At 43.6% G+C, this 138,807-nt stretch overlaps 10 protein-coding genes and 3 long non-coding RNA genes across 42 annotated transcripts in view; 4 read left to right on the top strand and 9 right to left on the bottom strand.

The window, feature by feature from the left end:
* LOC122634984 (glutamate receptor 1) overlaps positions 1 to 26,036 on the bottom strand; it is a 132,596-nt gene extending 106,560 nt beyond the window's left edge. The window contains exon 1 of one of the 3 annotated variants that reach the window (XM_043824605.1): positions 25,891 to 26,036. Coding sequence is in view for 2 of the 3 variants with exons in the window: in XM_043824602.1 (XP_043680537.1) it covers positions 23,880 to 24,243 (364 nt within the window). In the remaining variant the exon portion in view is untranslated. Of the gene's footprint in view, positions 1 to 23,879; positions 24,345 to 25,890 lie in introns of those variants that run through there. The other 2 variants (XM_043824602.1, XM_043824603.1) reach the window with 2 other exon arrangements.
* LOC122634987 (ras-related and estrogen-regulated growth inhibitor) lies at positions 12,674 to 34,874 on the bottom strand. Of its 10 annotated transcripts, XM_043824615.1 has the most exons (9): positions 34,675 to 34,874; positions 32,580 to 32,693; positions 31,982 to 32,459; positions 30,215 to 30,309; positions 30,072 to 30,128; positions 29,490 to 29,563; positions 29,041 to 29,307; positions 28,851 to 28,974; positions 27,343 to 28,772 (listed from the first exon to the last, which is right to left on the bottom strand). In XM_043824615.1, the coding sequence occupies exons 4-9, from the start codon at positions 30,252 to 30,254 to the stop codon at positions 28,555 to 28,557; spliced, it is 780 nt and encodes a 259-aa protein (XP_043680550.1). In that variant the 5' UTR covers positions 30,255 to 30,309; positions 31,982 to 32,459; positions 32,580 to 32,693; positions 34,675 to 34,874; the 3' UTR covers positions 27,343 to 28,554. The 10 variants fall into 10 exon arrangements, 9 of the variants coding, with proteins under 9 accessions (XP_043680550.1, XP_043680546.1, XP_043680545.1 ...); XR_006328528.1 differs by lacking the exons at positions 30,215 to 30,309; positions 31,982 to 32,459 and adding an exon at positions 12,674 to 12,705 and having other exon boundaries at positions 28,713 to 28,974; XM_043824611.1 differs by lacking the exons at positions 30,215 to 30,309; positions 31,982 to 32,459 and having other exon boundaries at positions 34,670 to 34,874.
* Positions 26,578 to 28,026, top strand: LOC122634986 (transcription initiation factor IIE subunit beta). Its single transcript, XM_043824608.1, has 4 exons — positions 26,578 to 26,755; positions 26,858 to 27,122; positions 27,204 to 27,413; positions 27,488 to 28,026. Exons 1-4 carry the CDS (start codon positions 26,694 to 26,696, stop codon positions 27,806 to 27,808), a joined length of 858 nt encoding a protein of 285 aa, XP_043680543.1. The 5' UTR covers positions 26,578 to 26,693; the 3' UTR covers positions 27,809 to 28,026.
* On the top strand, positions 30,878 to 34,117 carry LOC122634988. The gene is made up of 2 exons (XR_006328529.1): positions 30,878 to 31,122; positions 33,460 to 34,117. It is a non-coding gene; the product is annotated as an uncharacterized LOC122634988 (long non-coding RNA).
* A 522-nt stretch (positions 34,875 to 35,396) lies between the features above and the next one.
* Positions 35,397 to 36,843, bottom strand: LOC122634875. The gene is made up of 4 exons (XM_043824280.1): positions 36,635 to 36,843; positions 36,518 to 36,555; positions 36,151 to 36,452; positions 35,397 to 35,812 (listed from the first exon to the last, which is right to left on the bottom strand). The coding sequence occupies exons 1-4, from the start codon at positions 36,779 to 36,781 to the stop codon at positions 35,709 to 35,711; spliced, it is 591 nt and encodes a 196-aa protein (XP_043680215.1). The 5' UTR covers positions 36,782 to 36,843; the 3' UTR covers positions 35,397 to 35,708.
* LOC122634989 lies at positions 36,781 to 37,908 on the bottom strand. Its single transcript, XM_043824620.1, has 5 exons — positions 37,561 to 37,908; positions 37,391 to 37,507; positions 37,056 to 37,248; positions 36,852 to 36,962; positions 36,781 to 36,793 (listed from the first exon to the last, which is right to left on the bottom strand). The coding sequence occupies exons 1-5, from the start codon at positions 37,634 to 37,636 to the stop codon at positions 36,781 to 36,783; spliced, it is 510 nt and encodes a 169-aa protein (XP_043680555.1). The 5' UTR covers positions 37,637 to 37,908.
* A 1,408-nt stretch (positions 37,909 to 39,316) lies between these two features.
* Positions 39,317 to 47,649, bottom strand: LOC122634890 (tyrosine 3-monooxygenase). Of its 3 annotated transcripts, XM_043824346.1 has the most exons (8): positions 47,524 to 47,645; positions 47,070 to 47,268; positions 42,953 to 43,064; positions 42,687 to 42,806; positions 42,545 to 42,604; positions 40,874 to 41,693; positions 40,047 to 40,410; positions 39,317 to 39,885 (listed from the first exon to the last, which is right to left on the bottom strand). In XM_043824346.1, exons 2-8 carry the CDS (start codon positions 47,133 to 47,135, stop codon positions 39,718 to 39,720), a joined length of 1,710 nt encoding a protein of 569 aa, XP_043680281.1. In that variant the 5' UTR covers positions 47,136 to 47,268; positions 47,524 to 47,645; the 3' UTR covers positions 39,317 to 39,717. The 3 variants fall into 3 exon arrangements, with proteins under 3 accessions (XP_043680281.1, XP_043680280.1, XP_043680282.1); XM_043824345.1 differs by having other exon boundaries at positions 47,070 to 47,649; XM_043824347.1 differs by lacking the exons at positions 42,545 to 42,604; positions 42,687 to 42,806 and having other exon boundaries at positions 47,070 to 47,649.
* Positions 47,650 to 57,780: 10,131 nt separating this feature from the next.
* On the bottom strand, positions 57,781 to 59,365 carry LOC122634853. The gene is made up of 5 exons (XM_043824208.1): positions 59,117 to 59,365; positions 58,686 to 58,803; positions 58,389 to 58,598; positions 57,999 to 58,186; positions 57,781 to 57,911 (listed from the first exon to the last, which is right to left on the bottom strand). The coding sequence occupies exons 1-5, from the start codon at positions 59,208 to 59,210 to the stop codon at positions 57,781 to 57,783; spliced, it is 741 nt and encodes a 246-aa protein (XP_043680143.1). The 5' UTR covers positions 59,211 to 59,365.
* A 9,227-nt stretch (positions 59,366 to 68,592) lies between these two features.
* On the bottom strand, positions 68,593 to 84,826 carry LOC122634889 (probable G-protein coupled receptor CG31760). 6 transcript variants are annotated; one of them, XM_043824340.1, is made up of 18 exons: positions 84,343 to 84,824; positions 77,738 to 77,954; positions 77,144 to 77,380; positions 76,699 to 76,903; positions 75,260 to 75,494; positions 73,757 to 73,891; positions 72,853 to 73,000; positions 72,213 to 72,357; positions 71,970 to 72,102; positions 71,737 to 71,890; positions 71,546 to 71,655; positions 71,245 to 71,459; positions 71,020 to 71,185; positions 70,746 to 70,851; positions 70,520 to 70,663; positions 70,234 to 70,416; positions 69,761 to 70,033; positions 68,593 to 69,656 (listed from the first exon to the last, which is right to left on the bottom strand). In XM_043824340.1, exons 3-17 carry the CDS (start codon positions 77,357 to 77,359, stop codon positions 69,782 to 69,784), a joined length of 2,547 nt encoding a protein of 848 aa, XP_043680275.1. In that variant the 5' UTR covers positions 77,360 to 77,380; positions 77,738 to 77,954; positions 84,343 to 84,824; the 3' UTR covers positions 68,593 to 69,656; positions 69,761 to 69,781. The 6 variants fall into 6 exon arrangements, with proteins under 6 accessions (XP_043680275.1, XP_043680274.1, XP_043680276.1 ...); XM_043824339.1 differs by having other exon boundaries at positions 84,347 to 84,824; XM_043824341.1 differs by having other exon boundaries at positions 69,761 to 70,030; positions 84,347 to 84,822.
* Positions 84,827 to 85,785: 959 nt separating this feature from the next.
* On the top strand, positions 85,786 to 86,997 carry LOC122634891 (PDZ and LIM domain protein 7-like). The gene is made up of 3 exons (XM_043824348.1): positions 85,786 to 86,062; positions 86,200 to 86,335; positions 86,707 to 86,997. The coding sequence occupies exons 2-3, from the start codon at positions 86,237 to 86,239 to the stop codon at positions 86,890 to 86,892; spliced, it is 285 nt and encodes a 94-aa protein (XP_043680283.1). The 5' UTR covers positions 85,786 to 86,062; positions 86,200 to 86,236; the 3' UTR covers positions 86,893 to 86,997.
* A 1,826-nt stretch (positions 86,998 to 88,823) lies between these two features.
* Positions 88,824 to 132,438, bottom strand: LOC122634887 (dual 3',5'-cyclic-AMP and -GMP phosphodiesterase 11-like). Of its 11 annotated transcripts, none has more exons than XM_043824337.1 (17): positions 132,262 to 132,396; positions 131,326 to 131,670; positions 123,265 to 123,369; positions 96,206 to 96,446; positions 94,703 to 95,081; positions 94,217 to 94,606; positions 93,848 to 94,096; positions 93,585 to 93,695; positions 93,392 to 93,489; positions 93,119 to 93,182; positions 92,522 to 92,757; positions 92,307 to 92,406; positions 91,754 to 92,008; positions 91,539 to 91,648; positions 91,007 to 91,412; positions 90,818 to 90,901; positions 88,824 to 90,706 (listed from the first exon to the last, which is right to left on the bottom strand). In XM_043824337.1, exons 4-17 carry the CDS (start codon positions 96,412 to 96,414, stop codon positions 90,527 to 90,529), a joined length of 2,871 nt encoding a protein of 956 aa, XP_043680272.1. In that variant the 5' UTR covers positions 96,415 to 96,446; positions 123,265 to 123,369; positions 131,326 to 131,670; positions 132,262 to 132,396; the 3' UTR covers positions 88,824 to 90,526. The 11 variants fall into 11 exon arrangements, with proteins under 11 accessions (XP_043680272.1, XP_043680269.1, XP_043680271.1 ...); XM_043824334.1 differs by having other exon boundaries at positions 132,176 to 132,389; XM_043824336.1 differs by lacking the exon at positions 132,262 to 132,396 and adding an exon at positions 132,176 to 132,193 and having other exon boundaries at positions 131,326 to 131,689.
* On the top strand, positions 119,686 to 127,099 carry LOC122634892. The gene is made up of 3 exons (XR_006328502.1): positions 119,686 to 119,924; positions 120,046 to 120,242; positions 126,599 to 127,099. It is a non-coding gene; the product is annotated as an uncharacterized LOC122634892 (long non-coding RNA).
* Positions 132,439 to 133,476: 1,038 nt separating the features above from the next.
* LOC122634851 lies at positions 133,477 to 136,554 on the bottom strand. 2 transcript variants are annotated; one of them, XR_006328489.1, is made up of 4 exons: positions 135,764 to 136,554; positions 135,066 to 135,550; positions 134,854 to 134,971; positions 133,477 to 134,778 (listed from the first exon to the last, which is right to left on the bottom strand). It is a non-coding gene; the product is annotated as an uncharacterized LOC122634851 (long non-coding RNA). The 2 variants fall into 2 exon arrangements; XR_006328490.1 differs by having other exon boundaries at positions 135,822 to 136,554.
* Between the last annotated feature and the right edge of the window lie 2,253 nt (positions 136,555 to 138,807).

Raw genomic sequence — 138,807 nt, 5'->3', positions numbered from 1 at the left:
AGAGAGAATATTACTGGAAGTTGGTGGTTCGCAAAGCGCGATATGCCTTCGAGATACATGCATTTATTCAACGCCGTGCCGGCAATCCCGGAGTTGGCAGGAAAAGTGCTACGAGAAATGGATGGGCCAATTTTCTATTTCGCGGCGCCTCGAGCCACGCACAAAGTCAAGATACTTCTATCTTTAACGTATATACCTACATAGACGGGAGCAAAGCTACCCGCGCGGACTTGCTTTCGCGAACGTCCTACTGATTTTAAAACCATCCCGTTCTGCCGGCACTGTAAACGTTAAAGAGTGGTAACATTAAAATGGTATCGATCGAAAATGAATTTACTACGAGGGCCCGAACAGTGAGAATCGCCGACGTTCCCGGTATGTGCGCGCGCGTGGTGTGCAAACACGGATGGAAATATCGCGGAAATACCGAGGAAGCGAAAGAGGAGCTGCCGGCTACGAAGAGCGACTACCAACGAGATGGAGGAGGACTCTGGGGGGATGGTAAGCCGAAGAGGGAGTATACGTAAAACGAACGGTACGTCGATCGATACCAAGCGAGTTCCGAAGCCTTTTTCCCGTTGGTATAATTTACGCTTTTCCAACGTTTCGACGAGACGTTGTAAAAATAATCCAACCTTTCTCATTTTCTCTATTGGATCAAACAACGATCGAGGAACTCGCTTGACCGCATTACCATCTACTGCTTTCCGCCGGTTAGAATAATGAAAACGTTCGGTGAAATCGCACGAATATGCCCATAAACGTTCGATCGGCATTTCCCATCGCTACTCTTCGCAGACGACTGTTATTCGTTCTACGGAAAAACACCGGCTCCGATATCGCTTTTCCATAGCTTTATCGAACGACGACTCTTCGTACGTTTCGTTTCCAAGCCATACAATTAGCGACGTTTCCTCTTTCCTTTACCTTTCCGCGGCCCTTTTTCCCTCCCTTTCTCTCCTCTTTAACCGTTTCTACGGCGTATCATTACGAAAACTCGCGCACGTCGTCGTACGCTGAACGCGTATCGCGATTTCGATATCTGGTTAGTTTCTTTTCCATGTGAATTCTTGCAATTGGTTGGCTATAATTTCTTTCCCCCCTTTCCCCTCCGTCGAATATAACGTTCCGCAGAAAAGATCGTAATGTTTCGTTTTATATGTATATCGATTTGTCCGTTATCGTTAGTTCGTAATCTAGTAGCGGTGCAAATTGGTTAAGTTACTCCCTATACGTTCGAACGTGTTCGGAACGACACGCGTAAATGAGAAGTTACTCGACGATGATGGAGTCGGTATATCTTTTCGATTTCTCGTTCGACGACGACTCTCTCGTTTCTTTCGTTAAAAAGTAACGTCTCTGTGATCGTTACGCGTTAAGAAGGGACAGAGAAAGAGAGCGAAAGGAGAAAGCAGAACGTCGCGGATAGCGCTAAAGGGGAATAATTATAAGACAAGTACTTTAACTATCCCACTGGTGGACAACGCGTTATCCTTTATCGTCCCTCCCCTATCTTTCTCTTTTAAATAAGCCCCTACGGAAAGTTGGCTTTCCCATTCTGCTAAGAGCGCAGAGCGCAAGGAGGGACGCGCGAATAGACAAAGAGTATGCATTATTTTCCTTCTCCGCCTTCTTTTCTTCTTTCCTTTTCATTCTCTATTCCTGCGAGGGAAACCCTATCGAACCTTACTTTATAAACGCTCGGAGCTGAATAAAAAAGAAGAAAAAAAAAAACGAAATCCGCACAAGATTTAATTAGACGCTAATTAAGTTTTCACGAGATACACCGTGTCTTTCTGAGAAAGTTCCTCCTTCTGAGAATTTCGAGGAACAATCGATTTTTTGCGAACGTCTTTCGGTCGGAAGAAAGAGCGACGCCGAAAGACCGAGTAAGAAAAATACGTGGATAAAGGAAGAACGCAGTAGGGAGACGTCATTTCGTCCTGCTTTTGTTTACGAGCAAAGTCCTAAGCACGAGGAAGTTCAAGGAAAGAAGTTTACGGATGAAACGGTCAAGAAACGAGGGATAGGGCAATACCGGACCCAGTTAATCTCGATCGCTCAACTTCCTACGGACTTTTTACCTTTGTGACTCTTGACTCTTGTCCTTTCTAAGTACTCGCTCGAAAACGCGGAATCATTAGAGTGGAATAAAACCGAATTAATAACATTTTCTTGCGAGATTTTTTACGACGATCGAATTTAGAGTATGGCTAATTTGGCGAAAGGAAAGAATCGTCGTTGTATTTTGTCAGCAATGAAAAATTCGTTTGAAAAAATATGTAACGAATCGTTATCGTGCTAATGTCCGGCGAAATGCATTAACGCAAATACCACACAGTAATTATAGAAACAAATCGGATGTTTTTAAGCTATTTGAATAATTAATGTCGGAAACACGTTGAGATATCGAATTCAGTTTCTCTCTCTCTCGGTCCGTTCACTCAGTGTTGATATTGCCTACTCTTACGGTGCTTTTTAAATAATCCACTTCTGGAATATGATGGTCTATTCTAATTAAACGCGTACGTTCAAGCGTCTACTAGAAATTATTATTTATTTTTTCATATCGCGACAATGTTTGTCTCTTCGTTCGACTCTAGTATCCTATCGAGAAATTTGATTAAAAATGAATTCTCTCACTTAAAGCAATCCTATTAGACTTTTTAGTCTTTAAGCCTCTTTACATTGGATTATCACACATAATTACTTTGGAAATATGAAATTTTGTACGTGGATAACAAAAAAAAAAAAAAAATCAAATCGTAGTTGTATTTACGAGATATGTATTTACTAAATATCGACTAAATCGATCCCATCACGGCGATGATATTGGAAGGGATAGATAAAAAGAGGACATTTTATTCTTTAAAACGGTATTTATTTCAAGTCTCTACGATTTTTCGTTCCAAAGATATCGCCTTCGAAAGATTGCCATTCATAATTCCAGTACGCGTGGCAAAAGGAGTAACGAGCGTACTATCGTAGTAAGTAGAAAAAACTGGTCACGTGGTCCGTGCGTAAGTCGCGTAAATTCCAGGAATTTATGTATACCAATGGGGCAATGACCTCTTTCAAGAAATAATGAATGTAGGTTAATGAAAATATCTTTTATATTTACATGGGAATATCTCCGGAACTAATGGTCATAGAGACTTCAAAGAAGGATCGTTTCAAAGGGTATATTTTTTACTATCTTCTCAGCGTAACGTTATTAATAATTTGTTATAAACATTTTTTTATAAATAAACAATTTTTGTAACAAATTTTTTAACAGGAAAACCTACCTAATCCGCGCGTTTACATATGTAAATTTACTCTTACTTAGCAGTATATTATAAACAATTTGTTATATATATGTATATACACATATATACATTGAGGAATCGTAAATGTCTTATAAACTTACGGTAAAGAACCTATGTATATATAAACCTACATTGATGACGATTAAGATAGTAAAAAAAAAAAGATATAACTACTTTTATTTTTCCTTTTCATTCGTAGAAGTGAACGTTTGACAGATCAATACGGCAAACAAATAAAAATGTAATTCGTCGATACGACTTTCTAACGATCGAACTAGTGTCTCTCGATAATTTTGCGAGTATTCCTCTCTCTCTCTCTCTCTCGATCTCGCGTACTTGTCAAACTATTACATCGTCTATACTTGATCAAGAAGATAATTGGTTTTACGTAAGACGTAAAGTATCGATGGCCCGAGACTACGAGCAAAGGATTAATCCGTAATTTGGTTCGACGTTCTCACTCGAGATGGAAGCGGTAATACACACATCGAGTATTGTCTCGCGCGAACGTTTCTAATCCGACGCGACGCAAAGTATGGAGATCTACGAAACGCGACAACGGACATCGACGATCGTCGCGAATCGATTTTCCGCAGCATCCACGGTACAACTGGTAAACAATGGAATACGAAATCTCACTCCAATCGTCTCTCGTTCCTTCCACGTCTTTCGTTTTCCATCTCAAACGAAATATTCCAGTATTTTCTCTGTCTATTCTCTTCCTTTCTTTTCTTCACGTTGGAAAAGATGTATTACAATTGAATAAATATAATCACCTCTTCCATCTATTCGTATCTTTTCCTTTTTCAATTAAAGCTAAGAATACATATAAGAGTAACTTTCACTATTACGGCTGTCTTCGTAACCGTGCTAAGTTTTTCTCAAAGTTATTACGAAGTATAACTCGTATTATATTGAACGTAATTCTCATCAAGAAAAAAGGGATTGAAGCGAGGTAAGACGCGAAACTCGCGGTAAGGAGGATTAAACTGAAAGCATCGAGAGAAAGATTAGCTACAGCCAAGAATTTACTAAAGTTTCTTCTTCTTATTCTTCTTTTCCTCGATCCGCATTAGGTCGACAACAAGTTGCGATAAAAACGTAGGAGCGCAAACGGTTGCGAAAAATCGCTTTCGCGCCTTTCTCTCCGGGCTAGAGAGACGAGACCGAACGTGTCGCGTGACGTTAGAAATCTTTTCGTAGCCTATTGTCGTCTTCGTGGTTAGAAAAAAAGAAGGAAAGAAAGAGACGAAAGAATAATTCGTTCAACCATCGGGGAAAGATCACTTTTATTTTCGAAGCGCGCGAAGAACGGAGGACGAAAGGCGAAAATTCTCTCTCTCTTTCTCTCTCTCGCTTTTAGCCGAGCTTTTCCCACGATAATTCGATTTCTCTTAGATTCCTATGGAGTCGCGAGGAATCCTCGTAACCCACGAAACCGATGTAATTTATTTGTTTGGAAGAGATTTCGAGAAACTACTAACGAAATTCTCCTTCGCTTGCCCGATGCGAACAACGTTAATCGTTTTACGACGATAACGGCCATCGACTCGATTTATTTTTCTCTCTATTGGAGTAATGTTTTAAAGGAGATAAAACCATTTCCGCGTTGCTTTTTTTTACATCTTGTTCCTTTACCTCCTTCCTCTTTCCTTTCTTCTCTTTCCATTCAATCGGACAGTTCGTCCAGATGAATTCTCGTCCGAGGGATATCTTCAAAAAACGCGAAAGCTTTAAGTCTCGAATTCATATTGCGTTCGCGAATAAAGCGAATAAGAGAAAGTCAGGTAGATGGAGCGGGACTCTTCTCGAGCATCGAGCTCTCTTCTCAGGACCTTTATTTCTTGAATAAGTCAAATACTCATGAATAAATGGACAATGCGAGAGAGGTTGAGCGAATCCTTCGAAGCGCGAGACACCTAAAAACGTTTATCGGTCGCGGCGGTTCCTCGAAATCACATTTTCTGTCGAAAAGATGCGAAAATATGTGAAAACGGCATACGCTAAAGGCGAAAACACCGAAAGAGAATACTTTCCTCGTCCGAGCGCCCTTCTCTCTCTCTCTCTCTCTCTCTCTCTCTAGTACTAAAGATTCTTTCCTAAATCTCTTCTATTTGAATTTGAATCGGGAGGAAACGAGGAGTCGTTTGATTCATGCGTAGGTGTACGTATACTATACATATATATATATAATAAAATATGTATACTTGCTTTACAAAGTAAGGATTCAAAAATCGTGGAAAGTAAAGGGCAAGAAAAAGAGAAAAAAAAGAGAGATAGCGTAGGATGAAAGAAGGGGGTAGTAGAGAAGGAGGATGAGTTGACGCCGTGTTAATTAAGGTTGTATTTACTCGAGCGGAAGTAGGCTGATGCAGCGTAGCTCGCGCGAGCTTCGAGCGAACGGGATGGAAGGTATATCTCCGACTGCTGTCGTTGCCACTGCTTTCTGTTTCCGAAATTATATATGACGAAACGAGTCGCGAAATTCAACGAGCAAACGCATAAATATCTACGAGATCCTTTATTACTCTACCTCCTTTTTTTCATTTTATTTTACGTTCTCTTAGATCTCGCCTTTTTCTTTACGAGATAAATGTTCTTCTTCGAATGGATCGTAAATGAAGGGAAATCTGTGAAACGCAATCTTACACGATCGAAAAGCGGCCGAATATCTACTGTCGACCACGAGGACGATAACGGCGACGACAATGACCAAGGACCTCGTTTTAATTAAATCGAGCTCGAGAAACGAATTTTTTTCTTATATATATACACACACACATATGGATGTAAAAATCTGCATACGATAAAACGTATAATATTTTGACTCGTTACGTAGGTACGATTATCGCGCTGCGCGCTTACGAACAAGCGTCAAGTCTCTCTGGATTTTGTTCTCGCTCGGTAAGAAAGGCAAAAGTTCCAAAGTAAGTGGTAAATCCTCTGCGAAAAAAGATCACGAGAGTTTCTCACTCCCACTCTCTCTTTCTCTGCTTCCCTCCCTCCCTCCCCTCTCCCTCTATCTGCACCCTCTTTCTCTCTCGACTTTGAATTTCTTTGCCGTGATTCTACCACGGATTTAGCATGGAATATTCATCTTGCTCCGTTCTCACCCTCGAACGCGGCGTCTCGGTCTCACAAACGACTTAACCATTCCACCACCGCCGTCGCCGTCGTCGTCAGCACTACCACCTGAAAGATTGCAGTCAGCCCTTACCTTGCTACGAAAAGTCGACCCTAAATTCAATACAGATCTACTTTTCTGGGAAAAATATTTCCGAATCCTATTATCGAGTCGAACATTACGAATATATTCGATCGACGTTATCTTTCCATCGGTCATAGAACCGTTCGTCGCGTTTCCTTTTCTCGCGAATGTCTGATATATAAAAAAAAAAAAAGTAAAATCTATTAAAACAAGAAAATGAACAACAGAACTGAAAAAGAATTCATCAATGGAATTCCATTGGACGGATATCGTTTCGCTATCGGCATTGATTCAATCCAAAGAGATTATCCGCATAAAGAAAAATTCATATTTCGCTCGTTCGCTCGTTGTTCGTTTTTCAATTACTATTGTACTTCTCCCACGCCAATATTTTATTCGTAATTACCGAACTTGTGCATATGCGAGATTTTTAATGAAATTCTTTCCCTAATTCCAACGAAATAATTAATATAATTAAAGAGAAAAAAATATAATTAGAGAGAGAGAGAGAGAGAGAGTAACGAAGAGTCATAGCAGTTATTACGTCCAATCCGAACGAAAAATAATATCGGGGAACCGTCCAAAAACTATTTGAAAATCTCATTCGTTTGTGCAAGAAAGCTGAGAAAAGCGTACGAAGAATGAACTGCATATATGAAAACACGTATAACAAAGTAGAAACGTATCTAAGATGGCACGTGTGTGTTCATAGATGTAAAAATCGATGCGGTGGACTTGTAATCGCCTCATTTGCGGCTGAAAAATAGCACCGTCTAAACGGATTCCGCTGATGCGATTCGTTCGATCGATGAGCACCGAGGAGAGATAAGGAGAGTCATTTAAGTCCGCACCGATTAGCGGGATATCGGCTCTGCCTTAGCCGAAGTTCGATCGCCCGTACTAAATCCGCGAGCTCGAGACCGAGAAAGCGTTGCACGGCGAGAAAGAACACTTTCTTTCTTTCTTTCTTTCTTTCTTTCTTTCTTCGGGCGTTTTCCTCTTTAAACGAGAGACGCTTTATGACGAGAACGTTCGTGCGACTTGTAGACGCACGCACGAGTAACTCGGAACCCTGTCTACCCCCGCGATCTACGATACGAAGGAGCTGGAAAGCTAGAAACTCGTTAGCGTACAGGTAGATCGTTTCACCGAGTCGCAGGGCGTTACCATTTCGTAGCCGACTTCCTAGCGAATGGCACGAGTGGGAGGATGTTGAACGCTGCCTGAATGAACGAGTAAGAGGGAGAGAAACGGAGAGATGGAGCCGAGGTGGAAGGAGATAGCATAAGATAGGGTAATTGATTGCTGCACGGTCCTACGTAGATTAATAATAGTCACCGTTATCATCCTGCATATAGGGGTTTCGCCCCTGTGTCTCCTGTCGTGATACACGATACTTGGCTGCCACTGACTCCAGACACGTTTTAACCGTGACACGGCCATTTCTCCTTCTGTCCTGCTTTCGAAATCGCACTCACTCGCGCGCGCACGCACCTTTCCCGACGTAGATTTCGATTAGTTTTCGTCGAAAATCGAGCCGACCGACGATCGGTCTACATTCGCGAGGAGCAATTTTCTTATTTCTTCAAGCGATGTGGGTACGCGCGATATAGGTACTTAGATGTATGCGAATACGCACGTTACACGAGAATTGAGTGCATCGCTGATTTCTCGATTTCTTGATAATATTGCAAATGGAATCGGTAAAACCGTACAGAGCGTCGCTCGAAAGAAGCCCGGTATAGACAATGCGATAGCGAACGAAAGTTTCTATGCAAAAGGGAAAAGGGGCAATGGCGGTATAGAACGTTCTATCTTTTCGAAATAAAATGGCGATATTTGAAAGATCGACAAAGACGGAAGAAGAGATACTTTTTCAACGCTACAATAATTAGTTCGTGGACTACGTCGGATTAAGGGAAATACGTGCTCGTCAAATACTCTCCCCGTACCACAAATTTTCATCCTCGCGAAAACGTTTATCGTGTACGGACGGCGTAGCTGGAAACGCGCGTCTGGGTTGCGCGTCCCTTGGTCACCGGGTCAAAATTAGAAATTGCAGTTGCACCGGCTCGCAGCTGCTACCGCTGCTGCTGCCACATTAATAATAATTTGCCGGGCACCTGGAGACCAAACGCTAATCCGTGATCGTTAACCATTATTAAGGTCGACCTAGCGGTAACCCCTACGAAACGCCGACAAGGACGAACGAATACTCCTCTCTATATATGTATCTAATCTAGAGCTCGTTAAACGCGCGGCTAATGCCGTCGTGCGCGCGTCTCTTCGCGTCCAAGCTGCCAAACTTTTTCCAAACGTTCGACTTCATCCTTCCGTCGTGTCGTCGCGCTAAAAACTTTCTTGACCGGAACAAAGAAGTAACGAAAACAGATCGAATTTGAATGTTTACTCGAATCGTGATTACGAAAAAGAAAATAAAAAAGACGAACATCCTAACGCAGTATCTTCTATCTTCCAGCCGAACTTTGCATTAGCCAACGAATGTAGGTAAAGTTATACGCCAAAGAGAGAACAAATATGATCGTAGAGAAATAGAGGAATATGACAGAAAGAAACGCACGAGAGGATAAGAGCAACGACACGGGAAAACGAAACGTACATCGGCCGTGTACGCTCGAGAACGATTATATTAGTCTATCCTCGCGTTAGGTACCTTCGACGTTGACCAACGAGTGGCCTTTGGGCGAAGCACGAACGTTCCTCGGTCACTGTGCACAAATATGCCTTTTAACGTGTAACGAATGTTTACTTAGTACCCGTAGTATATTCGAAACGCACTCGATTGATACTACTGCGTATTGTTTAAATATAATTCAAACGAACGCACGTTTCGAAATGGATTCCGACGTTTACAATCTCTTCTAAACGTCCGAACGAAAGTTCGAAGCAGCTTTAAGCGACCGTAGGTTCCTTTCGATAACACAACACGACGAGGCATTTTACGAACTTGTACCACGAATACTCGGAGACATCAGGAAACGAGCTACGCGTTTCGAAGCGTATAATTGACTAGGTAACGCCTATGAACGCGAACGCGAGACGTACTTCCTCGTGATAGATAACGTCGACGGTCCTCCAATTTACCGCGCGCGCTTCTACAATTCGCACATGGACCCGCTCGACTACTTAATTAATCGTTTGCACGGCTCGTAATTACTTTCATCCTCTCGTTCGGTCTCTCTCGTCGGATGAAACGACCTGGGATTCGAATGACCGACGAGCGCGTAATTAGCGCCGTCGTGCGTTCTAGCGAGCGCGCGTGCCTTCGCGACTTCCTCTCTGAGAGCCTGACGTGGAATGAGAACGTTCGTTTACATTTACGATATCCTATTGTCCTTTTACACGTACGAATACAAACAAATGTCCCATTCACGGGGATATAGCGTCAGTTCCACGAATTTGTCTACCTTTCGATCTTTTTTCCGTCATAAATACTTTCTTCTATCGAAGGCAACTCTCGTTTCGCGGCTTTGCGTCGACAAACAACGAAAAAGAAAACACGTCGGACTATCTCGAAACGGTTTCGTCCGTTACGACAATTCCGATAGACGTGAAAAATCTACGGTAACGATAATTAAAGTAGATACGATAAAGCACGGCTAATTCCGGAAGATAATTTATCGTAACAAGCTGAAATTGAAATTATAATTCCGCAACGTTACGAACGTTGGGAGAGACTAGCTACTGGACGCTGGACCGATCGTACAAACTTTCGTGTTTGTCTTTTTCGAATTTTCCTTCGTCGCTGGAAACAACGATAAACGCGTTGGTCGTTGTCAGCTTGTTTTCCCGTTTGTATTACTCGGTGAGGGCTTAAGGGATTATTAATAGGAAAGTCGATGCCAAGCGACAGAGAGAGAGAGAGAGAGAGAGAGAGAGAGAGAGAGAGAGAGAGAGAGAGAGCGGGGGATAGGGGAAGAGACAGGGTAAGAAGCGGCAACGAAGATAGCAACGAGCCAGTATGGCTCGGCTTTATTAATGATCGGCATTGCCGAGTTTGCCATGGGCCATGGGACAAGCTCGCACACGCAACGCTCTGATATTACCACACCCTCGAAACTTCGCCTCTCTCCCACATTCCACGCTACATTAATTTCGTATGGCTGCTAATTATTACACCGGATCCCTCGCTGCTTTTGTATCTCGTCGCAACATTGCTCCGGAACAAGCGCTCATCCGAACAAAACTCGAGCCATGCTAATAAAACCAATCTAATTGTAAAATGTCACTTCAAAGAGGAATACGTCGACGAGGTCGACTGCTCCAAAGAAAAAAAAATTCTCTGCGGTCTCGGTTGGCAGATTAGAAGTAAATTCGCGCGTTGTAGAAATCGTGTTCTAGGTCGTACCGTGCGCATGCTCGCGCTCGTGCTCGCACGAGTTATAGCGTTCTAGTGTCTAGCTGCCATCGAGAGAAACACCGACGACGAGTCGAGCCTCGCATGGAGCACCAAATAATTTCTCTCCTGAAATCTCACGTGCATTTCTCCCTAATTATTGCAGAGTTGTGTAATTAAATTTAATTATAATTGGCCGGGTTGCGTCATCTGCTTCCTTTGGCAAAAATCTCTTCGTTTCATCGTCAATTTTAACTTATTCCTTCTCTCTCTCGCTCTCTCTCCCTCCGTTTTCGAAACAACTTTTCTAAAATTTCTCTGCTATCGCGCTCGACGAAAAAGCAAATTTCCTTTCGACTTGTAAAACTTGTATACGCTGCAAAAATAATAGTATCAACGTTGAAACGTTTAAGAGACATTTGGGACATTAAAGAAAAGACATTAGCACCGATTGTCGTATTAAAATTTTTTAACCAAAAGGATTTCTTATCTTAAGCTTTTCCCAAAAGAAAAAAATATCTACGGCTCAAGTACTTACAATTAGAGTCTTTCTCTTTTCTCTGAGAAGCACGAAATCCTTTTACCGCGTATCCTTTTTCTTCCCGAGTTACTTCTGAACGTTTTAAAAGAATTGCACGCGGCTCGAAGGTGAACACGAGGTATAGACACACAAACATATACAACACACACACACACACACTTTTTCTTAAGTTCTTTTCCTTGCCATACCTAAGATCTTCGCTATGGTCTTCGATAATTGAATTACATTTTCCTCGGTTAGCTTTAGTGGACTCGCGATAATGTCCACCGCTCTTCCATGTATTTAAATGTTGATGTAAGAAATAGAGAAACGTAAATGATTAAATAAAAGGAAGCTCCTACCAATTCGAGATGAATTTCAAAGGCGCACTTTTATCTTTTCTTCCAAAATACTTGATCAAGAAATGAAAACTCCAAAGTTGTAAAAGGAATCATAATTTCGGCTAGGTCGAGACCAGATACGATAACGTAACAAGTTTCTCCGGCTAAGAAGTCTCGTACGAAAGGGTCCAAGTTATTTTTCCTTCTCATAAATAACGGAACCCACTCAGGATGCTTCGATATCAATTTTCAATTTACATTCGGTAACACGTCACGTACGTATCGTTCTTTATTATTGATAGCAACGGACTTTGTGAATTCTCGTTACTGAATTTTGTATCTCTCGTGCTACTTTGCTCGTACGGCACTCGGCCGAAGAGAGCGAGTTTCTACTTGCTTTCACTTCTTCTCTTTCTCTTTCTTTCTCCTCCCACGAGCAAACGGAGTTTTAGAAAGATTGCTTAGCCGGACGACGAAGGCGAACCAGTCGCAAAAGTTCGAACTAGATTTCGCACTTTGATACCGATTCGTCCGTACGTATTTACTCGAGAAACTTTCTAGGAGACCTCGACTAAAATTCATAATCTCAAGTAGAAATAGAACCGTTCAAACGAAAGGCTAGTTTGTAATAAATATTTACTCGAACAAAGTAAGAAGGGAGAACGATCGTTCGATTTAAGAGAACGTGACTTGGCGTAGTAAGATCGCCAATTAAAGCTACACGAACGATTTCAATATTGCAAACAGATACATACAAGTTGCTTTCGTAGATCCTGCAAATCATATAATTTATCGATCGGTGCCAAACACTTTTGTCTTTCGTCTCTTGGACTTGTCTCGATAAATAGTCGAGTCCGGTTAAAAAGCAAGCCGAGGGAGTCGCATTTGTCACTGACTTTTTTCTTCTCATCTTTTTAGAACGCCCAAAATCTCTCTCTCTCTCTCTCTCTCTCTCTCTCTCTCTCTCTCTCAACCGTTTTATCTGGCCATGAATACAAATTATGCACCACCGACGTAGCTAGTTTTAATTAGACGATAAAGAGGCGCAACGATAACAGTGTTGTATCGACCACTTGATTAGATTCACTTTCCAGAGCGGGGAGAAAGAGAAAAAGAAAGAGAGAGAGAGAGAGAGAAAGGAGTAGTCCAACTTTCCGTGGATATTAATTTTTGAGCGCGCCGCACGAGATATTATCGAGCGATATTACCATACACAAATTATTTCTACCGCCATCGACGTCATTCCGGATAGATTTTCAAAGAACTATGCATCGTTCGAAGGTAATCCTTTCGGACGTAGATGCGCACATAGGTTTCTTAACATATTAAAATCGACATCGATTTCGATGATTCTAACGAAGCTCGGACAAAGAGCAAAGGCGATCGTCGAGCTCGCACCGATCCGAAGGTGCACCTCGTGTAATGCATGCTGACGCTATTTCGGTCTCGGCTTATGCGTTTACAGAGTAGCGCCAAGGGGCACCGAAGCGAGGCACGAGGGTCTCTCCCAAGGGTGTGATCGGGAATTATCATTCAATAATGGCGTCGGCTAGCCAACCTCTTGCATCTTGATGGAGCTACGAGAGAGCCGTGCCTAGAGATACCTATGTACTATGTGGCTATGCATAGGTAGTAGCATGCATGCATACATACATCCAGATTTATATGTATCTATAGATAGTATATTTACGTAAGAATATAATTATAGAAAAATCGTACCTTTTACTTGAAATGATCCAACTTAAAGATCTTCGTTGTCACGATCGGAAATGTGACAAATAAAAACGATATTCTTCGGTAGAGTAATTAATATTATTTCCATTGGAAAGTAATAGTCGTTAGCATCGAAAGTCGGCAGATTACGTCGAAGGTAGAATTAATACTTCCTTCGCATCACCGAGACGCGCCGAAGTAAAAAGAGAAAGAAAAGAAGAAATAAGAGTAGAAATCGTCGACGGTATCATCAACATGGCCATCCTCCGTCGCGCCTCTCTCGAATGGATTCTCGATGGAAGTACGTGGGAATACGAGGGTGTAAAGTAAATCTGATCTTAATTCAGCCGCTATAAAAGCCGCAGCGACATCTCATTTTACGATACGCCGAGTACATACGGCTACGTATATATGTACCTATATTCTCTCTCTACGTGCGGGTGGTTGCAACGAGCAACGTCGACGTTGAGCATCGGGAAAGACGCATATATATATATATATATATATATATATATATATATATAGAGAGAGAGAGAGAGAGAGAGAGAGAGAGAGGAAGATGTATTAAGCAGGAGAGCTTATACCTCGTGGTAATATCTCTTGGCGTTCGAAAGCGAGCAAGCGAGCACAGGCAAATCCTTAATCGGTTACCACCGCGCGATCCCTCCGGCAGCGACCTCTACTTCTGCTAAAAGCCCTTGCACGTTCGAGATTTCGATCCGCTTCGATCCGTGAGACTGTCATTCGCAAAAGGAGGCACGAAACGTACCACACTGCTACGCACGACGAGAACTCCCTACACTTCTCTCTCTCGCGCTATCTATCTATCTCTATTACTCTAGAAAGAAAAAGAACGGCCACGATCTGGCTAATCGATAGATTAGACTTTTAGAAAATAGCCTTTTCGGAAATATGGAAAAAACGAGAAGATCGATGGCTTGGTATTATATTTTAGGATCCTGCGGTAACGTCTAGCGAGGCATCGACGGAAATTTTCTATTTACGCGAGAAACATTTTCCTGATGACTTTTTTTTTGAAGCCAAGCTTTTCTTCCACGTGATATTTTGTTCGAGATAAACAAGGCGAAAAATGAAGAACTTTGCTCTTTGACAAAGATCGTTGGCTCGAAACGACGTGTCTTTTTCTTCGCGATTATAGGGGAGAGATATAAAGCAAGAGACAGATGGTGGGAAGGACATTGGGGGGAGGGATGAAAAGTGGGAGGGAGAAGAAGGAAGAGACACGATAAAGTACTTGCCTCTCCCCACCCCCTGTGTATGAAAAAAGCAAGTGGCGTGCTTTCATCTTGGAATTCGTTAAAAAATTCTTCGTCGAGATCGCGTATTAAGCGTCGCTTTAACGAGTACTCCAAACGATATTCTTTCGGTCCAGCTGTTAAAAAGCACGGTTACAAAAACTCCGCTTTCGTTCTTTCCCGCTAGACTTATCTCGAATATAAAGAAAAGAAGAGAAAAAAAAAACTAGTAAAAATAAAGCGAAAGAAAGAGCAAATATAATTTCGAAGAATAAATGAGAAATGAACGTTGACGAATGCATCGACTGGGATTAATATCTGTCATTATTTTAAAAAGTTCAGAGAGAAGTCCGGAGGATCGAAGGATGGAAGGACGAAAACTTGGGTACGATACGGAGCAGACAGAGCGACTCGAAAGGACGAACGATGGTAGCGCGAGTTTGAGAGAAGGAAAGAAGAAAAAAAAGAAGCGAAATACCATTCGCAAAGTTTCTCTTCGTGCCTCGACGAAGGCTCGACAATCCGTGGAATTACAAAACCTTGCGACTCGCGTGTCGTTCTGTAAACACAATTACCATGGAATGCTTCACGATCCGGAAACTGCACGAAAGGTGAGAAACGAGAAATATGAAGGGGGAAGGGAGAAAGGTGGGTAGGCAGTGAGTTAGGAGAGGAAGAGGGAGAAACGAGCGAGTCGCGCCAAAGTAAGTGGCACGATTATAATTTTCAAGAAAGAAAGGAAGGACGAAGGCTTCCTTTCGAGAGCATTCTGCTTTTCTACCCTTTTCCTCTATCACTCAACTGTTTCTCGCGAACTTTCCGAGGCGCAAATATTCACGGGAAGTCATTAAAATTTTCGTCGCGTAGTTTTCACCTTTACAAAATTCGATGCCTAACAAAACGCGAATTAACAGAGGATTCGTGGGTCAAGGTGACCTGGCCTCTTGCGTATTCTCCGCAGCCCTTCGTCATCGGTATCCAGCAGCTCGTTTCCTTCCTTCCTTCCTTCCTTCCTTCCTTCCTTCCTGTCTTCCTTGCCACAGGTAATCAGCGCCGAAGCTTATCCAGCCGCCTTACTTATTCGAGCAAGGAAATACGATCGAAAGCACTTTGAGCGATGCTTTATTTTTACCAACATTAGTATCTCTGATACGCCGTTAAAATTTACGCACGACACATCGTCACCCTTTTACTCGGAGTGGATAGCGATTTCGTATCGTACGTACCAATCGGTAGACGAGCCAAAATAGTTTGTGTCTCTTCGTAAACCGAGTTCCTCCTTGGCTTCTCTCAAAGATGTACCATGGCCTACTTAGAAATTCACGAGGGCAAACTGCGCGTATGAATTTGCATCGAGCGAACTGCTTCGCGAGTTATCGTCCGCCCCGTGTGAAATTCGTTAATCGAAATAAATACCAAATACGCGTTCGTTATCCGATAAAGAAGACGAACAATGGCTTTGCGTTGAACGTAGCTCGAAACCATCGCGAAGGAACTCTTCTGGAAAGTATTCGATGTGGACGTAGAACGAGTAAGAAATAAGCTGACCCAAATTCGGTAGCTGGTTTACAAAAACAGTGCTTTTTGCTTCCTTCCACGCACTTAGCTAACTAAGTAGATATCTAGATAAATACCGATTTTTCGTCGCATTGAAAATCAAGGAATATATATTATTAATCATCGCTGTACGAATTTATACCGAGCGACTACCTTGATAATGGTCGCTACTGGCTAGGAAAAAGTATGCGACCATCCTCGCTTTCCGTTTTCAAACTTGTCTCCTTCTACCGGATACAATACGTGTGCCTTCTAAGTACACGTAGATATGTACATATAATATATACATACGAGTATACATACCCGTTATATATTGTACGTATCTACGTCACCGTAGAGCGCACACGCGAAGGGCGTGCTTTCGTCTTAAAACAAACACACGCTTTTCCTGCGATTACCATGTACCGTTGAGAGTTTTCTCTCGGAACAGTTAGACCTATATTTTTCTATGAAAATATGCGAAAAATGAGAGAAGAAAGACGAGACCTCTCCGTTGCTCGTTAGAATTTTTGTGTGAAATTTGAAATATGTCGACTAGAACTCGCTAACCTCTCTTTCGTATCGTCCGCTTTTCCTTCCATACGTATTGTTTACGTATCCGACAGGAACGCAAAGGACACGATCGAGTCCGTTCTCGGTCGTAATTCCTGAGAAATTCTACGTAATCCGACGACCAGGACAAAAACACGTACCCCTTTCCCGTTGTTATTCTCATTAAGAAGCGAGTGAAACGTTTAACCAGACGAGTAACGTAGAGACTTTTTGGCACCACTACTTTTCGCATATCGACGTATACGAGAGAGAGAGAGAGAGAGAGAGAGAGACGAGCGTATTTCGTTTCGCCGGCACTTACCCTCAGCGTTTTGTCAAGAGCGAAAGACGATTAGAATCGGTTCTTCTCTCTACCGACGATTCGCAAGTACACCGTGCTCGCCTCGCAACCGCGTCGTTGCTCCGCTCGTACGTTTCTAATCGGAAGAAGGTCGTTCGATCCAAAGGGACGAGACTGCGAGCGACGCAGTAATAAGCAACAACTACAATAATAATAACAATAATAATATCGTCGATGACGTAAAGTTCGTCCCCTTTTTTGTTTTCCTTTTTCATTCGCTTAAGAATTTCATTCCGTATTAATTAAGGTCGTACTTTTCTTTTTATGATAAATACAAGTTCCTGTAAAAAATGTTCCAAATACGGTGTTACTCGCAAATAAATCGACGAGTATCGGTAAGGATATAAAAATATCGCGATAAAAAATATCGTAGAAAATATCGTAAAACTCGCAATCGCTGAACATTCCCCGCGATGTCGGCTATCGTGAATAATCGAAGCGCATTAAAGACCAGCGAGCAATCGCCAGTCACGGGCTTGCTTCTCCTGACAGAGATTTATGCGACTTGAACGGACCTTGACGATCCGATCGGAAGGCCGACGGAACCTTTGGTTTCGACGATGAATCTTTCGTGTCGTACGAATCGTTCTAGGGCGCGAGTACGGAAACCATACGCGTCTCGCAAGCGCTACGTATCCTCAGATATCCGAGAAAAGAGCAAATAGCAAGACGATGCTTTCGACGTACCGCTAGGATGCAACGGCACTCTCTCGTCGAGTTCCTAAACCGCAGAGCGGTCTGCCAAGTGGGGATTTTGCTCGTTCTTGCGACCGACGTTGTAACTCGTAACGGAGTCACCAAAGCGGGGAATTACTGCTGGGAACTACTTCTGGGACTCTGCTAGGAGCATCCTTCTCGCGGACTTTACGGAATATACGCTACGTCTCTTCTTTTACCACGATCGCTCTATATTTCATCCTGCCATCGGACCGAGTCTCGCTAATATATGGCCTATCACGCATTTCGATTATTACGTTGTCGTGTATGCGCCAGCGAACGGGAGAAAGATGAGAAAGAGAGAACTCGGCAACGAGTTCAAAAGGACATCGCGTGGAGAATGGAAAAGACTCGCCATTCCCGCTCGCGTCTCGAAACTTTCAGACTATACCTAACAGACAGACGACTTCTCTCGAACTGCGAGTGGTTGTTTCTATACACTTAACAAACTACTTCGAATCGCGAGTACCTCTTAAGAATGTAAGAACCTTGGTGTAATATCGACGATCGCGCTTGGTTAGTAAGATCGGTAAAAGCCATAGAAAGGAAGAGAAGGCTTCCCAGACTACGTCGCGCTCTGTCGCTGCCTTAATTAAATTCGGCTAAAGAATCGAAAGTAAGAAGTTCAGCGTCCATGACGATGGAGCCACGCGGCCTTTTAATAACCACCTTCGACTAAGAAGAAACTGGCAAATGGCTGTGTGCCCTCGGTGACGGTCGTGGAAGTCGAACAGAAGAGAAGGGTGTACCGACTCGACGCAGTCAAGGATCGATCCCTTTATTCCCATCCCACTTCCACTTCCACTCCCAGTCTCTCTCTCTCTCTCTCTCTTCCTCGTTCTCTTGCTCCTTCACTTTCGATTCCACCCATTGCCGACATCTTGCCTCCTCCCTTTCACCCTCCTTCGATCCCTCACCCTCTCTCTCTCTCTCTCTCTCTCTTCCCCATCGTATCCCTATCCTCCAAGATTCGCTGCCATCGTCCTAGCTGGAAAGCGCCTTAGGTCCCTTTTTCTTCTTCTCTCTATACGTCTATTCGTTCGGCTCCTTTTCTTTCGTTTACATTCTTATACGTTTCTCTCTGTCTCTCTCTCTCAATTTCTTTCTTTCTTCCTCCTTTCGAAACCGTTCGCAGCAAGTCGGTCTATGACATTATTGCTTGCTTTTGCATCGCCTCTACTCTTTAGTCAACCCCGATGAATCCTAGACAAACAGAGACGCGCGCTCGCGCAAGCTCGCGCGCCCCAACCTGTCGTCATTTCTCTTTCGGCTTTCCCCACCGTTCTCCTTCGGAACCCAACTTCCAGGCACGCGCGCGGCTGAGAACAGACTCTGGTACAACGACATCTTTCGTATCCGCGACCAACTATTGACTGGATATTCGTTCTACGTCAACCACGTAGAGACACAGCTATGCGTTGACGCAAAAGGTTGCTACTGCTGCTGGATAATCTCTCTCATCTGCTACCAAGTGCTACCGCTATCGTTACGAACAGTCAGCTTTCGACGTAATGCGCGTGCTATTTTCGTAAGGAACTCGGGGAACTTGCGAGCTCTATGCATTGCGAACTTTGGCCCTGGGCTAGCTCCAGGTGGTGTGTAATTTCACGAATTCAGCGTCACTCTCGATTCGAAGAGTATAAAGTTATTTTCTTATTAATTATTCTAATGTACCGGCGTCTAAGTGAGCTAAAACGAGCAACAACCGTATCTATTTGTTTCCGAGCAGAGTAACCTTGTTTTCTTCAGAAAGGGAGCTACTTCGTTTATCGAGCACGTATAGACTAACAAAGTTTGACTGGCTCGTCGGCACGAGGAATACTACCTATGCTTTTATACGCGTAATGTATATATATATATATATATATATATATATATGTGTGTGTCTGTATATATATACACTTACATAGAGAGAGAGAGAGAGAGAGAGAGAGAGAGAGAGAGAGAGAGAGAGAGAGAGAGAGAAAGCAAGAGGAAGGATATCTATTTTAAAAGCTCTCCGAACGATCGGCAAAAAATTCATTACTTACGTTACTTCGAGCCTACGTTCGTGCGGCGAATGCTTATCCTCTTCTGTAAGTTTTACGATCGTCGACCGATGAAAGAGAAATTAAAACTTAAAAGGTTTTCGAAAAGATCTCGTTGGGTTGGGATGATCTTGCGTAATGGATGCGTAAGTACACGTCTCGCGTTTATTCGTAAACTACAGAATCGACGATCTCTCTCTCTCTCTCTCTCTCGCTCTCATCGTTATTCCTGCGAATATCTAGTATGGCCAGATCGATCACAGTACCAAATGGGTTGCAATGAAACGTGTCGCAGGACCACATATACGCATAGGTAAAGCTACGAACACGACGGCGAAACGATACTGTTCCATAATGCGCGATCGGATATTCCCTTCTCCATCGACATCGACGTTCAATGTCTAGAGATATTCGAAACTATATACGTAGGTACAGATGCGGGCTTTTGCCATCTTTCTCCTCCTCTCGTACGAAGTAACAGCCAGAATCTCCAAGTGCTGGGAACATCGCGGTACCCAGCCTTTAAATATTCCTCGGGTTTATATGGAAATTGATGTACGAATAAACCGGATCCGTTTTCATTTGCCTCGTCGGAAAATGCGAGAAGTAAAGAAGAGAGAGGAGACAGTGAGAGAGAGAGAGAGAGAGAGAGAGAGAGAGAGAGAGAGAGAGAGAGAGAGAGAGAGAGAGAGAGAGAGTCTCGTTGGATTCGTTCGTCGTGGAAAACTACAGGTAGGCGTACTTAATGGACGGAAAAAGACAATAAAAGTACGATTTCCGTTTGGCCGAGCGAAAACGATTATGACGAGGATATCGAATTGTGTCGGCATCGACTTTCCATTTAGCAAAGTTTAAGCTACCGAAATTACAAGCGGAAGAGGATTTGCTCGTAACGGGAAGACGTGTAGACTTTCATACGCTTCGTCGCAAAAGTCCACTTACATTCGTAAGGTCCCGAAGATACGAGCAGGTAAAAAGAAAAATCGTCGTCGAATCGTCGAAGAAACGATAGCGTAGCTACGTACTATCGTTCTTCGATCTCGTTGAATTTCCTGTTCCAAGAGGAGAACGATCCTCAGGCTCTCGCAGCTCTCGGTCATAATGGCGCGCCGGTAGAATACGCGTCGATGACCGTATACCGAGCCAGCGGTTTTGTCATTCTAATAGGGAGGGCGATGCATCAATTATAGAAACATAGGCGGTTCGCTCTCGCATTACACGAACGCCGAATAACGCGGTCCCGATTGCGCGCGATTATGCGAACAATAAATTGGCGGTCGGATGCACAGCGCTCGAGAGAACCGACATTCCGACGTGTCCCGATATATAGTGGATATGCGAACGATTCTCCTATCCTCTTCCTACCGATCCAACCGATCCCGAATAAACCTTTGGAGACATCGGGAAGCAAGAAAGAAAGCGACGCGAATCGAATTATTCGAAAAAGAGACGATGTCGTTATCGGCCTTTGTCTCAAATACGAATCGAAATAGTCAAGCTCTGCGTTTACTCTCGCGATATCTCGTCCGCGGAGAATGCATATTTGCGTAGGTAGTTACACGCACACTCGGAAAATGTCGGTCTTTTGCTACAGGGGGGTAAATCGTATCTACGACAACGTTGCTCGGCGCGTAAACCTTTTCTGTCCAGAAAATATCAATTTCATTCGAAAGGTCTCCCAGATACGATTATTTTCGACGATGGAGCCAAGCGAAACGTTTAGCGAGATCCGATAGATGGATTAACGGGAATACGAAACTCGTACACTTCGAAGGTCGACGAGGATAACGCGTTTTCGCGTGAAAATACGTATACTCTTTTTGCCCGTTGCGTCAGGGCGAACGAGAACGGCGGGAGATTCGAAATCGACCGAGGGGTAGCGACATTCGCGATCCGACGAGACGAGGGGACCGATCCCGACGTTCGGACGAGGCTATCGATCCTCGAGCGAGAGAATTTAACGAGACCCTCCCTCTTCGTCCTTCTTCCTTCTCCTCTTCTGCCTACGCGTCTCTCGCGTTTTCCTCTGGCCCGTTCCAGTCTCTACGAAAATTCGATTTCGTCCGCCGGTCTCCGGTAGCGAAAGGCAAATTCTTCGGTGGCGTTCGCAGCAAATGAGCGAGCGAGGGAGGGAAGAGCCGTCTCCCTTGTCTGTTAGCACCGTGCTATTAATCGCATTAGGCGAACGGCAGGTCGGCTTGAGTGGTAGATGCCCTTCCTTCCGTTACAAAGGCGGCGTCACTCTCTACGTGTTCGCGAGTCAACGAGCACCGAGGAGACGCGACGCGACGAGAGCCTCCTCGTTCTCGCGCGCACGGGATATGGATACGGCCGCATACGCTATTTACGCGTCTCGGTCGAATTTCCACGAGGATCTTCGAGGTACGTCTCGTACGCCACGAGGAATCCGGAGGCTCCCTCGCGGTTTCGTCGTTAATCGTTCCCGATCCCGACGCTCGAGAGCGAATGAAAGATGCATCGCGTCGGGCTCCTACGATTCTCCTCCCCATTGCCAATCCGACGCAATAACGGGCCGATCGAATAACGCTTTGCCGATCGGTCGACCGTTCTCGTTATTTCCCTCTCACGGGTACGCGCGCGCCTTTTTTGCGAATCGGAGAAGCTTTCGAGTAGCTTTACGACGAGCGCCCCCGAAGAAAAGGGTCGAAAAAGAAGAGCAGAGAGAAGCGAGCAAAGAAAGTCGGGGGGAAAGGATGCGAGGGGTGCGAGTTGGCGAGGCAACGAACCTTCTCATCCCTCACCTCGGTCTTTCTCTCTTCCTCCTCCTCCTCGTCTACGGCACGACCTCGGTCGCCTCCTCGTCTTTTCCTCGACTTTACCGGTCGAGGTTCTTCATCTGCATATCTAGAGGCACACGGGTGCGAGGGAGACGTCGTCATTTCTATGGGCATTCATCATTCGCTCGTCGCTCGACGCGCGCTCACCACCTACACCTTCTGCTCCTCTCTTTCTCCCTTTCTTTCATTTCCCGCAAGTTCTGGCGCTACGACTCTGAAACCCGCATTGATGGTAATCCAAGAGGCTTTTAACCGAATATCACATTCTCCTTTTTCCTGGATGCACGATGCCGTGTATTTCGGTCAGCGATTCTTAACTTTCCACTTTCGAAACGAAGCACGCGAACGAGGACGATCCTCGTAAGCGCGATCGTATGAAAGGATAAGCGAAGCGCGAAAAATTCGTTTTGTTACATCGTTAGGTCATGCCGGTTATCGGCGAGGCGAAGCGTCGTTACCTTTTTCGTTTCGAAATCGAGATCGGATCCTACGGCTCTCGACCTAATTCGCGTCAACGAGCCTGCGTGCGCACGCGACGCGCACACACACGCAGAGAGAAACGACGGAACAACTACACTCGCCATTTCGAAACTATTGGATTATTTTGATAGTTCGCCGGCCGATAGCGCGGCGTGATTTAACTTTCAATTTGTATTCATTGCTGGGGAATAAAAAAGAGAACAAAAGGAAGAAGAAAAACGAGAACTCTATTTACCCGCGTCCGAGATACGAGCCGCGAAAAATAAAAGATTTCGTAGAAAGCTCGTTTCGTCGTTCGTAATCCGCGGCACGCTGCGACGTACGAAACGTTTCTTTGAGCGCACCGCTCCGACAACGAAGCGGTACGTATCCTTTGTCGTTGCTCGGTCAACACTGCCACCCGCTGTTATCCGATCTTTACGAGAAAAAGTGCGTTCGTCGGCTCTTGTTCGATTATTCGAAACGTTTCCGTAGAGGAGACCAAGCGCGACGAGTTGGCTAACGGTAACGCGGAGCGACGGCACCCTCGAAACGAAACTGGACGGCGAAAGCAAAAGAACGCTCGTTACATCTCCGACACGAATTTTCTTCCTTGTCGCCGTCGCCGAACCCGAGTACGCTCGCTCGCTCGAACGAACGAACGAACGAGGAAGAAACGCCAACACCTTCCTACCTCTGTCCGACGCGAATCGTTCGCACACTCACCTATGTTGATCTTATCCGGGAAGGCAGCCGGTAGTAGAATCAAGAGAAGAGTCAACGCCGTGGTCATGAGGGTGCTGGTACTGACCGGTCTAACGATACCGCTCGCTCTTCTTCCGCTCCAGCCTCGAACGATCTCTTCGTCCTCGACTTGATTCTCGGCATCTTTCCTCTCGAGAAGCTCGCGAAAATCGAAGGAGGACGAAGAGGAGGAAGCGGAGGAGGAGGAGGCGTAGGAGGAGGAGAAGGAAAAAGAGGCGGTACCTCGACGACGCGGATTCGACCTCGCCGTCGCGCGAACACGGCGACGACGTCGAGACCTCGGTGCCGAGGACGGTCCATCCGTTTCGCGAAGAACCGGGAGCATCTTCCGTGCTCCGTTGTCTGACACAAACTGACGTACGCTACTTTGCGTCAACTCGCTCTCGCTCGAACCGCCCCAGCATCCCTACTCTCCCCGTCCTCCCACTTCTCTCGCTCCTTCTCTCCTCGTCTCTTTCTCTCTTAAACGAGCACCACCGCGACCCACCCCATCTACCCATCGGCCCATCGCGTATCCAGCAGCCGACCCCACCGTCGCTCGCTCTCGCTCTCCTCTCGCTCCTCCTCCTCCGTATACTCCGTTCCCCTCTTTTCCACCCCGTACCCCGCTTCGTCGGCAGCGTCATTGGCACGGTGCTACCTAGCGACGGCTTCGACGTCCTCCTCCGCTTCGATCAAAAATATTCGATCGAAAACGTTCCCTCGACTTTTGCTCGCTCTCGTTCCTACAATCCCGCGAACGTTATTCTCCTCGACTCTCCCGGACGACTAATTCGTTATGTAACTCGATCGGTCGCGATCGAGCAGCGAAGTAACCAAAAGTACCAAACGCGTGCTCGACGTAACCCTGAGCTATCGGATGCGTATATAGATTAGGTGCTGTAAAGACGCCGAGGAAATCGATCGTTTGCGAAGAATATGAGAAAAAAAAAAGAAAAAAGAAAAAAAGATAGTACGAGGAACAAGAGAGATGAAAACGCGACTCGCGTCCGACGCTAGAAACTACCCCTCTTTTCCGAAGCCTCCGATGCGCGCCGCCGCCGCCGCTACCGCCGCTGCTACCACCACCGCCACCGTCGCCGCCGCCACCGCCGCTACCACCTACCACCATCGCCAGCATCGCCATCACACTGCCACGTAGGTTCGCGATAGAAGCGTATGCTTAACGCGCATGTTACGAGAGGCACACCGCGATCTTTTCCTTGATACTTCGCCTTCGGAGGATACGTCGGATCGTCTCGATCTAAGCCGGCATCGAATCCTTCCGACGGTCCTATCGACGATAAATCGCGATCGATTCCTAGTCCTATTTAATAAAAGAACAATTTGATCTTAAGAGGTAACGATCTACGTTCTTCGATCTATATTCGATTTACCATCGCTGATAGTTTATATTATTGATCCGAATTATTCCTCTCCAACTTTCAAAGAAAGCCGTTATGGAAGGTTTAAGCCTCGTAAAAACCAACTACCACCGGTTAAATCCACCGAGTTCCTTCCTCTCCTTCCCTTCCCCGGACTATCGACGAGCGACGAAACGCGTGAACTTTTATTATCCTCCGCGATGAGCAAAGAAGCGGAAATCGCGGGGAGAGAGCTAGCCAAAGAGCTAGCAAAGAAGAAACTTTGGATCAGGCCAAACCCCTTTATAATGCGGTTACCGACGACAGTTTACGTCGGAAAGTTTGGAATTTTCCAAAAATACGAACACGGAGAGAAACGTCCTCGAGGATATCCCACGGTCCCTTTCGATGATTCGCTTGCGAAACGAGGAACCGAAGGAGTCGCGTCTTTCGACTTTTCGAGTTCGATCGATTGACTTGCCCTTTGCCGATTTGGAAGTTTCGCTCGATTCGATCGTCTCGTTTATGCCGTTAACGCGTTAAGGCCATTTTTATGCGTTGGACATGAAAACGATTTGAAAATAGAGTAAGGCGGAAGAGAAAGTAACGCCTAATCGTTTCTCACTTACCACGAGGATGCGTTGGGTTGCGTCTAGGTTATGTCCGGGCTCGTATCCGATAATCCTTGCTTCCTAAGCATTCTTCGCGATGGTTCAGACATCTAAACCAGCTTGAACCGTTTCGCTCGGTCAAAATAATTGTCCTTATCGTTCGAGATTACGGTCTTCTCGACTTCCCCCCACGAGTTCTTCAAAAATATAGTCTTGAATTACCGCGTTCTTAAAATTCCGTTAGCCGTGTCGGGACTGTGAGACGTCGTAAAACGGCAAATTTCGAGAATATTATACACGATTAAGCTCGTGCTTCGAAACTATTCGAGTTCCGTTGACTCTTTACGAATAATAATACGATTCGTTAAAACGATACGATTCGTGGTCGTTTCGAAACAAAGAATGCAATATTTCTTCAAAGTCCGATGAATCGAAGGGCGATCGATTCGTGTTATTTTACGTTATTGCGAACGATCGATCGAACGATCACGAAAATCGTTCTTCTCGTTACAGAAGAATAACGTCACGCGAAATATGCACGAACGAAGGACGATCACCGAGGCACTCGAATTTCCACGTTCAAGTATTTCGATCGTCCCTAGGAATCGCGCGGCCGCCTTTCGAACGCAACTATCGAACAAAGTCGACGACATGGCGTCGCAGAGTTTAAGCTATACCAGCGCACTCTTCCCGCCGACGGACGAACCGAGCTGCACGATACGTTTCGTGTCTCCGGCGAGCTATGCCGTCGACTTTGTAGTCCGAAATAAAGGAATCGTTTCAAGCATCGAATATTCTTCTCGACGATAATTCGCGATAAAATGGATCCAGCGTTGTTGAGGGAGCGAGAGCTCTTTAAGAAAAGGGCCCTTACTACGCCAACGTGAGTACCCAGATCGATCTTATAGGTCTAACCTATGTTGTGTCTCTTTTCTGAAAGCTCTAGCGTATTAGAAAGTTACTAATGAGTATATAATGTACACAGCGTCGAGAAGAAAAAGAAGGAACAAGAGAAAGATACCAGTCGGGATGATCAGTACAAAAAGAAAACAAAATCTTCCATCGTTTCCACCGGACCAAAGTTGGATATGGTCAACTACAAAACTATGATCGGCAGTACCCAATACAAATTTGGTGTTTTGGCAAAAATAGTAAAACATATGAGAGCTAGGCATCAAGACGGGGACGATCATCCGTTAACTTTGGAAGAAATCTTGGACGAAACTAATCAACTGGACATAGGATCTAAAGTAAGAACGTGAGATTACGCCGTTACATTCGACGTCAAACTGTACGGTCTTGCCGAACAATTATTTATTACGTCGCCGCAGGTAAAAACGTGGCTTCAGACGGAGGCGTTGCTAAAGAATCCTAAAATAGATGTTACGCCGGATGGTAGGTTTGCGTTTAAAGCTATGTATAAAATCAAGGACAAGAAATCGCTATTGAGACTTTTAAAGCAACAAGATCTAAAGGGACTAGGAGGGATTTTATTAGAAGATATACAAGAAAGTTTACCCCATTGCGACAAGCATTTAAAGGTACAATCGTTGTTAAATGTTTTATGCTTTGATGTTTTAAATCATTAATTTAAGTAATAAATTTGTCTTTGCAGAGCTTACAAAACGAAATATTACTTATAACGCGGCCTCTTGACAAAAAAAAAATTGTCTTTTACAACGATAAAACGGCTCATTTCCCTATCGACGAGGAATTTCAAAAATTATGGAGAGCCGTGGCGGTAGATGCAATGGACGACCAGAAAATAGACGAGTATCTGGAAAAACAAGGAATCAGATCGATGCAAGATCATGGCCCGAAGAAGTTGGCACCCGTTAAAAGAAAGAAGCCCAATACTAAGAGGAAACAATTTAAAAAGCCAAGAGACAACGAACATTTAGCGGACGTTTTAGAGACTTACGACGACGCTAAATAAATAATTCGTATTATCTGTAAATATTATATATACGATTTTGAGCGATGGGTGTGCGCGCGCGCGTGCGTGTGCGTGTGCGTGAGCGTGTGCGTGTATGTTTGTGCGTTGAGTGTTTACGCGCGCAAGTGACGTATGAAAAGTATGATTGGAGTCTTAAATCTAACTGGATACAGAGTTACATATCGCTTCGATACTATAATAAATAAGTAAAATATTTATTTCACATTTTCTTATTGTAAGTACAAAATAAATACCTATAAATCGATCGTTATAGCTTTGACTCTTGCCAAAATTTATTGTATACGTCCGTGCTTAATATCAGCCTTGCATCGAATCGTAATTATGAACGAGTAATTCGATCGATGATTTCTAAAGTCGTGAATTTATTAACACTTCGATAGGCATTGTTTCTCGATAGCGCTTACAGACTGGCAGCCTGTTTTCATCGATTTTATCCCTATTTCTGCTTTAATCGTGTACCAATAATTCGTTGACAACGCACTTTAGGAAAGCGATGTTTTCCACGGAGGCTACTGCTCAACGTTCGGTAAAATAATGAGCCATGGAGAAGTATGCAACTTTTTGTCTTAAGAAAGAAAACGAAGAAAAAACGCATTGCAGAACGAAGAACTCGGCGAGAACTGCGATTTCGACTACTGCTACTAAATTTTTAGTGAAATGTTTGGCCCTCAAAGCGTTCAAACGAATCACAAAGTTTTTCATCCATTGGAAAAAGATAACTCTCTTTATAAGCGTATGTTATTAAAACTTGTGCACGATGGAGTTCTACGTAGTACATGGTATTGGATAAAAAATATTAACAGTATGATACAATCTTTGGCGCCTGATTTCTTATCGACTCGTACGCAACGAGTCTTCTTTCGTTTCTGGGAATCTCTCTCTGTCTCTCTCTCTCTCTCTCTCTCTCTCTCTCTCTCTCTCTCTCTCTCTCGGTCGCTCGATTCTGCGCAATCAACAGAAAATCCTACCCTATTAAGATAAAGTATTTGTTAATCCTTGGGTAATGCGGAATCGCTTTTACCCCTGGAATATGTCCTTGTTGCCTTGCTACCGAGCATTCTGTCGAGCAAGGATTGCTTGTTTCTTCGTCTGGCAGCGAGAACCTCGCGACACAATTCGTGAAACGATTCGGCTACTTGGACGACCTGCGTAAGTTAGATTTTTCGTTGATTTTCAAAGACGACAAGTTCGATCGATCGAAAGAAATATACCTGTTCTGCCGCGCTAATTTCGCTGAACCAACATTCAAAGTCTTTAGCCAAGATCTCCCCTTCTTCCGCGCTGACCTGTCTTAGATGAACCATGTCGGCTTTGTTTCCAACCATGGCAAGAGGCATCGCAGCCTCCGGATCAGCTACCGCCAAAGCTTCTTTCGCTTTTCTCACGAAATTGAAAGAAGTTCGATCTGTTATCGAATAAACGAGGAGGAGGCCGTCCGCCCACTGCAATGTTTCCATCGACGGCATTTCGTCGTCGCTCTGAAAGATCGTAACGTAATAAGAAAAAAATAAAAATTTTAAATACCTACACGTATATTTTAGACGCGTGTATTTCTACGTTTCTACGAGTATAAACTTTCTATAAAGTTTCTGGAAGCTGAACGTATATTTATTTAAGATGAAAAATACGCGGTATAATATCGCATTAAAAAAGATATTACCTTCGGACAAGAGTCCAAGATCTCAAAAAGAATTGGTTCTCCATCCACCAGCACTTCGTGCTTGTATCTATTTTCTGTAACAAAGACGATATTCCTCGTTGAAAATTGATGTACATGCATGTATGTAGCTCTCGCTGTATCAAAAAAAGATTAGAAACGTAGGACGGTCCGTATTACAGAATAGATGACTTATTTTCCAATTCACCGCGTGATCACGCGTGATCCTCTTTCGAAATCGTTTCTACGTACGTAAGTAGTACTTTGTCCCGTGTCTACGTATTTCTACAAAAAGAAAAATTTTCTTCTTTCGAGTATCAACCTCGCATTAGTACCCGTCCTGTCTAGTGTCAAATTCGTCTTTGATAAATTTAGACCAGACGCGGTCGGAGGAATGCAAAGAGGGATAGAAAGAGAGAGAGAGAGAGAGAGAGAGAGATAGAGTCGGGGTCTTAGAAACGGTTACAGCCGTTGGCAATACTTCAGAAAATGGTTCATTCTATTGTCACTTACTTTTAAAGGATCGATGCCTGTAATAATCGCTTAAAGAAACGATAGAAAATAGTAAATTGAAAAGAGCTTTACCAGATTGGTGATCGTATTCTCCGATATACCGCCTCGTTAGGAACCTCACCGTCAGCGCTGCAAAATAATGAAAACGCATGGTCAGATCGATATTTACGTCGCATCGGTATTTACGACAAAGGGAATCGAAAACGAATTTATACGCGATCTGGTCATTTCCGTCTTAACATTTGTGTTTCTCATTTGGCACCCAGCTTTCTTTTCGGTAACAGCGATATTGGACGGTCGTCAAATCCTGCTATTGAGTAAATTCGTATTTTTCTTTTTAGACACGATATAAAGATTTATCTTGCTGGTACTCTCGTTGGGAAATAGTACAAAAATATTTTCTACGCGTATCGAGTTTTAACAAGTATATCCACTGAAACATTTTATAAAATTCCGACAAAGCGATGCTCGTTGAAAAAATAAATAACAAAAGAGAAGGAAAGAGTGGTTCGAATCGATTTTTTACGATCGAATTGCATCGTCGAGCGTGTATGTAATCGACGCAACGTCGATACGCGCGTAACACAATGCTTCTTTTTTATATCGCTTCTCCGCTTTTGCGTTTCACCAATGATACGTACGTGTAAGCGACGGCTGCTATAACGTAACTTTTTCCGTGGCAAACGAGTTCGTTACGCGTGTCAGCCTAGACGTTTTTCCTCGAGGATAAGAACGAACGACGAGTTCCACCTGACGTCTTTCGAGTTGGAGCTTTTAAAAGCATCGACGCGCGCGTATCTTCTTCGTTGCTTCATTTTTATTGCACGACGATCTTTCGACATCTCCAAGATCGATCTTCGTTTCGAATAGTAATTAGTTTAGTATTTTAGTCGAATAGTAATTTTACAAAACAAAGTCGAGCAATTCGCCTCGCGGATTTTTATCTTTTTCTTTTTTTTTCCTTTCGTTGAAAGATCGACGGACGCTTGTACACGATTTTTCTCTGAAGATCGTCGATCGATTCGCTCCAATTTCAACGAACGCGTTCGCGCCCTCTTCGTTTATCTCGATATCTCGAGCTCGAGGAGAAAGAAGAAGCAGAGACCTAGTGACCCGCTTCGAGGTATACCACACTATTTTTACCTCGAACTCGAACCTGCCGCGGCGCCACAAAACCTTGCACGAGCGCTGCGTTAACGCCGAAGCGACAAGGCGCGGCGCCTTTTCATCTCCAGATCGGGTGACAGCCTCGCGATTCGGCTCTATCGACGATTCGTTCCTTGTTTCCTTGCCTCGTATTACTCTCGCGACATTTATCCCCTATCTCTCGAGCTTCGAAGAAAAATATTTCAAAAAATATTTTGTTTTTCCGACACGGTCGATCACAGGCTCCCTTTGCAGACCGCTGTTAAAATAGGAGAGTTTATCGGACTTTTGTTACAAGAGGTATCGGCGATAAAGAGTGAACTTGAATCTCCCCCCCCCCTTTCTCTCTTTTGTTATCATCTAAACGTAATAATTCTAAAAGGAGAAAAAAGAATCTTTGCGGCATATTAACAAAAAATGAAATGATGTCTCGAGCGGTCTATACTCGGGAGAAGAAGAGCGACCTTTATTACTTAATCTTTTATCGCTTCTCGTTAAAATACGATCTCGTTGAATTCATTGTTGGGAAGGAATATTTCTCAAATTTCGTGCTCGCCAAAAGTACCTGCATACGAGCTTGTCAAGACCTATTCACTTTGGACATAGAAATACGTAACGGTCGAAATATCGTAAGATCTTCGTTAGAAAAACACGAAATAGCGACGGACAAGAATTCTCCGATGCGTGTTAATTATTCAAATACATTTTCCGTGCACCTGTATAGTCGGCTATCTTACATTCTTACGATTCGTTGGAATTCGAAATAAAACATTATAAATAGAAGAAACGCGGCAGCGAGAGTAACCGTTGAGCCGAGCGATTATTTACTCGCCTACCTGTCTTTAGCACGTGCCATTACCAAAAATACACCCGGGTTGGCTGCTCTCAGGGTCCTCCGAGCTATCACGGCTTGTTTCTCGCTCTAGCTAACGTCGCAAGGGTTTCCATCGCACTTGCACTTGAATCTGCCCATCCTCGTTTCGATCTCTCTTCGAGAAAACTGCGATCGAGTTTCGAGTTCGAACCAAGGATATATCTCGTATCTTTACGATCAATGCTCGAAGAATATTTTTAGGGTTTTCTTCGTCTTTGCGTTACTCGTCCATTAGACAAACTGTTAATTAATTTCGTCAAACGCGAAAACTCGTAGGTCCCGCCTGCTCTTTTCCGCTATTAGTCCAAGGTCTTTCGCGGCGCGCCAAATTCGCAAACGAGCGTCGTAAACGATCGTCTTTGCGGAAAAAAGAGTTTACCGATAAAGTCCGAACGAACGAACGAACGATGTTCGAGGAGTCGTTTAAAAACGCGTTCGACCTATCGAAAAGTTAAAAGTTAAAGTACCCCACATTTTCGGTATTACGAAAGGGTACGTACGTTCGTGTACATTATCGTCGTTTACTTAATTATTGCAAACAAAGTTAATTTCGTACTCACCACTTTTTCCAACTCCGGGCGCTCCGATAACGGCCACCTTTACTTCGCACAGCGAACTCTTTTTCCTTCGGATACCCCTAATTGCATTTGACGTCATACTCCGTGCACTCGTCACTGCAAAGGAAAAAAGAAACGCGTCAAAGCGCGCGGAATCCTTTCGTTATCGTCGTTAGAAAGCGTCTCTCTAAAATGGATCGGATCGGCTATCGATTGCCCATGCACGTTCGAACGACATTATTTTGTCTTTCGTAGAGAAGAAGAAAGAAGCACTTACATATGTCGGGTCTTTAACGTCACGCTCTCCTTTCTCTCTTTCTCTCTACCCTTACAATTTCACCCCAACAATTTTTACCTGTTAAATTGAACTTTTGGAAGAATTTGTTGGACGATTCTCACGATTTATATCGTTATTTTTACTATCGCGTACGATACCTTCCGATCGAAAAGAATCGAGTGAAGCTCAAACGCAAAGTTTCACGACAATCGTACCGTTAGCAAAGTAAATTTGTATCGATTTTATCGTCACGTACGTATACAGGAATCGATTTCGTTTTATCGACTTTATCTCTGAACTAGAATGAGGAGAGAGAGGAGACGGAATGACTGAAGAGCAAGAGGAGGAACGATCGTATCGATGACATTTCATACGATGTACTAGATCCCATCTAAGAGACTAGCTTCTAGTCCTTCTCTCGGCATTCCGTATTACGACCCATTTACAAGATGTTTCGTGTCTCTCCCATTCGAAATCGAAACGGAAGCAAGCTCGAGAGGAGTATCTCGCGAAGGCGTTTGCTTCCTTTCTCTCTCTCTCTCTCTCTCTCTCTCACGTCTCTCTTATACACGATTCACGGTTTAAACACGGCGGCTCTTTTCCCAGGGCGACGCTCTGCCGGCCATCTTAACGACGCAGGGTGAAACGAAGGAGAACGGGAGGAAGGAAAAGAGGAGGAAAAGTAACGGAAGAAGGCAGGAGAAGAGCGGAACGGGAGAAGCAATTGGAAAAAGAGAGAGAGAGAGAGAGAGAGAAACAGAGAGCATGGGAGATCCGATGCGTTACATTAATAGAACGCTTCGCACATGTCTCGAGGAATCTTGAGAATTCGTTTCGTCGTCCAACAATGCGATGTCTCGCGAGAATATCATTCCCCGGAAATTTATGCGGGCCTCTTCCATCTCTCGCAGAATTCAAAAGGAGAAAAACAAAGAGAGAGAAAGAGAGAGAGAGAGAGAGAGAGAGAGAGAGACAACAATTTTACGAACACAAATTTACGAAACGTACATATACAAGAAACGTATAGCGAAGGAAAGTCCAATATCGAAATACAAATAAATCGAAAAGATCAAAAGTAAGCCTACGATAAACATAGTCCAGACGAATGAAGTAAGAAAAATGTAATTAACGCGTAGACATTCGTACTGTAAGTATTTAAATAGAAGAAGCTGCAATGTACCGAAAGAAATCGATTAGATACAACGCACGATAATACGGATTTGTAATTATATAAATGAGAATATAAATAAAAAAGAGATAAAAAGAGAAAAATATATCTAGAAAACGATCCATTTTCCTCAATCCTCGTATTTCCATGGCGATATTATCTTTACGGTGTACATAAGTAGGTACATACGTATCTCTTCCTACGATCTTCCTTCGTTTTATGTTCTCGAAAGAGCAGAGCGGATTTTCCTTGTTCGCGCGAAAAGTAAAGTTCACGCGAGTAGTCGCGCGTTTTCTCTTTCGCAAAGATGGTATCGCACGCTCCCATTCTTCGGGGACCCAAGAGTTCGCGATCTTGGCGGCGCGCCAACGGATCTAAGGAAATTTAGTATCGCTCGGCAGTCGATCGTGATTCACGCACCGAAAATCTTAATATTTGGAACAACGACTTTTGACTCGATATCGTCCGAGATATCGTTTCTGATTCACGCCGAGAAACTCGGCCGATCTCGGCGAAGATCTCGATCTCATCGGTAATTTTAGAATTCGATCGAAGCGGTACTTAGGCACGTTTACGCCACGTTATACTCGCAAAAGATCGAAACCGATCGTCGAACGGTTTCGTAGCTGCGTCGTTTCTGCGACTTACCGTACTTTGTATCGTCGTCCTTTGTTGGATCGCAGGAAGCTCGTAGGAAATTCTCAGCTGAGATTATCGACGATTTCACAGAAAACGTTGACGTTGGAACGCGATCGGGGAAAGAGGAAGAAAAAGTACATCTTTCGGTGGAAGATGGTGCAAGAACGCGCGAGCAATGTTTCGACGAGCGAAAGTGGATCTCGGTCCCTCTCTCTCTCTCTCTCTCTCTCTCCCCCTCTCCCTCTCGCTGTCTCCCGATCTCTTTCACGAGTCGTTTGCGTCTCGTCGCGAGGTCCAGTAGCGTGTCACGTGTTTCCTGACAATTCCACGGGGACGGCGTTCGCGATCCGACGCGGTTCTTGGCCTCCGCTCGACTGTCTCGGCCCGTTTTCTCTCTTCGTTCGCTCGTCGCCGGAGACCGACGTCCTTTATTGCTCTTAAGCCACGAATACTAGGCGCGCGATAGCTCACTTCCGGTAACTCGAGAGGGAGAGAGAGAGCACGCGAGTGGACGCGCGAACCAACCCTCTCGCCGATTCACGGAGTCGACTTTTCTTCGTTCGAGCACGAGTTTAACGCTCGCGCCAAAACTTTACGAGCGTGACGCATCCTCTCGCATCGATAATTCTCACGAGAAATAACGTTTGCTCTCGATCGAGCGAACAAATTTGACCAAACGAAGCAACGCGCCTTAGTCGTTTGCTACGTTCTCCTTTTTCGCAACGTCGACCGACGAGTCTCGGCATCGACTATTTCTAACGTCGTGAAAACGATAGAAAATTACAAATTTTAAAAGAGTCCGTAAAAATATCTATTGTAACAGCGCGTGACATAAAATTTGACAAGCATCGGAGAAATGAAAGCAAAGCGCGACTTTCGTCTGGTCCTATTTTTAATTTCTCGCGCGTGAGCGTATAACCTATGGCGATTGGTAAGGCAGGAGGTCGCGTTTATCGGCCGTAACCCGTTCTGCTTCGCGTTTCTTGCTAGAAGCAGAGCCACTCGTCCATGACGCCGCTGACTTTTTCGCGAGTCTCTTCCTTTCCGACTATTTTTCTTCCTTCCCCGACTTCGGCGAGAGACGTCGACAAGTTCCCGAACATCCTCCGAAGGTCCACTTTACGGCACGCGAGAGGAAGTTTCCCGCGGGATCTGAATAACCGACAATCCGATTCGTTAATCTTTCTCCTTTCTCGGGAAATTCGTTTGCCTCGTCTTACTTCTTTTATAGGAACGCGTCAACGTGAGAATATTTTGTTCGTTTGTACGCCCTCTCTCCCTCCCTCCCTCTCCCTCCCTCCAACCCCGAACTCGCTTTACTACGATTTATTAAAAGATGACGATACCCCGTTGCACATCCGTCGTAATGAAAAAAGGAAAAAAAGAAAAAAGAAACTATTCTCGTGCGACGCATCGTCTCGACGAGAATAAAGTTTCGCTGGAAGACGAGCTATGATATCCTCCGATCGTTCGCCGTGCCATCGACGTACTCGTCGTTGCTTCCTCGACGTTTCTTTCCTTCGAAAAGTTCGTCCCCGTCGCAATTTCATTTCCGCATTGAGAATTCTCGTCGTCCGCTTCCGCTTCTAAACTGGTGTACGAGCTTTCGTTGTACGACCTCTCCGGTATCGTATCACCGTGCATTTGTCGTAGCCCCGATATTTGTCTCTTACGGACCGTCTCTCCTTTAAGATCGACGATCGATCTCTCCTCCCTCTTGGCGAAGAATTTGTTGTCGCCTATAATCTCTCGCAACCGATAGGTCGCGATGTCGGCGACGTTTTGGTCGAACCTAAACGAAAATATTGCGCGATCATTGTCCGTGACTCGGTGGAATAATCTTTTTCCTTCGCTCACCTGCCGCACGGCGAATCGTAATAATTCGTGGGTACATCCTGTAACAGAAAGGAGAATATCTGGTTCGGCGAAACTGTGCGTGCGAACGAAAGAAGGGAGAAAAGCGAATGTATTAACCGTATCGACCGGCGCGTAATCTTCCTCGTACTCGAAGGGGAATTGCCGAGTCGGGTAGGAAAGATCCTCCCGATATTTAAGCGGATTGTCAACCGTGCGATCGTATTCCTTCTTCAGACGAACGGAACACACGTCGTTCCGCGTCATCACGGCACGCCTCTGTTGGTATTGATTTTGTAGGAAAGGCGACAACAACTCGAGGCAGCTCTCCGGTGACCCTCCGTCGTTCCCCATGAACTCGCGATAACGTCGTTGATCCCGGCGACGACTTTGATACTTCTCATCTTGACCGAAACGCCTCGAACGCGGTTTCGCGATCTCTCGATACCTGGAAAGTGATACCATTCGTCGTTTGAATAATCGTTCGAACGAGCTCGCTCGAGAACGGTCCAACGGCGGTCGAGCCGCGTCAAAGACCGACCAAGATGGCCCTTCGTTCGTCGGAATTTTGTTTTTCTCGCATGTACGCCTTCTCCGTTGATTCTCTTGCTCGTTTTGTAATCTTCGTCTCTTAACTCTCATCTTCTTTCGGTAATCACTGTCGGTGGCGCGAAGCGCGAATTTCAATCCATCCGCCACGAAATCGATCAAGAAGCAACAAGCCTTTCGTACGTCTATGAACATATACGGAGATATATGTTTTTTAAACTCTCCTAAGTTTGTCGCCCCTTTGTCGTTTAAATCGTCTATCTCTTTTACTCATCGCGATTAATTTTTTTTTATAAAAACCAGTCGTCCTTTTTTTTCGCTACTCACGAGAACGAGACTCGGGCACGTAATAAAGCAGCACGCTGAGCAGCATGAAGGCGATCAGGGAAAAACGCTTGAGACGAGCTATCCAAACGAAGATGCGGAAGGTCTCGTCCGAATGATCTGGAAGCGAGAAACGAGGAAGTCGAGATCGATTATCCGTCGCTTTCACTTACTGTCACCGTCATTCCACATCTTCGCGTCGACGCATTCCAGCCCGACCGCGCCGAAAACGAAAGGCAGAAATTTCATAATCGCCTCGATGCTGTCGCGCCGCTGTTTTCTTATTTCTCTTTTCTTTTTCTTTTTCTCTTTTTTCTTCTTCCCCGATTAACGTGGCACCATGCGCCTCCTTCCGAACCTCATCGTGTTTGCTGAAGGACAAGCGTTTACGAGAATACTCACCGAACGAATCGAGCTGACGTTTCTCTCCTTCCTTTCCTCGGTCATTCGACCGATCAGATTCGATAGTTTCCGATCGATCCATCGATCGCTACTCGTCATAACCTTCTTACTCGCGCGTGTTCCAATCAAGGCCAAAAGCATTTATTATTTACATCGTCGTCATTATACATTCGTCGTTAGGAGAAAGCTCGAAACGAAATCTCTCTTTATTCAAGATTTAAACCTTTAGCTGAGGTTTTTCAACGGAATACATGTGAGGGTACGCTTTGATTTAACGGACGACGAGTAAGATACACATCTTATATCTTTATTATGCTTCGAGTACTTTACAGTATAATACAAAGAAAATGCTTTATATAGCTCGACCATTTTGCTACGGCTTGAAAAGTACGCAATACGCGTACTGCGTACACGTACACACCTACGAGGGGATATTTGGTACGAGTTAGCAAGAACGCAAGATAGCGGTCGGTCGATGCGCAGGGTACACCAACGATAAGCGAAGATACACTAACTACGCGCAAGGGTTATGCTATATTTTTCTATTATGTAACGTCGATTCTTCAACGTCGGTGGATCGAAAGCTCATCTTTCTTCCTTTGCTTCCTTTTCCTTTGGTCTTGCCCGAAGCACCATAAACAATATGCCTCGGCGTTAAAGACCGTCGACGCTTTGGAAAGCTCTTCCGAAAGATCGCTCCTGTTTCGTACGCAAAAACAAAAAAAAAAAAAAAGAGATTTCGAGCGCGTTTAGTCTTAACTCTGCGACGCTTTTATGCAAGGAACGACGGTGTTTCATCGAGACGCAAACATTGCGAAGTCGATAAAGATCTTATCGGCAAAGAAAACAAAGAAAGAAATACGTAATACAACGCATATGGTATTGTACGGTAGAGTAGAAATACGAGTATACGATAGAATGTAACAACGAAAAGTATAGCCGGGTACGCGCGAAAAGAAACCTCAGGTAGAATCGTCGAAGCTCGACGCTACGAGCTACGCAATTAAAACGATTTTTCGCTCGATAAGTCGGACAAAAACGTAACGCGTGATTCCTAACGATCAACGGTGGTCTCGCCAATGAAATGGGGGTCTCGCTCGATCGAGACTTTTACCAATGACGTGGAAAATTAGATTGGCGTAGTCGACCTTCGTAGCGAACGTATCCTTCCTATTCGCACTCACTTTCGTTCGAGTATCCGTATTATAAGGACGTTAGTGTCCCAATTCAGTTCCTTTTCTTTCGCTTTAATGAATTTCCGTCGCGTACCCGGCTACGACTCCGCGATGAATTACGATTGCATTACTTTATACAAGAACGAGAACAAGCTCGACGCGTGGGACGGGCGAGAATGATAGGAAAACAAAAAAAGATTCTTCGCCGTACCCGGAAGCTCTCTGAAGTAAAGGAAGAATCTTACGAAGCGCGGCGGGATAAACTTAAGGAACTCGAGAAAGTCCTAATTTCGATAACGATTTCTGTCTCTCTCTCTCTCTCTCTCTCTCCCTCTCTCCCCCTTCGTCTCCCTCTCTCTCCCCCGCCCCCTTTCTCTCCCATTTCCACTAACACATTATGATCTCTTTCGCGAAACTTGACAGCTTCGATCCTTTCGAACGTTACTTTTATCTACCCTATCTGAAACAATGGGTAGGCAGATCGGTAGGTAATCAGCAAGAAAAACGGAGCAACGAGAATGCTACGGGAATGCTACGAGAGTGCAACGAGAGCGCAACGAGAGTGCAAGGAGGTTCCCTCTCGATAAAGCGTTCGTCGGACAACGTCTACGTGAAGCGCTATTTTCTGTATACGATAGGTTAAGGATTAAAGAAAGGAAAAAGAAAAGAGAGAAAAAGGAAAGAAAAGAAGGAGGATAAACGTTTATCTCGATAATCGTGCGAAGTGAGAGTCGGTTCCTGAGCCGGTTTCTCTTACGCGGCAAAGTTACGTTTGATTTTGTCGATCGCGTTGGTAAGATGGGTCATGTCGGTATTCAGCTGCGAAAGTACTCCCTCCAACCTGTCGACCGTATCGAGAACCTCGACGCGCTGCGTGTGTGGATTAAACCTGACCTCGAACGGCCGGCTCATGGCTGATACCTGAAACATTCGAGCGGAATGCTGTTTTGGTTCCGGCTCTTGCGAAAACGGGACTGTTAAGAGTAGGTAAACGAAACGTGTCAACGTATGAACGTGGTCGATCTTACGAACGCGTTTCGTGTACGGCATTATATTTAATTTTTCGATCGACGACGACTCACCCAACGACGGAACTTTTCCTTGGCATCTTCGAAACTCTCGGCGACGAAGTATATGGGCTGGTATTCCTGATCTTGATACTTTTGAACGGCTGTGGTCGATGGCTCGAAAGGTCGGTGCTCGCACTTGTCGCTCAGCGCATGGAGCAATTCGCCGTAGGCGGACAGGAGACCTGCTCCGTAAGCCTTCACCTCTCCACTCTCCATGCAAAGTCCAAATTCGACGGTGAACCAATAGATGGTCGAAAGTTTTTCGATTTCCTCATCGGAGGCACCGAGCGAGGCCAAACCGATCTCTTGCGAGAATTGAGCGAAGCTTGGATCGGCCAGCAGAGGCATGTGTCCTAGGAGCTCGTGAATGCAGTCTCTGTTGATGGGAAAAGGATAATGTTATTCGAAGACGACCCTCGGCCTCTCTCTCTCTCTCTCTCTCTCTCTCTCTCTCTCTGCTTTCCGACAGGGAGCTCGAACGATAGAAGCTACAAGTCGGTCGTTTCTCAAAATCAAGGGACGAACGAGAAAGGATAGTTCGCAACTGGGCGCAAGTGAGTTATCAACGACATCGTGTCGTTAAAAGCCAATTAGAGTTCCATTACCAGCTTACAGAAGCGTGGTAATTGCGTTACAGGACCTCCCTCCCACTCTCCGTTCGTCTCCCTCTCTTTTTGTACATGTACACTCGCTGTACACGTACACCCACCCACACACACACACACACACATATCGATCGAAGCTATCGCTGTCTCGTTGAAATAATAGCGATTTTATTCAGAAACATCGTACGACGTTCCCACCTCGTATCGTATCGTACGTAGGAAAAGGGTACTCACGGTTCAGGCGTGTGGTACGGACTGTTGATATGGCGAACGTATTGCGTGCTTTGGAAGACTCTAAAAGCGAGACTGGAAAGGAAATCCCTGGCGGTGAGCAGTCCAGCGGCTGGTCTTAGGGTGAATCCGGTATTCTTTTGCAGGAAATTGCTGACTTCCTGTAATTGCGGTATACGATGGCTCTCAAAAATCTTTTCCTCTTGGAGCTTCTTGAAGACTCTTTGATACTCGACGCAAGCGTGTTTGGGTACCAAATCGATGACGGTATTGAAGACGCGGGACCAAGTCTCGTTCTCAACCTCGGTATACGGGATGCAGGGAATAGGATCGCCGTACTTGTAGGCGAAGGCAATCTCGGCGATGACCTTCCTACGAGCGCGATATTCTTTATCGGCGAAGCCAGGATGGTTCATGTCGAGATCCGGCTCGTACTTTGTCATCAGATGATTGCAATTGTCGAGATCTGAGGCATGACGGGGGAACCATGGATCCCTGACGCTGACAGAATTGTCCGTGAGCAAAGTCATGCCGTCCAACGAGGAACTTTGCCTAAGATTTCGTATCAATTGAAGGAGACACTGTTTCGACATGTCGACCTTGACCAGGACATCGAATTGATGACCTTCCTTTTTCGATGGTCTCGATTCCACGTGAGTAACCGTACCCTTGAAATTCTCGATGGTCTTCAGGATCCTAGCGAGAGAGCTTATGCCTTCGCGCAAACGAAGGACCAGCGCGGCTTTCTGCACGACGTGCTCGCTCTCCGGACTCTCCGCTATCGCTTTCGCGAGCACAACTTCCTCTTCCGTCAATCCGGCATCTGTCGAGAACACAACTCTCTTTTATATCTCTCTTTTATCTTTTCGATATTTCTTTATTGGAGTCAAGCAAGGTTAAACGTTAAATAAGATTACAAGAATCGGAAAAAGAGAATAAAAATATCTCTGCGTTCTATAAAAGATTCTATCGAGAGATTCGATCATTTCCTATCCATCAAAGGACCGAGCGACCTTAATAGAAATTTCCCCCTCCCCCTTCTCTCTCTCTCTCTCTCGCTCTCTTTATCTCCGCCAGCATACTCGGTACCGTCGAGTGACAAAGCGACGAGCTATAATAATCGCGCGATTCGTAGTCCATTTCCGACAGAGTTTTCTCTCTCTCGCTTTGTCGTCAGCTGCAGCGGTGGGGGTGAGTGGTTGGAAAAGAAGTAAAGTGGTTCTCGTTGTCGAGCGCGGACGTGCCGACTTCGCGGACAGAGATGAAAATACGAGAAGGAATAACCGTTTTATACGTTTATAGCTCTCGAATGCCGAGTGACCTCGCAAGAACGTCGCGTCGCCTTTTAAAAAGGATCTCTCTCTCTCTCTCTCTCTCTCTTTCTCTTTCTTCGAACGATAATACGATTCTAAATGCACGAAGGAACTTGGAAAGAGTAGCGCTCGACGCAATTCACGCGAGCGAGTGTCGAGCCAGCACTTGACTCGACTCACTTTGGTCCGGTAAATATCCTCGACAATGACCCTCGTTTCACCCTCGTTTCACCCTCCATTTACCCCGACATCCACTTTTCCTCTATTTCTTCGCTCGCTCGATCGTGCAAATTTCGCGATAAATTGCTAATATAATTTTTCTCAATTTTTTATTCTCTTTTTGTCGAAACGTCGCACTTACCGTCGTCGTAATCGTCGTCGGGCTTCCCTTCGCTGTCCGAGGAGGCCTCCGCTTTAGCTTCTGAAAGCGAGAAACGTAACGTGCTCATGCCGACGTGCTACGGACACATTTATTCGTTTTGTTTTGCTTTTTTTCTTTTTACCTCCTTCCTTGCTCGCGCATATCAGCGTCTCGCCCTGTTCCTCGTCGCTCGACGCGTCGACGTAAATCTCATCGTTTCCCTCTTGCTGCTCTTGAGCGGACAAAGGATCGGCGCTAGGGTCTGTTTAACGATAAACGCCAAAAACGTTGTCATGCGACATCGATGCTATTCTATTCTACTACGAGTAACGTTTGGGCGAACGGGGAAGAAAGATTCGAGTGCGTACGTTTAGAAACAAAAAATCGATGAATGAACGTGGTACTTACCATTCGCTCGTTGCCGTGCCTCCTCGAGAACGCTTTGCTTGGTCTGTTTGACGACTAATGTTTCGAAACGAGCGTCGTCCACTAGCGAACGGCGCCGCGCTGGATAGCCATTCTGCAAGAAATAAGAAAATATTTCGAACTCGAACGATGCGTCTTCGTAGAATCTTTGATTCTTATCGAACGACGAGAGAACGCTCGAAAAGGTCTTACGGTTCGTATCCACGTGAGAACTTTGTCGTCGAAAGACGAAAGTTCGTTCCAATCTCAAAGGAGCGACCGATAACGAGGAGAGAACTAACGGAAATGAATTTCCTGACCGTCCTTCCGGCTGTTGCCGAAGGATCGGAAATGAATTAATCCTGACCGTTCTAAGAAGCTCAAAGAGGTCCCTGGCGGCGAGTGATCCGCTTTTCTCCGGACTCGTCTTCTCCGTTCTTCTCTGATCGACGAAATATTAACGGACCGATTATCGTAGCCATCGGACGACGTTTCTCTCGAACGGAACGTACGCTTCGAAGTAAATCGATTTCAGTTTGGTTTTGCGCCACGACAAAGTGCATTGGCACGGTTTAAAGAAAACGTTTAGCAATCGATCGACGACGCTTGCTCCCGCAAACTGGGCCAAGTACTTTGCCGACTTACGCCAGACCGTTGTTGCATCGTCGCAAGAACAGCGCGAGGGATCGAGGAGGACGAGCGCGCGTAGCCTGCACGCATTCATTTATACGACGCGTTTCTTACTGCTTACGGCCTATAACCAAAGCTATCCCACGTAATCCCTTGGACGAAAAAAAAAGAAGGAGATCGCGGAATGTCGCGTATGACCTTGAGCAATTGCACGAGCCCCGTGTTCGAGGAGAAAAACGGCCTCGGATCGAGCGAGTCGAGTGATCACCGACGCAATAACGCCAGACGCAAATTAGCGGATTCTTTGCGAAACGCGGGAATGAGACGTTATGTATCTCAACTCGTCGCTCCGTTGTAAAAATTCCTTTTGTTTCAAGTCGAAAAGGTTTGCTCGCAAATCGCGGAATCGAGGAAACGAAACGAAAGGAAATTTCGATCAGCGCGCGTTAAAAAATTGATCCCCGTCCGTGATGTCTCACCGAGAGTCGGTCGAAGACGTGCCATCCCCGAGATCGTAATCGGGCACGGATCAACGCGATATCCCGCGATAATGCATATCTCCGGAGAGGAATAAAAACTGGCCGGCTCAAGGTGAGGCGAGATCGAGAAGCGCGAAAAAAGAGCAAAATCGAGAGAGCTAGATCGCGGTGACAAGTTGCGCGATCGTTATGCATAATGTATCTCGAACGTCGCCATTCGCACGGATAGATTTTTTTCTTTCGCAGAGCCGATATCCCTCGCGGAGAGCGAGAGAACAGAGGAGATCGACGAAAGGAATCCAATGATCGCGCCCGCGCTCGCGAGAACCGCTATTCAAATACGACCAATTAGCAGTCTCGAATAATTAGCATGCCGACGAAGGTGTACACGAAGGTGTGCTCGTAAACGTTTTAACGTCCATGTCCGGTATTATACTCCAATTTTTTCTCATCCGCTATCCTCCGCTCGCTTGTCGTTTTAACGCGAGACCGTCCCTCTCTCTATCTCTATCTCGCTCGTTCGCTCGCTCGCTCGCTCGCGCGCTCGCAAACACGTCGACGGACCAACGTCGACGACGTAAAACGTATAAAGGAGTAGCGTTATAGGGAGCAACGTTCAGTGCTTATCTCTTCGCTGTTTTACAGTCCCCTCTCTCGTTTATTCTCATATTTATAACGTATATTCTCAATTATAACGCGTCGAACGATTTTGCAACCAGGTATACCGAGCGATCGCTGAATCGTGAAAAAAAAGAAAGAAAAGAGAAAATGAAAAAAAGAAGAGAAAGAAACAACGAAGTCGATATCTCCGAGCGCGTACGTACGCGTGCTATCGCGACATTTCGATGGCAAAGATACATCGAGATCTCGATTGTAACGAGCCAAGGTCACGTCTTCGCGCACCCTAGCTCCTACCGGACACGATCCGATCGTAGCCCGATTCTACTCGATCCGATCGGGTGGCCAGATATGGGCGCGTGCAAGTTCCGTTCGAATGAGTCACGGGTCCACCACCGTTCTTGTCTCGTTATCGATAGTGCCGCCGGTGGTACGGTAGAAACCGATAGATCGCTAAAAAGAAACGCGAGTTACTCGAGTTTCGTTCGCGATCGCAAGAGCGTCTAATCGCTGGTAACGACGTTAAAGCCACAGGCAGTAAGGTTGCACGCGAAATGTACGTACGTGTAGGTGGTTCGCACCTATCTACCACTCAAGGTCCGCCGTGTAATGACTAAACACGCGAGTATTAACGAGAACGCGTGATCCACGAACGAAAGGGACGTCGAGTCGCATCCGCCAAAGAGACTCTACAATCGCGTCCGCGATCGCGTCTACAATCGCGTCTGTAATCGCGTCTACGTTCGCCTCTGCGATCGCTAATCGTTCCTTTCCTTTCCGACGCGTTCGTTCTTCCAACGATCGTTACTTTTATTTTCCCATTTCCTCTACGGGCACACTTAAGTTTCTTTTCGTAGGTCGTTCGCTAATTTCTCCCTTCGCGAACGACTCTCGTGGAAGGGAAAAAAAGAAAAAGAGCGAAACGTTCTGCGAGGAAACTATCGATTTCTCGGTTAGTCGACATTTTTTTTTTTTTTTCTACTCATGCAAATTTATGCAACGACGGATACGGTCGTCGAACCAGACGGATCGATCCGACCGATCTACGTTTCCGATCTATCGAGGAGAAGAATCTTTCGAATTTTCTATTCTTTCTTCCTCCTTGTCGATGCTACTCGGTCTCTTCAATCGACGAATCGTAAAGTTTCATCGACGACGATCGAAGGAGTTTCCTTTCTTCTTGTCGAAAGAAAGGACGATGGAGAGAGGAGTCGCGAATATCGTAATTGATGTCACGTGTTCGCAAGTAGAAAATTATATATAAACGTAGAATCGACGTTTCCTCGTAAGCAAAGTACTCGCGACCTTACGTAATGCATCCAGGCATCGATAAAGTCTTTCTAAAGTCGAAAAAGATTCGTCGTCGATCGAATAAGCTCGGAATGGCCGGGTATATCGGTAGTTACGGTTTATTTATGGTTTGGTTAGTCATCGACGGAGATGGTTCCCCTTGTGCAATACGACTTTAAATAGACACAACGCCGAGATAATCCTTCCACGATAATCGAGTAACGAAAACGAGAGAAAGAAGGAAAAGAAACGTAGGCATCGTCGCTCGTATCGCGTATCGAACTCGTCAACGGTCATTACGCGTCGAACGCTAACGGACGCAATTTGTTTGCGTCAATGACGAGACCTTTGTAAAGATAATATCGAAATACGGTAAAAGGAAACGGTTTACGAGTTTTATCTCCTTTTGCCTTGCTTCACGTGGCTACCTGAGTGTGCACGCACACGTATGCGCGTACGTACGTATATACGTACATATTGGAAAGACGATTGCACGATCGCGATGTGTAACGCGTAACAACGAATAACTTTAAAGAAAGTCTTTCGAGAAAATAAAAAGACGAGATTTCATAAAAATTCCAACGATAACGATCGTAGTAGGCTTGTACTTTCTCCACTCGCAGACCGTCGTCTTTTTTCTTTCTTCTTTTCTTTTTCTTCTTCCGTTTTCTTTCTTCGCGACGGACCTACGCGAGAATTTCACTCGCGTTGACGGCGCGAGGAGAAGGCGGTATACGCGAATATAAACGCTCAAAGAGCCATTTCTCGCGCGAATTTCGTTGATGCTTGCGAAATTTACCGAGACAGGGCCGCGAAGAAGCGCAAGATTTCACGTAACCTTACGAAGCTAACACGTTTCGATCCACACCCATTCGACGGGAATGCAACGTACGACCGAATTTACGCGCATTGAAATCTCCGAACTAACCGCTTCGAGGGATCGTTTCGACGTTTAGCGACCGTTTCTATCTAACGCGATTACTCTCGACTTTTATTCCATTTTTTCTGGATTTTTCTGAAAGAAAGATCGGCCGAACGAACGCATTCTCTTACCTCGATATCCGATACCATCGTGTCGACGAAAGGAAATGTAGATCACTCACCTCGATGCTGTAAGACTTTTTAATGGCGAAGAGTTCGCGGTTCTTCTGAGCTGCTGCGACTGCCATTGCGTTCTTCAAACTCTCTCCTCTCTTCTCCTCGGAAAGCTTTGAAAACGACGTCTTTCTTTTGTCTCCCTTCGTTCGTCGTTTCGTCGTACGCGTGGCCTGATATAGGTATCAGCCCTCGCGAAGCAGTAAACTGCAAGAAGAGTCGTTCGAAACTCGTCGAAAATATCTGCTTCCTCGAGAGCGCAGCGTTTCCCTCACTGCCTACAAGACGGCAAAGGGATCTCGTGCCGAAGGAGCTTCGAAATGATATCTTTTCTCTCTCTCTCCCTTTTTATTCGACTAATACGTTTTCGAGCTAAATTACGTGGGAAGTGTTTACTCTCGAAACGAACGAATAAAACGCTTCTAACACGTCGTCCTCCTTCGGCCTCGATGTCCGTTATACCTCCTTGTACGTTACGACTCGACGTAAACGACGAGTGAACACGAGAAAGACGAGACAGCGTGTGCCTTTGTTTCTATTTCGTAAAGTCCTCTTTGGACGAAGCGTACGAGCGAATGCGTCTACGGGGCGGATTGCCGCGGCATATAAACGTTGCCTCCCTTCACCGCGCCAGCTAATACCGGGGTCAGGGGTGCCCCCACTTCACCCCACCACGGGGTTTCGGGTGGTCCATCGACTACGGTCTCGCAGCCGCCGACGCCGCCGCCGCCGCCGCCGCCGCCGCCGCCGCCACCACCACCTACTCTACGCTCCGGCGCATCGCGTTCCTCCTCCCAAACCTCTCTCTCTCTCTCTCTCTCTCCCTCCCTTCCTCCCCCTCTCTCCTCTCGTCCTTCTAATGCGCGTACTTTCCATCGCCCTCTCCACACCCATCCCATGGGACACCCCGCGACAATTGTCACTTTTTCACCAATTCCATCTCTTTCCGAGTAAAAGAGAATCGATTCCGAACCCGATAGCGCAGGTTCGTTACTTCTTTCTCTTTATTCGGTCGAGATCACCTAGATAGGTAAGCAATTACGTACGTTTACGGAAGGCGAACGCAACGTCGATCGTTCGATATCGGATAAAACAAAATCTGTTGCTTTCACGCGCCTCGCCATTGTTCGGGAAAACGCCCGACTAATTTCTTGCGCGAGAAATTCGTAACGGATAAGTACCCAGTCGAAAGTTATCGCTTATCGGCGATCGATCGTATTTCGGCATTTTCCATTAATCTCGATATCTCTTGGATCGATTAATAGCGCTCTCCTTGAATATTCAATCTCCTTGCGATCGTGTATAATCTCTACGCGATTAAAAATTCTCGAGCCTACATCGGTTCCGCGTTGGAAAACTCGTGCTCCTCCTATCGTACGATCTGATTTACGATCGGATAACCGATAAAACGCGCTACTTACGAAAGAAACGAACTAATACGTAGGTAAGTACGTTCTATACCCTTCGATCCTTCGACCTCTCCCTTACCTACTTACTTTTCTTCTTTCAACCTACAAATTTTTTCTCTCTCTCTCCCCCCCCCCCCCCCCCCCCCCTCCCAGGTTTGGCCCGATATTTCGCTCGGCTTGACCCGACTGAGATTTTCCCCGCGAAGATTTGAAAACTTTCTGAAGCTTTAAGGAGAATGAAGTACGCTGAAAACGAAGGCTCGTTAAAGATCCTAAAGCGCTAAGTCGTCGAAAGGATAATGCGTAAATAATGAGAGATTAACTGGAAGGAAGTGAAAACGAGCCTTTAAGGTAGGGCATGTAGATGGTCTTATCGGGAATGGTAGTAAAATTTTCCTCGATCGTCGGCACGCTGCGACCGCTCGCACGTGTGCTCGTCGACGTCACGAATACGTCACGAGTCGCGCCCGGAGGCGTGTAACGCGTCTCGGGAACTCCCAAGAGCCTCGAAAGCGAATTCCGTTTATCCGACCAATCCGGTCGTACCAAGAATTCCCGAGACAGTACTTACTTTCCTCTAGCGATCGAGTTTCGTCGAAAGAAGCGAAAGAAATATCCATCTCTTTTGTATCGTTCCACGTGGTGAGTCACGATCGGTAGCAGCGAAGTCTCGGCGAAGAAGGTTGGAAATAATATTCGATCTTTTTCACGAGTTCGCGTCGTCATCGAACAACGTTGCCTCTTCTACGAAGTTCCGACCGAGGAACGATCGTACGTTACGTCTGCTCGCTCTATCTCGCTCCATCTACGTTCGCGAGTTATTCGGAAAATCCGAGCGCAAAACTTTTTTCCAGGAAAAATCGATAAATTTCGATCGAACGATTCTAGATGAGTTTGTAATATCGCAATACCGGCCATTGCGTCTTACCTTATTTCTAGGTCGAGAAATCGAGAAAGCTAAATAAAGTCACGAGAGATGCGTTCGATCGGCGCTGTTACGAGACGATCTTTCGTAGTCGTTCCTACGTAGTACGCACGTATCTCGCGTCGTCCTATTTTCCCCAATGAGACGCCTTACGGGGGAGAAACGGGCGCTTGGACCGGTAATTACCGCTTCGAGAGCGCTTCAATCTTCTGCCACGCGAAATTCAAATTTTATCGCGTTATCCTTCGCGTTTTCGGGGCTACTTTGTTTCCTTCCAATCTTTCGAAAGCCAAAAGGATCGATTTACGAGGAGAGAAAATGGAAAGTTTAATCAGCTTCGCGTTTCCCCCGGTAAGATTCGGAAATTTCCACGAAGATCTATTTTCGCTCGAGACACATTCATATTTCTAACGATCGCACGTCGATGTTGGCACGAGAAACGTGACTACTGCGTTAGCTATCACGCTTTCGTGTATCAAGGCCGATGGAAACGTTACGAGACCGAACGGAGTTCGTTGTGTGCATACGAGTATCTCTACATGGGTAAGTCCGTTGAAACAATAACATTTTCTGGACCGACGGAAATTAGCGTGCACGCGTAAATCGCGTCCGCGTACGCGCGCACGTGCGCCTTAAAGAGCACGAAAGAAGCGAGTCCGATGAAACTTCCGGAAATAAACACCAAGGAGACGCGAACGATTAGAATTCGTCATACGGCGAGCGTAATAACGCAGCCGATCTTTCGTGATTCATGGCGGATAGAAGGATCTACCTTTTAACGATCGCGAGAAGCGGAAAGCAATCGAGTACGTGGACACGTTCGACGTTCGGCGGAATCTTTGTTCCGCCCCGCGTTCGACTTCCCCGATACAGTCGGCCCCGTTCCACCACGTTCGTCCTTTACCACGGGGAAAAGGAGAAAACAAAAAGGATCGTTGGTTCGATTCGTACGAGCGGCGTATAAAGCGCGTTACGTCGTCGGTTAGCGTGGATCGTAACGTTAATTATCAGGTAAGATCGCGGAAACGTTCTAAAGGTCGATTTACACGAATACGTGTATCCATCCATTTATCTATCCATCTATGTACGTATGTAGGCCTTTGTGTGTGCGCGCGCGCGCGCGCGCCTCTTAACTCGTACTCGACGGGATGATATCGGCGTGCGATCGCCTTGTCTATCGTGAAAGACGGCTCGACGACAAGACACGTAGAACGTTGTTCGCTCGTTTAACCGTCGTTCGCCGTTGCAAGAAGTTTTGTTTCTACTTTGCCGTACGTTTAGTTAAACGATCGAATCGTTAATGCTACATAAACGAAGATATCATCGAGAATAGGATGCGCCAACGAGAGTGCCGACCCGACTCGGCAACGCTTTTGCGAGATCCATCATCGGCGACGCGCATTCGATAACTCGCGCGATGGTATAGCAATTATTTCCTCATCGCGAATCTGTCGATCTCGAAAAGGCCTTGAAGGCGGTACGGATTCATCGCGGCAAACGCACCGAACGCCCGATTATGCTAATTCTTCGATAATCGAATCGCTCGATCGCTATCTCGCGTTTCTTTTTACGTTTTCCGTTTTTCTCCTTTTTTTCTTCCTCCTCCTCCTCCTCCTCCTCCTCTTCTTCTTCTCCCTACCTCTTCGACAACGAGTCGAAATAATTCGGCGCTCGTCTCTTCTCGAATTCTTTCCTTGCTCTGACTCTCCTTCTCGATTTGCTTCGTACGGATTCGTCTTCCTACGGGTTTGTATAAAACGAACAATAACACGTGTCGGTAGCGTGCGACGCGTAAACGAACAGACTCATAGGCGTGTCGAACGAAGAGTTCGATGAATATTCATTGGTAGGAGTGTGCCGTTCGTTCGATTACGCGCCTCCGTCCTTTGAGCGTTGACGCGTTAAAAGGCGCGTCTGGCAAAGGACGAAACGACTTTCCACACCCTCCTGGAAATAAATCAACTTTGATCTTAATCGCCGATCTTATAAGGAAATAATAGGATTGCTCGCGCGCGAGCGTTCGACGGCTTCCTCCGTCGATCTCGTCGAACGAAGTCGATTCTCGAGCCCGTTTTCCGCGTTTTAACAAAAAGTTCGTTAACGATCATTTAGATTTGCAAGAGTTTCTACGTTTTCCAAGAGACCCTTTATAATATAAATCAGTGCTATCTATTTGACGGGGATAGATTGTACGAGTTCCATCGATCGTTCTTTAATTCATAGTCGAGCACGACAAGTGCAACTGAGTTATAATCGGATCTCCGTGATTTATGTACGATACGACGAGCGATAGAGCGATAGAGCGACGGACCGATGGAGCGATAGAGCGATAGAGAGAGAGAGGGAGAGAGAGAGAGAGAGAGAGAGAGAGAAGCAGATACAGTTATTATGACAAACTTTATTCAAATGCCAATGGCAATTAATATTCATCGTCAGGGGTGTGCGAGTGACGAAGCGGTCAGGCAAGCGCGACTAGAAGACGCATAACTAAGTACTACGTACTTACATACCTATGCACTTGCATATACAGATAAGCGCGCGTCGGAGCGTATTTCGTAGCAAGAAACGATAAGAATCGATGAAAACTTAAAGCGGAATAAAATCAGTTTATAGAAACGACGAAAAAATTTCAAGAGACAAGGATGGAAGGTATAACGAAATCGGTGAAAAAAGTTTCGTTGCGCCCTTTTCTTACCCTGTTGAAACGCCTTCGTGGATAAGAAGAGAAATGCCACGTTTTTCCGAAAGTTTTCCGGGAAGGAGTTTTCTCTTTTGTCCGAAACGTTTCGGTGTGCGCTATCGACAAAGGAATATCATCGATTTTACGTGCCTCTTTCCTTTTCTCTTTTCATCGCGAATCACAGTCCGACATAATTTAACTGAGGACAGTGATAAGGTTGTGCTCGACGGTGCGTTCACCGAAGCGATCGAACGCGGACGTCGATTCGACCTCGACCAGAAATCGAGATCCCTACCTTTCAAGGACCAAAGCGACGCAACGAATCAACGATGGCTTCGCGGTTTAGTTTCATTGCTTTTTTCTTTCTTTTTTTTCTTTTTTTTTTTTTTTGACCAGACTAGATACAATTCTTTTTATTTCTCTCTTCCATCTATCAGCTAGGATCGTCGATTCGTCATCGACGATTCGTCGTCGATCCTTTTCCCTTGTAAAAGACGTTTCTTCGTCTCGTTTGCTTGATCGTACTCGAGAAAAGTCGATAACTAGTCGAGCATAAAAAAGAAATAAATAGCAACATAATATCACAGATCGAATTCAATAGGATCAGATCGTTGGAGAATGTCTTTGCGGAACTTATGACGGCGGACGATCAAAGCCAAAGTGGGTTTCTACGGGCTCGGAAAACCTCGATCTGAGTTTGACGGGAGAACAATGAGCGTGCCATTGGCAGTAGGGACACTCTGTCAGACGACCGGAGAGGATTTTAATAATTACGAGAGCTCGCCATCGCGAGCGTATTCCATGGACAACGACGACGACGGCGGCGGCGGCGGCGGCGACGCGACACGGAAAATCCCGAGGGTGCTCCTGCCCGAGTTTTGGCGCTTCGAATCGTTTCGATGGCCAAACGTCAAATGCCGGAAACGTAACATCATTTTATAATTTCTTTTAATTTCGTTCGGAGTAACGAAGCCACTCGTGACGAATGACCGGCTCGTTTTTCTTCTCCGAACGATCGCTTTTGACGAGAGACCTTGACTCACTCTCTCTCTCTCTCTCTCTCTCTCTCTCTCTCTCTCTCTCTGCCTCTCTCTCTCTCTCTGCCTCTCTCTCTCTTCATTTCGGCGTTACCAAAGGACGCCGCTCTCGCTTCTTCGCCTTTCGGCAACTAACAGCAAATTTTTCATTACGTCCGTCGATCTCCTCTCCTTCTATTTCTTCCTTCCTCGAGCCTTTTCCTCCTTCGAGGACGATACTATACAATTTGCGATCGTGCATACCCGTAATTTCGTAATCGGGTCATTGTCAGACGCGAGAAGACCGTACGTACGGATACCTCTCTCATCGGACACGCGCATAATCGGTTCGACTTTCTCGTACGATTTAAAAGGGAAAACGAACAAATCGCAAGTCGATATCTATATGTCTACATATATAGAATTTTAACGAATGCAACTGCGTGAAATTGCCTCTACCGATATGGCGATCGAGCCCACGTTCCGAGCGTTGATTATAAATTATTAAGTAATTCGCGAGGAGACGTAATTGAGCGTATTTTAATTATTCTTATTATCGCAATATGGATAATTGCGACGTATTTAAAGAAAGAGAGATACAATTATCCATGACACAGAGAATCGTTAATGGCGTTGCTATGAGACGGCGGCGGCGGCGGCGGCGGCGGACTCAACGAGTTCAAGGATAGTTCACTTATGCCGTTCCGTTCTTTCTTTGTTTCATGCCTAATCACTAATCGGTGAAAAGTCATCGGAGCGTGTTAATTTTGTCGTTAGCCGAGTAATAAATATGAAACTCTCGCGGGTTTGCGTTTCGAATCGACGCGAGTCGCGTCCGATAGGAAACCAAAAGGATGATATTCCTGACGTTTAAGCACGATTTATGGGACGGACGGATACGATAGCGATTGCCATTGCCCGTTTAACAGAGATTAGAAAAGGTACGTAAGCTTTTCTCCTACATTTATTTCTCGCGTGCTCGCGCGTCTATATTTTTTCTCTCATTTTTCTCTCGTTCCCAAATTCTGGAACGCGCATCTTTATTTATGAAAATCCGAAACGGCGGCCCTCGAATGTTCCGAGATTCGACGATAACGTCGGTCGGAGGATAATACCACCAAAGTGTAGTGCATCTTTCGAGAGAATCCAGAGCTCGCACTAAGACCGCACATATATCATGCTCCGACGATCCTCGAGCCATCCTCGAGTAGCCACGCTATGAAATACGTCGGACGAGTCATCGAGCTTGAGCCCTTTCCATTTCTTGCCCCTAAGAAAGAGAAAAGAGACGAGAGAGAGTGGCTTTGGGCTCTTTCGAAATCGTTGCTCGATCTAGCAGCATGAAGATCGTTAAAGTCCGTAAGACGTTAAAATTCAATTATCGAGTATGAGATCCAATATCGATTATCGTTATTCGTTGTCGATATTCGTTTCGTTAAAAAAAGTCAAATTTCTTGGCAACGTTCGAGCCGAAGCCATTCTTTCCGTCGAAAATTTGCTGACGCACGTCGACTAGAAAATCAATGATGACGAAACAATTTGGTACTCGGTAAGTACCGTACGATATATCCGTTATCGATCGTTGCTTTTCGAGTTTCCCTCGTCGCCGCACGCAAAATACGCATCCTCGTACTAATGGAATTCATTCGATCGAATTAACGCGAGTATGGCTGACGCGCAGAAATAATTCGATGTACCATGAAGCTTTTATACCGCGTATATGCCACGTAAAAGCTATACGTCCGCGTAGTTGTTCGCGGAGGTAATTAAGGTCGCAAGTTTAACGAACTCCTTTTCCACGTAGCCACCTACGTCGATTCAATTTCCAAACCTGTTTCCAAGTTCGATCGATCGTGCCTTCGAACTTGAATCGTCGATCGGTGCCCCATCGTTTATCCCTTTCCAGTTTTCTCTCTTTTCTTTTTTCGCGCATTAGATTCTTCTCTTCTTCGCGACAAAGATAACGGTAAGATAACGTTGCAACGGCTGTAAAAAAGAAACGCGGCGTACGCTTTCGAACGACTACTGCATAGGAGAGGAGAAAGAGCATGGAAGAAATAGTGCGAGTCGCGCGGAAAGCCGATCGTACGGTTTTCGACGACGTAATTTCTCATCGAGAAACGGCATCTCTCGACGATAAATAACGACGATAATTAACGATCGTTTTGCGTCTCTAGCCGTATGTCTTCCGTTTCGTCGATCGAGATCCATGCAAGGCCGGCAATATGTATGCTCGAGACGCGCGTGTCGCGTTACATCACCTTCTCCATTTACGTGGAAAAAGTTTATCTGCTTACTTACTTGCGTGCCCTGTCATCGGCTCGCCTCAAATATTATAAATATTATTTCTCGCGTTCTCTCCTCCTTTATACTACGGTATCGTTGGAACATCTCGATCCTTCGAATTTGCCAACTTTTTTTATTCGACGGCTCGCACCGACGGAAAGGAACTAAATCACGAGGAGAACAATTCTTTTCCTTCCTGGAAGTCGATTAATACCTACCTAGGTACGTAAATATACTCGCTTATGCGTCTCGCGCGAATCTTCGAGCTTCCTCTTCGATAAAAGGAAATAAATTTCACGACAACAATTTTCCACGACGACGTCTTTTCCATTCTTCTCTATCTCCTTTCGATCGATTTTGAGGATCGAACTATTACTCGTTCGATCTCGCTCTAACGTTCTCAAGGTTATGGCAGAGCTCGATCAAGGCTAAGAATAGGTACGTAAATACGCTCGCGAGTTTTATTTATCTCTCATATAGGTGTGTAACGCGTATATCCACGAGTGTGTACACACGTATACACGCGCGCGCGCGCGCGCGCGTAGCTAAGTAAGTACTTAACGCGGGCGGGCAAATATGCTCATTCACTTTTTTTTATTCGATATATTTTTATTCCAAAAAAGAAATCTTTTCCTCCTAATCCGTGACGGCTGAACGACGCGCGAACGGAAAAGCAAAGGCATTTCATCCGACAAATAAGAATAATCTATAGTGGACGTTAACGGCCGACGTCCGAGTGGCTTAGGATGTTATTTTTCATGAGAAAAATCCTTTCTAAACGGGTATTATCGATATTTTCTTGGCCGAACGATCATCTCGGAAAGGCGAAAATGTCATTTTCGGCAGGAAAACGTGCGCAAATGGTTAACCGGCTAGCGTCGTACGAGAATACGTCGTCGAATCGCGAGGTGTTCGGCCGTAAGCGATGAAACCGCGAGCCTATGGGCATACGGAAGAGAGAAATAGCGACGCAAGAGCGGGATCGAAACGAGAGATCGGGATTTCCTGACTAGAGTGATTCGAACCTAATTCGAAGCGATTTCCACGCTACGCGCATCGGTCAACGCTTTCTAAATATACCTTGTAAGAAGAGAGAAATAACGATCCCCTGGGATCGGCTTGTGAAATATTCCTCGGACGAGACTTTTCTCCTTCGTCGATCGAACGAAACGACGTCGCTTCTCTGCGTGCTTTCCATTTATCTTATTCGTCGTACAAGCGTGCCTGTTGGACACGATCGATGTCGCTCCTGCTTCATCTCCTACGCGAAACAAATACACTCGCCTGCGCTGCCAGAAAAAAGGGAAGAAAGAAATATCTCGAGCTAACGGAAAAGGACGCGCGAATCTTGGCGCGTCCTTATCCCAGTTATACGAGATAGTCGAGATCGGCGATATAACGTTTGGTTTCGCGCGAATACACATTAGTTTATCGTCGATGATTCGTTATACAATATTACACAATGTATCGGTACCACTATATTATTATTTCGTTTGGTATAGAAAACAAAGAAGCGAACAATGAGATCGGATAAAACAACGACGTATGTAAGTAGTTACTTATTACGAGTCTACGCAGCTAGGAAGAGGAAGTTTAAAAAGGAATTTTTTTCGTTTCTTTTGTCATTTTTGTCTTTCCCAATGAGACGCGGTATAACGAGATAGAAATCGCACTTGAAATAGGACTGTTATGGAAGTTACTCCTCCTTCTCCGAGGCAATTTCGAAGAAACGAATTCCGATCTACGGATAATACGGTACTCGCGTAACGAGCTGATTTTTTTTTTTCGATCGCTTCAATTCGCCGAGCGTTTTCTACTCGTTACTCGATTCTCTCGATATCGCGGAAATTCCATTGAGCGTAGATCGAGAAAACGCGCGCGGTAACTCGAGAAGCACCGATCGCGAATCGTCGTAAAAAGACGTCCGAACGACACGACGATTCCATTCCTTTTTTTCTCCCGATATCCGATGGAACACGAGAGTCGCGCCTTGGCGATAATTCGCGACGCTGCAACAATTTTTCACGCGCTCGTTCTCTTTCCTCTTTGCCTTTCGTTCGCTCGCGCGGCTGATGAAATTACAACCGTTGCGATGTAAAGAATAATCAACGACTCGAGTCGATATAACGCGGTAAGAATGCGCGAGGATTCGAGCGGGCAAGATCGAAGGGGAAAAAAGGTATAAGAAACGAATACGTTACCGCGAATGATCGTTTTTAAATCTTTCAAGAGCGCGTACCAACGCGAATTCGAGCAAAATCGCGGTCCCTCGGTCGCGCCAAATGAATTTTCGGGAAACCCGATGACGGACGAATTTCCACTTTCAACATTCCATTCTCTATCTCTCGGTATCACTTCAAGCTACCCTTCTACGATATCACACGAGTACAATTTATATTTATATCACTTGTGACATTGAAAGAGCTTCGACAATGTTTTTCGTCTCTCCTTTTTCGTCAAATATTCTTCGCCTTCCAAATTCGCGTAGTCCGTGGTCGACAAGTTTGTCGTATGGAGAGATTTATCCGATTTATCTGCGATATCGTTTTCATTATTTTCACAACGGATACCTTTCACTCGAATGATTACTCGGATATCGTCGCTTTCATTTTTTTTCTTACTGAAAAATAGAAAATATTTTTGTAGTACGATTTGTCCGTTATCGAAGTCTTTCGGATGTTGCGTTGGACGATAGATTTTCGTGGACGTGGATGTATTCGTATCTGTGCGAGGTAAATGCGACGACGACGACGTCGGTGGAATATCCAAGTAGAACGTTTCGGTTTCGTCGCTCGTTACCATGCTGAGCCTAAAAGACGGATTACGATAATAATAAACAAGATCGTTTGTTGTGTATTTGCGACTGTATCGATCAGCCGTTCCGTTTCCAAGAAGGATCAGCTTTCTAACGCGATTAGATACAAATATGTACGACATATTTACGTATACTTCCTGGTAAAACGATCGTTGAGACTAACGATATGGTCTGGAAATAACTCGTAAGTACGTACGTTTTCCTCGTCAATGTCTTTTCCGTATAATCGTGTTTATCGTTCGGTGACATCATTTTTAGCTCTAACTCGTCCGACGTTTGATCGGCCTCGCGCAAAAGCAATACCGATCTCAACAAGTTTGGTGGTTGCCCATTCGGTTGCCTTTCGATCTGTGCCGTTACTACTTTTATAGCGCGATCATCGATCGACGATTCGCTCGTAGTCCATCTAAAAAGTTATTGAAAATCGTAGAAAGATACGATAGTAATCGTTAATATAGATAGTAATTCGCTCAATATTTTTCGTTCGACTAACCGATTTGAAATCGATGGAGACTTTTCCTCAATTTCGAACCTTCGAGCATCATATCGAGGTTTACGAGGAGGTCTCGTGGGGGGAGGTTCGTTCGTACTCTTTGAAGTTGACATTTTTTCTAGCAATAAAATAAATCGTGTTTTCGCTTTTAATGGCGTACCTACTTAATGGTGTATTTTTTATTCGTACGAAAGGATAAAATATGAGATATAAGCTGTAATACTTCCCTTTGTTAGGATATGTACATTGATAATTATCTCTAAGTATACGAATTTATTCTTATACAGGTTTAAAGCATTCGCTCTTTGTTCTTTATCGATTCGTCAATGATAAACTAAAACTCTTCGTTCGCAAAGGTTGATTATTTTTCTTCTCAAACTGACTCTAAACTTATTCGCTCTGTCGCATCGCTCGATCCTATCACTTTTTACCTTTGTATTTTTCCTTTAAAACTGTTTCGCTGCAGTCACAAAAAGTTCCGGTTAAAATGCTTATTATTATTTTTATCGCTATGCTCATAAACATGACGTTATTTTATCGATTCTTATAGATTTATATAATATTTTATAGATATCAAATATGTCACCGACGTTATTCCTTTATACGACGACGATCGCGTGCGAGGGATGTTCAAAGATTACTGATCGTTTCCAAGTATCGTAGGCACATATATGGATGTGTATACACGATCGAGGCAAATCGAAATTTGACCGATCTCTCTCTCTCTCTCTCTCTCTCTCTCTCCCCCCTTCCATACATCTGTTTGTATACAAACGAGTTCGATCGAAGGCTCGGCTCGTCATCCCCGGTTTTATAACGGTTTCGACGAGTACGGCCATAATTCTCGATCGATTTTGACGAACAAGGTCTTCTTTCAAAGACAAAGGTTTAACGACGTTTTCGAATTTTTGAAAAAGCTTTATTTTCTTTGAAAAGAATCGTGTCGAAAAATGTTCTTCCGAAAATAGTTTCTGACGGAGATAAAAAAGTTTAATACTTTCTGCTTATTCCGTAATTATTCGTACACGATATACATAAACTAAGTAATATCCGATTAATAGTGGATCGTACGATCGCGAAGTAGAATCGATGGCGATCGCGACGACAACTTCATTTTTTATTTCTCATTTTCGTCAAGATTCTTCACCCGTTTGAGCGGGATGCTCGTCTTGCGGCAACAACGAAGCCTCGCGGTAAGTGTATTTTTCTATCGAGCGTATATTTTCTACAATTTCTTATTACGACAACGATACTGATAACGGTTCGTATGCGAGGTATACGGTTTCGTATGCGAGGATTTTCGATATATCGACGCGGCTCGACGTCATCACGGAGTCACATTTTACACGAAAGATCACGTCGAATCTTTTCGCGTTATTCGCTTTTTCTCATTACATCACACGCGATACCACCTAGACGAGCTTATACACCGATTCAATAGACGAATAGTATTTCCCTATTACGCTTCCAGTTGCCCTCATATTTTGTCGATATTGCCGATATCCCGTCGCTGGAGTCACATACTCTACGGGCGAAAGGCGCTGAACGATGTGTGAACGCGAGCAAGCGTGTACATGTTTAATGAACTAACGGTAAGGTAAGTATGGACGGTGAAAATAATCGTAAAACAGTGGCGCAATATATAAGAAAGTATCGCTTTTAATAATTATCGATAAGATGTCGAGGAGAAAAGAATAAACTCTACTTTTTACGCCGACGCGAAGGCTCGCGTTGGACTAAGGATTTTCCGTGACGCTAATCGCGTATAATTTGAAAATAAATAAACCGAACAAAAACCGTGCGCATCTTCTTAACGAGAGAACGAAAAAGAGCGACGAAAATTATCGTTGAATTCTACTAACGGATACTATCGATATCGAAGATAAAGGAGAAGGAAAATTCATTCATTTTGTAAAGCGCATACGATAGGAATGATTAGAGAGAGAACTATCGGACTCGGAAAGCTATCGTCGAATAAAGGAAGATTGCAAAATATTTTCAATATTTCTCATTTTTTAATCATAAGACGGACGGAAAAATGTTTTAAAGTCGGTCGATGTGGGTTGCGTCTAACAACATCTGTCGATAAAAGATGCATATGCATGCATACGTGGGAGGAGGCTGGACAAGAAGAAATCGTTGCGTAACTCTCCGCACCTTCCGAGATTATAAAAAATGTACCGTTCGCGATCGTTGCATAGATTTTAACGCTGTGATGGAAAAAAAGATAAAAATATGGAATAATCAGATCGAATGAAATCAAATCAAATCAAATCAAATCAAATCAAATCAAACGAAGACAAAATAACGAGGCAAACGTAACGACGATAATAATATTGGTGGTAATGACTGACAGCATGAGAAAGAGAGCCGGGGGAGAGAGAATAAGGAAGGAGCGTGACACAGAACGCGGACTTTGTGAATTTTGATAAACCCTTGGCCTTGAAAGTTTCTTAGCAATAGCACGGCTCGCTCCCGTTATTAGAGTACAGCCTTGTGATTTTATAATTGTGTAGAATGGAACGTGTGTGCCAGCGAGAAAATAAACGAACCGAAACTGATAGACGGGAGGAAAAATAATTGTTTACATTTCATGCTTAATTGCTGACTCGCCAAACGTTAGCGTCTATCGTCGGAATATCCGCCTTTTTCTCGCACAGTTTCTTTTCGCTTTTTTATCCCTCGCTGCGGAACTTGTTCTCTCTCTCTCTCTCTCTCTCTCTCCCTCTCGATACAAAGGCACAATCGATCGAGCGCAGCCAAGTTAATCGGCCCGCAAAAAGTCGAAATCCTTCGACGTTCCATGCCAATTTCCGATCGATATTTTTACGACGACCTCGTGGAATGAATTTTTCATCTTTTCTTTCGGAAAAAGAAGATGAAGAAGAAAGATAGGAACGGATATCTTCTCTCTCGTATCTATTCCAGTAAATATCCGCTTCTCGATAGCACGGTCATGGGATCGACCGCGAGCTGATCCCCGAGTAGTCGATAAAATTGAAACGTACGGAGGTAAAAAGAGTAAGGATGCGAAGGAAGAACGTTCGCGTGCGCGTGCTACGTCTTAACTAGAAGGATTACTCGACCGGAGAATATAACGATCTAGGATAGATTCGGCCTCGTGACGTAACGCGCGAAAGCTGTCTAATTTGTCAGTCATAAGGTTATTGGAACGAGGTCGAGGAGCTATTAAACGCATTGTCGTTGGTCTCTTCTGGAAAAAGTATTATTTTATATATAGGAGGTAATTCTGCGAATGAGAAATGTACGAAGGAAAACGAAATACGACGAGGCGACTAGAGATCGGTGATAGTCCGCGATCAAAGAAATACTTGCTACTAATTACGAAGCGAGACATCGAAGATTGGAACATCGCATACCACGTAATTATCGATTAATCGATTAGACTGCATCGCCGATAAAAGAAAAAAAATCTAACGAAACTGTCGATCGTAGTAGATACGTATCTATCTAACGAGCATCGATTTGAAAGAAAATACAAATGCACGATCTTATGATCCAATCGGTAATACGCAGGAATAAACTATAAACGACGATACGACACGCGTATCTAAGTACTTGGCAGGTACTTAGTCGGTCGATTTTCAACGAGACGTTCATTTCTCCATTTTTCCGTTGACCGTTTGGACGAGAATAGCGAGAATTTCGACGGAGGGTACGTACTTACGTGGGTGAACGGTTTCGTTGTTAACAAACGAAGAACGCTAATAAACGAATAATAATGATGGAACGAGATGGAACGAAACGACCACGTCCGTCGTCGCGATCGAGCCTCGTGCAATTATGGTCAAGTGAGCAAAAAATATAATCGTCCGGCATAAAATGTTAATCAATTCGCAATTGGCAAGATCGTAACGTTTATTCGTCTCGCGTTCGAAGCGCACAACAGATCTTTTACTTCGTTCGGGAGCCAGCCACATTCTAAGAGAAAGTTGCGAAATTTTCGCGATAACTCTTTCGCGATTATTCAAATTATACTAATTACATGTGTATATATGTGCATGTATGTGTGTGTGTGTGTGTCTATATATATATGTATATATGTATATATATAAATAAATACATGCATATTGTAATAAAGCACGTTTGCTCATATCGTCTTTCCTTCGACACGCTCGTGTCACAAGTCAACGTGTACGGATCTACGTAAGTAGGTGTGTTCGATGTTGAAATCAGAAATTCATGGGGAGAAAGAGGGGGAAGCGATGCAAAATGTTCCATCGTACAATTACGTATGATAACTAACGGGACGGGACGGGATGGAATTGCGAGAAGGCATTTGAAAGAGCCGAGTCTCCAAGTTCGTTTTATACGCAAACGTTTAACGACCGTTTAAACGCTCGTTGATCTCTCAATTAGCGCACTTTGAACGGAAATGTCTCTCACCGGTCGATTTTTATACGAGCGAGAGATTACCTACGTTTACCTGCTGCCCCTTATCGCTTGCGTTTCACGCTACTCGACGAACGAACCGCCTTTGTTCAGGTGGCGTCAATTCTTTTTCTTTGTCAGCATTCGGTAATGCGAAGGCGTTAAACGATTCCCGATTAATTCACCAGCGTGTTCGATCGTCACCGACGACTTTTTCACGTGGGCGGATGATACGGTATCGATTTATCACGGGAATTCGATCGCTTATCGATCCGAACAATTTATTACTCGGCCTAGAAAAGGAGGAATGCGACTTTTGCTTCGTTTCGTTTCGTTTCGTTTCGTTCCGTTTTGTTTCGATACGTCGATAGGTACACATGCAATTCGATCTACCGATTTGGAGCAAGGGCAGTATCGCCACACCGATACTTTCTTTTTGTAAAATCCTATGCTACTAGTCCATTAGCTCGCTCGCTAAACAATAAAGCGGCGGTCTCACGGCGAGGCTAAACTCAACGATCTAACGTAGATCACGCGCTTTCTAGAATGCACGCGCAAATCGTTGCAAATTTCATCGAATCGTACGTACGTTGTTGCTTCGAATTCGAAATCTTCTACGAAGAAACGAACGATACGATAGTTATTCGTCGGTTAACGTACGCTTCTTTTCGCGTGTCGGATTGATTTTTCGCGCGAATACGTATATCGTGAAACGTATCTCGTTATTATCGGTATCATATCGGAAGCTAGGAGATGACGACGAGCTACGTAGAAGACCACACCTGCGACGCAAGGCTAGATTTTTATCTCTCTTTCGTTGCCGTTGGCACGTCGCCGGCACGAACGAGCAGCCGTTGAATGTCTATCCGTTGTCGCGTCGACGATTCCCTCAAAGATCGTTGCTTTGCGATCCTCGCAAAGTTTAATTCGATCTCGAACGGCGTAGGACCCTGGCCGAAACGAGTCGGCCGAACGAGAGTTTTGCCAATTATTCGTACAATTCATCGAAGTCGAATCTACGCGTTACGTCGACTGCACGATTTATTATCGGGTCGATGAAAATCTCGAGGACCCAAGGACGATAATCGAGCGCGCGTTATCCCGTACTGTCGTCACGTCGAATACCCTTACCCTTCTCCCATTCTTTCTATATACCTACTTACCTACCTCAATCTTCCATCTTCCTTCATCCCTTTTCCTGTTTCCTCCGTCACGTACGTAGTGCATATATACGTAGGTACGCTTTACTCCCACGTACGACAAGGATATGGTTTTAACGACATCGATCATAAAGCCGTCATTAGTCGGCGTACTCGCACGCGTTGGTAATTTATTACCTTTATACGTTTCGGCAATAAAGAACGTCTATTTTATCCGAGCCGGGTAGCCGGGAAATGTCACTCGCGGCATCGCTTTGCCGGATTACCTCGACTTTCTTACGCGCGTCCGCTCGCATCACCGCCGCCGTTTTTATGGAAATAAGACTATTTTTGCTCTCCCGCGCGGACGATTTGCGGTATGCGGCGTTTATTCGGTTGGTCTTGGAGGCGTAAAAGTAATCGAGACAATTTCGTGTTAAAATCGGACGAGTTTCATTCGCGTCCTACTCCCTTCCCCTTTCCGATTTTCCCCTCGGCGATTTTCTAGTCACGCGGACGACCCACTTTTCCAACTTTTATTCTCGATTCTGTCCGTACGAAGAACTTTTACGTATCGAGAGCGTTCGTTAACGATAACGTAAGTGCATCGGAGAAAAAGAATTCATCGTTGGAGTTTAATTCCAACGTTAGAGCGATTCAGCGCAGCGCATAAAATTTACGTCGTTTAAATATGGATATTTAAGGAAACACGCTTTTCTACTTATCTTTTCTACTTTCAAGCGTACGCGTCGCACGGCTTGCTTTTATTATAATCGATTAGCTTATATCGAACATAGTTAATGAACGTCTCAAAAATCTTAGCAACTGAGAACACTAGGAGAGATTATTAATCCCACCTGTTTAGCAAATACCTGTTCGGTAAATACGCTACGCCCGTAGTACGAGCTATTTGACTTTTAATGGAATAGCAGCATTCCAAAGTTTAGCTTTTTTTTCTTTTTCCTTCATTATCGGAGGAAAACATCTCGTACGTTATATATCAAGGGCGAAGCACATTATTATGCGCGTTTACCGCATACGGATCGATTCGAGTTATAATATTCTGTTGTATCGCGCGTACGTGCAACGATGCTGTACGTTTAACGTTTTCGACGTTCGATTCTCGCTCGGAACTTGGAACGGTTCCGAATCGACTCTTCTCCTTTCCGCTCTTCTCGAGGCACGAAGGAAAAGGGCCGAAGGTAGGTGTCGATGAACGAAACGATCAACCGGGCTCCGTACACAGTAGATCGAATATAACGTTATTTTCTCCAAGCCGACTTCGAATTAACAATTTAAATGGGATTGCTACAATATCACGTTCCGGAGGCCTGCCTGCGCGGCGACCAATGAGAAGGCGAACGTAGGAGGAAAATCATTTGTCGAGAGCGTGTTAAACCTCCTGGATTCAGCTACGCGCAGATCTATCACTATTTATACGTATTGTCATCGTATTATCGTCCATTGGCGTTTCCAAGACAAACGCGTCCAATATTTCCTCTCCTCCGCTTGCTCCTTGTACGACATACCCCTCGAATTCACGTCGTTTTCCAGGCAAGGCGACGTTAACGAAATCGTTACACGTAACTGGCTAGTCCACTCGCCGTCGGAAAGAAAGAAAGGAGAAAGGGATCGAACGGAAGGCCGAGCTACGAATACGCGTATCAGGAAAGATAAGCGGATTTTCTCTCTCTCGATCGTTTCTTCCTCCGTAAGAGCATACTTACGCTATAATACATATCGATATAATTGAATTTCTCCTCGAGTCTCCTCCTCTCATCCTTTTGCATTTATAATCGGATTTCTTTAAAAATAAAAATTAACTTTGTTCGTTTGTTTTCGAGCGTAAAGGAAATTGAGTGTTCGACAAAAAATTCTCATTTTTTCAATTCTTTATTCCCATCGATTTTTATCAAGCGCGTCCTTTAAGACGATCTACGACGAGAACGCGGACGCGCTTCGAAATATATCGAATCCTTCGACGAGAACGACTTTACCATCCGAAATAGTCCTCGTTCGACGACAGGAACAGCGAGTGCCATCTTTCGATCTCGATCATCATTAACGATCGATCCGATACCGACATTATTATCGGATGGATCACAAGTTAAGCTTTTGCCAATAATCTTATATTTTATACAAAGCGTATATTTTAATAGAGTTAAATGTCGAATCCTCGTCGAGTATCGAGATTTAAGCGGATTTGCCGGTAATAAGAAAGATCGAAATATCGGAATACTTTTTTTTTTTTTTTTTATCCGGACGGATGGAACGACGCAAAGGAAGGAAAGTGAAAAAAGAGACGAGAAATATCTCATTTATCGTTATATTCATCGACATACAGTATATCTTTACAAATATGTTTTTCGGTTGTACGCGGACTTGCTACCTTGGAACGAATTATCTTATGAAATTCCTTTTCTTCTTACTCTCGTTTCTCAAGTTCCCTCTCGACTGAAACGATTGGAGGACGATTACATACCGTATTGTCAAATCGTTCATCGACGTTTCGACGTATGCGACAAGCATCTACGGGACTCTCCGTAAACGAAAATCTTACCGTTTGCATTTCTTTTTCCTTGCGCCAAGTCTTGCGATAAGCGAGGATCGATCGTCGAGGCGATCGATCGTCCCGTCGATCGAAACGGGAGTTTCACGGAGTGTATAATATTTTCGATCGCGTCAACGTTTTTTGCATTTAAAAGGGGATTGACAGACACTAATCGACGCTTTCGTCGAAACGCGGAGATATTCACGATAGGCGACATCAAAAGCGATCCTTCCTTCCTCCCTTCCTTCCTTCTTTCTTTCTTTCTTTCTTTCTTTCCTCGTCCCTTAACGCTTTTTACGCGTCGCGAGAACAAAGAACCACTTGCGAAAATCATTATTGCCGTCTGCCGTTGTAAAACCGTCCAAGTACGTACTCGAGCGTGCCTGCCCCACCATGCGTGCGTACGCACGTGCACGCGTACGAGAGAACGACGTTAATTCCTTTTTCTATTTTACATGTTGTATCGGGATACGGAAAATTTTTAACGGATCGCAATATCTTCCCCCAAGAGAATCGTTACCGCGAGAATAATTGTTTACGCCGTTCTGCCGTAATTAAGATTCGAAGAAAGAATTAAAGTGGACGACAAATTTACATATCACATTTATTTTAACGTCCACTTTGTCACGTTCGTTCGCATTTTCCATCGGATCGAACAAAGTCGCAAAGTTACTCGTCCGCTCGTGAAAATATCGTCGTTTTCCCTTTCTTTCCTTCTCCTTTGCGTTCCCTCTCCCTTGTGTTCCCTTTCTTTTTCCTTTGTTCTTCTTTTTTGCAAAATATAAGAAAACGTATCGCTCGATAAGTATCGATTGGATACGCGCCGACGAAACGAAACGATCGTACTTGGAGAGATCGTTAAACGTCGAACGTCGAGGTTCAAAGTAACGATTAAAGTGCGAACGAGAACGACGATCGTCTCGTAGCCTACGCAGAGGCTTGCGTTGCGTTGTCTGGCTGGGTTGGCGTTATCACGGAGGAACGTGTCTCACAGTCTCGCTCGATTCCTCGGAGCCGAATCGGATTTGGACGCGGTTCTATCGTCTTTTATCGTCCTACGACTAAGCTATGATCGCGTTTTTATAAGCACGTACAATAATTTTTTTTTTTTTTATACTTTTTACTAACCGAGCGACATACGCGCGCGTGTATACTACAGCATGTTTCATTCTCTTAATCGTTAATTTATTTATGTACTTATATACGTCGCGAGCTTCGGAAACTATGTCGGACAAAAGAAAATCGCGGCGATCCCAAGTTCTCGGTCCACTATGTAGCTTGCCTACGTAACGTAGTTGCGTATGTCGCGGCAGTCGATCGACCCGACACATTCGTCGTCCAATACTCGCGCGACCAGACTCTCCTTACAGTTTCCGCGATAAATTTCCAAATTGACTTGCTTCACGCTACTCGAGCCGTCCCTTCGTTCGACCTTTTCGTAAAAGCTCCAAACACGTCGATCTAGATACGCGAACGTTTTTCTCGTTCTCCTTCGTGAACGTAAACGTTAAGTCGATCGTTCGAACTTACGATTAGTGGAAGATGGAGATCGAAGCGACGTCCGTCCGCGTGCATCTTAATTCATAGATTCGTTCGACGAATCGATCGCCGAAGATCGTCGGACCGATATCGTCGTCTATACGTCGCGTATTTATCTACGCGCGTAATTACGTACGTATCTGCGTAGAGTAAGCACGCGTCTTGTTGCGCGCTTACCCACGTGAGCGCACAGCTGCGAGTCTCTCATACGCGTCGATTAAATCGCATAATCAACAACGACGATATAAATACGATACATATCTTACGTTAGATAGAAACAGCGATATATCTTTGCTCTTTTATTCGTTACTTTTCTCAAATCTTTAGACGATTATCGCAGCAGTTAAGTAAACTCTTACAAAATTGTAAAGCAACGAGGGCCGACGACGTCTTACGTTTTCTTTTCTTCTTTTCGCTTTTTCCCTCTTTCATCGAAACGATAAACAACGCAAGAAGAAACTTGCCGGACTTTTCCCCGAAATCGAGCACGCAAGCGATTATTGTCGTAAAATGATTTGTACTCGTGAGATGACATAACGATGCATGCTCTCTTCGACGTTGTAATCAATCGTTCGATAATTTCCTGACAGATTGGTTATCGCGAGTCGAACTTCGTTCCTAAAACGAAGAAGGATTCGAATCTAGGATTACGGCGTTATACCTAATCACATCGGGGTTACTCGACTTTAAGTGAAAATATAAAAACAAAGCGGCGAACAACCCTTTCGTCGCTTTTACACATATTGTCAATGTACCGATATCGATTCGATGCTCGGATCGAACGCGACCTTTCGCTCTCCTTCCCTTTCTCTTCTTATCCTTTCTCTTTATTCGACCACACTCGCGAGTTTACCTTCGAACGTAGAAGGTGGATATTAGAAGGCTGCTGTTCGATAAGAAAAGATCGCACGCGTGATATGGTTATATCTAGATATAAACTTTCAACGATTTAATCGAATATAAAAGTTCGCCGTTCGTTCTCGTCTTTCCCAAAGGAACGAAAGTTGACGCTAGTCGACGTCGCATCTTCATCGATACGCATCGACCGTTCGCAGAAAATTCTTGAGGGAAGATCTCTCGCCCTCTCTCCCTCACTCCTGCCTGTCGTCAAGGAGCGGCGTCTCGAGAGAAGAGCCGATCAGCCAAGGGGTTTCGAAGGAACGCGACGTACGAGACGATACGACCACCGTGGGATTGTCCGTTCGAAGGGAAGCTCGTCTTGGTTGAGATCACCGAGGAGAGAAACCGTTTCGAGTTCTTTCCCTTCCTTCCTCGTGCGGACGTACGAGAAGATATTCTCTTTTTTGACTTTTCAGCCGAATCGATGTATTGTCTTCGTCACAACCATATCTGCGTCGTTAAAAGAAAAGAAAAGGTCAGTCCTATCGGTACGAGAAAGAGAAAAGATACTTGTTCGATCTTTCAATTTGTCGGGAACGAAACGGTTTAGTCACCTCTTCGCTGTTGACCACTAGTCAGACCTTTTCGCAGCTCGAATGCGGCAGCTCCCTCTGTTCCGCCTCTTGCTGCTGAGCGGCAATCTTTTCCCTTTCTCTGGCCTTCTCCTTTTCTTTCTCCTTTTCTTTCTCCTTCTTCCTCTCCTTTGCGGCCTTCCTCTCTCGAAGCATCTCCATTCTTCGTGCTCGATGCAAGCTCCCCGACGGGAAGGTCGAATCTTCGACGGCCGCGGCCGCGGCCGCTGACGCACCTCGTTCCACCGCGCTCTGCTCGATTATTTAATTTCAATTTATTTTTCCTCGATATGTGTCTCTCCTCGGGTATAAGAAAGTACCATCTAGATTTCGGCCCGTTTACCAGACCATTACTACTAGCATTACACCTAGGTCGTTTACCTCGAAGGAGAGAGGAGGCAGGGCAGGAAGAGAAAGAGGAGAGAAAATGATGACGGGTCGACTTAGGTACATACTTTTAAAATAAAACTGGCGGTCGAGCTCTTGGCTATCGGACTTTGCGCCGCCGAAGGATGACCGTGGGTGTGACCATGGGCGCTGAAATATCCACCTACTTTGGGCTTGATGTGCCTGTTGTGCATCTCCATGTGAACGATTTTCATGAACTCGATCTGAGCCGCCAACTTTTGTATCTCTTCCTGGAAAGAGGGCAAAAGAAAAAAAAAAAGATAGAAGGAACGTTTCCTTGATCTAACGCCTTACGCGAGATTATCCTTCGAGATATCGAGCTCAAATCAGGACCTTCAGTTCCTCGTTCTCCTGATAGAGATCGGTCGTTTCTTCGGGCACCAAGCCGATTCCGTTTAGCGAGAAACTCGCGGTGACGCCTCGAGCTCGCGCCCGGCTGTCCCATTGATCGCCTTGTCCTCGAAGGACCCGAATCACCTGAAAAAAAAAAAAAAAAAAAAGAAACGTTGCGCCGTTAAACGGTTAGGGGTAAAGCTCTAGAGTCGGCTTTCCCTGGTACCTTGGGTCCGAATACGAGAAAAATGGTGACGGACGTCGACAATTGAGTACGAAGGAAACCCAGCGAGTATTTGATGTCCGGTCCGGCGTGTGGGAAGATGAAGAGGCTGCGGAGGAAGGGTAAAACGGTTTGTCTCTTTCGTTTCACGTGCAAAAGGGGGAGGAATTCTTTGTTACGTTCAACTCTTTCTCTTTTCTACGTTTTTTCTTTTTCTTTTTTTTTTTTTTTTTTGCTTTGCCCTGCGTTTCAAATGTTTCTTAGAGAGTTTACATACTGGATGGAGATCATGACGATGTTAACGGCGGCTATGTTATATATGGCGTAGCTTATCAGCCGTGCCTCGTTGAAGAGACTCTCGGCGTTTCGAACGTTGTAACAGACTTTTATGCCCCAGGCGAGAAATAGAATCTCTCCTTGAAACGAAACGGCCGATAGAGTTCCTTGTTAAAGAAACGTTTAATCGTAAATCGTATCTTTCATAAGTGTATCGATTAATTACCAATGGCTAGACTATGGTCCCACCAATTGAAAGAGCATTGATAAAATTTCAGACCGTAATTATCGGCGATCACTTCCGCGTACGGTGGCGCACTGAGCGTCCATGTACCAAGGTATATCAACATGACCAGTAATATCGGTACCATCCATTGTAACAATTGCTTGTCCGTCAGTTTGACCTTGTGGGCGCTCTTAACGCGATAAGTCAGCGATACTCTGCGAAATAGAAGAAACGGAACGGTTCGATCGTAAGCGTATATCGTTCGTTCGATACGTCGTCGGCTCGTGTTCGAGCCAATTACCTCCAAGTCTTCATCAGCAGAGCGGTGTAAGAAATGCAGAAGCCGAGATGCCTCGTCCACTTTGTGGCTATGCACGAGTACATGTCAAGCACCGGGAATATAGCTGCCATCTTTATAACAAAAAAAGGAAGAATGAAGTACTCGAAAAGGTTTCGTTTGTTTTCGTTTAAAAAATCGATCGAAATCCATACCTCGAGATACATTATGGCACAACCCAGAAGCGTGATGGACAGGAATATAGGCGAGGCGACTTTGAATACCTTTAGCTTACGGTGTTGGTACATGTAGGCCACGAGGACGACGGTACCGAAGACGCAAAATATGGAGAATGCCAGCAGCGTGATCCTTGAAACGATATCGTTGATTTAAAGACCGCTTTCGTCGCGCGAATTTTTTCGTTGCGCGTTTAATTCGTTGGAAATACCTAAAGGGCCAATGGTAAGTAGCCAAGCAAGGCTCCGGTCCTTTGCACTTGGCACATCCCGGTGCGCAGCGTAAACATCGAAACGTTTTGACGTAAGAGTCGCTTATATTTTCTTGCATCTCCTTCCATGCCGCTGAAAGAAAGGGGCATAACGTTTTCTTCCTATTACGCGTGTGTGCGCGTGTGCGTGTAGTTTCTACTTGTCGTTAATCTAGCCACCGGTACTTGATTCAATCGTCCAACCTTCAACGAGAATCCCATCGAAGCCAGTCCGTTGGAGATTCGTGCCGTAGAAACCCTGTCGACACTTGCAAACGTAAGCGCCCTTCGCCCATCCAGCTCCGACTCCGTGCTCGTTGATCTTACCGTTCGGACTGTGATACTCGCACTGTAAATATATTTCAAGTTTCTTCGATTCTTAGAGTCGCCGTATATCGCAGCGAGATAAACGTCTAAGGTAAATATTGTCTATTTTGTTGTCGTTGGAAGAAACGCGCGGATATAACGCGACAGAAACGTCTCTTAATATTCCTTTCGAAAGCATCTAATTACTATCTATCGCCGAAGACGCATACGCGCTTTTACGACGTTAAGATAAGCGTCTTAACGTTGATCTTAAATATGGCTTTGGAATTCCTCGTCGTATCGAGACGTACTACGTAATCGCGATCGGGCCGAGAGCATGCTGGATGTACCGTGTATTTGGAAAAAAAAAAACGACAGGTCTCTTTTTCGAGGAATCTCTTGTTGTCGTTGGGACAAACGGGACATTGTTAACGGGTCGAACAGATGAGGACGCGCGCGTGCCCTCGGCTCTCGCGAAAAGCTACGAACGAGAGACGACGGTCGAAAGTTCGGTCGTCTCTGGTAAAAATTTGATTACCTGCGTTGTATCGTCCTGACACTTGTGGGTGCCTCTAAAGGATGCTATTTGATTACTCGACGATGCGCTATCGCCATAGGGGGATGCATTGCATTGATTCACCTCCAAGCCGCTGATATCAATATCCATGCTCAAAAATTCTCGCACACTTGGGGAAATAAACAAAAGCAAGATTTATTTCTAATCGGCATCGAGACTTCGAATAAAGCTGGATCTAGAGGCGTGGATCTAGAGGCGCGGATCTAGAGGCGTTCTTTACGTATACGGGAATTAGCTGGATTGCCTTATCGCGACATTTCTCGTATACGATAGGTACGTACGAAATTGCGTTATAACTAACGATTACAAAAGGAACAACTACAAACAGCTATTTAGCAACCATTTAAACTCCGTCCCGAAGGACGTAGAGGAAAGGGAAGGGAATCGGTGGAAAGCCGATTTCGCGAAAGAGCGAGATCTCCGGCCGAGAGAAGGGCGGCGAATCGAGCGAATCGAGCGAATCGAGCGACGAAGGACCGATGTCGATTTGCCGATCGGATATTAACGAATACGATTAATTCGTTCGTTGCCTTTCAATCGTCCGTCTTCGTCGCCTCGCGACCTTCTCTAAAAACGTTCGCGACTTTTCTTTTAATCGAAATTTCTTTTATCAAGACGAAGGAGCTCGCTTAGCTCCAAGTTTAGCTTTCCACCGAGACTCCTCGACGCATCGAGTTTCAGAGTTTCCAGTTTTCCTAGGTATAAGGGATCAAAGTTTAAGAAACTAGAGGGGATTTACTGGGGGGATAAGTGGAAGAAAGTATAGGGGCGGGTTGAATTTAAGCGGAAGGTATATAGGAGATAGCGGTATACCTTGTCGACGGAAGAGGAAAGAGGGTTTGGGAAGAAAAAGGGAAGTACGAACCCGTGTCGAGAATCCGGGGGGCGCACGTTGACGCTGTACGAGATGAGCCATTGCCGAGTCTTGCAGGAGAAATACGGGATGGTCCACCAACCCCTGTAGGATTCAATCGGCGGTGACTGCATGAACTTCGGTGACCTGGGATCACACGCAAACGCCACACAACCGTCATAGAAACTTCGACCTCTTTTAAACGCGCGTGCTTCGTGCAACGCGATCCCGACGTCGATCGCCGATTTCTTAACCCCCAACAGCCCTTTCCCCCCATTTCCCGGCCCTCCCAAACCCATCTTAACGTTTTTGCGTTCTTGCTTGGCGCTTCGGTGCCTCCTCCTGGCACTTCCGAGCGCGATCGTTTCTCCGCGATCCAACCCGACGCGGGCGTCTCTCTCTTAACGCGCGAGATCGACTCGACGAAATTGTTTTCGCTGCCTTTTACCACCTCGCGATTTCGTTCTTCACGCTGTGATAACGTTTAACGTTCAACGTTTGCAATTCGTATTAATGATCTTCCACGAATCGACGGTACCTCGCCGTAGATGACGCGTCGCGTCCGATCGTTATCGGGACGTTGCTTGTCAAAGAGATACGAGCGAAATAACGTTACTCGTCGTCTTCGTACATCGAGTTTCTATGACCTGACGCTCGTACGGGATGATGAAGGACGATGAATGATCGTGGAGAGCCTACGAATCGTTAACGATGCTCGTTTCTTCGGTAGAACGTACTCTTTGCGAGAAAGAAGATATTTTATGATCGGTGCTAAGGACTCTGAATCGTTTACGCGGACTTTTACTTCTTTTCTTCTCCGATAGGTACGTACATTCCACCGTTCGGGGAAGATGCAAGATTTTGATATGAGAATGTCTGGTGCTGGATAATTAATCGATTCGGCAGTGCGTGTGCGTGCGTGCAGGTTAATCGTTCGAACGGTTAAAAGAAATAGAAAGAAGAAGACAGGCTTTTCTCGAGTTCGATCGTTCGCGGCCTGCAAGATTTATTCAAGAGATATAATGTCTTACGACTTGGTGAAGAAAGTCGCCCGTGTCGCGTTCGCGCCGTTTCGCGCAACGAGCATCGAGAGTATTTCTGTCAATCGTTCGATCGAGAAAAGCTTGCCAAAAAGACATTGGGACAATTGGAAGAGATCTAACGCAAATCTTCCATTGCAATTTGCCTTCTCTCTTCCGAATCGACGTTGATTTTCGGACGGATGTTGAAAACGAAACGAAGAGCTTATTTTCGAACTTTCTTTATTCGTCCTCGACGCGTCCGTACGTGTCGAATCGGATGCGCGTATATCGTGAAAAATGTCCATCTCTTGGTAGTTTCCCGATTTAAGCTTACTTGGTTACTCAGAAAATAAGCCCTCGAGACGAGAATAGAGACGGAATGAAGAATAGAGCGAGACAGATATTAATAATAAAGTGTCGTGCACGGGGAGGAAAACGAGAGAGAAACGAAAGAGAGACGGAGGGAAGAATCGTGGAAGGAAGACCGTCGAACCTTAATCCCGAGCTAGCACCAGCATTTTCGAACCAGGGTAGACCCGGATCCGGCCTGGATCCTGCCTGCAGAGCATGGCCTTCGACCTCGATCGGTTCGCCCACGCTTCCGGGACTCCTCTTGAGCCACACGGCGTTTATCACCGTCCCGGTAGATGCGTTCAATGCGATCACTCTTGCCTCCACAGCGTCGTTCACCGAAAGGAGTAAGGACTTCGCCAAGACGTCCAAAAGACCTACGGACGTATCTCGTTCGTATTTCCTGAATCTTTTCAAAATTAAAAAATGCCAACGACGATCGACGACCGCTCGTAGACGATTCGCGTACGTCGATTATCGGAGAAAGGAAAAAGTGCTTGAGAAGGGAGAGAAGCTAAAAGGCAGGAATGTGTGGTTTTCGGAGTACGTGCGCGACGCAGGTGGTAAGGTGGGGCTTCGAGTCGGGAGAGATCGATAGACGGTCGAGCATCCGGTCTGTGCACACTCTCGTTACCTTCTTCCTTCGCCTATACCATTGAAATTCTGTTCGAACGAGAGAAGCCAGCGAACGGCACGTGCCTATTTTATATTGTCTATCCTCCGGAATAATATTACCAATTGTATAGTCGCATAAATAATGCGCAACCGAGAGATACGCGACCGCTTCAAGGCTGGACATGGAACCTCTACGCGAGCACTCTACGCGAGAACGTTTCATATGGATCACTCGTTAATTATCGCAAGATTTAGCGTTTTTTTTGTTTTTTTTGCGTTTCTACGAGCACCGGTTTGGAACACGAGTCAGATTAATTGAGAGAGTTAAAGAGAGAAATATTTCGAGAATCTCGCTGTCGTTATCTCGAGTCAGTGTCTCGAGAGTAGGGTCTAGAGCTTCGCCGGAAACGAAGCTCCGATGAAGCGTCGTTCGTTTTTCAAAGAACAAAGAGAAAAAGAAAGAACGAAGAAATAAAAAAGAGAGGGAAAGAGCGAAAAGGAAAAAACAAAAAAATAAGACGAAGAGAATTAAAAGAAGAAATATGTCCAAGCGTACGAGCAACAGGTGACGCGCAGGTGTCGCGAAATATAAGCAACCTGAGAGAGAGAGAGAGAGAGTGGGGTGGGGGGGAGTAGGCACGGTGCCCAATTCTACTCGAACCTTCTCGTTCTTCCGTTTACTCTTGCCACGCCCCTTTCGTCTTCCACCATACCGTTTTAGTTGGCTCATAGATTTTCACGGAACTTGACGTTCGGGATGAATCGAGAGAAAAGTGTGTCGGAAAAGAAAAATGAAAAGAAAAAGATCGAATTACGATCGACGCTTCGATGACACGTTCTCGATGAGAGGAGAAATAGTAAGCGAGGAAGGACGCGCTATTTATGTTTCACGGATAAAAGTTTGTGGAACGAAGAGGCGATAGAACGCTTGCACATAAATAAGTAGACGTAAATACACTCGCTCACCGTTGTGTCGTGCAACACCGGAAGGGCCGAGGTTTTGAAGCATCATGGCCGTCATATCCGTTTTCTGACGTGCCGTGTCGTAACGACGTGGATCGAGAGACGCGCCGGCTGGCAGCGACTTGAAACCTGCCGTACTCGCGCACTCTTCCCCCAACGATCCGCTGGATGCTGCCTCGATCACGTCCAGAGCTTCCTCTATATCCGGCTGCGTAGAAAATCGAACGTTTGTCGAATGATCGCCGATCGAGTGATCGCTGACGGCGACGTTACCCGATGTTGCGTCTTAGACAAGTATTGGACAAGTAACTTGGGAAATGGATATAGTCGGCCGTAAAAACGACGTATCGAGTAAATAATTGAATCGATTAATTAAGTCTAGACGCAGACGACCGGATATAAAACGTGTATGACAGACGTGTACGATAACTCTTTTAGAAAGATTTACTTTTTTGCCGTCGAATTTACTGTCCATGACGGTGGTAATGGTGGTGGTGGTGGTGGTGGTGGTCGTCGTCGTCTTCGTCGTCGTCGTCGTCGTCGTAAAAAACGACGGCGCCGAGGTTGTACCAGCTCCCGCCATCGTGACGTATGCCATCATCGTCATCGTCGTCATCGTCGTCATCGTCGCAGGAAATAGAGCCAAGAGCCAGGACTTGCCCATCCCGCGTCCTGCTCATTTGCCCTTTTCAGTCAAAGCGATAATAAAAGACTAGATTCGATTTCTCTTTTTCTTTTTTTCTTTATCAAAGTTGCATCGATCGTCTCGAAGAGAGACGGGGAAAGAGAAAGAGAGAATGAGAATCCTCTCGTCGAACGGAGCTTTTATCCGTTAATTGGATCATTTGTCGGCAAAAGAGCCGACAAACGCGATTCGAAATCTCTATACGCGTACTGTTTCTTCGATAAAATATTTTCAAAGAGCTCTACGAATATTCCGTATTGTTATACTAATTATTATCGTAATTTAAAGTCATCCATGCTCTGATCGACGATTACGAGTGCGAACTTTGTCCGACGATAAGAAAAAAAAATGTTTTACCTTCTCTGACGGGTGACCGGTTCAAGTGGTGCCGAGCTTCAGGCCCGGCTCCGTGGATCGCAGGTAAAGTCTTGCTGGTAATTTCCTCGACATTTTTCCACCGCTGCTAAGGTCGTAGCCAAGTTTTTCCTTTCTCGAGGTCGGAAAAGCGCAGAAACCTTCGATTTTTTTACTTATCCTCGGCGATCGTTGGGCGAATGAACGAGGATGGAACGGTCTGTTCGGCAGAGAAAAATTATTTCTTTCTTCCTTTGAATATATTCTCGAAATAATAGGTACGACTTTTTCGTTAAAATAAATCCCATTTGGAGATGTATGCTCGAACGAAAACCTAGTACTTTTCTCTACAATGCGATCCTGTGAGAAATTTTGCAGACGAAGCCAAGTACGAAAGGCGTGCACATCTGTCGGCGCACACCCGTCGACCTATATCCAACGCTCAAATCTCGAAAGTTACGTTCCATAAATTATTTACATAAATTTTGTCTACTTCCGAAGGCATCATTCATCGCGAAGCATTTTTTTGTTCGAGACGAGAACGACCTTCGATACACTTCTTTTCTCCGTTCTTTTCTTATCTCGCATCCCATTTCTCTCGCTTACAATGTAATCGTACCGGTCGTAAAGAACGACGGTTCTTTGAAGCAGAATCTCGATATCGTAGTACCGTTGAAAATGAAGCGCGGCGACAAAAGATCTCGTTCGAACGGTTACCTCGTTCCGATTAAACGCTTCGCAATTCGAACAATTTCCGATAATTCGGTGAAGCGAGACCTATAGGTACCTACATACGGTTGCTGCCAAAAATTGAATTGCTCGTGTCGATTATTAATGTCACGTAGTGAATTAGCGAAGACGAATCGAGTTAGAAACGGTTAAGGACGCTACCCGATGAAAATCAAATATGGATAGCAGGCAGAATCGGTGAGATCAATTTGTTCTCCTTCGAGCGAATTTCCCTAAGTAAAGAGCTATCGATTTCGAGGGATGAGTTTTATTCTAAAACCGCACGAGACGTTTTCGAGTTCCTGCCAAAGTCAGCGGCGGATGAAGTACCTGTAATATACTTTTTGCGATTTCGCAAACGAAAGGCCACGTTGTCATGTCGTATCATACGCTTAAGTAGACGCACGTATGTAGAAACGCGTATCACATATTTATCACGCGTATACGTACAATCGAACAAATAGATCGTACGCGAAAGCATCGCTTTCGTACTTACTAAAAATCTTCCACTTGACTTTATTCTCAGGTAGATGGACGCGCGACGTTTTATCGTTGGAGTTATCCCGGTGTATCGCATATCGCGCGGTATCGAAATAGACGCGAATATGATTCGATATACGTTACGAGTAGAATGGATCGAATCGAGATGGCAGAGTATGCCGTGCCGTGCCGTGCCGTGCCGTGCCGTGCCGTGCCGTCCTGTGCCGTCCGTGCTTATTAAAGGTTGGCTGAATCTCACGAGTCGTCGATCAAAGAACGTCGAATGAATATGTACGGTTAGCGCGCGATTGTACGCGTCCACCTTCACACCGATTTTATAGAAGGCCGATCGGAGAGGCGCGAGAGAATCGAAATGTCTATCGCTCTTTGTCTATGGTCGAGGCGGTTCGATCGATCGACCAACTCTTTCTCATTATTCAACGATATAGTCGAATCTCCAACAACGACGATATCCCATTTTTATTTAAATTTATTCAAATTTATTTAAATTTGCAATTTATCTTATTACTCGTATCTGCGTTTGCTCGAGCATCTTTTCTCTTTCCTCTAAACTTTCTTTCCTCCTTGCTCACGAAACACGACACTTTTCTACTCGATTAGAACGAGACAAGAGCGTCCTAAGCATTGGCAAATATTTGTCAAAGGCTGGCCTTCGTAGTGGACGTTCTCGAGCGAATATCGATAGATACTTGTATACGTACGTACGTATCGAATTATATTATAGGACGTAAGGGAAAGTGGGTTGACCACGACTCTCGCCGTACTCACGACGTTATCCTAAAGTAATAGAAAATGCCTGGATCGTATGAATTTTTCGTCTAAAATAGCTATACTAATATTAATACAAAGATAGCGATAATATCCGTTGCCATTGTCGCGTGATCGAAAGTAGTGGTTTACGCAAATTTTTATCTTCCCAAATGAATATCATTGAAAGAGAATTGCTACGATAATTAACACGGATCATTAGTTTACAAAGGTACATACGTCCCTTTGAAAACTTCGGTGGGGGATAACGTAGCTTCGGTATCGATGACGGCTATCGAATTACAAACGATACTAGATTGCTTCTTGCCCAGAACGACTTTCAATTCGATCTGAAAATAGAATTTCTCGTCTCATCTCGCGCTCTCTCTCTCCCCCCTTTTTTCTCATTCCGTCTTCCCTCTCATTCGCTCTTTTTCTTCCGCGTGCCCTATCATCCTCTCCCTGAAACGGCTCAAACTAATTTCCCCGATGCTTCTGGCGCAGGCACCTTTCTGGATGAGCAATAAAGCGCCAAGATGAAGCGCGATGGCAAGGATTTTCGTTGATAAAGAATGGACGTTAGTCAGACGATATTCATTCCGATACTTTTCGGGAAGCTGCCTGTCCCGTCGCCAATCCAATCTTGCTTTCTTGTTTTTTACAAAAAATTTTTTATACTCGTTTGAGTGGAACATTTACAAATCGATAAAAAAATAAATACCTATTAGAAAAAGGAAAAATGTTTCGCGACAACAAAACGTTTCGCGAAGGGTGCCCGTTTCAATCGTCTCGTCTCTTCCGACGAGTCGTTTGTATGATTTATGAAATTTTTCAGGCCATGTCGAGGTCGCGTCATCGTTCGTACGCGAAGTGGCGGACTATAGCTGCCGAGTCGGAACGATCGATGCAGCTACCGCCACAACCAGTGGGCTACCGCCCACACAGCCACCCTCTGGGTCCACGTCTCCTCGTCTCACCCTCTTCCTCTTCCTCTTCCTCTTCCTCTCTTATCCTGTTACATCTGTCTATTCAATTGTCTACCTCTTCTACTTATTAGTTTCCATTTATTATGCGTATGCGTACTTACGTACGTAGGTATATCGATGTAATCAGTTTAGTTTATCCGACTAGAATTTTTTTTTTTTAGAATTTCTTCTACAATTTTTTCTACCTTCCTTACGATAGAATTTTATTACGATATTTTATCAAAAATAGATCGTTCTAAGTATATCGCGAAGGAAACGGTACCTAATCGCGTGGTGTATAATGAATGCCCTGGACAAAGACGTTTTCATCGAGGGAGAAGTTTCGTTATATAAAATGAAAAGAACTTTTTTCTCAACGTGGGCCGATAAAAGTTTAACTAATGGGATAAACGTCATCGAAGAAATTTGCGATTACGTATCCTTGACGCAGAGAAAAAGAACAAGAGTGAGAGAGAGAGAGAGAGAGAGAGAGAGAGAGAGAGAGAGAGAGAGAGAGAGAGTGATTGAGGCCTTGCGTGAAAAATAAATATATTTGAAAGTTTCCACAATTCATTTTCACTTTCTTCCAAATCGTTGAGAATCCTCGTCCAATGTACACGTATAAAATTGAAACTTGAAAAATTCAAATAAATTTCAGTGTCAAGGATCTCCCAAGTTTGCTTTACAGGACTGCTTTCATCGATCATCGGAACGAGGTCAACATTGTCTCAAAGATTTATCGTGAATACGGAACGAACGAGCTTTGTTTGTCGTCCACATTTACAAACGTGGAACGAACGTCTCCCTTTTATTCCCTTTCTACGTTGGTAACATTTTTAATACTGCTGTCACAAACATTCCAGTGTGAGAGAAGGATGATTTCAAACAACGTCTTTTATGCATCTTTTCAACATCTCGATATCTATTCCTCTTTCATTTTCATCCAATTTCGTATAACCACCAATTTCCTTTATCTATCATCTCTATATTTTTCTTATCTCGTCAGTCTATCTTTTTCATAAATTCTCGTTATTTTTGTTCTTTAACATTTTGCGAATGGAAACGAAGAAAAATCTTTTCATTGAAATAAAGAAAAAAAGAGAGAGAGAGAGAGAGAGAGAGAGAGAGAGATAAAAGAGACAGTAGAAGAAAAATTCGAACTTTTTTATATAGAAATAACGTGGCGCGAGGGACGCAAATAAAAAAATTCAACTTTTTTCTGCCTTTTATTTTATTTTATACAAATAAAGAAAATTAAAGAAACAGCAGAAAAAAAGTGGAATTTTTCAGTTCGCGTCGCTCGTGCCATGCCATCTTCATATGCGAACAATAGAAGGAATAATTGTCGATAACAGCTTTTTTCATCACTCGCACACACAAACACAAGCTCTCGTATTCCCTTCGTTATTTTTATTCCCTGCATCTGCCAGTTTTCTCTTTCTTCTATGCGACATCGCATCATACCTCTCTCACTCTCTCTCCCTTTCTGTCGTGCATGCCACATCGTATAACGTGTATATATAGACACTCGATAATTATCAGTCGATACAATTTCAACCCTCCATGCTGGCGAACCACCAGCAGCGTTCTCCGTCGTCTCTGTATAGTTTCATGCTGAGTCGTCTTTGGTAACGCCCATGGCGAGGGTTGTTCGACTCGTAGTAAATGCATGCCGATCGAGGATGACTGCACACAAGCTTCTCTTCCTCTCTCTCTCTCTCTCTCTCTCTCTCTCTCTCTCTCTTTTTCTTTTCTTGAATTAGCTCATCGTATCGTCTCACCGTAGGCGCTACAAATTGACTCCGTAGGAGTCTCTCTCTCTCTCTTTCTTCGTTTCTATCTCCCTCGACCTTTCTCGATTACCTCACGATTAGCTTTCCAACGACGTCCGAACACGCGAGCTTGCTTGGCCACTCGAAAAAATGACGCTCCACGTATAATCGTTCGTAATTAGAGCGTAATTTCGAGTCTTTTTGGAACGTCGATTAAACTCTTGTAGGAATGGACTAATGCATCTACGTTATATCGCGAGCGATAGTAATATCTTTCTAATACCCAGTTTTCGAATGTTATTCGTTCGACATTAATTTCGATATCGTCTCGATAAAAAGTGGATATGATAATTGGAATTCTCTATATGATCGAACGTATCTTTAAGATATATTTTTTTGAGATAGTTCCACTTTTGGAATATTTGCGTGGCCGATAATGCGTTGAGAGAGAGAGAGAGAGAGAGAGAGAGAGAGAGAGAGAGATTCTAAATATTCGAGGGTCTCAACGAGAGGCAGCTATTAAGGTCAACAACGGATTTTAGGAAAAATCGATAGGCCAGTTAGAGCAGTGGATATCTATCTGTTAAGCCTTCATTTTTTTGTTCTCCAAGTCAAGTGTATCTCTTTCCATTCAATTTCGAGTAAGGATGCTTCTCGCTTACGCTAGTCTACGAATATTTACGAAAGAGGATAACTCTCTGGCGTATTTAAACTTAATCAAAAGTAAGTACAACGATGACATATTATTACGTTAATAAAGTAGGATAACGAGGGAAGAATGTTTACAGGATGAAAACGGTTTGCACCTTTGGACGTTATAGAAAAATAGGACGTAATAGGAGCGTAAGCAAATTTATAGTTTTCATTAGCATGAACGCGCCGATGACGGGCAATTTCGTAGCTCGCTTAGTCCGTGTCACCAATTCGCTTAGCATGTATCGCCCATCGAAATAACGAAATATTTCTTTTCCCTCTTGGCGACTCGCACTAATTTCACTCTTCGACCTATTTCGCGCGCGGCCGTAAAGTTTTCATTTTTTTTTTTCTTTCCTTTTGATTCGGTGAAAATCGACAGATGCAATATCCAACGGGAAAGTAAATAACGGAGAGGAAAGCACCCGACCGTGGATTATTCGGTTCTAGTTCTCGTTCCAGTTTTCGTTCCAGTTCTCGTTCCAGTTCTCGTTCGAGTTCCCGTTCCAATTAGGTTTTGAGATACATCTTGACGGTATAGTACATCCGAAGATGTACTTAAAAGTTTTACCATCGATTATGCAAACCGGTAGCGTAAACGTTTTAAGAGATCGCTACGAAATTTATTTAAGCTCGCCGGAAAACACGGAGGGAAATTCTTTCGATCGTACAAACAATCCAAATTGATAACGAATAGACCAGCGAAAGAGAATTGTTTTTGATTCGTTAAAATATTTTTTCCTTTCAAAGTCGACGTTTCAATGGGTAAGGATTACGAGCGTGCACATACATATATATGGGTATATATATCTTTATGTACATACAAAGATATCGGTCGATTAAAATGGAACGACAAACGCTTTTTCCGATGACAGAGACCATCAAGAAACTGTTCCAAGACAAAGAAAAAAAATCGTCGAAAATACTCTATAATACTACCGACATAAACTGTTGCGCATATTCGCGTTTCTTCGAAGCACTTTCGACACCTGCTCGTCGTTAAAAGCTTAACGCTTCGGAGATTAAAGAGTTTAAAAAAGTTGGGCGCAAAAGCGAGCGCGTAAATCGATAGAAGCTCGACGACTTGTCAAGATGAGAAAATGCGATTGGATATTACGAAGGTTGCGAAAAAAGGGAAGATCAATGAAAAAGTAAATCGTCAGTTGGTAACACTGAGCGGACCAATAATATCAACACTTACATACCATTGGACACATGCCATTTTTCAGGCCTAAGCTCCATTCTCCCAACTTTGTATCACCGATGGAGCCCAACAGGTACGCGTTAGCATAGGACCTTCCGTTTCGAGATCGAAAGAGACCAGAGTACACGGCGTTGCTTCCTTTTCGACGTTGACACGCGCGACGCGAAAAATTGCGAGGATTAGCACGAGGATTCGCATGCAACGACGAAAGCGGGACGAATGGCGGCGGGGAGGGGGGGGGAGTGGGATTGGTCGGGGAGGGGAGAGAAAGAGAAAGAAAGAAAGCTAAAAGGAAAGATGGAGAAAGAGGGATGCTAGAGAAAGATATGTAGAACTCGTAGAAGGGTGAAGGGAGAAAAAAGAGACGAAGAGACGAGCCACGATCGGTGCAGCTGCAACGAACGAGGACTCGTTCGTGACTGCTTAAAGCCCACTCAGCTGTGTAGCTGGGACCGGGGCGTGCGCCCTCGCGTGCGCCCTCGCGTACGCCCTCGCGTGCGCCCTCCGAGGGATCAAACTTTACCTCTACTCGTGGAAATCCACGGGGAACTGCTTACTCGGTTTCCCTCTCCACTCTTTCATCCACACGGCTCTTTCGTTTCTTTTGCCTCGTCGTCGATCTTCTTTGGCAACGACGGCGACGAGTGCTATGTCTAAATGCGAGAGCTACTGCTTTCCTTTGCTTTTACCGATACACGGAATTCTCGAGAGGACGCTCTTCGAAAAAGAAACGAGAGAGAGAGAGAGAGAGAGAGAGAGATAGTCGATATAATCCGACGTCTCTCTCCCTCTCCCGGCTTGCCTCATCCCACCGTCGTTGAGCTTTTAATACATTTTTCCAGTGGTCGGTCGAGTGCGTTCTCCAGCGGTAAATTGTTTTTAAATAGTCTTTCGAGTACCTACGCATCGTTTGAGAGAAAGACGATAGACGCTAGTTCCAAGTCGAATCGTTTGAGTACGCGATTCGCTCGAGTAGTCCGACGATACTTTCTTTCTAATGCTCGTCCCTAGGTTTCTTGCTCGCACGCTCGACGAATTTGACGATAAAACGCTCGCATTCGCCATTAGACTAATAGGCGAAATTGCTGTTGTTCGATGATTTACGGTCAATTAGGGAGATTATTAAAGCTCGTGAAAAATTCTTTAATCTTCTCTTTGTGAAACACTTTGACGTCGACGCGGCTACATCGGATAAAATCGAAAATACTTTTGTACGGAAGAAGAGGTTACTGTTCGTTAACGGAATCATTTATAAAAATTCGTTCGAACTAATGTATTTGATTTTTCGATCGCGGATCGCGATTACTAACGAGATAGATCATTAAAATGATAATCGACGAGTAAAAATACTTAGGTATGTGCTCGAGAAACGAGCAAACGAAAACGTTGGCAGCCTAAGGATCAGTCGACATTTGTGTAGATGATATTATCTAGGGTGAGAGCTAAGAGATAATGACCGAAGGAATCGTCATTAGCGCCGGCCAAGGCGAACGCCGTTTATTTACGTATAGGCGAGATCAGTGTCGTCAGATCTCACGAAATCGTCGTGTCGTACGTGCGTCGATAGCCGACGATCTTCGACGATCTTCGACGATCTTCGACGATCTTCGACGATCTTCGACGATCTTCTAAACTTCGTGCTTAACGTTTTCGCTAGAGTTTACGCATTGAGCGACCAAAGATCTCGGAAAATTTCTTCTCTTCTTCGAACCTGTCGGTGAGTGTCAGCTCCTAAGAAATCTCCTCTTGATGTTATCTCTTTTATTTCAAATCTTTTGCCTTACATATATTTTCTCTTCCCCTCGTGGCAAACGATAACGTTTGTATTCATTATCGTCGTCTTTCCGATTTCAGATATTCAGTTTAGGAACAACAAATCGGTCGACCCATTATGTCAGTTGACATTAAACTTTCGAGAAACGATGCTCAACCTTGGGGCCTTCGCCTTTCCGGAGGAGTGGATTTCAGTTTTCCTTTGACAGTCGTGAGGGTATGATTTAATGGACGAACGTACAATTTTTAGTTGCCACGCAAGTCCAGGTTCTTTCTTTCGTTGTATCGAGGGCAACGTGGATGATTATTTTGTCAAGTACGACGAGCCTATTTTTCATATTTCAACGTTTATACGAAAAGATAATTAGTTGATCGAACTCTACAGCAGAGTATTGATATTTCGCACGATCCGGGATCGTTCTAATATCCGTACGATGAAATAGTTATACCACAGTCGCGGTGCTCGTCCCTAAACAACCAACGAGAAAGGGCGAGATGAAGGGAGAGTAAAAAAAAATCGTTCTTTAATACGTTTGATATATTAAATCTCGGATCGTAACGCGACATTTGTACTTTTGGTTGCGAAAGGTAACGATCGGAGGGTTGGCCGATAAAGCTGGCTTACGAGCGGGTGACGTGGTGATCAAATTGAATGGAGAACCTATGCATCAGCTGACACATGCCGACGCTCACAATAGACTTGTCAATGCTGGCAACGATTTCGAGCTGACCGTCGCACGAGATCGTATAATCCGTAACGTTCCCCAACAGTAGAACCATCTTTCACCGTCCCCTTCTATCCCTCTTTCCTTCTTTCCTTCTCTTCAATTTTCACGATCGCATTGTACGAAAGAAATAAACGCATATTTGAAATAAGATCGTTCCAAATATTTCGCTAGACGAAACGACGACTTAATAGTTCTCACCGAGTAGAAGAAGAAGAAGAAGAAGAAGAAGAAGAAAAAGAAGAAGAAGAAGAAGTTGTTTATCGAGGCATGCTCGCGCGGCATCTGGCAACGCTAATCAAGGTCCGTTCGGACGAGCTTGTGACATTCTTGTTTCGTCCGACGTGCGCTCGATTGACCTACATCGTGCGGCACACAATTTGTCAACTATCGATCCTAACTCGAAACGATCGCGTCGTGCCTGGCAACGACAACGGCATGTTTTTCGACCGCTCTCTCGTCCCTTCCCTCTTCTCTTCGACTCGTCGACCACTCGAGCGAACCTTTTTAAGATCCAATTAGTTGATCCACTTTGAACGACAAGAAGCAAGCGTTAAGTGCACCTTATCCGCAAACCTCGATGCCCCTTCCCTCTTTCCAAAGAAAATCGTCCGTTCTCGAGAAGCCCGCTCGTAGGTCTTCGTTTCGATCGAATAATGGAGATGGGAGACAAAAGGACAGCGTTTATATCGATAATCGCGAATAATGTTGTTGCGATATTGGAAGATTAGACGAGTTTTTTGCGGAAAGGAAAAGACGAATTTTCTCGAAATTCTTCAACTTTTTCTTTCATTTCTTTTCTTTTCTCTTTTCTTCTTTTTTCTTTTATCAACGAAATCCCACCGTCGCTCCTTATCCTCTCGTAATCTCTCTCCGTAAGAAGAGAGCCAATCTGAGTTTCTTCGATCGATAAATAGTATCTATCGATCATCGTCGTACTTGCGTCATTGAAACCTTGGGCATGGGCAGAAAAACGAAACGACAGTTGTTCGCGTGTATCGCACATAACTTAGTTTTCTTTTAATATATTAGATATCGTTCGTATAATATATGACTTTCGTGCTACCGTTAAGCGTGGCGCGATAAACGATCGTGTGTGTGTGTGTGTGTGTGTGTGCGTGTGTCGCATGCCTTTCGCATCGTCTCGTATCAATAATTTACACAAAAATTATACAATACAACATCCCGTTTTCTACTCTTTCATTACGTCATAATGCGCGCTCGATTACACTCACACAACGCATCTTCTTCCAAATGACATATTTCTTATTTCTTTTTCTTTATTCTCACCGTGTCGCGATCGGCGAGAGAGGGACAAAGGTTTTGGGATCGATAATAAAAAAAAGGACATTTTCGTAGATGCAAGAGGAACACGTAGAAAAAGAAAAACGCTAACTAAGACTATAACGTATTCGTATAAGTAATAACGCTCACACACGTAGGCGCATCTCTCTAACTAATATTTTCATCGACTCTTAAAGTTTCGTCCCCTTTTAAAAATTCGAACACCTGTCGTAAACGAAAGATGATAACCGTTGGTCCTTACGATCGATCGGTCGTATACGATCATTCCATATCTTTCGCAGAGTCTCTTTGAGGTGTGCTTGGAAAGTCAACGAAAAGTCGAGTTAACGTTCCTTCTTTGATTTGACGCGGTCTCGTCTTCGATCCGTCAATTATATCGAATTGTATCGAGTTATATCGACCTCGAAAGGTTACAAGAATTATACATAGATACGATAGGATAAACTTATCAGATCCTTGAGCCCGATTATTCCAGATATTATTTTATTATTATTATCATTATTTAATATTATTAATATTATTAATATTATTAATATTATTATTAATATTATCATTATCATTATCATTATTATTATTATTATTATTATTATTATTATTATTATTATTACTATCATATCTATTATTATCATCATTATCATCATCATCATCATCATCATCATCATCATCATCATCATCATCATCATCATCATTATTATTTATTAATTCTGACAAGCTTATGGAGAATGATATGTTCGATTTACACGTGACACGCTCCGTTGGTTCTCTTTCTATTTCTTGCGGAATTCTTTTGTTTTAATAATGCTTGAACAATGATCGAAATATGATCATCGTAGATTTCATCTTTATTTTCAAATGACTTTCGAAAATTTACGATGGATTCTAGCAAATTTATTTCATACATGTTTCCTTTCCTTTTCTTTTCTTCGTTTTTAATACCATCTCTCATTTTGTCGAGTTTGCATTTATTCGTCACAAACCATTTTAATAATTTTTTCAAACTAGAGGAAACTTTAAAGATTACATTTTTTAAATCACATCCAATGCAAGTTATTATGGCGATACGATTAGCGACATGATGAGAATTTCTTAAAGCCTTATTGCAAAGGTAAGACTTTCCAAAAAGGTAGCTACAGACGTATATATCTAACATTATGTCTGATCGTCGTCTTGATTCGGGTAATCGTCATTACTTATATTCGATCCAACATAAAAGATGTATATACCATCGTGACTTAACAAATTTATGTGAGGAAAAAGGAAAACCGTGCTCTATATTCAAGGATCGAGACGTCTAAGAAGTACAATCCAGCCGCCAAAATTTTTCGAGATAAAAAAAGAGGGAAGCGAGGAAAAGAGAAGAGAAAAGAGAGACACTGATTCTCTTTCGCCTTAGTCGAAGGATTCTAACTAACGGATATGAGAAGAGACGACAAGTACCGTTCTCGTCGTCGCTCTGCGATCGACCTCGATATATGTAAAAATGTGCACTTTGGTATACGAATATACATACATACATACATGCATACATGCATACATACATATATACATACATACATACGTACATGCATAGATACATACATACATATTTGTGTATATAATTACATGTGCACGCACGCGTACACACACACACACACACACACACACAGACAGAGACAGACACACGCGCGTTCAGTGTCATTATGCACATCGCGTTTGCGTCCATTGGTTTTCCAAGAGATCCTTATAAATACAAACGAGAGGAAAAACGAAAACGATCCACGAACGATCTTTCGCGATCACATTTCGTTTCTCTTCTTTTTTTCCTTTTTTTCTCGTATCATCTTCTCCATCCTCTCTCGAAACATAGAAATATTGTCATAGTGTATATAGGTACAATACGGGTCAGGTACAAGAGTAGCATCTCAGGATCGATTTGTCTTATATCTTTTTCTTTTCTCTTTCGAAGAGAGGACAAAGATGGTTCTTTTATCACGAACCTTCTTTTTATCCCGCGAGTACGAGAATAATTACAATTTTATTTTTATCGATCCTTACATTAGACAATGTTCGTTAATCGTAACGAACAGAGATATAAGCGATTCTTTATCTTTTTTGTTTTTCTTTTTACTCGTCGAAGAAATCACAAGAATAGGAAAGATTCTTTGACCGCAAAGGAGAAGAAAAATGTTGCGGCCACGAATGAAAATTTCTCGATAGATTTCTCGAAGCGGCGAACGACAATTTTCGTTCGTTCGTTCGTTCGTTCGTTCGTTCGTTCGTTCGTTCGTTCGTTCGTTCCTTCGTCACTCTTGTCGATGATCGAAGCGCGAGGTACGATCCGTTGATCCATTTCTTTGAGGCATTAAACTTTAATCGCGCGTGCACTGATGTATCAACGGCTATTGGTCCGCTTGTTCGTTGATCTCTTCGTTATCGTCGTCGGATGGCGTCGACGTCCTGTCGTGATTCGTGCAATTTTCTGTTTGGCACTTGGACTCCGCAATTTCTAACCAATGTCGCTTGTTGTTCCTGACACCTTCGACCAAGGGCTCCAATTTGTCCGATAGTAAAGCGAATGCCTAGAAATATTCTTTTGTATATGTATGCCATTTCGGAAAGCACGGCGAGTATCGAGTATTTATAATCACATTTCTCAATTTAACGTATATCATCGAACTATGGGTTCGTACCTCGTATATGGGGAGGCAAATCGAATCGATGAAGCCAACTTGCATCATCGGCAACTGATCCTCTTTCTCCCTATTCATAATATCCTGTAGCAAAGATCGAAGCTAATGATACAATTTCTCTCGCAAAAATCCTATCTTAGATAATTCTATCGTAGATATTCTCAAGAACGAAAAGAAAAAGATCCTTACGATTGGCGTAATATTTAACGTCCGCCTTTCGATGTCGCCCTGTTCAAAAAATTCACTGCTGACCAACTCGGCCACTCTCTTCTCGACCTCCCAAGGTTTCGTGATGGCCGCCAAATCGCATACGGTCATCAACATACCACGCAAAAGTTCACGATGATCGCCGTATGCCCAATTATAGCCGCCACCTCGCGCCAAGCTGAAAAAGGCTCCTCTTTTTCGAAAATAGACGGCAAGATCGGTCGATAGAATAGCCTCCTCGAGGACCTTGACCACTCGAGAATATTCCTCCGGTGAAAGATTCGACAAGATCTGATTACCCTGACTGCTCAGTATCATTAGACATTGATCGAAGTGGTGATGTTCCATCGTGGAAGTTGAATAAAGTTGCGCCAGCGGGGAAGAAGCCCTTGATAAACGACAAAAGAATGAAAAGAAAAGAAAAAAAAAAAAAAGAACGTGTAATCGTGCATCATCGTTCGAACGAATTTTAAATATTTCATCGATTTGATTTATTTTATTTTTAGGTACGTACTTGATTTGAAAAGAATTGTTGGTACCACGATGATCGAGATCGTGACAGAGACAGGCAATGATCAATGCGAGACATTCGATTTCACCGAAGACTTTCCACCACTGTGTGGCCTGTGTGCGAATAAAAATACAAAGTTCCACAATCGAGCATAGAATACGGACGCGAATTTAATACGTAATTCCTAGTAATACGTAATACGTAATCGATCGACTCACAGTCAAAATGGCAAACATCATTTGAGCGACATTGAAGGCGTGTCTCCAATTGTGATAAGTTACGTTCCGATAATTCTTCTTAACGCTGAGTAACCATCTACAAAGTACGTCGTAGTCTATGTGAAAACGCTCGACAAAGTCCAGATCGAGAAACATTCTTAAGCAAGCCGTGAGAGTCTCGTCGTCCTCCATATGTATGTCGTCGAATTTGAAGTCGTGTAATTGAAAGTGCGCCGAGGATGGCACTCTTAATCCCTGAAAGAATCGAAGACAACGAATTTAACAACATGCTTTAATGAAATAACGCGCGAATAATCCAATATCGTTAATATAAAGTTAATCCAATATCGCGCAAAATTCATTTTATTGACCGTTATGGTATATGGATATTTCATGCGGGTATTGTCGGAACCAATCGGCCGAGCTAATCGGTCTATCGTTCGACGACAAAATTTCTTCCACCTCTTTCCTTTTAATCCCTATAGCGAGAACCAAGTATACGCTGTGGGTATAGATATGTGCTTATAGAAGAAAATCCCTCGGAAGAACTAACCCTCAGCCTTTGAGCATCCTCCAAAGACGCCGACGCGTGGTAACTCAGTACTTCCAAAGTAACGCTTTGTTTGGCCATCGCTATCACAGCCTTCTCGTACCTGCGAAAGAAGGATCGTACAGGTAAGGTCAAAATTAATGGAGAAATAGAAAAACGCGGATGACTCGATAATAAACTCGATAATAAATTCGATAAATTCTATTTCACATACTGACATGTGCGTATTGTGTATCCCCATGCCGCAGAATATGGCGAACGCCTCGACAAAGTTCTCGTCGTTTTTTGTAAAAGGAAGATCGTCGAATTTGTTGATGAGTTGTATAACGCCGATTATTTGTCCGGATGAATTCTTTATGGGCATACAGAGTATGGTGCGATGTCGAAAGCCCGTACCTTCGTCGACGGACGGATCGAATCTTGGATCTTCGTAGGCATTTGGTATGCTGACCGTCTGAAATAACGTATCGACCTGTACGATAATCGTTACCACCTCACGATTACGATATAATCCATTTACAATACATGTCCATGATGCAATGCGTATATATTTAAGTAATTTATTGAAAGCGCGTGTTATATTTTAAATCGATCCAAGTCAAAACGTGGAACGTGCTTCAAATTCGATCGTGTCTAAAACTATTTTATTGTCTCTTAATCGTAGATACGATTAAACTGTACGTATCATCAGCAAGGCGAAGAAAAGAAAAACTCAAGGTGAACCATTCTTTAAGATCACTCGAGATTACTCGTCGTTGCACTAATGTTCGTGATTTTTCATAATTCGATGATGGAAAGAGAAAGTTTAATCTCACCTCGCCTGTCGTCGCCACGTATCCGGTGATGCCGACGTTTATAGGAAATCTACTCTCGAACGGACTACGAAACGACAAAACGGCAACGTTAGATGTATGAATCTCGACCGTGGTACATTTTTCTTTCTTTTGCTTTTCTTTTTTTTTCTTTTCTTTTTTTTCGTCTCTTTCTCCCTATTTTTTCCTCTTTTCTTTCTAATTTCTTTCTTTCACTTGTCGTAGCAATAGATATCGTAGTAACAGATAACAAGAACAAGTTTTGCCTTTGCTTACCTCGTACGAGAATCGGAATCTTCGCCCGTGAGATCGTTCGCCTCGAAGTCGAACACGCGAGAGAAGCTTCCTTTCGATGCCTTATGCACCAATAATACCTATCGACAGGACAAAGAGAAAACCGTTCGTTCCATTTTGACGATATCGACAACGAAACGTAGTAAAGGATTTTCGAAATTTTCTCAAATCGTACCTGAACGCGCTGACATTGTATCAACGATTGCGTGTGAGTTAAGATCCTCAGGACCATGTGTTCTATCGTACTCTGCTCCTCGAAGATCATTCTGGCTAGATCCAACAGCACCTGCGTCGAACGACGTCCCTTTATTAAATATACTTGTGCGCGCGCGAAAATATCAACGTAATATTTTCAAGAATTTTCGATAGATCGTGCGAATGTTAGAAAATGCAACAGTTCGCCGTTGAAAAACGTTCTTTCGTTCGCACAGTACGTACTTGATTCCTCTTTACTTCCAACTGACTCTTCTCGTAAAGTTGGGCATTCCTCAGACCGATTCCACAGAATTGCAAGTAACCGGCAAAGACCTTTTCATCCTGCGCCGTGAATTGCGCCTCTCCGCCGAGCTTGTTGATGACCTGGGCGACCCCGACGACGTCGCCGTTGCAATCCTTGATCGGCATACACAGCAACGCTCTCGTTCTGTACCCCGTAAGCGCGTCGATCTCACGATTAAACCTCGAATCCTTAACGAAACAAGCAATTACGTTCGATCATCGTTCGATCCAATCGATCGTCTCGAGCCAACCGACGCAACTTTGCAAGATCATTGGATTTCGAGCTAATTCGAAGCTAAAGATAGTAACCTTGTAAGCGTCTGGTATGTTGACAGGTTCTCCGCTTTCGGCGACGTAACCAACGATCCCGGTTCCCCAAGGTATCTTGATTTCGTCCTTCTTCTCCATCTCGAGGAGAGTCGATCTCGAGCAAACGTCGAAGAGCTTCGAGACGAGACACCTACTTTTGGAATAGGTTTGGCCGCAATCCTGGTTGCCGGACGGTTCCAGTCGGGAGGTTCCATTGTCGGTATTGTTAACGCTCGCCTCGTGATTTTGCAAGGAGGGTACGTGCCCGCCACCCCTCTCGCCTTGGACCAGGAACAACGAGCCGCGATCGGCGTGGAGCAAAGTGCTCACGTTCTGAAGGATCTTGTGGCACAAAGATCTGACGTCCAACTCGTTGCAGATATCCTTGACCTGTTGGGACATTCGAGCGACGATACGTAAAGAGGATATTTAAAGAGGATATGTCGTAAACCAAAGAACGTACCAAATATCTAACAAGAAACGTACCAGCTCGAATATAAGATCCTTCTCGTCCAGATGCCTCAGCTCGTGCCTAGATCGTCTTTGGGGCCGAGCAGAATTAGTCGAGCCAACCGGCTGTCCGCCGGATTGATCCGCGTCGCCGGAGGAAACGCTTAGGAAGGTCGGCGTACCGTCGATCGTATTGACGATCGGCTTCAAAAGGCCACCTCGCTCGAACTCGTGAGCGGAGATCTTCCTGACCGGCGTGGTGGCCCCGGAACCGCCGCTGGAGGCACCTCGGCCAGAGGACGAGGAACCACCACCGGGGTGCGTTGGACTCGACAATTCCATGCAGCTGCTCGAGGACGACGTTGGCGTCGCGTGCGACACTAACCACATGTCTACCGTTTGCCGTGTCACCTTCCTGACCGAAATAAGATCGTAATATCGATTAAAATCAAACAAGAAAATCGAACGAACTGACTTAACGAGTAGCCGAGGACGCGCGGAGAATCGGGATTGCGCGCAGGAAGAGTTAAGGGCAATTTCCGATAACGTATTTCTCTCTCGTCCCGGCATTACGACGCGGATGCGCGTATTGCGCGTCGGCCCGATTAATTTAGCCGTTTGCATAATTGACAGGAACACACCGTGCGACAACGCATTCGGCATGCAAGGGATGACGCGTCGCGCAACGTCGCGTAAGCGTTATTTTTCAATGAGAGACCGAAAACCCTCGTCGGTCGTGCATCCGAGTATTTTCTATTTAACGCAAAATTAGTCGTCGTCCTCTCGTTGTCGTCCGAACGGAGGAACGAATTTATTAACCGTTGGCCACCGTGGCATGTAACGCGCGCTGGCCCGTAACTCTCGAAAACTCGTTAGGGTGCCGTAACTACTCTCTCCGCGAATTAATATTAATACGGCATCGAATTTACGTCGGAGTTGGTTAGACGCAAATTGTTGTTTCCTCGGTTGTTTCCTACTATTTTTCATCTCCTTAATCATTAATTTGAACGAATCGAGTTAAGCCCGTCGATCGAACCAACGATCGTTAGATTTAAGTTTATTCGATTCACTTGTTTAAGTAAACTCATTGCGCGAAAGAAGCGGCTTGTTTGATAGATTTACGATAACGAGGATAAAAATGGAACGCGGAATACATGCCGTAACGCGTTATCGCGCAGGCTTGAGCGAGGACCGTAGGAAGTCATTCTGTCGTGGACGACTGCGGTGAGTAAGTAAAGCACCTACCGACTCCGGTCTTGGACTTATCGGTACTTTGGTCGAAAGTAACGAACGTGCCTTCTGATCGGTACCTACGCGCCGTCTACCTATCGCTTCGCTTCGATATTGCCTCTAAAGCTTATCGAGCAAAGTTTAATCGTCTTATCCAAGCAACTCGATCTCGCGCTATCGGCCAACGAATCAAAAACATATATATTGTTTATAAGAGATAAATATATTGTTGTAAAGAAAAACAAAAGAAAAGAGGAACAGCGAAAGGAAAAGGAAAGAGAATAAAGCGCTTGGCCTGCGTGCACGAACCTGAGAAAATAATCGTTGACGAAGTCGGGGTGCTCGTCGAGCCAGGCCTCCATTCGAGCGTATTCCGGATCGTAGACGGTCGTAGTCGAGGTGTAATAACTTCCCGTGGACTTTCCATCTTGCACCTGTTGCAACATGCCCTGACCCGCCATAACGCCCTGCACCCCTTGCACCCCCTGCAGACAAGGAGCTGCCGTCTCCGCCGTCATCCTCGGCTCCTCGATGCTCCGCAAGTGCAGGCCTGAGGGAACAAAGAAATTGCTTTCGGTCAACGCGATCCTTCCTTCCTCTTTCGCTTCTTCTTCTTCTTCTTCGTCTTCTTCTTCTTCTTCTTCTTCTTCCTCTTCTTCTTCTTCTTCTTTTTCCTCATATTCTCCTTATTCTTCATTTTACCAGATTTCGAGAAATGGCGCTGTCAGTCGAAGAAACGAGCAACCGGATTTTAATTTTAATGAATTTATTCAGGAGCCAGGAGGAAGCGAAAGAGCAGTTACCTCCGATCTACGTCGTGTCTTTGACTTTTCTTCCCTTTTAACTTTGGCATCTTCGTACGAGAGAGGACGCGTCGTTTAATTTCATGAGAAATATAGGCCGATCCAATTATTCTTATCTACTTGAGCGCGGTGGGATATCGTGACAACGATCGTTTCAGTTGGATTAAACGAATGTTTATTTAAGGACAAGTTTTAATTCGAATCGCGTTGAATCGACGAAACTTTCTCTCTCCGCGCCATAATGACGGGCTCGCGCCCTCTCTCTCTCTCTCTCTCTCTCTCTCTCTCTCTCTCTCTCTCTCTCTCTCTCTATGTATATATATATATTTTTATATACGTATATGAAATCTTTTGGTTCGTTATCGAAACTTTCGTCTTGAACGAATAGACGTAATAAATCTCGATATTAGGTATAACGCGCTTCGTTAATAAACGAAAGTGGCTCGGCAAAAGTTGTCGCTGGCGTTGCCTAGAACGAATTTGCACTGTCGATGTGCACACACGCGCGCACATACATACGCGTACGCGTCGCGTACCAAGTTACGGCGCATCTTTAAAACCTCGAGTCTTGTGTAAACGAGATAGGAGGTAAGGTGCACGGAGTTTCGAGTGCCCTTCCTTGCGGCGCTCGGAGCGAGCCTCTTCTGCGTACCGTTTGCCTACGCTATCCTTTTTTCTCGATTTACACAACCATCGCTCCCTACCACGAATTTCATAGATAAATTACGCTCGGCAATTAAACCAGACGAATTCCTTGACTCGCCTTCTTCGTAATACTTACGTTTATTACTATTCGCGACTCTCTCGATAGAAGAATGATCGATGAAATCGAGGTTTAATCATTATTTCCATATTATTTTTGGCAATCTTTATGTACCAACGTATGAGAAAACAAAGGATATATACGTATATGGAAACACAACGAGAAATAACGTGATAGGAGCGACATCGTTTGATAAGGTTGAAAAGGGTTAAACGAGGTTTAGGAAGGAAAGGTGCCACGTCGTAAAAACCATCGGCTGCCGACTTTAATTACATTTTCCGTTTCTTCCTCGGTTTCGAGCGTTCGATTAAAATTAACGCGAGATAGGCCGCGTTGTCCCCAAGTACGCGATACGAATGTTCTGCTCGTAGAAACAGAAGGAATAGAGGAGCAAGAGAAAGAGAGGAAGAGGGCAAGGGATACTCTTAAAGCGATCGATAAGGAAATATAATAAATATTATAGTTGCACGGTCGGAATAATCTATTGCGTTAACGAAGCGCGATACGTCTTGGAACATTATCTCATCTATCGGCTTCTCTTTAAAATTCTTATCATTGCTTTATCGCCAGTAATATCATTAAAACCGTTGCAAGCGAATTGCACGACGATACGCCAAGTTCATAATTATGTACGTATTTATAAAACGTATTCGCCTAAAAGTGATATTTTATTAAAAACAGCGACCGATGCGAAAAGACAGAGGGAGTGGGAATTCGTGATAAAGAGCATCGAGATAAAAATAAGATCTTGGGAAGTAATTCGATCGATCGGTTCGTTGAACCGTTTTATATAATGCATATTACGGAATATCTATGTACCCATTGGCCGTGGAAGATGTTCTCAGGTATTTTTATCTTCTCTTCCTCCCTGCACATTCACGATAATAAATTCTATAAATTCGACGGGATATCGCGGCATCGCGATCGATCCTCGAGTGCATTCGCCCCGCGAACCGAAAACGTGATTACCTATATTCACTTTTATGCGTTTACACGTTTCTTTTTTTTTCTTTCTTTCTTTCAAATATTTCCTTCACTTTCATTTTGCATTTCTTTTTCCCGGATCTTAAAACAATCAACGAGACTATTTCGCGTCAATTACAAAAATTTACAAGAACAGGAGCGATGTAATTACGATATCATCATAGATACGGGAGAGGAAAAAACTACGTTATTGTAATTCGCGTAAAGCAAGGACGTCCAATCGGCGGGCCAACGGAGCAAGTAATGCTGCGGCCCAATGAAAATTTCCTGCGGTAGCTTCGATCGTTGATCACCCGGTGCGGAGACCGAAATGCTTTATGGATGAAAAAACATCGATAGCGGCGGAAATCTAGCGAATACGAACGACGTCTCGCACGATGATAGGGTTGCATCCATGTGCGGAGTGCCGACACTTTGTGTCGCGAAAGCAGGCGGAATGATTTCTCGCGGAGATAGAGTATTATTAAAAAGAACGAAACGTGAAAACGTTTATACTTGTACATATATTTGCTATATCTTAATATTTTTTTTTTTTTTTTTTTTTTTTTTTAATATATATACGACCCAGGTAACCCCAAAAACTTGGACATCCCTGGCACAAAGTACGTGTTATTACGCGCAACGGGTAATGTGCATAGAAGAGGAAGGAGGCTATAACGAGGTCGTTTATTGGAAAAAGCTCTGTAGCGAGTCGCTACGATGGCATCTAATTTAGTCGATAATTTTACAACTGGACCAATTATCGACTCTCTTCGGAGATGGGGATGGGGATTGATGGTTCAACTTATTTTCCTACAAAGTCGATACCTTATCTCGAAAGCTTTTATCACGGTTGAATAGGCTGCGAAAGGAAAACAATTTTTGATATTTGGGCAGATCGGATATGCACCTACGGATCTTTGTCCGAACGTCGGAGGAAAGTGAACGAAAGAACAAGAGAGAGAGAGAGAGAGAGAGAGAGAGAGAGAGAGAGAAGACCAGTGATCATAAAACGCACTACTTCATCCGTGAAAAGAACGAGAACGCTTCGCCGACGATGAATTAGCATGGATTTTTTTTTTGTCGAGGAATAAGCCAGCCACGTAGGAAATTTACCGAGTAAACCGTGTCGTGTTTTTCCACGGATCCTGACGAGCGTGCTCTTCTGCCTACGTATCGAATGCGTACCAGGGGAGAAACGAAAGAAATGAGAAAGCCAAAAAGGGGTCTATTATGTAATATTTTTAAATGCAAAACTAGGAACAAAATTATTTTGGCGCAAGGCCAATATCTTAACGATCGGAGAAAGGACGAATTTCCGACTGGTCTTTACGCTATGAGAAAAATGTGTTATCGTGATCGACTATAAAATTAAGATGAAACAATTTTAGACCAATTACTTTCGGTGCGTTTACTAACGAAAAGAAACTAAATTGGCTATCGTGACGTACGGAATATAATCGCATTGTGTAGAAAACGCTTAGGACAAGTACGGAATTACAAAATACATGCACGTTGTCCTATTAGAGATCCGCTACGTTATCGGGACATGGTGATATGCGAATAGTAGTTTTGGATATGGTCCAACGCGCGCGCGACGGTGGCATAGCCGATCGAACGCTCGAAAGCACAATAGAGAAGAGGAGACTCTCTCGTTTCAAGTATTAGATCGTGCCAATTACTCGAGCTAATTAATAATTCCATTTAATTATCCAGCGTGCTGTACGCGCGAAGGACGGACAAATGCGCTTTATCTCTAATCGAGCAAATATAACTTTTGCGAACTTACGACACGGCCATAGGCGATTCGATCAGCGATCGAAATAACCAAGTTCTTTCATCGGGAAGAAAAATTAAGAGACACCGTTCGCGTAATTATCTAATATCGTCATAGGAGCATTGATAAAATGACGAGAAAAAGATGTTGATCGGCGAATGTTCATCTTATCGAGCTAAGATATCTTGACACGACGAGAATAGAATATAATAGATTGGAAGAGCGAGATTTTGCGTGGACGCCCAGCGGAACGGCCCTCGCAGGCGGACGGTAATGCCGATGATAGGTGTAACAAAGGAGCAGTAAAACCGCAACGACGGTATAGGAGACAGCGAGCGACTCGCGGCCTTCGCCTCGGCTCGAAACGACCCGATGGCGCCAAGCTGACCTATCCGTTTCGCCGACGCACCTTGTAGTCGACTCTCTTACATTTTACTTTTCCTCGAGATCATAGAGTCTGCCTACGTCCTCTCTAGTACTATCTAATGGGAGAACTGAATTCACTCGAAAGAAAGTTTTTCCCGAAGCTCTCTTCCTCGAGCGAAATGTACGCACCAATGAAAAGTAACTCCGCGAAAAAATCTTTTCTCTCTCAAGGAAGGACGAGCAAGCAATTCGTTCGAAGAAGAAGAATAGAAGCAATAATCGAATCGTGCAGCGAAAAGGGCTGTAGATACGACTCGGAAAAGGTTAGCCGCTTTAATCAGCTATTATTTCCTATCTTCCCCATAGTTTTTCGAGCGTTAAGAACGTATCTTCACCTCAGCGAGCTTACGCCTTTTCGAACGTCAAAAGGAGAGATAAGAGAGAGAGAGAGAGAGAGAGAGAGAGAGAGAGAGAGAGAGAGAGAGAGAGAGAGAGAGGGAGAAAGAGAGATAGGGTAAATGATAAGACATTCCACTTTCTCTCGTCTCTCTCTTCCTCTTATATTTAATATGCTTGACCATTCCATACATCCTCGCGTATTGTCGAAAACCGAACGAACGAGCATACGAGCGAGCGAACGGACGAACAAACGAACGAACGAACGAACGAACGAACGAACGAACGAACGAACGAACGAACGAACGAACGAACGAACGATCGAAGGAACGAACGAACGAACGAATAGCAAGGCACGAAGCGCTCGAGGCGGCCTTCGCTCGGCTTCCATCACGACCTGCTGGCGCCAAGCGAGCAGATCTATCTCTTACGAGTGAGACTCCCCGCGACTTCTCTCTCTCTCTCTCTCTCTCTCCCTCTCTAGAGAGAGAGAGACCGAGCGCAACCAGACGGCTGACTCTAGCCGCGCGTTGCCGATGCCGTCGCTTTGCTCCGTTGCATCGCCCTTGTTTGCGTTGTTTCTTCTTCTTTTGCTTTTGCTTTTGTTGCCTCGGTGAGTCTTCCCCGCAGAGTTTTCCACCTCGTCCCCTCTTCCTACGCGATAACGCCTGGCGTACTTTCGACGATAACGATGACGCAAACGTGGTTTCTTCCACGAAAGTTCGTTGCTTTTTGCTCGCAATTGGTGACTGCTTCCGGTTGAAATTTCATCGATTAAATATATCGAGTATCGTTACGATCGACGTACTTATACACTTGACCAAAGGATAGAGAAAACTCGATACTTAGGAATACTCAATACTTGGTACCTACCTATCGACGTATATACCTATGGTTAATTAGAACGCAGACACATAGATCCTAACGAGTCAAATTGGTCCATTGTCCTGTTCATTTAATAGCACGCGCATTAACGAGCACCCCGTTGATATCGCATTACCCTCTCGAGAAACCGAACGATGATTTATATCTAAGTACGTCGTTGAAAGCACTCTGTTTTGCCATCGCGACGACGTACGTCGTTCTAGCCATTTCGATGATTAATAAACGCTTATCACGATATGTACCTACCTACATATTCGCTTACATATACGTCTATCTATGTACGCATGTATGTACACCTACTTCCAACAGCCGATCCTACTGGGAAATTTCGAGAAACACGAGAGGAATAGGCTACGTCCAACGATAAAATGATATTTTTCTGCAAGTGTATTATCTATTTCCTCTCCTCGTTCTTTCGCACGGCATTATCTACGAAACGGAATGAAATAATTGTTTGATCGTGCAATGATCGAACGATCGTTGTTCTACTCGAATATGCGATGAGAATCTCTCTTCACGTTACAAAGAAAAAGATCCTTTCGTGTACTTGGGAACGGCTAAACGCTTACGAGTCGTATCGCCCTTCTGAATATCGATTCTTAAAAAAAAAAAAAATCTTTCGACTCGCTCCTCGTTAAATTCTACGTTCATCAAAAATATCAAAATACTCCAACTAAGTACGTGCACACGTACCTATTAAGAATTTGAACGAAAGAGCAACCAGATAACTTCATTATTCGTTAAGCGTTTGGATTAAAGTTTGCGACATGGATTTATCTCGTTTCTTCCAATCGCGAGTCTAAATTCCTTCGATTAAAAGAACAAGAAGGTGATGATTGAAAGGAAAGAATAGAAGGAGCAGCAAACTCTTGCCGACATCGGCAAACTCGTAAGCGTACAAACGGCTGGCGTTTACTTCGCTACCGCCGAACTGACCTATCTCTCGTGCCGCGACAAACTCACTTTACTATGTTTTCTTCTGCTCTGCGTCGTGCAAACCTTCACGGTCTGTACGCTACTCTTTCTACTTAAACATCTTCCACCACCACCACACCTGCTTTCTCCTTATCCTTTCTCTTTATCACGTCTTATCAATATCACTATCTTTATAAATATAATCAAAAGATAAGGATAAGTTGTACCGACCTCTATCGAGGATCGTTCTACGTCACCGATCGTTATTGAACACACCTTTGTAATAACAGTAGCCAATTGGCTGTAACTTTGTCTACAAATTTGTCCACTTCTTCAAAAGGATATGTCCAAATAGAAAATGTCATATCGATTTTGACGTATGCGAAGATCATTTTCTTCGTCGTTCTTCGAGAAATCGTCATCGACGCTCGTCGTGCGAAAAGAGGAAATCGATCGTATCTGCTGATTCATCATCGCGAATCATCGTGGTGCAACGAGCGATCGAAACAGAGATGGAGGGGGGGAGAGAGAGCGAGAGAGGGAGGGAGGGAGGGAGAAAAAGACGTCATCCTTTCCGATAGGAAATTCGATAAGGCTCGAAACAACGTATAAATCTTTTCACGAAGCAAGCCGTCAGATTTTTTACCGGAGTATAGCCGCCTTACGAGACCGCGTCGCGTCTATCGATTATCTTCGTGGACAGTACGTCAAAGTTTTTCTATACGAGTAAAAAAATGAGAAAAAAGACAGCTACGCGCGCACACGTGTGTGCGTGTATGTGTCGATGTTTGCACTTTCTCCTCAGAAATTTTTCACACGACCGGACGATGTGATGCAAATTCGAAAAGTCCTTTATCTCGCCGAGCGAAAAACATTCTGCGTATTTTCCGACACGTTAGCGAGCGAAAGCCTCTCTTCATACGACACTTACAACGCCGCACATAGACACGCGTATTCTTAATTCGAGGCAAGGTCGAAGGACTCGAAGGTGGAAGGACGAAAGGAGGGACGAAGAAGGATTTATCGTCTTTCGGGCGTCGATCTTTCTTCTGTCAGTCGCAGAGCCTAACTCATCCCACGTGTCTTCTCTCTCTCTCTCTCTTTCCTTCTTTAAACGTATACGAAGAGGAGGCCACCGAAACTTGCTTTTGAACCGGTCGCCCTTCTTCCTTTTTATCCCGCTATACTCTTCCCCCCCCCCTCTCTCTCTCTTTTTTCTCTTACCCGTTCCTCTCTCTTCCTTCTTTATTCATCTTCACTCTGTAGTTCGCCTTAACGATCTTCTTCCGAGGCAAAGCTCGCACCCTTCGTCGTCGTGTCAAGTTCAAAGCTACTGTATTCCGTGCTCTCTCTCTCTCTCTCTCTCTCTCTCTCTGTCTCTCGCTCGCTCGCTCGCTCTTCCCATCCAACGATCGGTCTTTCTGTCCTCTCCCGGCTACCATAGTAGTTTGTTCCACGACACTTTGAGCCGATATTGAGTGTCCGTCGCGGTACGACCGTCATGACGAAACGATACGCGCTAACATTTATGTAACGCACGGCAAAAATTCAAGAAAATAACTACTTTCAACTTTGGCGATTACAAGTTGTTTAATATTTGTAGTCCAAGGCGAAATGGTTTTATGAAAAATTCGTAGCATCCGTTCTATATTGTTTTTTAAGCTTGTCATTTCGATCTGTTTAAGTTTATACACATTCCGGAAGGAGTAAAGTATATTTCTACTATGTGAATGAAAAAAAAAGTTTGCGTTTTTAAGTATCATCGGAACGAACTGTATATTTTATATCTCTCTGTAAACGAGTTCATTCTTTTAGCCACTCGCGTACATCATTATTAGCTAGCTGAAATATACGTGTACCATTTCGTGACCATAATCGTTGGAATGGAGAAGCGTATACGTCCGGTACGCGTCTTTTTAACTCCGTTGAAGGATACCGATATAAAATCGCAAATTGACGAAATGAGGATAGACGAATAGATAGATGGAAGGAGAAAAGGGGGGGTTCGTATCGCGATCCTCTGCGTGTTATCAAAAAATCTATTATTCAGTCAATAATATAGCGCAGCAGACTGGATGGAATAGATATGGCGAAATTTGGCCTACTTTACACTCGCAATGTTCGCAAAAGAAAAGGAAAATTCAAGGAAAATCGATGAAAAAGAAAGGGAAGAAGATTTAGGAGAATTCGCCAAACGTCTTTCGAAAATCTTTCTTTCTTTCTCACGATTACCGCAAGCACACGTTCGTGAAAGATTTGAAGCGGTTATTTCTTTTTTTTTTTTGTAAAACAATGGTGCAGAGTCGGCAACGAAGGCGATGGAGCGAACAGTCGGGGTAAACAACTCTTAGCGTTTATTTTTCGCAGAACAGAGCGAGAGAATACAACGAAAGAAGAAGAGAGAAAGAAAGTCTCTCTTTTCAACGCTAGCGACGCGCATGCACCCGTTGTTCCGTACGTGTATCCATACGGGTGAGTTTCAGTGAGCGACAAGCCGGAGGCCAAGCACGTTCCACGCACACTATTAAGGCGTCTACGCATCGACTCGTCATATGATCGCTAATCGTCGTCGTCATCTACCTCGTCGTTTCCATTGAGTAGTTCGACCTATACGAACAAACTTTTGACAACTCGATCGAACCTATTTTCGCGAATTAAAGATAAATGCTAATTTCAACCATGAGATATTAGATCTAATGAGAGACCTTGAAGTACCGACGCTAAACGGAAATGTCGGAAATGAGAATATTCGATAGGTATCCTCGATAGCTATATCGAAGAGTCAAAGGAGTACACATGCTCGCGACTTTTCATCTCGTTGCGTAATCGATTAAACGTATACAAATATCGTACGTGTATGTATCTGCCGAGAGTCTCGCTAGGGATAAATACCTAGGAGAGATAACGTGAAATTGCGTTTCGAAGAAAGAAATCGCAACGAGCTAAAAAACTTTCTCTCTTTCCTTTCGATCGTTCATTAATCAGCGGAAATGAAAAATAAGAGGAAAAGGTACGATAATAATCGCGAGTATAGGTATACTTAGAAAAACGCAAGGAATTGAAAAATCTTATCGATGACTAAGTCTTGCGTCTTGAAAATCACTATTGCGCGAGGCGCACGTGCACGTCTGCACATGTTGGTCGCGGAGAGGATGCAAGAGGATGCAAGAGGGGAGGCCAGTGCACCGTCACGCCTTCGCATCCGCAGCCGCAGCCGCATTTGGAGCGTTCCTAGTGTTGTTGTTGCTCCGTTTGCTCTCCTTATCGAAATTACACAAACGAAATATTTCTACGTTCTACAAACGAATATTTCATGAAATGATCAAGGATCAGAGAAAAAAGTAGAAAAGAAAAAGAAGAAAATGTTTCAAATCGTCTTTTAGTTTCCCTGCGAAGGATGGACGCGCATACGATCTAAGAAGAAAAGAAAGCAAGAAACCCAAAAAGTTGCAATCAAATTCGCTACGTTTTATTTAAATTAACTAGTTTTCAATAATAAATCAACGCGTCCATCGAAAGTTATGGCTACTAGCAAAAATATTCTTTCTACTTGACGGTAAACAGAATTTGCGAGTTTTCGGATTAAAATACTGATAAATGTAGGATAACTTAAAAACGAGAGTGTAGCAGAGACGCGTATAATATCCGTACATACTATACTACACATATAAATGTTTCCGTCTGAGGAGGAAAGCGCATAGAATTAGAGGAAGGGAGGGTGTGGTGGTAGACGCAGAGGTCCAACGTCGAGGTCCACTTTCGGTATGCAAGAAGAGAACGCGTCGCACGACACGCGGCTATATTAATCCCAAAGCGCGCGCGCGCGCGAGAGAGAGAGAGAGAGAGCAAAAGAGGCTCTCGCGCGTGGCCGCTTGCAAGCGCGCTAACGGCTGTCGTCGTCGAGACTCGGACGATTCTTCTCTTCCCTTCGTCTTCACTCCCTTCTTCATTCTCGAATCGAATCAGCCAATCCTGATCTTTCCGACGAACAAAACCCGCAAATCTTTCTCTTCGACATCGAACCGTGAAAAGAAATTCCACGACTATCGATCTACGAATCAATCTACGACGGAACTTTCACAGGATTCTTTTCCTCTTTTCTTATTCTCTCTTTCGAAAAAAATTCTCACTCTCAAAGTCCCATTTTCTTCGTTCATCTCGCAACAAACTCGTGATTACTTACAGAGTCTGATTCTTTTGATCGTCGCAAAACTCGCGGAGAGATTTCCCCGAAGAAATTGAAGAGAGTTCCGAATTAAATGTTATATTCGAGAAAGGTAGTTTTATTTCAAATTCTCTCGTTGCAATAGCACCATATCTTTTCTCTTCTCTCGCAAATACTCTTCCGTTCGTTCGATACTCTCCTTTTATTTATCAAAACAACCTGATAACGTTCGCGAAGCAATCGTTTGGTAGAAACCAAGTTCTCTGCAAATTAAGCGATCGTCGAACAACTTTGTTGTTTGCGGAACAATTTCCCGTCGCACGATACGTTCTTTAGATTCGTAGAAGAGACGCGTTACCCGAATCGTCACGAACAAACGCTCAACTTTCGATATTAATTTTGCATTTTTTTTTTTTCGGTCGAAGAAACAATTTAATTCGTTATTCGTCCAATGAGAGCACGGAAAAATCTTTTCTCTCTTGTATCGATCAATCGGAAAACCGTACGACACAAGAATTTCTTGATCTTTTTGCTCCCCTGTCAAGCACGGTAGCAAGGTAGTATCCTACTCGAAAACCAAGATATCCTTTTAAACCGAACAGTCTGCCTTTTTCCTAGATCGTTTCTGACATAACGATAACGAGCGAGAGAAAGAGAAAGATTGTACCTTGGTCCGAGGTAGTCGAAAGGGACTTGCCTCCTTTCCTTGGAAGAAGATTCTAAAACTTGGATATACGCTCGCGGACATACGCGATAGCGGCTTATCGTCGTAGACGAACAGCGACGCGTATTTGCATTTTCCAAGGTAACTGTCGGCGCTATTTCATTGCGCAACTATGCCGTCTACCGAATAAGTCGTGTGCCTTGGCAGCCTTTCTTCCTCACTTTTGAAGATCTCGCACGAATTACGTTTTCCGTATCACGCAGATAGTCCAACTTCTTACCTATCGTAAGAGATCGTTTTTCCTTCTTTGAGCGACGAACCGAGGAAACGTTCGAGCATAAGACTATCTTACGAAATTACGAATTATTACTTATTTACCACGTTTACAATCCAATTCTATCATCGAATTTTGCTCGTTCGTTCGTACGACTCGAATGCGCCCACCTCGTGACTTTACTTTGAAAATTCTCGCGACATCGAGCACGAACTTGCGTGCGGTAACGGGTATTTATCAAGGTGTCAGTCTCTAAGCAACTCGAGGATTCTTCAAGTCTTTCTCGTAACGGCGGAACAAATTGAAAATTCGCGTATCGACGAACCCGTCGTGTTTCGCCTTTCGCCTTTCGCCTTTCGCCTTTCGCCTTTCGTGTTTCCGCGATCCGGCCAATTCGAACGGTTCATCGTTTTATTTACACCGAGCAAATATTTTCTTCTTCATAGCGAAACGGTCGAGTCGTTTTGTGGAACGTGGAAGAGTGTTTCGGGAAAATAAAACAAGTTCTACGCTTCCCCAAACAGGTAGATCGTGACTAGACCGTTCGATCGGGTTCCCGGAAAGTCGTTCGAAAGGAGCAGCCTGCTCGATACGTATTCAGCTTGCAAATTCCAGGCCGCCGTGCCGTGCCGTGCCGTGCCGTGCCGTGCCTTGCCTTGTCTTGCCTTGCCATGTCGTGCCGTGCCGTGCAGTCCGGTAGGAGGATCGTTAAGGTAATAACGATCCTTCTAAAATCCAATTATGATCTCTGCCTTCGCCGCTCGGCGAGCGTCGTCAAAAATATCCGACGGTGGTACTTTGCATTCGAGCTCCGCTACGTCGACTCTTCTCTAAAGCGAATATCACGCCAAAACGAAAGCATAGTGAAATTAAAGTGAAATCGAGTCTAAACGGTCGCTCGAGAGATGCTTTCGGTGGTCGGTATTTATGTTTATTATTATATCGTTATAAATGAAGTTCTTCTTTTACGCAGAAGAATAAAACAACGAAGAAAAGAAATTCGATCGTCGTCGAGATCAAAATCGCACGTGTTCTTACGGCTTTAACAGAATTTTCCAATTTATTCGTGTGAAAAAAGTTGCATCTTTTCTGATCGATACGATCAACGATCTCGATTTTCGTATCTTCCCTTCCCTTATTTCCCTCCCCTTCTTTCGAGCGTATCCATCGATAACTCCTCGGCTTCCTGCTTTCGAGCTGCATCTTGAGCGAAACTGTCGTCAATCATGAATCATAGACGGGATACGTGTTTGTTCTTATTTCGCAAACGATCCGCTCGTAATGCTCGAAATGCTTACATAATTACGATAACGAACCAAAACCAACTGCGTCGTTTCTCGACTGCAAATGTTTCATCTCCATGGTCAATACGCTGTGTCTTCGACGTGTCGATCGGCAAACTTTTCCTTCTTCGAAGGGAGAGAAATGAAAATGTATTTTCCGATCTCTCTCTCTCTCTCTCTCTCTCTCTCTCTCTCTCTCTCGATCTCGATCTCGATCTCGATCTCGATCTCGCAATGAGCACGGAGAAGTAAGGAGAGGAAGCGGGGAAAGAGACGAGACGCGATATCTCGTGCCGTGGGTTTTTCGAAGGTAAACACGATGCGCGTGGAAAAATATTGCGAGCATCTGCGAGTACGCACGTCTGCCGATCGCTCGATCATCAAGAAAGAAACGATGATCTTTCTTTCTTTCTTCTTTTTCTTCGTCATTCGTATCATTATTCATTCTTTCGAGATAAAGAAAGAGTTTTCGAGATAAAGAGAGAGTTTCTCCAAGAAGAAAGAAACAAAAAGAATAAAAAAAAAAAGGAAAAAAAGAGAAAAAGAAGAGAAAAGAAAGAAAAAGAAGAAAGCGGCGGGCAGTACGTCTCTTATCGTATCCCACGAAAGGAAATTTCTCGTGAACGATGCAAATTAATCGGGAATCGCATTTTTCCTTATAGGTAACTCCAAGGTTCTTCGGTAATCGAGCTGACCCTTCGACAACGATACGTCCTTATGCCAGCGCGCACGGACTCCGCGATCGGGCAGGTTTAATACGCTCAATGTCTTCCTCCTCCTCCTCCTCCTCCTCTCCCTCCTCCTCCTGCTCCTGCTCCACCTCCTCCGCCTCCGCCTCCGCCCTCGCCCCCGCCCCCGCCTCCTCCCTCCTCTTCCTCGCGATAGTTTGCTGCACGCTCAACGAATCAAACTTATCCCTATCGTCCTATCGTTGCGATTACCAATTCCACTTCGTCCGTTAAAAGCGCCCTCCTCGCGAGCTCGTTTATGAGCTCCGTTACGAGCTTGTGAAAAATGTCGTCGGCTTCGTTTCGTTTACGTCGAGGATCCGTCCGCCGTTCTTTCGGAATATTCCTTAACGAGCGTCGTAAATCTTTCGTGCGCTCAAATTACTCGACGTTAGAGAAGAACGTCGAGATCACGTATCGCTCCTTTCTCGTCTTTACCGTCTAAGAAAGCGCGAAATGATGCGCCGGCTGACGACGAGAACGTTCGAGCTTTCCGAACGATTTCGAAGATCTCCCAAGGAATCGCGTTACAATCGAGTTACGTCGTTCCTCGTCCATCCATCCGTCTACTCGAAGTTATCGCGAACGGAGTATGGGTTTTCACGATATCTTACAGTAACCTGCCGAGCTATTACGCTATTACGAAGCGAGGGCCGCTAATGGGGGCCCATGCTGTGCGCGACGGAATGACGTTACGACCGTACTGCGTGCGCGAGCACGCACGTTGACTCTCCTCCACCTGCCCTCCTCGTCCTCCTCCTTCGGCACCTCCTCGACAGACTCGCACGCCGACGCGAGACAGAAAAACGGCCACTCCGAAATGCAACACCTTCGTACGTGACGTCTCGACGCGGCCGATCTCTCCCACTTATTCTCCGTCGATCGCATTCCCAAACGCGTCGTATTTATTCAACGTTTTATACCACCATTACCGCTACCATTTATTTGGATAGACGGAGGAAAAAGAAGAAACGGAAAAGGGCTTTATTTTCAATCGAGATATCAATTAACGACTCATTCATACGCATCCACCTTCTTTTCCGCTGGCCGATCCTTCAATTTACTTGCCGAGCATCGAAGAATTTCATGATCGCGCGAATGAGAACACGTCGGTCCGATTAAAATTTTTTCGTTCCAAGATTTATATCGCGCGTCGGCGATGGATCCAAGGATAGGAACGTTCTATGATCGAATCGCTTCCTTTCCACTCCTCGTATCGCTTTTCGAAACCAAGAACGATTTTTCTGATTCGGATTTGACGAAGGACACGCGTAAATTGGTCTTTACGGTTTATGATCGATGCTTTTAACGCGTCGTTATCGGACGCCCTGACAGATGACCTCGTTGTAGGAGGCTCGTCTCGTAACGTCCACACTCTCTTACTTTCACTCCTCGATGAAGATGCGCGAATGCGAATTATAACAATGCGTTGCGCGTTACTCGCCTTAGGACAGTACCGTATCTTATATATCGCTTTTCATCTATGTTCGATCGATCGATCGACACGTATTAAACGAATCGATGTAAATTATCTTTTGTGTTTTCGTTAAAGCGATCGACGTTACGTCACTTTTTCGAGTCGCAGACAATTTCCAAGCACGAGCATCTTTTATCGCGCGAGGTCTTAAGTTACTTGCCGTTAAAACAATAGCTAGGGAACGCGAGCGATAGCGATGCAAAGTGACAGCCCGTGTCCGTGATACGACGATAATAATAATGACAATGACGACGACGGGAATCAGCGTACATATGTACGTCGAGGAAACGTAAACGTGGTCGAACGCTTGACGATGCACGAAAGCATCGAGCGTTGAGATTCGTCGTTTGCCGTTCGATTGAAACGTAAAAGGAAGTCTTTCCAAGGCAAAGGAAGGAAAGCGAAAGAAAGGAGTAAAATAGCAGAAGAGGAGAAAGAGGAAAAAAGATTCGAAGCAAGTTTAAAATGACGCGCCTACCCTTAAAGGCAAATGACTCGAAAAACTCAAAACTCGGAGAAGACACGTGCTAGTGGAAGATAAGAAGGTAGGTGAGAACCGAGGCGTATTATTTTTCGCAACATCGAAAAATAACGTTACTAAATCTTTGCGATAAGAGAACGGCTTCTTTTGCGTGACGTTAGAGATTGAAAACGCATAGACGCGCTTACATGCATGTAAGTACATACAGGTAGAAAGTCGCGCGCGAGCATACGAATACCTTAGAGTGGGATCGGATGTTACGACATTTTTGAGAATCGATCGGAAATAAAACGCGAACGGAAAGGAGCTAAAGAGAAGTAAAAAGAGAGTATTTTTTGTTTGGAGCCAGGAGAAGGTACTGATTATAAATAAAAGCGGGGTGTAGCCCCCTCCCGTCTCTTACTCGTCTCGGAGGGAGCGGCGGTAGTCAGATGGTAAGAATAAATCAAGGATAACTAGACGTACAGGCGCGATGTTAACGACCGAAAACGGAGGCGTACTCTTGTTCGCATGATAAGCACGAATTGAAAAATAAATCTTCTCTCGAACGGACTACTTTTCTGATATCTAGTATTTTCTCAGGCGGAATTCATCGGTCGATCTACCTCGACAAAAAGTATCCTCTTACGCTCGTGTAATTACGTACGCGAGGCTTCGAAGAACTTTCTGCCTTTATCTATCGCCGTGGTGGCAGTGACATCAGAGCACAAATAAAAGAGCACACGTAAAAATAATAAACGTGAGCTTCCATAATCTTTACCGATACTACGGTCTTATCGTAAGTTAAAGTTACGTTCTAAATCTCTTTCGCTCCCTCTTTTGCGTTCTTTCGGAAACGAAAAATATCCTTTCCGAAAGTCAACGCATCCTTCTCGTCGTCGATCGCCGACGAGCACGATCGTAAGGAGCTCCAATGAGTTTCTTCGGTTTGAAATTCTCGGGAATCTCGCGATTCATTTTTATCGGAAGGAAAGTGCGGTAAGAAGGAAGAAAGAGACGACGCGTGATTCGACGTTAAATATGTATTAGGAACTACGATCTTCTTATCTTACGCCGTGGCTTTCGATCGTTTGCGGTTTGACGAGGAGAGAAGGACGTTGCGCGGAACGCTTTATTATTCTTCCTTCGCTTTGGTGCTTTTGGACTTTGCGCCTGGCCTCGTTCGATATTGTTTTTAGCCCACGACCCGTTCGCGAGTAATAAAATATTAATCGTCGAAGAGAACAAGTCCAACGGGAAGATCGTCGACTCGCCTATCGCCAAAAATAAGTTGGCCGCGTGCGATAGACTTCATTCAATGGATATTTATGAAGCTGAATTTAACAAAGAAAGAAAACTAGAAAGGTTCTCTTATAAAAGAAAACATAGTTTTCCTAAACGTCTCGAATCTCTTCGAGCTTCTCTCCTTCGATGTGGATAAATATGTACGTATATAGGAGGTAATCGAGTCAAATAATTACTTGATTCTGCGGATGCGCAACGTTTATTAGTACTACGTCATTCTCGTTCACTTTTATACGTACCTACTTATGTAGGTATGTATCCGTTCGATGCATCGTGGCGCGGGAAGATCAAACGAGTTGGTACCTCGAGAAAAAGGAAGAGAAGAAGAAAAACAGAAAGAAAAAGAAAAGGTAAAAGAAAACTTACACTTACATTGGTCGAATATCTTAAGCATCGCTTTCTTCAGCTGCATAATCGCGCGCTGATCGTGTCGTTGCGCCTCGACGAAGGAAAAAGAAAGGGAGGTAGGGTGGATTCGTCGATCATTCGCATATCCTTGGTCGTCCTCGTGACTCGAGCAACGACGGCTTAGAAGTCGATTTCATTCTCTTTTGGATAGACTGACATCGAGAGAGTAAAAGAAAGGACAAAAGGGAAGAGGAACTATGCCACGAAACTTTCGACGGAACATTGCAGTTTCTTTTCGAGCGTTGCTACTTTTGGCGCCATCTTCGACATTCTCTTCTCCTCCTTTTTTATTGTTCTCTCGATAATGTTTTCTTTTTTCTTCCTTTTCTCTAAATTTCTCTTCGTCCTTATACTTTTTTTTTTCGAGTGGCACTTTCCACAAAAGACGAATCTCGAATGCACGCGCGAATCGAGCGATCTCTCTCTCTCTCTCTCTCTCTCTCTCTTTCTCTTTCTCTTTCGACGACGTACGTCGGAGCTCTCCGAGGAAGTCGTCGTCACTTCCGGCGCGCTGGAATCCGCACGATGAATGAACTCGTTCGTGTAATCACTCCCACGTACCGAACCGACCTCTCGGGGCAAATTCGCTCCGATAACACCCACGTGGCCTCGACTCTCTCTCTCCCTTCCTCCCTCCCTCTCCCTCTCTCTCTCTCTCTCTCTCTCTCTCTCTCTCTGAAACGATCGAGCGAATACGTGGGATCTTCCCGTGATTCCCTCTTTCCCAACGAGTTAAACACTGCTTCTTTTCTCTTTTTCTCTATCTCTCTGCACGCTAAAAGATACGCTTTGGTCTCCACGTCGAAGAAGAGACGAGTTTTTCGATGAATCGAACGACAATTCGACAACGATTTCGCTTCGATCTTTGTGTCAAATTCCCCAAGATTTAGTTTAAAAGCACAGATATGTAACCACCTAGCGAGAGTTCCAACGGTGATTCTCGAGCCGCTTGCGGCGTGTAAACAAAAACTCGTCGATCGATTCGAACGCGATCGAACGATGAACAATGGGATCCTTATAGCATCTTCGATTTTCAGTAAATTTCTTAACTAGCTCCACGATCGGTTACGATCCTTCGAACTTGTTCACATTTATTTGTTCGTTCTGTAGCTTCTCTCGCATAAACGACGAAGAGAACCAGACGATAAAACTAGAGCAAATGACAAACACTAAGACGAAGAAAAAAGATTGGGAAAACGTTTAAGCAGAGTGGTCTAAAAAACCATGACGATTCACTCCTCTGCTTTCCCATTGGTCGTTGTCTCTAAGAACGAAAAGCAAAAGTAATAAATAATATGTGAAAAATGCGCAATAAGGAAGTCCCCGCATCGCACACGTGCCCCGTTTCGAACGCGAGCTTGATCGCGACTGCAGAGCGAAGTCGAGTCGAGTCACTGTTGCGCGCCAGACTGAGAGGCCAGCGCAACGACACAACGGACCGACAGAGGGAGAGAGCAAGTGCGATGCGTCAGAAGCGAGGCTGATGCTTGCCAAGAGAAGGTTCGAAAGGCGGGGAGTATTTCAGGCGGTGTGATCGAGAGAGAAAAGGAAAAAGGTATGCTCGGTGAAGAGGAAGAGGGATAGATATCGCGAGGAGCCAGGTAGAGGTAAGATACGCGCAAGAAGGCGCGAACTTGCACGTCTAGCGATGGTAGCGTCGAAGAATTGCATACGAGCATTTTCTTCGTGACGAGTGTGCAGAATTTTGTAATTTCTCGTTTGACTGATGTTTCGCGTACGAAAAAAAAAAAAAAGAGAAAAGAAAAACCCGTGCTCCGTCTATCCTTTCCGTCGCGTCGGGTCGATCCATCCGCGAACGCTCTTTCCCACTCGCTCCATTCCTTCCCTCCTATTTTTTCAAACTTCCTTTTACCACGCCCTGTACAATGAATTAAAAAGGAGTACGCACGTGCAAAAAGTACATAGGTACGAGTTAAACTCCGAGACGACGAAGAAGCTTATCTCCTCCCATCCGCTTTTCGATCGAACATCGCTCGAGATTTTCCGCTTCCTCGCGCGCAGATAGTTCTCTTCTAGAATATCCCCGAATTAACTAACGCGCCTTTCCTAGGGAAAGACCCGAGATGCTCGTGCTATTTAAATTCATCACGGATATGGAAATAACGAGCGAAAGATAAGCGCAGTTTCCTATTCGTTCGGCTCGTTGCGTATCTACGCGACTCACGTTACACCGTGTCGCTCTCTCTCTCTCTCTCTCTCTCTCTCTCTCTCGTCGCTTCTTCCTGTCGCACTTTCTTCTCACGGTTAACGTTAATCGAGATTAAATTTTATCGTTGGACTCGTTACTTCGATCGGTCGGTGAAACGTTGCCGAAAAGATATCCGAAAGATGATTGGTTTGGTTCCTTCAAACGCGTTCGCCGTCGAGTCCGAATGGATTAAAGAGGAGGGCAAAGAAAACATATCGGTACACCGCGAAAGTTTAAAAGCTCTCCAAGTTAGTTCTAAACGAACGTCCGAAAGTCGTTGCTTTGTCGCTCGTAGAAGGAAGGAAAAGTCGCGATTACGGAGAAACGGCGCCATTAGTCCCGCCTCCTGCTACCAAACCCCACCACGACGCGCTCCACCGTTGCTCCGCCGTCGCGTCGATCTTTATCACACGACGTTACGATCTATCGACGTCCGGACCTCTCGTTTCACGCGACCTCTGCTCGCTGCTCCGTACATGTGCGTCTCCATCGGATATATCACCCCGATTAGCATGATCGATGTATTTTATTATTTTTTTCGAATACTTGGGAATATCGGGATGGAAGCTTTACATAATTACGAGATCGTCGGATTATTTATTTATGATGCGCGTCGGTCGTGGGCGCATTTTATAGTAAGTAGGCGCGAGGCCTACAACAGCGTTACATCGTAATTCCACGTTACTCCTGTGCGCGGCGCTCGTTTCTTCGCGACGCGATACGTCGACTATGAAACATCACACCTTTCTTTTCTCCCTTTCGTCCGACGGACGATCGTAAAAAAGAAAAGAATAAGCGAACAGGGAAAAGGGGGAAAATCGAAAGAATTTAACGTGCTTCAGGAAAAGTCGTTATAATTTAGGAGAAAATCAAAGAGCGAGAGCAACGAGAGTCTCTTGCTCGTGCGCACGCTCGCGCGCACGCCCGCACTTACGTCACGCGCGCAAGGCCTTCGCTAATCTTCGATAAAGTAAACACGACTTTTATCGTCCCGCCGGTTGTCCGTGTCGCGTAGGTTAACGTTATGGACGATCTTCCTCGAGGGTGAGGAGGGAAATCGACGAGGAACGAGTCTTACGTGTACTAGCCACGTTGTAACAACGCGCTGGCGCGAATACTTTTTTCATTTTTCTTTTGCTCTTATAAAACTGAACCGGGCTAGGGAATAGGGGAGGGATAGGAGAATCTAGAGACCGTTCGTGTTTCTTTCAAACCAAAGCAAACGGACGTAAGAAGTCGAGCTCGGCAGTGTTCCAATGAAATGGCAAAGTGCAATGCCGTCACAATAGAAAAAATGTTATATTGCGAAGAAACAAAGAGCGCGCGAGCGAGCGAAAGGGGGGGGAGAGAGAGAGAGAGAGAAAGAGAGAGATGCTCTTCCAAGTAAGTCGAGTTTTGTCAAGCGAGGGAAGCGTTATCTATTCCGTTGCTCGCTGAGTGTACGCTGGCGTCGCCTCGTGCACGATAAAGACGCATACGCATATTTACATAAGTATATGAGCGCGTCCGGGTGAGGAAGGATAAGAAAAGTAAAAGGAGGAGAAAAAAGGAAACGCGTTAAACGTAGGCGAATTAATACCAACGAACGAAGGAAGGAAGAAGGAAAACGATTTATCGTCTCTACCATGGCTTCGGATCCTTTCTCGGTATAAGGCAATAAGAATTAATTATGTGAAAAAAATAAAAGAAGAAGAAGAAGAAAACAGATAAAAGAGAGATAGAGTACATGTACGTATCGAGCGCTTGTCACATCACGATTACTTCCGACTCGGCCGCGGCGCCGGTTCTTTATCGATAGTCGTCAAATCGTGTGCTAGTGCGCGATCTCGAAAACGCTCGCTCGAATCTCGTCTTCGATTCCTCTTTTTCTTCAACGTCGTTTCGTATGAAATCATATCGAATGTAACGTGCAACTTGGTCCGTCCAAAGTAAAAGACATCTAATAATTTTTGTCTCTTTTTTATTTCTACGTTAAGCGTAGACGTCACTCTACTCCACTTCGTACCCGTAATGATACGTACCCGTGTCTCGATTATTTTAAATTCAAATCTATCGCACCGTTTACGATTAGTCGTTCATCGCACCGTTTTAATACCATTATTTAATACACACGCTTTTCCGTTAAATAAGGCGTAAACGTTGAGCTCGCGCCCACGTTAAATGTTTCTCGGGAAACACGATAAAAATATCGATTACGCGCGTTCCTTCAGAATCTATGCGGTCGCGGAGGAGCGACGATCGTAAAAATCATTCTCGAGACGCGAAACGGTAAATTCGGTTCTCGGCTAAAATAGTAGTTGCGAGAATTTTGCGTTGGCGAATTAATTGAAAGGTTATTCGCGATCGAACGAAGAAAATAACGAATGAGGCACGATATAGACCGAGTATTGCATGTATATTTCCATGAAAAAATCCTCGCGTTTACATGTCTCCGGTGGAATCGTTCCTTTTCTCTCTCTCGCCCCCCTTTTTATTACTTTTTCTTTGTTTTTTTGTTCTTCTTTCCAAAGAATTCGATGCTTATTCGATGTAATCCGTTAACACTTTTTCGTTGATCTATGCAATCTTATACATCGGTCGATCTTAGACGAGCAAGAATGGAAGAAAAACGGATATCTTGATTACGAGGAAGAGAAGAGGAAAGGAAACTGTTGCATACGATGGTAGAACGAAAAATACAAAAGAGAGATAAGGATATCGCGTTCGTCACGTTTTCGCGCGTCGTATGTACTTACATACGTACGCGTTTCGAGTTTGCATGCCTTCGTCCGTTGTGCTCTCCTCGTCAGTGCGTTCGCGACGACGAACGGAAGAGAGGGAACGAGAGAGAAACGGGCAAAGCCAGTCGAGTTTTCACAAGAGCGACGCGCACGTGTGTATGTAAGTACGTGCGCGAGTCCAAGTCAGCCAAGTTATGTAACCGATGAGGTAGCGTTCGGAGTATCGTGCCGACACGTCGGAGCTTCGCTCAGCACTACCGTCGCTCGTCGTCTCTCGAGTAAACTGTTCGAAAGGGACCAAAACAGCATCGCAATTTTTCATCGATGCAGCGAAAAAGTCGTTATTTCTTCTATCCATTGGAATATGGAATATAAATGCGCGCGCGCGCGTGCGCTTGCGCGTACACACGCACACATTGTTAGACTCTAAATTTATCTTTCATGGCCACCGAGCGATATTATAGATACGTAGATTTACGATACGTTCTTGTGCATTTTTTTATAGCACAAGAGAAAGTGAATAAGAGTAGCTGTACGGATAAAAAGACGTCATAACGTATGGAATATGATCGGTCGAATGAACTAGTTACCGATACTTTACGAATTTGAGGAAAAAGTACGACACGGTTCGTTATAATATATATTAGAGTATAACCGAATTGAGAGATTTTCTATAATCATTTTCAGAATTTTGACGCGCTTTCGAAACTTATCTTGATAAATATATCGAAATATCGTGATGCTTCTATACGAAGAGTAAACGATTAAGGGGTAGAGGGGAGACTGACCGCTCGGTGGCCTTCTTTCTCTCGAATAGAACGAAAAGGATGAAAAAGGAGGAAGAAGCATGGGCGGCGTTGCGCAATCGGCGAGTCCGTGTTGCGGATGTCGCCGCTCTTGTCAGCTAGAATAATGAGAAACGTTGAAAGCGCGGGCGTTGTCCGGTCGCGTCAAGATCCTTCGTCTGCAGTTCGAGGATTACCTCACATTTCAGGAAACGTTGCATTAACTGCGTTCCCTCTCTTTCTCTCTTCCTTCTCCTCCTCCTCCTCCTCCTCTTTATTGCCTCCTCGTTGCACGCGCACTTTATAGCAGGAGAAAAAAAGAGATAGATTTTTGTCACTAAACTTATTAGCTTTCAGCTCCGAGGGAAAATAATGTCGATAGCTGTAAAGCTCTCCTTTTGACGAGAACGCCTCGTAACGCTTGATGGAACGTTATCTTTCTCTCTCCCCCTGTCGGTAAGTTCTACGTTCCGGTGCATCGTTGTCATTGTCAAGTAGAATTTGCCAAAGCATTCGGAAGCAAACGGAATCTCGTTTATAACCGATCATCGAACGCATACGATATTTTTCGCGACAGAAAGAAAATTTCTCCTAAGAGAAGCGACCGCCGCTGCGAATTTCTAATCGGTCTGACCATGAATTACCGATTCCATTACTTTTCCAATTGAGTGTTAAGAATTCGGTAGGTGTATTAAACTGCATTTCGAGGCGATCGTAGCAGTTGCATCTATCAAAAGAAACCTAATGAAAGTTTTCCTCGAATAGAGGGAGAGAGAGAGAGAGAGAGAGAGAGAGAGAGAGAGAGAGAGAGAGAGAGAGAGAGACATGAAATCGTTGCGACTCGCAGACGCCAAGATTTGTTCCACGTGACTTGTCGCCTCTCGTTTCCGCTTTCCAGTCGCATGACGGACTACAAGGAATGAAACCATTGACGCGTTTCCGGCCACAGCGAGGACAAACGTGACAACGTAGAAGAGAAGAAGCGACGTTTAAATCAAAGGTAACGAAGGCTTCCTCTTCTCATTGAATGTACGAAAAAAATGAGAAAAGGAAAGACTTTTCTTCGTTTCTCCTTCGATCTATCTATCTCCTAAGAGATTTTTGTGTCCGACTAAGGGATCCCTTATTTTCTTAGCGAGATTACTTTTCGTCTTTCTTAGTTTAAAATTTAAGCGTTTAACGAGCGTGCCGATTTTAACGAGATCGTTAAGGGCGCACGTACCGAAGTGCTCGAACAGAAGCCACAGGATACTTACAATTAATCTAGCGATTAGCCGCAAAAACGCGTGTACGCTCTGATTCCACATTTCCGCCTTAAAAGAAAGAAAAAAAAGGAGGTCGTGAAATCGCCGTTTCGTTTCCGATGGAACGACTAAGCCGGATGGTACGATGACCAGATAAAGAAACGTGCCGAGGAAACGAAAATTGACAAACCGATAGTAGCCCGTTCGTTTCTCTATGCGATATACCTTCGAACAATTTTACGATGATGTATTCGTGTTTGCGATACCAATTTTCTACGCTATTTTTCTTTTCTTCCTTATTTCTTTTAATCTTCTCACGTCTCGCCTATATTTTGCTCGCTTTATTTTGCAACGAGATAACGTCACGTTAATGAATAAATAAAAGAATCCCATATCGCTTTTCTCGAGCTTAAATTCGTGATAATCGAAATTCTTCTGGCGACTACGAGCATTCTTCCATCCAACATTGCAAATTGATACTTGAGATTGAACCTTTCAATCTGAAAGATGACGTTTATTAAGTGTCAAGAAGCCGCAACGAGAACGTTCCTCATCAAGCGCAAGTAGTATCTCTCTCGTTCGTAAATATATCTTATCGCATCTTCAAATCATATATTTAATGGGTGCCAACATCACGGTCGTACAATGATGCTGATTACAGTAAGATAAATGGGCAACATATATATTGCGATATGTGAAGAATAATGAAAGTAAAAAACAAATAAGGAAAAGATAAAGATGAAAATAGCGCTACGCAATACGATACCGTATAGCGAAATAAAATTCGTCAGTATATACTTTTATAACTAAAGAACCTCATTTCTCTTGCATTACCTCATCGATACATCTCTCCGTTATACGAATATATGCGGACGCAAGAAGCTTTGTGAGATGCATTTATTCATAACTTCCTCTCTTGTACCAATACCAAGGATTTTTGGTATTACGGTTTCACGTAAATCTCTTCGGAAACGAATTCTCCTTGTTCTCCTAAAGTTTTCAACGTTGTCAATTTCTGTTGAATGTAAAATTATTGACTTATAATCGATAATCAAATCGACTTTGCTTCAATTTCGAACCGCTAAAACACCGAATAGATTTATGAATCGTTTCGAATAAGGATTTGAACGAGGATTTCAATAAAAATCCACGTGCGAGTAGAGTTTAGCAAGAAACAAAATCGAGTAGTAACGCAAGTATCGCTAATAAAAAAAACAATCTTACGATAAAAAGGCAAAAGTCGAGATTCCATTTGGACAGAGAAAACAGAAAAACGGATGTGGTACGAGAGTCTAATTCCTTTGAGATTACGAATCGCAATCTTCCTACGGTCAACCGACCTAAAAACGATTAGACAACTTGTTGTTCTTGCGCGCGATTACGAGAGAGAGAGAGAGAGAGAGACGCGGAAACGACTGCGACGAAAATAAAGAATTACCGGGAAAGCTACAACGCGATTATCCTCGGCGATATCGTCACCGTGCTCGCGCCGTGAGTTTGTCATCGTCGAAACGTTCATGTTACTCGTCCAGGTCACGAGGTCACAGTAGTATCGTACTCTCACTGTTTCATTCCACCTATATGCAAAGATATCTTTTCTAATATCCTTACATGTACGTACGTCGCGTACCCGCTTTTAAATACAATTTCTTTTCCTTCAGAATTGTCGTAAACCGTCTTTGTTCATGTTAAACATTAGGTAACTACATATAAGTTCACGATCATTTAGAGTCATCTCTAAATTTCGGTATCTTCTTATTTTATTCATTCTTATGTCGTCGTTGTTCGTGTTAAGTTATGACGTTTTCCATTGAAACAAACCTTGATCGGGTTAACTTTTGATACAACTTTCTATCTTCGCATCGAGCGAAAAAACTTGTACAGTGATAATTTGCGAAATGAGGAAGACGAGCTAAGAGCCGGCACACGCGTAACGATTCACCTCGCTTGAAAAGGATTCATTGAGAGATGCAGGATTGACCGGCCGAGGTTAATAAGTCGGGGTCAAGTGCACTCGTATCGGATTAGCCGGTCGCGGAGAAATTGACCTCAGGCCAATTGCATGGGTTCTCCGTTCGCGAGTCTGCCAGATGTGGCGAATAACTAGAATAAATAGACTTTGCAGGTCAACCGGAATGTTTCATAACTCCTGATCTCTAAATTGTTCTTCATCAAAATACTCTTTGACGCGTCCATCGAGCATCGTCAACATCTCGTAGAAGCTTTGGCACTGAAGCCATTTACCTATTTGATAGGAAACTTACCAACGGATTGACTGAAGGAATTAATTAAAATTTCTTCGCGTCAATTCCCGGGGATTTGTTACTAAAATTGTCTTCGCAATCCACAACGATTAATTTTCAAAAACAACCAGTCGGCAAAGCACGGAACTTGGAAGTACGACTTTCACAAAGGAGATACGAACGCTCTCGAAGAAGAGAAACGAAATAAGCCCTTCGAACCGACCCCTTCGTATCGCGGTTTATCGGACAATCGATTTTTCCGATTCGATTAATACTTAAATCCTGTGTCACCAATGCGATAAGCATTGGTCAGTTCTATAATTGGAATCATTCCTTGACATTCTCGAATTCCGATTAGTAATCGCAAAAATTTCACGAAGAGCTCGATCAAATTTCAATCTGATAGCGATCTTATATATCGATTTTCTTTTATATTGCGAGCGGAAACATTTGAAATGGAAAGAGAGAAAGATAGAAAGAGGAAAAAGTAAGTACTTGTCGCGCGAATCTAGTCGAATGCAGATTGTACACTTACCCGGCTTCCTGCGCGAGCTCCACAGCACAGGAGGATGCGCGGAGGCGGCGACGGCAACGGAGGGCTTACCACCAGAGGCAGCCAGCTTGACTGCGTTCGGAAAACCTGCGAAAGACGGAAAATCCGATAAAGAATTTATGTCAATTGTTAAATCAAATATCAACGTCTACCTCGCTAGCTAACGCGATTACGCGTCCACCGTCTTTCGTGCGCTTTCGCAACAGTAGCTAATACCCGTACGTATATAATACGCAATAAAGACACATCTCCTTCGTATTTTCAACAGAGTTTCTTCCTTTATTAATATCTCATTACGTTTGAGAGAGAAATTTGTTTATTTACTCTATTTACGATTAATTTTCTAAAACGGTAAGAAAAGAAAGATAAAAGCTTTCGGACGAAAGTCGGTTTTTGGTTGGATCTGCAAGGAGAAACGTCTCATCTCTAAAAGGTTCGTTCGTTCGTTCGAAAGAGAGAGCGAGCGAGCGAGCGAGCGAGCGAGAGAGAGAGAGAGAGAGAGAGAGAGAGAGAGAGAGAGAGAGAGAGACTAAAGTAATGAAAGTCGCAAAAGGTAGCTAGGCAGGAACTATTCGTTTCGTCTCGATGAACGTACCAGGTTTATCTTCAACGAAATTTTTGCCCAAGCCCAACTTAATTAATTCGAGTTATTTTCTATTTGATTGTGAGATGCAAACAAAACGGTACCCAAGTGGAATGGAACGTCGAGACAATTGTTAGAATAATCTTCTCCTATTTTCCAAGATAAAAGAGCTACGTGATAACATGGGAAAGAGGTGCCGTACCGCGGTCCTTTAGATTGAAACAACGGAAATCGGTATTACGATATTACTTTCGATTCACTTCGGTGATCGATAATTAATCGTTGAATGGACATCTTTGCGAGTCTTTCGCCGCAATCCCCTACGTACATAGTTCAAAGTCGGGATCATTTCACGAAATACATATCTGATTACGCGATCATACGCAGAACAACCGTTCGCAATTCGATCGTGTTATCGCGAAACACGATCGTTGGCGCCAGTCGATATACATAGGTACGTAACGTATTGTTACATGCTTCTGACAGTCACGTGGGCGATCCACAGGCGCGAGCGTGCATTGAATGTGACCAATGAGAACAACGATTACGATCGACAAGGGACAGAGAAAGAAGACCATCGTCCTCACCATCGATCGTAATGCCGCGGCAGAAGAATGAAACGCGAATAAAAAGTGCCAATTATTTTTCTCGATCGTATCTGTGAACGATATTCGCAATGCGAATGGTGGATTTTCAATTTTCAATACGATTTCTTTGAATGTGAAGTAAAGCGCTTCGATGAAATCGATCGCGAAGCGACTCGGTGTCGACACTAAATGTATTGGGGAGACGAAACAAAAGTTTCCTGTCCTTCCTGGTTCGTTCGATCGTGCGATTCCTTTTCTACCGATTGGTTTCTTCATCGCAACGACCGCAATAAATATTTGTGCAAGAGCATGCGACGACGACGAAATGTTAGAAGCATAACAGGATACATAATGCATGGCCTTGCAATTCGTGCAAAAGCCGCTCAAATTTCCGTCGTGCAGCTGACGTCTTTCGAACGAACGATTTTTTATACACGCGAAACCGATCATACGTCAACGTGACGCGGATCGCGAAGAAATCGAAGGAAAGTTTTATGGAAATTACCGGTTCTCCCCAATCGTTTGCTTTTCCTTTTGTCTACGATCGACGTACATAGGTATATCTAAACGATCCGTAAAAGTTCTTACCTCGCCAAATATCAATAACAGGATCGAACGTGTTTGAAAAGAAATAAAGCTACTCTTTAGCCTTTAATAATCTTTTGGTATTCGCGATTAATTTTATTCGCATTTTAATCTACAAAATCGTCGAAACCAGATAGAATAGTAATCAAGTGATTTTGAATATATGGTAACGTGTTAGTTAATGAAAAAGTAAGAAATATTGCGACTATACTTTCTACAGATACCATCCAAGATTTTCGCATCGAGGTTAACGTCGAGTACGCCGAGGGCCATATCGTCGCGGGTCATCGGATTCTTCTGAATTCGCACGGATGTTCCTCCATTCACGAGTCGCGCTCGTGAAAGGAGATCGTCAAAGAAAATCGAGAAGGGGATCGTCACATTCGCGAGTATTCGTGCGCGAGTTTACGTGCGAGTTTACGTACGAGTCTAGGTGAGAGTCTACGTACGAGTCTACGTGAGAGCCTACGTGAGAGCCTACGTGAGAGCCTACGTGCGAGTCTACGTGCGTAGTAAATATATATCTACGATCGTATATCTACGATCGACGAATTCAAAAGGCTTCGGACGGAACCTACAATGGAGGACGCGCTTCGACCATTACCATTGCCATTACCATACTCAATGATGGATACGAGAGGACGTTATGCGCCTGATTCTCCCTACCAAACGAAACCTTGACACTAGCTTATTCACGAATATAGTCCCAAAGCGACGGATCTATCGACGAGACATCAACAACATCACACGCTATTATTCCTTTTCATTTTGGATTCTGGGTTTACGAAGATCGAGGCAACAATGAGACGTGAAATTAACGTGAAAAAGGATAGGGAAAAAAAAACGATATTCGATATTCGATATTCGATGTCGTATCAATCGTGCAGCGAGACGTCGGCTTGACTTTTAAACGTCGAAACCGAGACCGATTTGGGTATTAAAGTTTGAATTACATTATGCCTACTATTGCAGATATAATGAAGCGTAACGAGAGTTACGTCATGTGGAGTCGTAACGTAATATGTACCGTAATATGTCATCGTACATCCGGTGACAGCGTAAAACAGTAGGCGTATTCACTTTGCACGGGACTCACCGACATGAGTCGTTCGAACTAACGAATCCCTCACTTTTGCCTTTCGACGAAGAATCGCTTGCACGCGTTTCCTTGTTTCTTTACTTCCTTACTTCGTTTCTATGAGAAAGATCAATTATCAAATTTACATACTTATAGATATCGTTTATACCATAAAATAATCCACCGACTGCTCCAATAAATTGATTTACTTGCGGGTTGTTTTATCGATAAAAGTTCATAGGTGTACAGGTATTTTTACATATTGCGTGTGTGTGTGTGTATAATACTCGTCGAAAGCTGACTAGAGAATAGCGAATATTCTATAGGAAGAATATCGTGTACGTGCAACAACTGAGGGATACAATAATTCATTTCTCGTCAGTGGCGCCGGCGCATATTTTTCTCCGGTTAACAATAAGATAGCGTATAAAGCTATGATTTCGTTCGTACGTCTTGATAAACCATCTTGCATTATTCTTATAGATGTATGGCTGGAACGTGAGAACGCTCTTTGAACTCTCCAAGGCAAGTGCCACATCGAAGGTGAGTGTTACTGTTAAAACGGTCATGAGAAATGGAGATTATACTCATCTACTGTTAGGGTCTATCTACTCCAATAAATAGCCGACGACCGTGAGATTCGCCGAGTAACGAGAAACGAAAAACGGCGAAGGATTTTAATCCGTCCTCTCCTGTCCCCGATCATCTACGTCATTGCGGTACGTGATTTTACAAAGAGAAGCGAGGCAAGCTGGCAGACAGGCAAAACCAGGCAAGGAGGCCGGCAGGCAAGCAGACAGGAAAGCAGGCAGATGGCGAATGGAGTGGAGCGTTTTACGCCTGGCTTCTCGAAATTCGAATTAGGAATCTTTCATCGCGTTCATTCCACTACATCATTCTTATCGATCTTTGAATTGAATTTTTTCGTTGAATTGCTTTTAAATCGAAGCGATCTAATAACGAATAAAAACGAATACAAGCGGACGCTCTATGGAATACCGAATACATACTCATCATTTTTATCTATATACTCAATGATGATATATCGTTGCACGCTGCGTTCTTCTTATTAGGGGCTCTTCTTAACCAGGCCTGACTGCTCGAACACTCGTACTTTTTTGTTCAATTATAAAACATGTGTCTAAATTCGTATTTTCTTCGATATCAAATAAAAAACGAAATTACTTGAGCGAGATAGATAAAATTTTAAAGGAAATGACAACGCGCGAACATATATAGTAAAGAATTCGTCCTTTTGAATATCCAAATGAATTTTTTCTCGAAGCAAAATCGACTTTAGGATCGAGCCGACGAGACAATTTTCGGTCGGAGCTCGTCACGATCAAAGAAGCTTGCTAAGTACGTTGACAGAGGAACTAGCGTACGCGAATTTATATGACTTTTGTTTTGGACTGGAAGCTTTTATAAATGCTCGCAGAAGAAGAGAGAGAGAGAGAGAGAGAGAGAGAGAGAGAGGGATTGAGCGCGTGAGCGAGCGAGCGAGCGAGAGAGAGAGAGAAAGAGAGGAAGACAGCATACAAACTCGAGGAGGAAAGAGGAACCATCCGGACCGGATGCCAGTCTATGCGTCAGAAGACCCGTGGAAAATTACTGTGAGCCATATGACAAAGTACACGACCGTACACGTTCGTACATATACCCTACATAGGCCGTATGATCTTCCGCAAGTACGATATTTCTCTTTGATTTTGTACAAACCATCCCAAGTTCGGAAGTATCCTGTCGAGTAAATAGCTGCTAAGTAACTGATATTTACTATGCATACAAGCTGCTCGCCTCGAGAAGGAAGGTATCTCTTCTCGAGTAGAACACGGAATTATTAACTTTTCGCTATTTCGAGCGAAGCCTCCGCCGTGTTCATATATGTAGGTATACAGAGGCTACGTCGATTCTCCAACTTCTCTCTCGATTAACTTTCAAAATTCTATTGAAATTCGAATTGAAAGTCGAAGAACCGGATTAGCGACGGGGAAGAACCAATAATTGGTCGAGTAGAGTAAACGATGGCGACTCGAGGAAAAATTGTATAATGGTCAGGAATAATTATCGCGCTACGGATTATCATCTTTCGCGTAAACGAATCGAATATAGAAATGGAATCGTTTAACTTGTTACACTTCCATTTCGAAGATATATTATACTTTATAATCGAATATAGAGTATGTAAGGTATAAAAAGGCGTAAAGAGGAAGAACGAGAAAAATGTGAACGAGTTTCTCTTTTTGCGCAATTGCCGTTTAAATTTTGGAAATGAGAAAGAGAAAAAGATAGAAACATTTATCATCGATTTTTCCTCGAATAACATTATTGATTCGATTAAGGATTAAGTGTATGTACTGCTTTATAGTACATCCACGTGTGTGTCGTATACGTATGTATGTATATGTACAAACTTACAAACTTACGACTAGAGCTTGAAAAACAACGAGTTACTTTGCATATCTCGAATCTCCAGGTTTTCCTCTTTCCTCTTGCAAGTCCTCCGAATGCGTCCGGTATTAATTATCAACAAAGCTAATGACTCGAAGTAGGGTCACGAGATGCTTGTCAGCTAGAAGCAACTACTAAGAGCCCTATGAGAATCTTTACTACGTCGATTTATCCGTACTATTATATGTATGCAGACGCATTTATCTAATAAGACCCGACGTAACGGTAAAGTACTTACCAAAAACAAAAAAAGTATTCCAGCTCGTCTTAGATCAAATAAACGAGATAATCGACTTTTGTAGATATAGTTCCGTACTTGCTACAATTTCATGACAAGTTACAAGAGGAATCGCAAACAGGGGTCAATGTCTTTCTTGTCCATAATAACAAATGATCGAAAATAAAAGATTATCCAACGACAAAAGGATCACCCCTTATCGCGTTATCGTTAATAAATAAATAAATATATAGGCGTACGGAATAGCTTTTATATTTATATACTTGTATCATTTTTCTCTTTCTTTCTATCATTTTTATTTTCGCATCGTGCCTCTGATGGGTCTTTGAAGATTATCACGAACCTTTGCGATAGCACGAACAATGTTTTAGATAACGCTAGATAGAGAAGGAAACGCGATAAATAGACACGAAGGTAACGATATCGAACAAAATGAAAGAATACATAGAGAGAGATAGAGGGGAGAAAGGGAGGGGAGATAGGGGAAAGAGAGAGAGAGAGAGAGAGAGAGAGAGAGAGAGAGAGAGAGAGAGAGAGAGAGAGAGAGAGAGAGAGAGAGAGTAAGAGAGAAAGTTATTCGTTTTGCATTGAGCTAACAAATATAAGTTAGGAGTTTCCACCCACGAGCTTAATATTTCAACTTTACCGACAGAGCTTGTACCTTCACGCGCAAACGAATGTCGTATCGACGTACATAATTGTAAAATAATCGTAAAACATACACGCGCATAATGATTCGTTTTCAAGTACACACGAGACCGTCGACAAATGTCAACGCATGTACTGTACTACATGCTTACATTGTTGCGCAATTCGCAATGAGTGACAGAAACTTATAACCGCTGTTAAGCGGTTATAACCGCCGAACGTGTCGCTTCGGCTCGATGATCTAACGTTTTACCGTGAAACTTTGAAAAAAATGTTCTTTTCTTCCCTTACTGGTAGACACAAATGAGTTCGTTTAACCTTGCATTCGAAAAGTTCCTTAATATCTAAATAATATATAGTTTTTTTCTAAAAATTGCATCATTCTTTATTTTACTCTTTACATATTTTCGAGAAATATAATGCAAATTCGTTGAAACGTTCAAATTCTATTAAATGTCACGTAGGCAGAGAAGAATCGAGAGAAGATAAATAAAATAAGCAATAAGTAGTAAAACGAAAACGACATACAACGATACATTCCTAAGAGAGCTTCCCTATTTCCGTGCACGTCCTTAAAGAAAGAAAAATATTTTCTTAATGTTAGGTCTAATCCAAACGACTGTTAGAAGTAACGCTTGTTAGAAGTAACGCACACACGCAGGGAATCGATTTCAAGAGACCTATAGAGAAACATTCTCGTTTCGAGAGAAGAAACTTTGAAAGTTTAACTAGCGACATTATAAGTCTAAAAGCGAAAGGATGCCGTGCAACGAAATTCAATCTTCGAAATTCGATTTCATCCTTCAACGGCAACGTAGAATTCTTGCGAGAGAATTTTAAGATAATTTGTCGAAGACGTGGCTCTCCAAGTTTTGAAAATAATCATATGACACAACGAGCGATGTATGTATCGGTTAAATTTTTTTAAATATCTGCGATCATACGTTTCTCCTTCCCTTCTTTATACGATACGACGAAAGTTGGAAAACACATATGAAAACATAGGTATACCTATGCAAGTACACTTGCTTGATTTTCCTTGTAAAAGATTTAAGTCGTAACTACGATCTCGAGTACGGGTGATACTTATTGCTCTCTTTTTTAAGCCTTATCGAGGTATGTTCGAGGGTAGATCTCCATGTTCGAGGATAAAGTCAATTTCTCTCTCTCTCTCTCTCTCTCGTTCCTCCTCGTATGTTCAATCTCTTTTATCGTTCTCTAATCTGCAGACACCAAGGATTCCGATGGAACACTGCGTTACGCAAAATGATCTACGGAAATCAAGAAGGTTCATTTAAATTACCGTTTCTTTTGCCTTGCTTTTACCTCACAGTCAGAAAGGTTCAAGCGACACCGATTAGAGAAGTTTCTTTTGCCTTTTAAAACGGCCTTCAAAGAATGACGACATGATGAATTTACGTTATTTGATCGATCGCACGGATTCGATTTCTCTTTTTCCAAAAGGAAATTTTTTAAGTATACGCGCCAAATTCAAAATTCAGACAAATTATACAGCGAGCCGAGAAGCGCAGTTTATCGACGGATAAGCGCGTTTCTCGGGTATTCGCCATTGATCTGTTCGAGATGAGTCATTAGTCAAACGTTACAGAGTTCTTTATTTTATTTTCTCTTTCTATCGTACTCTTTAAACAACAAAAGATAGAGAAAAGCATGCACGACACAAAGAACAATTCTTCTCGCAATTAGCGCGTTGACGCTTGCCTCGCGACGTAAAAGATAAATCGACTATAAAATCGAATCTTTAATGGACATCGAGAAGGGCGATATATTTGCATAGGTATATGTAGATGCAAAGTACGAAAGTATGTAGTATAATTGTCTAGAAAATCGAGAGGATAAATTTTTGCCATACCGTTATAACAAAGACGAATCCACGAAAATCCACGTTAATCCACGTTAATCCTAGGCGTACAATACGAAAGATCCTTTGAGTTTCGTTGCTAAAAACCTTGAAGGTATTTACTCGTAGTGCGAAGAACGAACCGATCGATATCTCGACAAACCTATCTCCGATCGTATCTACGTCACGGAGTTCGATTTTCTACGCATAAATTCGTAGACACGATATCGTGTTGGTTCGTTGTGCTTTCTCTTTTCTTCTCTCCTTTAATCTACCACTCCTCCTTTTCTACTTTTCACGACACGATCGATATTTTCCAACTCGTTGGTCCTGTCCAACGAAGAAATCCATTTGCTCCTTTGTTTACATAATATCCCTTGTCGTTACAGCCGTCATATCGTTACAATGTCATACATATATATATCATACATATATATATATATATACTCCGGCGAGTATTTCACATTACAGTCCGACGTGCCTTAACGCGCGTGACTACGCGAACATCTAGCCGCGTTATCAAGAAGAGAAAAACCATCGCGTCGTATGATCAAGGAGAGGAAAAGAGAGTCGATCGATTCGATCGATCTTTCGTGGATCGTGAGAAGGAGGGGCTTCGATCGAGGAAGCGCGTCGGTGCGCAGCGACCTTCCACCTTGAATCTCTCTCTCTCTCTCTCTCTCTCTCTCTCTCTCTTTCTCTCTCTCTCCCTCCCTCTCCCCCCCCCCTCTCTCTCTCTCTCAAGTTTCGCGTCGGTAGAAAATTTCGAAAACTCTTTTGTCAAAGTACGCGATCACGTCGATTTAGATATTTGCTGTAGATTTTCACGAAAAAATTCGATCTTCGAGGCAACACGGCCTACCGAAATATTCGCTCGATATCCACGTCGTATTGTCTATCTCTTCCTCTCTCTCTCTCTCTTTCTCAAAGCCATATACACGCACGCACATATACACGTTTTGCTCGTCTTTCTCCCTCCAACGACAGCCGTTTTTCGTCTTCGTCGTGCGCACGCGAGAACCGGCGAATCCTCGGCAGGAGAGACGAAAACCTGAAGCAGGCGAACCTGCCGCACGGCCTGCATGCACTGACTCTCGTCCGGCCGTACGACGCGACGGAACCCGAACCCGCTGTGTACGACTCGTGGAAGGCTATACACGCTCTCGCGAGCAGGGCCGTACCGAGGATCCGTAGCGCGGATACCGAGTACCGAGAGAAAACGAAAACTCCTTTCTCTCTTTTTCTTTCTCACTCTCAAGAAAGAAACGTCGATCGGACAAGATTCGACTCACCGTTTCTCTGCCGCACCTATTTTTTTCCTTCTTCTTTCTTTTGAATTTTTCTGACTTTCAAATATTTCTGCAAATGCTTTTCTTTTGTTTTTCATTTTTTATCTGTTTCTTCAGTTTACGTTATTTATATAATATGTTTACTATCTAATACGCACTATGATGTATTAATAAATGGAATTCTAATACAAATACGAAAGCATATATTGTCGTAATAATAAAAAAGAGTTAACGAATGAGATACATACACGTACAAACGTCCATGGGTGGCAAAGAATAATGAAAAATGCATTACCGACGATCGTGTGGTTTGTGTTATATTCGAACAAATGGCCGTGCTAACGACGATAAGAGTCAAAAAGTTTTCGGAACAGTCAGCGAACATGTACAAATATATCTGCATATTCATAAATTTGTACATTCAATGAAACAAGAAAATAATTGGGAAAACCGATGGGAACATGCCGAGAGGCGAAATCTATTTTCCACATAGTGCCGATATCAAGGAAGAGAACGGCAAAACCGATTGGCAAGAAGTTCCTACGCTATTCAGACAGGGTCTTGACCCATTCTTGATTCGATCCTGGCTATAGTGCGGTAGTCTAGACTACGCGCCGCGCTACAATCCGCCAGCTGTACGTTCGTGCGAGTACGCTCTAGAGCCTTCCCTCTTCTTTTCTGTGGATGGCCTCCTTCGAGTGTGTACGGACGTGTACGTGTACGCGTACAAATGGACACAGTCGAAGCACCGTGGAGAAAGAGTACGGTTACTTCCCTCTCCAGATGACAACCGCCGTAAAATGCACTCTTCGTCGAGGCACGCGTCGTATGCGAGGGCGCGCGCGAGTATACCGAATGAAACCAGGTGTCTTTCCAACTTCCAAAAATATATTACAGAAGCACGATATATACACCGAGAAAGAGACCTTATGTAGACTCACAAATACTTTTTTTGGAGTCACTCCAAAAACAGCATTCTTTGTTTAACGATGAAATGCGAACGATAGAAACACATCGACAAGCGCTCGTTCGTACGCTTATTTTTAGTCGACAACCAATCTTACTTTCGCGCTTTTCTCTATGGTGATTGCATCAACGAAAAATACTTTTTCTTTTTACAAGAAGAATAATAGGAGTGAAAGAAGTTTTGCTGATTCGTTGAATTTCCTTGGAGCTCCTCATGTGCGTAATGTCGCTGAAATTTTCAACAAATTTTCTTTCTCTCTTTATTATTTTAACGTTTATACGGACAAATCAAATTCGTACAGCGTGAGAGTAAACCAACGTTAAATGTGACTATCCATTTTGATCAGTTTTATCGAATCGTTTAAAACTACCGCGCGTTTCCATGGCGCCTAAATACGTGTGGACAAACAAGTAACTACTAGTAGGTGTCGAAGAGGATCTACGTAACCAGTTGCAGCTAACTCACGGTTTGACACCTTACATTAAATCGACGAGTAACACCATCGCACGGAGTACAACGAAAACTATTGGAATGCTTCATGTCTTAAAGCTTATCGAGAAACGATATAGAGATCGAAGAATAATTGATATCGTAGAACGTGAGAAAATGTAATTGAATAATCATTATTTTACACGCACGCAGACACAATATATTAACACTCATTACAAATTACATCGGATTAAAATTTCTGTAAGTGGATATACATCCAAGTATATTTCCGTTAAATATGCACTATATCGAAGTAGATTTTAAGTTTAATTAACTCTAATGTACTTTGTACACACACCACATTATATGCACACTGCTGCATGTGCTACATGTATCCCTCAACTAAATTTTTTTCTCAATGGGTAACCATTCACAACCAATTAAGAAACGAGAAACATATTACAAATTATTAAGTGAACAAAAACCGTAAAGTGATAATAATTTGCGCCTTAAGTTATAATTCTTAATGCAACGCACGAAAATTATTATACAGACGACGTAAAAGAAGGATATTATTGCGTTCTGATCTGCCCGGTGGACGGGCATTTTGTAGCACGTACCGGATGAGGATATACGAAAAAACAGAAAGCACGATGTATCAAGCCGTGTATCTTCTTTGCAAATATCGGCTTCTTTGCGTTTTGTAAATTTTTACATGCTCGTGATTACGTACTGCAATACTTTGCTCCTCTCGAAACTGCTTCATCTTGTCTCGTATATCTGTGAAATAAATTAAAATTCATAGATTAGTTAAGACGTATGATGGATGTTCCTTTATTTTAATTGCATAATTACCAAAGATAAACGGATGATCTCATTTTAAACGATGTAGTGTGTTTGGATGCTATAGCTTGTCCAAGAACCAATCAAATAATAACCAAGACGATATAGATCGAGAAAATCGGTTTCATTTCTATGATATATAATTGAAATTTTATAATGAATTTTATGAATACTGAAAAATTTCTACCGACGACTATTACTGACGATAATAAAATTATTTATACCGTTTGGATTGCTTGAAAAAGTTTTCATTGGGATGTATAAAGTATGGAGAGAGCGATTACTTGTTGTACGATACTTATGTAATACAACTTGCAAAAACCAAATGACACGAGCAGCGTTAACGGCGCCTTTTTATAGACGAGATTCATCCTCGCGACATCCCATTGAAAGGCCAAGTTTCTTGAATTTCAATTTTCTATAGCTGGGACCTGCGAGAATAAACGATTTTCCTGTTTTAGTTTCCTTTTTTCTTTTTTCTTTTTTATAGCTAACTAGATATATATTCGTCAAACTTATATTAAAGAAAGAAATTAAAATTGTTTTGAAAAATTTTACATACATACGAGTTTATAATATTGCGTAAAATGTATCACCTCATACAATAATTATTTAATTTCTGGTATATCTGTGTAATCGCTGCATGATTTCTGTCGCCACTTGTAATAGTAAAATGATTTCTCCATATTATTTATTTTATATTAATGCTCTAAAAGAACATATTATATAATGTTATATAATATCTTAGTTAAACGTTATTAAGACTCAAACTCAAAATATATTTTAATCTTAAAACTTAAATCAAAATAAGTAAGAATTCAAAAAATAAATAAAACCACAAACGCATTCTATCATACTTTGTACACTTTAAAAGAATGTGCATATAAACACTGAAATCAAGTTACTAATAAACTTAGTTTACATTATGCATTATTATCCTCGATATTATTTCATATTCCTTTTTTCTCTGAACTTCTAACCTCTAAGGATGTGTTTATAGATGTTTATATATTTTCATCATATTTATATTCTTCTTTCACGTTCAAAAATTTGTTATCTTATATGGTACCCCACTCTCTTATACTCGCATAATGTATTCTTCTCTGTTATTTCTTGCTATTTCCCTGTAAACTGTTATAAATTCTTTAGAAATATATTTACTCCTCTTATTTCAAAAATAGCTAATTTTTGACTTGTTCTTTAACTCAATGAATTCAATTATATTATCATATAACATTATATTATTATCAAGAGATATATTACATTTATTAAGAGAGATAGAAATATTGATTAAAAATAAAAGTTTATTATATATTTTTTGAACAGTCCTAATCTATGGAGAGACGATAGATCGAAACAATCCATAAATCGTACTCATTTACACAAGCGTATTTACTAGAATATCTAAGTAGATATATAAGCGAATCAATGAACCTATTATTAATACTTTGCATTTAAAAAATTATAAACTACCGAATAAAATTACGAAACCCATGATACATCTTATGGTTGTACTCTTTTATAAGATTATTTTTATTTTGTATTTTTAATATATTTGCTTTACTATACTTGCATGTATAACAAATTATATATTCTTTAAGCAACTACAAAAGAAAGTGCGAAGAGTCAATATGCTTAATATTAGATATTCAATATATTAAAAATTCTCTTAATTTGAAAGAAATGAATTTATAAATAAATGCAAAAACTATACACACATACACACACATATATCACAATGCAGAGCATAAGCAAAATATAAATAAAAAAATAAACACAGAAATGCTGAATAATTATAAAATTTGTTAAAACTTTGCGTAATATCCGAGTACAGGGAGCTTTGCACTCCTAAGTGAAAATAACAATATTCGTTTTATCAGGTCCTATTTACTTATAGTTAAATACACAATATGTATAAATATATGCCGGTCCATAACCTATATTTACGAAATAGAACGACGTTCACTCTACACACGCTCCACGCTTCACTGACATATCACCAAGGTGCAAAAGCCTACACTAGAGAGTATGCCCCGAGGCATATACCATCGATATCCTACTTTAAACGCGTACATTTCTTAACTATATTTATTAATAAGAGATACGTATCAATCGACTGTCTAATAATTATTGCATTAATGACTAAAGCAAAAAAAACTAGTATACATACGTACTAGTAATATACGAATACTTCCATACAATATATGGTAACTCGACTATGCAAACCGATGTAAATAAAATAATATATTATTGGTCTAATATTTTAAATAATAATCTATTAGTATAATTATTTTATTTGTATTTATTTAAAAATTATCGAGGAACGATATACAATGAATCACCTAACATGAAAATATACAGATGGAAGATACACTGGGCGCGATCAATAACACCATAATAACCGCCAATGAAAGAGAACTTAGAACTAAACCGATACTAATAGTTTCTCATCTCATACAGTAACACTTGGGACATCCATAGAAAGCACAGGGGGAAGAACGGGAATTAATTTATTAGAAACTGAAAATCCTGATCTAAAAATTGATTATTCTATTGATTATCCTATTCTAGGGCCTACGGACTATGACTCTGCAAGTATCTTTGTTTTTTTATTAGCAGTCTACTAGATTTCTTTTTTTCCCCAAACAAAAACTTTATTGAAACTTTTCTTTTATGAACAAATTCTTACTTTCTCGTATATATTTTAAACGCATTGAGGACCCGCCTTGCAAACGCAGCTTCATGAAAATCGCGCGTATAGCTATCATTTGACGTATAGGAAGGGAGTGTACGTTAATAATTGTCCTAATAATCTGTAATTAACAAGGACGATACAAACCTGTCTTTGGTCGGCTACAAACTGTAATGCTAATGGCGTCATTTACACCGTGAGGGTCTTTATCGATTCACGCAGCGCATGCTCCCTATATGACCTTAAATATATTACACCATACATTAAAAATCGATAAAAGATTCAACAATTATAATATTGTGTTTCCATCTTTCTCTGTGAATTTCATTGCATAGGCGACGTAATGCGCATGCACGACGGTCCACTAAGTCTCCTTGATGCCGTTTATTTTATGGTAGGTTATAATCAAGCTTCGTTAAATCCACTCGTTAATTGTAGATAATTAAAATATTTTATCTATACTACATCCCTATTTTATATACTAATCGATAGTTGAAAATGTGATTTTCACGCGTGAATATTCGCAAGTTGTGATATCGTTTCGTTTAAAAAATATCCACAAAAATAAAATCGGTGTCTTCTTACGCTTTCTATTTCGAATTATCTTGTCTTATTTTTGGCAGTATCGGTACTTTCACTTTTTAATGATGTACCAATTAATAATTTGCCATTAATTATACTTCATATATCGTATTTCATTTGATTTTCATACACACAGGCACGCACGCGCACGCACGCGCCCGCACACGCACACACACACACACACACACCCTATGCATATCTCCGTATATGATTATTTCCTAAATAAACATACGCAATTAATTCTATGTCCTACTAATCAATGTCACATTTTTTAGGTTTCCAAAAGTTGTACGTGCTGGAAAAGAACGGTAAACGGATAGAGAAAACAATTATATATAGATATACACACGAAGCAGTTTTACATCACATCAAGCTTATTATTAGATAGAAAATCGTCCTAGGATATCGATATGGAGACAATTATTTTACGTTTTAATATTATAGTTTTATATTTTATAGTTATATTTTAATATTATAGTCTTTGATGATACACGAAACAGCAGATGTATATTTATCGTCATAAGATTCATTAGTAACAAAAAAATTATTATTCCGAAGCCCTGAGAAAAATTTAAAGAATCGTAATAAAGCGTTATGAATGTCTCTTGCAACTTGAGTTTCATTATTAATTTATCATTCCTTTATCATTCCTAACGAAGTTATATCCAGTACCAATCGGATTATTAACGTAA

The sequence above is a fragment of the Vespula pensylvanica genome, chromosome 16 (assembly GCF_014466175.1).
Source record: "Vespula pensylvanica isolate Volc-1 chromosome 16, ASM1446617v1, whole genome shotgun sequence".
NCBI lineage: Eukaryota > Metazoa > Arthropoda > Insecta > Hymenoptera > Vespidae > Vespula > Vespula pensylvanica.
This window is presented reverse-complemented; position numbering and strand designations above follow the sequence as displayed.

Coding starts and splice junctions, on each gene's coding strand:
- LOC122634986 (XM_043824608.1), top strand. CDS start 26,694: ATGGATCCAGCGTTGTTGAGGGAGCGAGAGCTCTTTAAGAAAAGGGCC. Junction 26,756..26,857: donor AGGGCCCTTACTACGCCAAC/GTGAGTACCCAG, acceptor TAATGTACACAG/CGTCGAGAAGAAAAAGAAGG. Junction 27,123..27,203: donor AACTGGACATAGGATCTAAA/GTAAGAACGTGA, acceptor ACGTCGCCGCAG/GTAAAAACGTGGCTTCAGAC.
- LOC122634987 (XM_043824610.1), bottom strand. Junction 29,308..29,489: donor TCTTGGACTCTTGTCCGAAG/GTAATATCTTTT, acceptor ACGATCTTTCAG/AGCGACGACGAAATGCCGTC. Junction 28,975..29,040: donor AAATTAGCGCGGCAGAACAG/GTATATTTCTTT, acceptor TAACTTACGCAG/GTCGTCCAAGTAGCCGAATC.
- LOC122634875 (XM_043824280.1), bottom strand. CDS start 36,781: ATGACGCGGAACGACGTGTGTTCCGTTCGTCTGAAGAAGGAATACGAT. Junction 36,556..36,634: donor ATTACGCGCCGGTCGATACG/GTTAATACATTC, acceptor TTTCTGTTACAG/GATGTACCCACGAATTATTA. Junction 35,813..36,150: donor CGTCGAGGAAGCAACGACGA/GTACGTCGATGG, acceptor TCGGTTATTCAG/ATCCCGCGGGAAACTTCCTC.
- LOC122634989 (XM_043824620.1), bottom strand. CDS start 37,636: ATGAAATTTCTGCCTTTCGTTTTCGGCGCGGTCGGGCTGGAATGCGTC. Junction 37,249..37,390: donor CGTGCCCGAGTCTCGTTCTC/GTGAGTAGCGAA, acceptor ATATGTTCATAG/ACGTACGAAAGGCTTGTTGC. Junction 36,963..37,055: donor ACGAACGAAGGGCCATCTTG/GTCGGTCTTTGA, acceptor ATCACTTTCCAG/GTATCGAGAGATCGCGAAAC.
- LOC122634890 (XM_043824345.1), bottom strand. CDS start 47,135: ATGGCAGTCGCAGCAGCTCAGAAGAACCGCGAACTCTTCGCCATTAAA. Junction 42,807..42,952: donor GGCACGGCAACGAGCGAATG/GTAAGTACCACG, acceptor ATCGTTAAACAG/ACCCTAGCGCCGATCCTTTG. Junction 41,694..42,544: donor CGACGACGATTACGACGACG/GTAAGTGCGACG, acceptor TGTTCTCGACAG/ATGCCGGATTGACGGAAGAG.
- LOC122634853 (XM_043824208.1), bottom strand. CDS start 59,210: ATGTTTATGAGCATAGCGATAAAAATAATAATAAGCATTTTAACCGGA. Junction 58,804..59,116: donor TTTAAAGGAAAAATACAAAG/GTAAAAAGTGAT, acceptor TTTTATTGCTAG/AAAAAATGTCAACTTCAAAG. Junction 58,599..58,685: donor TCTCCATCGATTTCAAATCG/GTTAGTCGAACG, acceptor ATAACTTTTTAG/ATGGACTACGAGCGAATCGT.
- LOC122634889 (XM_043824340.1), bottom strand. CDS start 77,359: ATGGGCAAGTCCTGGCTCTTGGCTCTATTTCCTGCGACGATGACGACG. Junction 71,891..71,969: donor ACTTACCATTGGCCCTTTAG/GTATTTCCAACG, acceptor TATCGTTTCAAG/GATCACGCTGCTGGCATTCT. Junction 71,656..71,736: donor GTGCCATAATGTATCTCGAG/GTATGGATTTCG, acceptor TTTGTTATAAAG/ATGGCAGCTATATTCCCGGT.
- LOC122634891 (XM_043824348.1), top strand. CDS start 86,237: ATGTCAGTTGACATTAAACTTTCGAGAAACGATGCTCAACCTTGGGGC. Junction 86,336..86,706: donor TTCCTTTGACAGTCGTGAGG/GTATGATTTAAT, acceptor TGGTTGCGAAAG/GTAACGATCGGAGGGTTGGC.
- LOC122634887 (XM_043824326.1), bottom strand. CDS start 132,397: ATGCAGGCCGTGCGGCAGGTTCGCCTGCTTCAGGTTTTCGTCTCTCCT. Junction 93,696..93,847: donor TGGAAGTAAAGAGGAATCAA/GTACGTACTGTG, acceptor CGTTCGACGCAG/GTGCTGTTGGATCTAGCCAG. Junction 92,009..92,306: donor AGGATGCTCAAAGGCTGAGG/GTTAGTTCTTCC, acceptor CGATTCTTTCAG/GGATTAAGAGTGCCATCCTC.